Below are 144179 nucleotides of genomic sequence, written 5' to 3'. Positions count from 1 at the left end.
CCCACCCCAGTCATCAGAGTGAAGTTTCAGTGTGTTTGGAACAGGCAGCCGAAAGCAGTTTAGTGACATATCTCACCAACGGGGGACAGCCGAGATAAGCCTGAACGGACGCAGACCTTTCATTTATCGGAAAAATATTAGCCAATCGTTACGGCGAATGTCTCTGGAAATAATTTAGCTGTCAATGAGGGAAACAACAGGCTGCCGGTTTATTGCTCCGGCGCGGAGACGGACGCGCCTGAATAATGGCAAAGCCAATAACGGCAGGCTCCTCCCCTTCCTGTGGAGCCCAGGCGCCTTCCTGACCAGTCGATCGGGCGCAATCAGGCGAATACAAACACACGACGCTTCTCACCTGCGCTGATTTAGTCATTTTTACTACGTTAGGGGCTCGTGTTACTTTTAAGAGGAGACACTGGTGATATTTTAGAAGAGAAAAAAAAAAAAGAAATCCACTACTCCACTAAAGACAATTTCTTTTGAAATTCTCATATCTTTATTTAAAAAAAATAATAAAGTACATGCTGTAGCATTTGCAAATATATACATGTTTGAACAGGAAATGAAAGAGGAGTGCGAGTGAGCACTGCTCCTGATAGGGGCACTGCACAGACTGCAGTCATGGTAAACTGGCACAGATTAAGTGCTGGGGAGTCACAGAATGTTAATGTTGTGCACTAGCATGTAACCCAGTGACTGAGAATCGCTGCTCAGTTCACAACATAGACTGAAGCCTGCAGTATATGTGTCTCTGTCTGTGTGTGTGTGTGTGTGTGTGTGTGTATGTGAAAGCGCATGTGTGTGTGCGAGTGTGTGCGTGTGTTTGTGTACCTACATACTTAAGCAGAGCTTGGTCTTGGCTGTGCTCACAATTGTAATTAGAAACAAGATTACAAACAGAATTAGTCTTGACACAGGAAACGAGCACGTCGTTTATACCAGCTGATTTAAGCCTAGCAGTTTTTATGCACTGCAAGTCATGTTAATATGCGATTGCAGATATTAAAATCAATGTTCAGTACGCTTTGAATTTGCACATAATCAATAAGTAAAAATTTGTATTCTGACATTTTTGAAATATGTTTTTGAAGTTATTATCAATTTATACACATTAAGATATGAACTACGCAATTATGCTTTGCAGTTATATTGCCTGCAGGGAATCAAATGTGAAAATAAATAAATCATGTGTACAATACCAGCACTATATGATTCAGACCTAATCCATTTACAGCATCGTACAGATCTTCTGAAAGCATAATTAAAAAGGTGACCGGGTCACCGACATACTCCAAAATTTCCTTCAATTACATATGCACATATTTACTCACAATTAACACTGCATTTCAATTAATTTGCACAACAAATAAATAAATAAATAAATGATGAGTTAAATGAATAAATGCAGCCTGCGCTCTGAGGGAGAGCGAGGCTGTAAACGTGCGCGATATTCCACATTATATACGTGTCATCTCGGAGTGCGGCGGGAATGACGCTGTGTCAAATCTGTGTGACAGATTTAGGTGAAAGCCGGCGAGGGGGGGGGGGGGGGGGGAGGCGGGGGGACTGCATGTAGACAGCGGCTCTGGGCTGAGTCAGGCGCCCTATGGAAACGCTCCTGCAGGCTAAAGAGAGGCCCGGGCTCGCCGCCGCGGCTCGCCGGAGCTTCCTGTTAGAGACCCGCCCCAACGCCGTGGCAGGACTGCCATCTAGTGGCCGGCCTTGGTATCTTTTTTTTTTTTTTTTTATTTATTTTTTTTAAGAGAGCTGGCAAAGTAATTTAATTCCCGTGAAAATACGAAATCCAATAACCCGAAAATAATATCGCTGTGTGTTTGAAAAAAGGTTTTTACGCTAGCCACGCTTTCGTTTGGGCACTTTAAGGCCGCTGCGACTGCTGTGGAGATGCGGTCCGGCGTGTGAGCGAGGCTAACGTGACTGTATGGAAAAGGCATTGTTCACAAACCCCCAACGGTGGCCCTGGAGCAGGCGGTACTGGAGGCCTCCGCTTTCGCTGTGAAACGGTTCCCTCTTTTGACCGTTTCCGGAAGTGGTTTCAGGTCCTCGCCGGAGAATCCATGCAACCCGCAGAAAGCGAAGTGTTAATGGTTGTAATTTGAGCGTGTGATTGTAAGGCTAGAAAATCATACAGTACATTCCCTAATTTCATGAAGTACATTCTGTGATTGAGCTAGAGGAAACGTTTAAATTATCTTGGCATTTCCTGCACATGATTACAAAATCGTTATATCGAAGTGGAAAAACTTGTGTTTCCATTGCTATTGTGTAACATTGATACTTTCAGTGGATTGTTAACTCATTAATTACTAACAACAGCAATGGCATAGCTAATAATATAACAAATCTATATATTCATTATCCCCTTTAATTGGCAGTAGTTCTCTGTCAGTACTGAATTATATTAAAATAAACTGCTTGAGTGCTTTCCCTGCTTTTTTGTTTTCCCTGCATAATCTCAATATTGTCTGTAACTGACATGTGTTAACAACCATGTCAAAAATGGCTGCATGTAATATAGATCAAGGGTTTCCAGACTAAAAATAAATGGTTACACTTTAAACATACTGTTTCTCATAAAAGCACGCAGAATATATAATGCCTTTGTAAATGTGACACAATGGCTTCATATATCAAACATAAGCAAATGTGACACATCACAATCTCATGCAACGTCATGTGACATAGCCAAAGACCTCACCGGGAAAATGGTTACCATCGTACATATGTCGTAGTTTCCTTCATAAAACATTACCTGCTCCTTTTAGTAGCATATTACAATACATCAGAAAGTACAACATAAGTTATAGCTCTGGTATTAGGGGGGAAAGCCATGAGGTTTTTAGACAGAAGCACAAGTGGTGCAGTCTGGGATATCACCTGAGTCCAGTGGATGACCAATCCTAGAAAGACTTAAGGTTGTCATTTGAGTCAAATGTAGGTAAGAAAGTTTGAAGGGTACCAGACTTGGGTCAAATACGTATTTGTTTTGGATTCAAATACTTTTCTACTCTTTACTGATGTTGTCTGGTGTATTGGAACCAATTAAATACTCTCAAAAAGTGCAAACCCGACCTTCTGGTCATACGGGCAGGCTCAATTACACCTGGCAATCAATAGAGCACAGAAAAGTATTTGAATCCAAAACAAATAAGTACTTGACCCAGGTCAGCTAAGTACTATTAACTATCATGGCATAGCTGCACAGCCCACTTTTAATATGAGAGATATTTACTGCCATTGTGACAGCAGCCAAGGGGACTAACTTCCCTCAAGTTGATCTGGACTGTTCCGTGACATTGGTGACATCATGGCTTATGTCCATTAACCTAGCATCCTACATAAGCACATTTAATGTCACCATTTGTAATGTTTAACCATTAGCCAAGTGACATTGTTGTTTATGCCACATTTGGCATAGCATGTTGCAAGAACATGTCACCCTTAATGAAGCATGGAATTCACTAATGGAAGTTTTATGAAGCCATTATATAATTTTTATGAAGGCATTATATATGGAATTTATAATATAAAATTTGCGGAAAAGTTGATGGATATACTTCAAAACCATGAAACCAAAGTTTCAACCTCTATGGTAAAAAAAAGAAAAGAAAATTAAATAGGTCATAGACTGACCTCCAGTGGTGAATGAATAGAACTGCATGTTACAAGAAATGCACTGCAGGAACTGGACCAGTTCTCTATACTAATATTCAGTACGGCCACCTTTTTTAAATTTGTACTTTTCTACTGTTTTATCGTTTTCAAATTTACAAATGCTTCATTCTGACAGTAACTGATGGTTTTCTCCTTAGACTTATGGCAAAAAATATGGCAGCAGTGTAACTGAAATTAACCGACAAGCCTGGTGTAAATCTCCAGAAGAATGCTGAAATCACATGACAAAACGTTAATTATGCAACATGACCACTATTTTGCCATCTGCAGATAATGTGTCATTTCAATACAAAAAGGTTATTCCCATGTACAAAGAGCATATACCTAAATCCAATCTAGGTAAAACAATGTCTGTCAATATAAACACCCACAACACAACAACACAAAACAAAATAATAAAAAAGCAACAAACTGCAGCTTTAAAACTCATTTCACTCATATATATCAATAAAGATGTTTTCAACATAAACTAACAAGTCCTAACAAAAACAGCATATAATTCTAAGATAAAAGTAACAAAAATATGAATATAGATAAGATGCTAAGCACCTGGTGATGTCTATGGGTCACTTCAAGCAGTCATCGTGTGCAAAGGATACGCAACAAAGTAGCCTACTAAACATGACCACTTTCATTTTCATAACATTAAAGGTGCAGTAAGTTTGGAGAAGAGAGCGAGAGGGAGCTAGATTTTGAAAAAAACATTTGAGACATCTCCCTCTCAGCATGTAACATTCACATTTACAAACAGACATTTATACCAAGAAACATACACTCATTCACGCAACAGAAAGGCTGGGGAGCTAAATACATACATGCAGATAAAAACTTGAGGCCTATTCAATCAATCTTGACTTTTACAAACCTATCCACACATATGTTTGGCCTGTTAATGTACTGTATGCAGGCCTAGAATTTACCAGAATGTGAATGAATGACTTATAGACAGGGCTTTGTATGCGTGAGTGGCATTTTTGTACGTTAAAAACGTGTTTTTCATGAGTTAAACATTACTAAACGCATCTGGAACTGCAGTGTATGATTTCTTTTCATTTGTGCTCATATATAGGCTAGCTATAAACATAGCTAGCTAACTACAGATAAGTTACAAGATACCACCGAATGTAGAGCATGGCTATAATATAAACAGTGTGCTAAATACATCAGCTAACTAGCTAACATGTTCTAACTAAGTCAGCTACACAGTTTGTGGCGATAACAAATTCCAACAGTAATAGAACAAGCAAGATCATTACCTGTCCAGGAGATATACCGCAAGCTCAGCGTCACTTCTGAAGCCCTTGAAGTTCAAGTCCCTGAGATCTCGCCATCTTTTCTCTCGCTCGGTTCAGTTACTTTTTGGTCTTAAACTTTTCTTCAACACTCTTTGTTTTCTCTTTTTTTCAGTATACCCCGTTGTAGTCAAAGGCGGAACTGCTCATTTTGGCAGGTTTTTTTTCTCTAGCAATAGCACAATGTCCGCGGTGTTTCTGCTGTGTAGCCCGCGCTGTGAACTTGAAACATAATTGACAGCTGGTAGGCAAGCCTCCTTGCAGAGAGCTGTTCTGATTGGTTGTTAAGATTCAGGCGCAGCAGAAGTTTAGAATGAATGATTTCAGAGCCTGTGGCAGTCTGAGGACGGATTTTTTTTCTTAGACCTTATAATTTTTTGATATTTGTCGCAATGTGAGGCAAATTTAACCAAATAAGTTTTCTAAAAAACCTACATACTGTACCTTTAATGTCTAAAAAGTGCTGTAATTCCTACATGGTGAAATTACAGTGCATAAAACATTACTAAAAGCTGAAGATGTGCACTTTAACTACATACAGTACGACTTGTTTGATTACAAATCTGAAATTATGGAGTACACAGCCGAATCAAGAAAAAAATGTCTTTTGCCCAAATACTATGGAGCTCCCTGTACATCAACAATTTGTATAAACCTAAATGGCTGCCTGTAAGCCATTTAGCAAGGCCCTTTTGTTTTATAAAATGGTTGTGTTTTAGACTTGCCTTACAATATTCCACATAAATCGATCAATTCAAATATTAATGATCTTACAACACTAGGAAGGCAGCTTTTTCCAGATATGTGCCTGTTGAATTACTTTCACACGTCTATAACTTGATATGTGTGTGCAAAGTGCCCTTGAGGATTTTAAGGAGAGTAATGCAAACCAATACAGTGAGTAATATATGTCTCTTTCCATGCAAAGTAATATGATAATATGACATTATATTTTTGGGAAGTAAATTTTCCAAAAAAAAAAAAAAAAATTCAAGTATTGCTCCCAACACGGCTAATCAACTACATGTAAGTCAACCGCAGCTTAGCATCACTGTTTGCATTAGAGAACGGGGCAGAACACGGGCAGTTTTCTACTGCAGAGGACAAAGTTCCAAGCACTCTTGCTCAACATTTCCTCAACTACTCTGTGACTGTAGCTGTAATGAGACCCTCAAAACTCACATGATCTGCCAGTGCTCACAGACAGCATTTCTGCAAGCAGGCCATATCCATGTCACGCCATTGGATAGAACTGCCTTGAAAATGAATTTTTAAAAAGGCCTAAAGGTAATGACGTGAATGGACAGCGAGCTAAAATGGAAGTGACTAACAGTGCCGTCCAGAAGTACTTTCAACGCACAGCAGTACCTTTTTTATGAGGACACTTGTAGGTATCTTTTAAAAAAAACAAAAAGCAAAGAAAAGACAATGCAGGCGACCATGCATTAATGTGGTAAAATACAGTATAATGCAGTTCTCGGCACGGTTTTTATGGTTATAAGGTTGTTAGGGTTGTAGAGTTGTAAGACTGGCTCATACAAATGAACAGCATGTATAAAGCCTGATTAAGTGATTAAGCTGCTATTCTATTTTTGAGGTTTTGGTAGGACCACAGTGTTTGGCTGTGCTATGGTCTGTACAGCATGGTGTCTTGCATATCTCGTTTCCCCCTCTGAGAGGGACAGACAATATCATTTGATTTGGCACACTTGCTCTTAGTCCACACAGTGTCAGGGGATTCAGGAGCCCCCTATTCTGACCATAGGAATGCTCTCTCCACCTCTGATCCCCCCCTCCACAAACATCAAAGGAAATATCCTTCAGGCAGTTAGAGTCACGCAGGTCTTGCAAACGTATACAAAACCTAGGGTGTCCTGGAGTTTTCTCTCCTTTAAAGTTTTATTACTTTATTACCTTCTGGAGGGAACACAGACCACCCAAAGTATTGGGGTCCAGAGATCAGCGTGACCAGAGAATGCCTTCCGGGGACCATGGTTCCTTTTGTTTTAAAGTTTGAATGCAATCTGTGACATTTAATTGAAATCAGTGATCTGAAAACCTTAATGTCAACATACATAATGATTGTTGCAGCCTGGCAGTTGAAATCCTCATTTTTGAAATCCAGTTTCAAGCAGAAACCGACATGGTGTGATTTGGTTTTATTACATAGAAAAGATTTTGTCTTAAGGTGGAGGTTACAGCTGGCTGGCTTTAGCAATTATTTATCAACAAATACAGTATCACCTCTGTAGCTGGAAGCAGAAGAAGATCACATTAAACTTTAATAACCCAGTGAACATTTTTGTGATGCAACAGTGATACACCGTCTAGGCCATGGGTGTCCAATGCGTCGATCGTGATCGACCTGTCAATCGCAGAAGCCATGCTGGTAGATAGCCGTGTCATTTTAAAAAAATCATCCCATTTTCATACGGCTTCTGTCTGACAGACAGGTACACTTGATTGATGTGAAATGTGGCCAATCTGCTGCTGCTGAGAACTTTGTTACATTTGTTACATTAAGCGTGTCCATTCATTCATGATATGGTCACGTAAATGTCCAATATTATGTCATAGCAACATGATAACTTGCATTTTGTATGGGGCAGAGCAGTTGTGGTGACACAATAAATTGGGTCGATTTTAGGCGGGGAATTTCACTTTAACATGCAACAGATAATTGTGTGAATCTAAAAGCTGGGATTTTGTCCAGATATGATATTGCTGTAATGATTTTACTTTTATGCCAACACAGGTTTCTTTAAAATTTGGCTCATATTTTTATGTGATATTAACAAAAGTTGCCAATGCGACTGGCGCAGGGAAATCGTGGTGGTGACACGATCTGTTCCATTTTAGATCATCATTCCTTCACCGAACACAAGAGAAACTTGTGAGACTTGAGGCACACTAAAAATGAGGTTGTCTGCTGAAACCCACTTGCAGCACTTTTCACAGTTATACTTAAAAACTTTTATAATTGAAAGCACAAAAGTCTGCACCATTTTAGTAGATGTGAAAACACATAGAGTTACACTACACTACATTACAGAAGCAATCCGGTGCAGTCATCACATAGTATCCATTTTAAATAAAATCAAAAAGCACTGAATGGACAGTGAGCACAGACAGACAATAAGCTCAGCAGTAACTTCTGCTCTTGTTGCTGAGTGATCAGGGAGGAGAGGCCGGTGAAGAGCTCATAAAATCTGCATTGCAGACGGTCTCCAGAGCAGACTCAGGAATGGGAGAGAGGAGCCAGCAACACTGCAGCCCTGCAGCTGCTCAGACAGCCGACTCAGGCAGCATTTAAACTCGTCTCTCGCCCACATCTGCGCAGAGAATCAATGCGCTACAGCACCAGTGAGGGTCTAAAACAGCACTGAAACACAGACAGGCCCCAGTCAGCATGTGTTCAGCAGACAGACTGTCTCATGTCCTGTCTAACACCGAGCTGGACTGCACGTGCCCACCAAGCCCAGCCAATAGGCTTCATCCCCACAGTAAAGTGAGTTTTACCTGGACAAGACGTACAGTTATTAAAGCCCTGTGGATTTGGGCAGAAAATGACAGGACTACTGAGAGAAGAGCCGTCAGAGAGAAGGAGCCGGAGCACTTGAGTGGAGTGGGCGGAGCTTCCCACACGCTGTGATTCTCTGCAGCGACTCAGAGCAGCAGCGCCTGCCGCAGCGCTAGTGCGCACGGGAGCTAACAGCACAGCTCACTCCCAGCCTGGCTCACGTCACAGCGCACACCACCAGCAGCCCAGCTGGGAGACTGACGGGCCCTTAAAGAGATTTCTGCCCCGTCACTGAAGTCTCTGACAAGTCCCACACACACACACACACGCACACACACACACAAGCACAGACACACACACACACACACACGCATACACACACACACAAACACACACACTCTCTCTCTCTCTCTCACACACACACACACACAAGCACAGACACACACTGACACACACTGACACACACACACATGCAGACGCACACTAGCACAGACACACACACACTCACACACACACACACAAGCACAGACACACACACACACACATACAAGCACAGACACACACACACACTCACAAACATACACACAAGCACAGACACAGACACACACACCCACGCATACACACACACACACACACACACTCATACACACACACACACAGACACACACACACATACACACACACACACCCTTCCTACTCCCTCCCCATCTCAGACACCCACCTACCCGGCTGAGCGGCTGAGTCCTGCTCAGGCTTGAAGCCCTGGGTCTCTGTGCACGGCGCAGTCTGTCTGTAATGACAGCCTCTGTAATCTGATCCTCCAGCAGGGAGCTCTGAGCCAGCACGTCCCTCTCCCTCTGCTCCTCCATTGTTCCAGCCCGCACCGCCACTGCTTTCTGACAGCCAAATTACTGTGCTCTGGGAAATGATTGCTTTTTCTCACATTCTTCATATCTCCCCTGCTCTTCCTGTCTCCTAAAATGCTCAAGGTCCGTTGGACAAATTATGCACCTTGTTCAACAAGAGAAGGGGAAGCTGCAAAACAGATTGAATTTTAAAGGGCTGTCAAAAGAGTATCACGATTGAATCAGCAACTCAAATTTGTAGTTAAGTACTTTGCGCCCGAATCAGTCGCTTCCAGTTGAAATCCTAAACTATGCGACATGAATGCTGTTAAGGAGATAAATGTGTCTCTGCTGGGACCTGAGCAGCATTTACACTGTGGAAAACAACAGTTTATTTACAAATGAATGCTCTTTGAGTCATTTTCTTGTGTTTATACAGTAGATACCTTTCATATTCCACCGAAGGAGTGGAGATCAATGTCAGAAATGGCCCTGTAGTTTGGCCTGACAACGCAAGTCACTACAGTAAATATTCGTATAGACCTAATTGTCCAAGTCATCCATTATCTAACCTGCTAAATATTCCTGCTCAGAGTTGTGGGGTGGCTGGAGCCTATCCCAGCATGCATTGGGCGACAAGCAGGAATACACCCTGGTCACCAATCCATCACAGGGCACACACATTCACTTACGCACTCCATACCTATGGGCAGTTTAGACTCTCCAGTTTGCCTAATCAGCATGTCTTCGGACTGTTGGAGGAAACTCATGCAGACATAATGAGAACATGCAAACTCCACACAGAATGGAACCTGAGACCTTCTTGCTGTGAAGTGACAGTGCTGTTCACTGCACCACCATGTGACCTGTAGTAAAAAAAATTAGAAGATTAAACGATTGTATTTGTCCTATAAGACAGGATCTCTTTCTTGATGTCCCAGATCATCCACCATATTGTTTATGCTCAAGGATGCATTCATGCTATTCTGTCCAAAATTAGTCTCTCAGTCTTTTTTTGTGCTAGTAATAAAGCTCTATGGTGTAACTGTAAGAACTTGCAAAACATGGCAGAACCATTGAATTGCAGGTCTTGGTTGGGTTCTGATACTTCATGTTCTGCACCTGAAATTGACTGTTATTCCAATTTATTGTTTGAATAAACATGTTTCATATTTAAGTTTTAGTTTTAGATACACGTCAGATTTTGCCAAGCGAAATTCCTGGTAAATACTCATTTGAATAACGAGTAATTCCCAGAAATTTCTCTTGGTAAAATCTGATGTGTATCTAAAACTGAAACTTAAATATGAAACATGTTTGTTATTTTATTCTGTCGGGGGACATGTAGCATGGCAGACTTTGAAACTAGTGTTCAGAGTTTGAATCTTGGTGGAAGCTTCAATTTAAATGCCACAGAACGGCCTGAGGTCGCTGCTCCTGTTAACCTCCATAAGTGGACATTTCTTTGTCTGAAGAAACTGCCAGCAACCATCAACTCACACAATCCACTTTGCGAACAAGGCCCTTGTTTCCCCTGTGAAAAAACATGGATGATACTTAGCCCCCCATAGATTGCAATGAAAGTTGTCCTAGATTAATATTTAGCAATATGCAATTGATTCGTGGCAACAGAATACATCAACATCATATTAACTATGAACGTTAATTTGAGATTAATAAACCAGTAAAGGGGATTGCAACTGTTTGGTCATCAAGAAGTATGGGAAATAACATGGGTCTTGAGAAATAAAGAAATGCCGAGAATAAACTGAAGAAAAATATGGGGTTGGCTGGGTTAAATTAATTATGAGTGGTGACCTGGTTAACTACTGTTCCAGTTGATCACAATTACGACAGGAGAAGATTTTGATGGGGTTCATACACAAAGGGAACCTAGAACATGACAAACAATTAGCCTGTATGAGGCAAATGGTAAAAGGTACCATTAAGATGAGGTTAAAGCAATGTAAATGAAGAAAGCCCTGCATGAACACCTAACGATTAGGCTCACGTGATCATTTGAATTACAAAATCTGTGCATTGCATGAATATTTGAGTACATGCATCCACAATTTTAAACAATGTTCATAAAATGTGAACAATTTTGCAATGCAAATAAAATTTATTTTATTTCTCACATAGGAGAACTCATGGTATTGAGTATTTTGTGAATTAATCACTGCATTGTTAATCAAGGGAAATAATTGAAAAAGACTAATAATCAGTTTAAGGGGAAGTTTGCAGCCCCTTCAGTTTTCAGCTTAGCATCCACCACTGCTTCCTGTACCAAGACGGTAAATAATTAGTGAAATCTGATGGCGTAGTGCATGGTTGGTGCAAATACAACAGACACTGTGGCCTGCAGCACCTGGAGCTCAGTAGTGGGACATGAAATTCTGCCGACATGTATTCCTGAGACAAGGTAGACCTTTCCCCTTTCTGGCATGAAAATGACATTTCCATTGATGTTCTCGTATTCAGGAATCCATGCCTGACCAAAGAGCTTCAGTTTTAAACTTGAAATGATTTTAGACTTTGCACACCGATCAGTGACCTTAGACTTTGATTGCCAATCAGTAGGTCTCCAATTTTCTTTAATCCGAACTGCGGTGGCAGCCCCATCAGCAGCTTTGTTGGTCTCCATTTTCTGTCGGGCATCATTGCATTTGATGATTGTTGTCTTTTCAAGCCATGTCTGAGTTGGGAGAGGCGTAACCAGCATGTGACATTTCTTGTGCTGTTTTTAAATTGATCAGAAATGGATCAGATCATTTGGCACAAATTGGGATTTGGAGCACATCCGTCACTTAGCAGCATGGGATCTAGAGTTTGTCAGCCATGTTGGATTACCACTGTTTAGCACTTGACTTAATCGAGGATTTTAATTTGATGAATGTCTGGACACTTCAAAGATAAAAAGGTACTGGTGAAAGGTTTGTGCCTTAGGTTGTGCAAATAGTTTACCTACCAAATAAGTTGTTTAAGCCAGTGTTCTCACAGACTGTCCTAACTCACGAGATGACCGGCCTTGATGCAATATGCTAATCTACACCAAATTAGCGCACTGCTATCGGCAGGTTTTTATAAGCGCGTTGATGTCAGCAATAATGCTCTGTTGACACAGCAATTTTTGCCGCGTCAACAGGAAAAAATAATCGTGATAAGATGGCATTTTCAAGAGGTTTGACATCGATGGCTTTACATAGCGTGCAGCACTATAGCCATCGTGCTGTAATGACTTGCTACGTCACTAGCCTGCTGTAATTATCAACCTTTTTATTTTTTTTATTTTTTAAATAAATTCATGAAATGCAATTCCTACCCAATTTCTCTACACTGGTGGTGCTAACTTAAAAGTTGCACTTTAACTAGTGCAAGCAGGTTTACCAAATATGGTACAGGCACCAACCTGCCCGGTCAAAATAAATTCATACATGATGAAGTGTGATGAATCTTTCTCTAGTCAGTAATCCATTTCCTTGGGTATTCCCAAGAACAATGTGGGAAATTCAGGGGTGCTACTCTTTCGTAGCACCCCTGAATTTGAGCTTCTTGAGTGCTAATACGTAGCTCCCCTTGTGGAGAATCTTCATCCTGCTAAATGTGAGTAAGTGAGTGAGTGAGTGAATGAGTGAGGTACAAGCCAGGTCCATGAGGTGCAAGCAAAAAAAAAAACAGGGTTATATATATCCTCCTCTCCAGCAGGGAGCAGCAATGCTTGTGTTTTTTTGTAGAGAATCCCAAAGCATGTTTTCTTTTTGAATGCTGCTTGGACATTTGAGGGTTTTTCTCCCTAGTTACTAATAAGATATTGCCAAAATATTTACATCTTTCTTTCAGAATCACCCTCAGAAAAATATAATTAATCCTTTTTTTACTGAGCTGAAAAAAGGGGATTAATTTTTTTAAAGAACCTCGTGGACAATGCTTGTATCGAATTTGAATTGTGGTCTTATACTGCAGAAGGTAAATATTAATCTCCTGCTTGTTGGAATGCCAACTGCAGAATCTTTAAAAACAGCCTCATAGTACTATAATGGTGTGACTCGTTAAGTTAGGTAAACAGGACAAAACCTGGTGAGCTAGCAACAGTATTGGTGAAAATTATGCAAGATTTGTTTATTTTATTTATTTGCTCATAATTAATTCAAAAGCCAGAACAGTAAAAGTGAAGTGCTGAAGTATATTCCAGTTTTACTGGAATATTGCCTATCTAGCAGCAGTGCATTTGATTAATGTTCGTAATAAAGTAGCTGCTTTATTTTCATCTGTTGTGTCAACTACTGTGTAGTTAATATAGTACTAAAGTCACAATTGTATTGGAATTAAGTTTATGATATCTAATTTGTAAAATTTGGCAACTGTACATGAGGAACGTTTAGTTGATTTTATCTATTAGCTCTTCACAGAGAATAAAGGCCTATAACTGTAGGATAGTTCCTGCAATGCTGGGTTAATGAAACGCATCTATAGTACATCTATTAGTACACACGTGTATAAAGTTATATGTTGCAGTGTATAGAAAATATGAGAAAAATGCATCTTGCATTACCAAGTTACTTAGCTACTCATGTGGTTATTGAACTGCCTTTACTGAGAAAAAAACAAAAGCAAAACAGCATAGTAACTACACCGTATTACAGAGGCACATACTACTTAGTTTGTGACCTGGATGCTGTAACTGTTTGAGTTGATGTGCTGCCATTTGTTTGAATTCTATCACTTAAAAGAGTTTTAGCCAAAGGCTGTATTTTCTATAGCTAAGGCTGAAGATGAGCATGGAACCACATTAAAACAAAACGTTTTGTCCCAGGATAAGTGACACAAAGTTAAAAAAGGCAGCATGTAAATAAGCTGACTCTTGAAAAAGAAAAGAAAATTTGAACAATAAATATGATTCATCCTTGTTAGTTGTGGACTCAGAGGCCAACAGGAATTGAATTTTTTACCCTGCTTCCATCAAATGGGTGACTAGCTAGGCCGCTCGCCTGAGATAGGCCTCTCTGTGACAGAAAGGACCCTTCACACAAACCTGTGGAATTGAGTTGCTGTGTTGCGGGTATCAGAACAGCACAACAGAAATATGACAAAGTGTTTGGCTCTGATTAAATAGATGTAATTCAAGTGCACACAGGTGGGAGGACAGAAAATGGGGAACATTAACTTTAAGAGGGCACACACAAGAAATATATCAACTACAATTTACAGCCACAGAGGAAAACACAGCAACACATTTCAAAATGCCTTCAAGCCTGGAGATAATGGAAACTGTACTTTTACTGAACTGAATATCTGTCTTATAAATCTTAGTTTTTTATGTCCTACACCTAATATAACTCCTCTAAATTCACCTGTCTAAGTACACATCTACTATACTGTTAAATGCAAAATAATTGGGACAGTGACACATTTTCTGCTGTTCTTGCTCTGTACTCCAGCACATTCAAAATAAAACAATGGTTATGATGTTAAATTGCAGACTGTCAGCTTTAATTTGAGGGTATTTATATCCAAATTAGGTGATCCATGTAGGAACTACACCCATTTTTATATATACAGTCCACCCATTTTAGGTGAGCAAAACGAATTGGATAAATTAACATAATCGGAAACTAAGTCATTATATTTAGTACTTGGTTGCAAATCCTTTGCATTCAATGACTTCCTGAAGTCTGCAACACCAGTTATCTTTCCTGGTGATCCTTTGCCTGTGCTGCAGCCATCTTCAGTACATGTTTGTTTCTGTGGTGTTTTGCCTCCAGGCTTGTGTGGATTCACATGGATACAGGATGGGAGATTGACTTGGTCAGTTAAGAGCATTTCACTTTGGGGTTCTGTACGCTTCAGAATTCATCCTGCTGCTGCTGTCAGCAGTCACATCAGCAATGAAGACAAGTTCCAGTAGCAGGCAGCTATACGTGCCCAAGCCATAATGCTACCTCAACCAGGTTTCACAGATTGGGGGTGGGGGGGGGGGTGTTCTTTTTTCTCCACACTTTCCTCTTTTTCATCAATTTGGTACAGGTTACTTTAATACTCATCTGTCCATAAGACTTTGTTACAGAACTCTACAGTCTTTAGACCCCTTTCAAGAGCAGGTTTTTTAGAACGTCAGATGGTCTGCTTCGTTGGCATTGACACTGATTTAGTCCTCATATTGAGTGACAACAGTAACGAATGCAACAATTGCAAATTCCATTCCTAGAATCAACTCTAGGCTTTTTGTTTGCTTTCTAGAACTTAAGATGCAAAGAACCACAGCTGGCCACGAAACAGCTGGGCAGCCAATTATGCAGTTACTTTTGCTCCCCTGACATGGAAGGCCTATGTATTAAAATGGCGGCAATTCCTACATGGATCCCTCAAGTACGGGAGTCCAATGTACTGTCATACGAAGAGCCGAAACAACAAAATTGTGTCACTGTCCCAATACTTTTGTATTATATAACACAATATTACATATGTAAGTTCCAGTAAAAGAGCAGCATGGGACTTCAATTTTACTGTTATAGCGTTAATTAAGAGTAAACAAACAAAATACCTAGCTTACCATGTTTGGTCCTGTTGACCTAACTGTGTGTGTGAGGTGGGGTGGGGGGGTTGGGATAGGCCTCGACTACACCAAAAGGTAATTATTCCAATGAATAAACTGGGTTTCTACTTGATGTGTTCTGTTGGCCAGTAGGGGGAGCTAGCCTCCTATGTAAATACAGCTAAAGTTCTCATTCGATCTTCCGAGATAAATAAGGTTGTTTGTAGAATACAAATGTAAAAATACAAGGTGGTATTTAATGTAGACTGTCTCAAGGTAACTGGTAGCACAGTAATTACCCAGTAAAAAAAATACAACATCTTTCTTACAGATGTCCATCTTACCTGACATGCATAACATAACCACGAGAGAAGGGAATCATGCACAGACAAATTATGTTCAAAAAATGGCTTTGATCTTCTTGTTTTGAAGCATATCTATTCCCCAGACAGCTGGCTTTACCTCAATCACTCTGAAGATATCCTTCTGGACATAACAGTCATTGCATTTTAATTTGTGGGAGATGGATGCTGTTAACAGGCTTAGATCCAGAATGCACTTTATTGGCGGTCAGGTTGCACACCTGGGAAACGGCATTATCCTGCTCTTTGCAGCTTACTGCTTCAGCAGCTCAGATAATATGGAAAGTCGCTAACCTCGAAGCTTCCTCTTGGGAGCCATTACAGGAAACGCTATGAGCCTTCATTAAGTAGAAAAGTACATTTTAAAGACAGGCCGGTGCAATTTTAATTGGCCGGCAGTGTTGGTGAATAAAGAGGTCAATATTGCTGAATGCCAGAGAGCCGGGAGTGTCAGACATGGTGAAAAGAGAAGGCAATAGAGTGAAAACCTCTGCAATTTGCACGCTGCGAGTTACGGCCGAGGATGAGCGCGAGCTAAGAGCGTGCTTTTATAAATGGATTTTGCGAAGCTGTCACTGCATTTCAAACACGAGGATGCAGGGCTGCCCATAATCTTGCAGGCAACAGCGTACGACTTAAAAGGGGAGGGCCAGTGCGCAGTACAGCGGGGAAACCTACTGCAGGTGATTACCCTCGCTGGTTATTGCCGTAGCTGACACGCACTTTGGGCCTCCTGTCACCGGGGGCATCGCTGTCTCCTCTGCAGTTAATGATGGACTCCCAGATAACGGCCCTTTCTTTGTCTCTCTCAGGGCCTTTCTCCTCTGGAGTCCTGCTATTGTCAGGAGAAGGAGAATGAGATCCGTGATGGTGATTATTCGGTCTAAACCTGCCGGCCCGTCCCCCCGGGAGCTCATCAGCTGCCCCACCTTTATCCCCGTTTCTGATTGCGCAGAAAATACTGGAGGCGCTCCGCTGAACGCGAGGGAGCCGTCGCAACGGTACAACTGGGAAACGGAAGCCGAGGTATCACAGGTCCGCTCAAAAACGAGGCGTATAAATGATGGTGTATAAATCATTTGCCGTAGTTCCGGCCCACTACTGAAATACCAAGACTAACAGACAGTGGAACGTTTGCTTTCCTTTACAAATATTGGCTTTGTACAAACAATACAATAATTCTTGATTAATGCCTTCGGAAAGTAAAGGTGCCTGGCAGGCGTCTTTGCCCTTAAACATTCATTAATACAAGAACAGTTAAATACGGATCAAATTTGATCAAATTCAACCATTGAGGCACTTATTTACTTTAGGTTACGACTGGCTTATTGAATACTAATGAGCTATACTCTTCTGTAAACATAAATTCAGGTTGTTTGATTTCCACTGTCAACATAATTTATAATCTGACAAAAGCAAGCAGCTTCGTTAAAAAATAATGCTAATGTAAATATTTAAACTGTATTCCTTTTATGTCTTTGATTTGTAAGGCTAATATGGGTGTTACCCACACAATAAAGTGCTCTGCTGCGGAGAAGTGGAAACGCCCAGGCTGAAGAACCGTCCTAGCTGCAACTAGGGATTACAAAAAAAATCTTGGAAATTTATTTTGAGTCACCGTTCCCTGGAGTCAAAGCCTTGCTGATAGCATGGCGCTTAGATTTGTCATTTTCGATTTGCTCATCTGTCACAGATTGAGTCCTGAGTTGCCAGTTCACTGTCCGTTGGGTTCCCCACTCGCGAACCGAGTGGCGGATAATCCCTCAGCCGACAGACCCGCCTTTTCACTGCAGGTAAAGCAAGTGTGGCCTCAGCCCTCAGACGGGGGATAATTGCGCTGCGCAAGCGACCATTTTTGTTCTTCCTCAAGAACTGCTGGCTCAGAAAAGCTGAAAGCGTCTGCCCGGCCTTCAGAGGCTTCACTTCAAGGCTGCCGATTAAAGCGGCCCATGGCGGAAGTCTAATTGAATTTCTGTGTCATCCCCAGAAAGCAGTCTTCTTGGTCATGTGTATGTGTCGACACACAATAAACCCCTTCCCCCCCCAAAAAAGAAGAGAGTATTGCCAGAACAAGTGCGTGAGTGTTTGGTACACACCAAAGGAACATTTACTGGACTTTTTATCATTATAAATAACAATAAAACTGATTATGTCTGCAAATTTTAAATGCACAAACTTGTGAGTTACTGTATACTAAAATAAAAATAGTCAAACAACATTCCCTTCTAACTTCATTTTAACAGCATGCAGCTCGCAGACAAGTTTGCCATGAAGAAGGCAAAAGGTTTCCCCAGGCAAAAGGTACTCTAAGAGGGGTATATTTTGTATTTATAAATTTGTTATGAAGAAAAGAACAAGATCCTGAGTGGAGTCAGAAGTGATTCAAGATTCAACTAGAGCATAGAGAAAGTTTAAGCAGCGAAGTAAAGTCTAAAATAAGAGCAAAGCAATGTTAAGAAATATAAAACACATGGGAGCCGCAATGACGTGGGTTAAAAAGACAGAAACAAAGAATAGCGCTCTTTGCTTTGTACCTGCAAAATGTAGATCCCCAATTCTTACTGGATCGAATTCTGCTTCTTCTATGCAAAGCAACCTGAAAATCTGTGTCTGAAAAAAAGGATGTACACCTCCACCTCTTCAATCAGATAATTCAAATAAAAACAGTCGGCTACAATGGTTACAATGTTCATTTGAACTTAATCTTAACATACCCATTTGCTTTAACCAGTGTTAATGTTCCATCTCTTCGTCAGACAAAATGTCGTGTTGTTTTAAAACCAGCTGTCACGAATGTGCCATTTTTTTCATCAAGGCATCAACACCAATAATTAAATTTTGAGATAGGGGACTCCGTGCTCCTCTGAAAATGTACTAATTATTTACTGCATAGCAATCAACAGCACTCACTCCACGGGCTCTTGGGTGTTGGCTACGGGGACACTGTACAGGCTGGGGTGCCTCTAGCATCTTGCTGTCCGGGTGAGATGGCTTGTACAGCTATCAGAACTCACTGGGAGGAAGACAGTAAGTAGGCCTATCCCTTTAAAGTATCCCATCTGACATTAGCCTGGCTATAATGTAATCCCCTGTCAAGTACGTTTCTAGGTTGCTGTTTTTTTTCTTTTCTTCTTCACATTTATATGCACAGATTTGTATTTTTGTATTTGGTTTTGCCGACATCAAAATGAACAACACTATCCTGTTGAAATAGAATCTAATATGAATACAAATGCAAATTACATCTCAGACCATGTCTGGAATCAGTACATATCATCCTCTGTATTAGTGTTAATCTATTTGTGTGCTTGTTCCGCTCAAACTGCAGAAATTCAAGGATGCACAGACGTCCAGTCATTCAGGTATAAATGACCGAATGGATTTGGTTCTGCTACAGTGAACGCCACAATATCTGCATCGAGCTCCAGCTCATTTTGCCCGAGATATTTTGTTGTGTTGTAAGATTTCAGAAAGAAGACTTTTGATAATTCTTGTTCAAAACTCAATCTATAGCGCAGAGGGGAGCTCTTGTCTTTTAGCACTTAATAACTGCTTCAGTTTCAAAGTGTAACCGCTGGTGGATACGCAATGAATTCTCTGATTTTTATCTTTAGAAATGATAAAAAAGGGAGGTGTTGTGCAACCCGATGCTAATTTTTTGCTGAGTGGCAGTGAAGATAATATTAATTTGCATAATTTGGATGACCACGCAGGCTGAGATTATTGTACGGACGCGGGGCCGTCTTTTCCATTGTAGCTCTGAGAGCCCGTGGATTGCTCATTGACTCACCCAGCAGTCGTGTTTCCTAGCAACGTCTCCTGAATGTACTGTACTTCCACATCTCGTGGGTGCCTTTAATAATCTGCACTGCTATTTCCATGTAGGGTTTGTTAAAAGATTTATGATGCCGTTGAAATTGTGCACTTTTAAAAGCCGCCCTTTCACCGTCGGTCATGTGTAGATTCTGCGTGTGTTTGGGATGATATCGCCACAAGGTTTTTTTTTAATTCTTTTTTCCCCTCCTAATAATGACTGCAGTGGTAAAATGTGATGTGTTCCTTACAGAGAGCAGAGCTGTAAAAGAACCCTTAATGGTGTGGATGGGATGAGTGCTAAGTAATCGCGTATTTCCGTGTAGTTTTAGCCTGACGTTTAACAATTCTGGCCGGTAAAAATGTGATATAAAAACTCAGTTTGACCTGGACCATTGCATTAGCAGCGGAAAGCCTCAATGGGCGCATCCTCTCCTTTCTTTCTTTTAGCGAGGGAGAAATGCGCGTGCGTCCTTTTGAAACCTCTCTGTTGTTGTGGTAATTATACCCATTTATCAAACCTACACAAATGCTTGACATAACATGAATATGTGAGCATATGTTGCCTTCACAAGCTTTCTTTGAAGTTCTGTTGCAATATCTTCAATGCTGCAATTGCTAAAAATAGTAAAGAGATAATTATTAAAAAGGACAATTAAATGAACATTGTATGATCCATGTTAGGGCAGGATGCGCACAGTTGTAGCCTACATCTTCCTAATTAATTAGCGGGAAATATTTAGAGAATCAGTCTGACATCGGCACATGGAGAATGGAGTGTTGGCTATGAAAGGTCATCTGTGTGTCAATGATGAACCCTAGCATGAATTGTGATGATACAGGTCACGTCAAAGTGAAAAATGTATTGTAGATAAACTGCTACCTCATCACGTGTCTGACAGGCAGTATATGTTTCTTCTCTAGCAGGAATTCATGATTCCTGGCATCAAAGTAAAGTGCACAGATAGGCTGTGTGTGTGTGTGTGTGTGTGTGTGTGTGTGTATGTGCGTGTGTGTGTGTCTGTGTGTGTGCATGCATGTGTGTGTGTGTGTGCACCTGTGTGTGTATGCATGCATGTATGTGCTGTGTGTGTGTGTGTGTATGTGCGTGCGTGTGCTTGTGTATGCACATGAGCATGTGTGTGTGTATGTGACTGCGCATGCGTGTGTGCATGTGTATGTACTGTAGGTGTGTGCACACGTGTGCATGGGGGTGTGTGCGCGCACGTGAATGTGTGTGTGTGTGTGCATGCAAGCGTGCATGCATGTTTTGGTTCATCTTTTTCATTATCCGGTGCGATCTGCATGCTGGAAGTTCACGGCGCGTAGCGTTGTCGGTCTTAATTGAGCCGCTGGCTGACCGCGCCTCGGTTCTGAGGATGCTCAGCTCTCGGAGCTTCGTCAGGAATACGCCGCGCCTGTTGTCTGCTCTCAGCGGCCTCTGTAAACGCACTGGTGCGCCGCAAAGCAATCAGCCCCGCGCCCCATTAAGAGGGTCAGCCGCCGCTCCGAGTCACGTTGTGTAGCGCGGTCCTGTAACAAGCTTTCTTAATTCCAAACACCTGGCCACTGTAATGCTTCTCCTGTGTGGGGTGTGGGGGAGTGTGGGGTGGAGGGGAGGGGAGCGGGGAGGGAACCCAGCAGCTAATCAATTACGTTAATTAGCCGAGCGCTCAGTCGGAGAAAAGCGTGCACGTGCTCGCAGTCGGACTCCAGGACCCGCACTGGGGAACCCCCCCACTGCCCCCCACCCCCCCAGTCAGAGTTCAGCACCCTGACACCAGTGTGTAATTCTAATATAATAGATGTCTAGCCCATAGAACACATTCTGCTGCTTGTGAAATCTGTGGTACTTTTAGCGGCTGAAGTAATGTCTAAATAATAGCTATATTATGTGCATGCTAATATGCATCATTTTTAGCCAGGATATTCAAAAATTCAAAATATTACTTGACTATATATAAAGGCTGTCTGCAGTCGGCTGAATGTGGCTGCATTTCAAAAGTGGTAATTCTGAGGTGAGATATTACATCCACGAAGAAAGACTTATTAGTCATTTAAACGTGATTCATTTGTTTTAGCCTGTCCCGATTAAATGCTCTGATACAATCATCTGTGTTCATCGCAAAAATACAATTTTTGAAATATAGGTAAACACTGCCATGTATTTTTAAGTACCTAATAGCCAGCTTGCACATTTGCTAGTTTCAGAGAACAGAGCTGCTGCAGGTCTGTAGAACGCCATGGGCTTGGCAGGCACCAAAAATATCTGAATGCAAGCATGAAATATTGAATATCCAGTATCCATAGCGAGTAATGGTGGCTATGTTTTAGCGATCCAGGGCAAATGTAGCTGATGGTGCTGTGTTGATGCTTCGCTGTGCTGGGAAAGCTTCCCCTACCTCCATCGCTGTTTTCCTGCTTTACACAGTGGGGGAGGTCCTCTGCACCCCCTGTCACCAGCACTCTGCCAGTGAGGCATGATGGGTATCAGTGCATTTTCTCCTGGGGGGGTGGAAGGTGGGCGGTGGGGGAGGTGAGCGCACTGCAGGGCAAAACCAATAAAGGACTGCATTCAATTTTTCATATCTGCGTTCATGTACAGTAATGCAAATATTATTGTTTTCCGCATTTGCATGAGTCCTTCAAATATCAGAGAAATTTCTGGAAATGGCAGCAATGAGGGGCCCAGTGATGTTTGCAGGTAGAACAAGCTTTAGATTTGAGGCTCCATTTCGTCTAGAAAAATGGTGGAAAGCAAGTTTTGCTTTTATGTTTTGCATATCTGCAAAGTACTCAAATTTGGTGTTTGGAGTTACTATTCTTCATACAGTTCTGTGAACATTTCCAGGAATATTTTGGCGCTGTGCAAATTTGTATTAACAGTTGTGATTCCATGTCCATGCAAATAGCCAGCCTATTCTGAATATGAATTCAGAACGCACAGATTCATAATTTTCAAGCGTTCCACATTGATTGCATGTGAACACGGCGCTCTTGTCTTCTGTAAGGAAGTCTCTTATAGATCTGACCTCCACGGGTCTGTTGATTGCATTCATCCATGTACTCAGTTCAGCGTAATTAAAGTAGCCATGTCCCCCGGAATCATGAGCAATTAAATCATGTTCCCTTGCATCCCTTCAAGTGCCGCGTGGAAGAAAAGATGCCTCCTGGTTCATGTCAAACAAAATTGCATTTCAGGCATCACTCTGACTCTTCATAAATGATATTTTTCAGATGAACAAATTCTAAATGTCAAACCCAAACAAATTATTTTTCGGGCCAAAATAACGCTTATCTGATTGATAACCATTCGTTAATTTTCTTCCACAGCGTAGAATAAAAACAAACAAACTTTATCTTTCACGTCTAAAATGCAGCAAACATTATTTTTTAAAAATTGGGACACGCTTTGGGATTGTTAACCGCTGGTAAAAACACACAGGAATACCGCTGTCTGCAAAAGAGAAAGCAAAGCACTCTGGAGAAGAGAGACCCTTGTTCTGTCATGTCTAAAATGCACATTACTTCTCTGTCGGTGGGAACAGATGTCGGGGAATCTCTTTTGCATGGCTTCACCGTCGGCCTGGCCAGTTTTGGCTGCTGCGCCCGGCTCCCGGATCAACGGGTAACGGAGCGGAGTGCACTCCACAGCTCCGCCCCCCCCCCCCCACCCCCCCCAGGGTCTCGGCCCCCCGTTCCTCCCGCAGCAGCTGCCGGGGACAGGCAACGAGGGGCAGAGATCCCCACCATTAGTCCCCCTCTGCCAGCGCTGCTAAGCCAACGCCGAACCTTTAACACGCTGTACCTCTGAGTTCAATCTCATAACAAAAGCACAAAAGCAACAGGGCACTGCTTTGTTGATGTGCCAGCGTTGTTCCAATGTGATTTTTAATTTTTTTTTAAAAATATGTCATTGTTTTTAATACTGACACTCTCGGCGATTAAATGCCTCAAGTGATCTTTGGCCCGTTCCTTTTCATGTTCCATTTGTTTTGACTATCTGCATTGTCTATCGATAGCACGCTGAAAAAAAATTCTCTAACAATTCCTGTATTCAGTAAAACGAACGTTGACTGAATGCAGTCTAAATTCATATTTCACAGCAAAGACTAGACTGCCTGTACAATGTGCACGAGTGCATATTGCATCTTATGGCTTAACGTTATACAGCAGTGGTAACCAACCCTGTTCCCATAGATCTACCATCCTGTAGGTTTTCATTTCAACCCTAATTTGGCGCACCTGCCGACTAATTAGCCACTCAACAAGCTCTCTAGCTGCTGAACGATGGTTGGTTACCCCGGTTATCCTGCACGGACTGACCATCGTCAGAGAGCACGACGAGGACGCTAACAGGTACGACCGCTACAGTACGACATTTAGACTGACTGCCTTCCCCAGGGAGGAGTGAGTTCTTAATTACTTTAAAGTGGAGCGGATCTTTTATTCATAAACACGTACGCGCCCTACGGAAGAGCCCCAAACCCACAGCAGGCAGGCTCTGTGGGACGGAATTCTGGCACATCTTGTACAGCCTGGCCCAGCCACTCCACTGAAGCACATGCACTCGCTCTCTAGTGCTTCACACTGGATATTGGTTTCCAGTTTGGTTACCAAGGGAGACCACCGTTTAAGCACAGAAGTGAGATTTGGGTAAAACGAGAGAGCCTTTTTCATTTTGCTTCATTTCATTATTGATTGCTCTTGTTTTTAACATCTCTCTCTCTCTCCCTCTCTCTGTATATATAATGCTTTTGACAAAGAGACACTGTTTTTTTCTTTATTTGGTTCCATTTACATGAGGATAAAGTGCAGAGTCTCAGCTTTAATTGGTATATTTATAAATTTTGGTTTCACCGTGTAGAAATTACACGACTTTCTATACATGGCACCATAACATTTGCGACACACTGTATAAAAGAATGTTGGGCACAGCGACACGTTAAACCATAAGTACGACATTACCTGTGCAACATTACCACAGCAGTAAGAAACATTTCCAGATTTGTATGGGCAGCAGCTTCAAATAGAAATCCAGACTTCACACTCAGGATCACCTCAGAACGGAATCTGCCACAGAAAATGTTGCGCAGATATTTTTTTCAAACACAGACATATGTCAGAAATCTCTTTACAACAGTGGCCGCCTGCACATTTAATTGTTCCAATCTTCATATCAATAACCTATGCGCCAATAATTGGCCTACGTGAAACTGAACATAGATCAACTTCAACTGTCAATGAAATTATCAACATGATTTGGATACCACACACTCCCCTCCCCCCACCAAAAAATAAAAATAAATAAAAATTGAAAAGAAGAAAAGGAGCACGATTTTTTTCTGTTATTCCCTATTTGCCCCATTATATGATTTAATTAAATAGTCATTTGAACTGCGTGTAATTTTCAAATCTCAGTGACTCTTAGCCTCCCTTTGTCCCATATGCAATTAAATTATGGGATGTGGGCTTTCTATTGAGTGCCACACATCCATCTAAATAACAGGCTGCAGGGCCGGCGGTGTTGTCAGGTTATATAAAGAGATTTTTTTTTTGTATTTATTTTTCAATTCTCTGGCTGTCGAAAGTACATGAAATAAGTTCTGGGACAAAGGCAGCCACCGAGAAGCCAAGAGGCAGAACGTTGCCTATGACCACGATAAGTCAGCCATGCGAAGTGTGCTTTATTAAGGATGCATTTTTTCAATAAAAACATTTGATTAAGAGATCTCATTGTACTTCCAGTTACTAACTGAAGACAATCAAAGAACCACACTCAGCTTCTAAGGTATACATTTTTCTTAATATGAATAAAAGATTGGGTATAAGTCTACAGAAGACTACAATGGATATGTGCTTTTACTGTTTTTCACTTTTAATTTAATGAAGCAGTAATATATGGTTAATCCCCTTTCCATAAAAATGCTTATTAATTACTATATATTATTAATGGCATACTGTGATACTCTATGTCCATACTCTTACAGTCAATGTTATGTTCAATTACAAATGTTTATTTACAGTAACCGACTCGGGGGTTGCTGCAAGATGTGCAAGTTAATATATGCAAAACATAATAAAAATATCAGTTAAGGCTTCGTCTGCCTGTAGGTCGAAAACAAAATGCCATTCTCATGAATAATCATAAAGAGCTGCTCCATATACGGGCATTAATTAGCATTCCCGCGTGCCTTTCCTTTGTGCCGCAATTTCTATTCTCGTCTTTCTTCTTTCTTTTTCCCGATTTGGGACGTCCAATCAAATTTGTAAGCCAGTCCCCCCCGTCGCAACGTCATTCGCCGGTTCAGGAAGGTGCAGAAATGCACACTTTTCCTCCGAGGTGATATTCCGTCAGCTGCCATTTTGTTTGTAACTCAGCGGGCCACCTGAGTCATGCAGTCATCGTGTAAAAATAAAACTTAATGGGCACATAGCCCTGGCAGGAAGCAGGCAACTGATTGACACTCGCGAAATGAAGTGAATGCGCCCATGCCCCCGCCGCCCCCACCCCCCCCCGCCCACTGTAACCCCCCCTCCCTGGGCAATGCCACGGGCGGTTATGCGCCGCCCTGGGGGGGCTGTCAGCCACAATCGGCGTTGGTGGCGCTGTCAGAGGCCAACGCCGGACTGCGAGGCGTGACGCTGCGCCGAACACAAGAGCTTCGGCAGGATAGGACCGCCCAGCAGACCCAAAGGGTGGGCACAGTTTCAGTGGAGGGTGCAGGTTCTTGAGTATACAGTGCTCTATCCAAACGTGCCTTAACGGACCTGTGTTTTGTAGTTGTTCCAATCACCTTTGGTATGCACTTATTGTACGTCGCTTTGGATAAAAGCGTCTGCCAAATAAATGTAGTGTAAAATGTTCTGAATACCCCCCAAAAACATCCCCTTGATTTATTACCATTAAAAATAAAACCATAATACTTCCATAAAACAAATTATTTCTGTGAATGTGTGCTTACCAGTAAGACTGAATGTGGCGGGACCGTGTGTTGGCCTTGCACAGCTGTAAGAGAAGGAAGTTGGTATATTTGTTGTTTGCAGCTGATAATGGCTTAACATTTCATAAAACGCTATCTTTCTGTCTATCTGCTATGCCCTTCAGTATTAATCTGGCTGTAGACTGATTGGAAAAAATCTAGCACTGCAGTTTGTTGAATTCCAGAGGGAGAAAGGTATGAGGCCTCTTTTTTTACTGTAGCCTACTCGTCAGAATAAGAATATAGGGACATTTTTTTTAATGTAGCTGTTCAATAAGAAAAATAAAAAAAATCAATACATGCACTTATACCCGTCAACCACCACCACAGTGACTAATTACACTCCACGTTTATAGATTTCAGGATTATTTTTGATGGATTTTCTTAAAGGAGAGCATGTGGTAACTGCCCATTAGGGCCATTTTCCTCACTAAAGCCTTCCTCTTTGCGCCATCTTAACATTTTGATCTCATTTTGCACTGACTTTGTGGGATCAATTGTATTAGAACAAACCTCATTTGAATTCCCTCACGGAAAAGAAAGCCTGCACATAATTACAACACATGAATGGGTTGTTAAAGCAGCGAGAGAGATAGAATGACTGTAAGTTGATGCAGTGCCGCGTGTTAGTCACAGTTGTCAGACGTTACAACTGAGACATATCTGATTGACTGCTTGCGTTTTTTTCTGTTGTTATGAATACGTATATGCAGTATACCCTTAGTTTTGTGGAATACAATACATTCTCGTCTAAAATTGCTAATTCAGACAAGAAAAGGCAATGACATTCAAACCAAAGGCAAATTATGACTGTGTGTGTACAGTAGGCGTTGAAAAGAGCTATTTAGTGTTTAAGCACGTTCCCAGGGGGGTATTTCGGTTGTAACCCTCCCGAGGATCATGGGATAGCGCTAAGGCTGGCGCAAAATACCTGCGTGCTTTTGGAGGCGGGAAAAGGGGATAAATCTTTAGCCGTCTGATGTGAAGGCATGGCAGGTGTTAGCATCCGCAGCGGCACTCTGGAAGAGGATGACTGAGTTGTCAAAGAATACTGCTCTCCCGGGGCCTATGCTGTTGGGAGGGGAAAGGGGGGAGGGGCGTGGGAATGGGGGGGAGGGGGGGGAGAGTGGGGAGGCGGGGCAGTGTGATGTTTTTTTTTCTGAGGTGCCGAGCTGCCGTGGCCTTTGCCGCAAGCTGCGGCACATCCGACGTGCCGAGCCGCGGGTCGAGCCCGCTAGCGCTCGGCGGGCACTTAGCACCGAGGAAAAAGCCAGCCGGGGGAAAAAGGTTAACACGTGACGGCAAATGTCACTCTGCGGTTTTCCCCGCGCGCGATTCTCCGCGTGTGTATATTTGTTAATAAGCCTTGTAAGCGGCGGTCTATTGAAAAAAAGCCGCCAAGTTTTGCGGGGAAAAAGGTCAACGGCGGACAAAAAGACGCTGTGCCGGACTGAAGAGGCGGCGCCGTGGAAACGTAAACCCCCCCCCCCCCACCGCCGCTCGTCGCTGAGCTGGGCAACTGCTAATTCCTCCACTGAAAAAGAAAAAAAGAACGGGCCTGTTGTGCGCTGACGATGTTATTGATTGAGGTAAATGAAACATAATTGCAGGTCTGGAGCACGGAAATGAAGAGGAACAGATGGCCCGCGCGCTTTATATCCAGGCTCGTGCGGCCGTTCTCACCGCCGGATGATGTGGCTGAAATGCCCCCCCGGGGGGCTCGTGAACGCCCGCCACGTCGCCTGACGAGCGGAGACTCGGCTCCTGTTTTAATGCGACTGTTGTTTATTTTTAAAAACCCCCGGTCGAAACCACAGTCGGCCGATAAGCGCATAATGTGCATCTATGCGTGTTTGCGTGTGGCACATGAATACCTGCGTTTAAATTTCATTGTAACCGAAATTAAAATATCAAGTACATGCATCAATTTAAATGTGAAACATCAAGTATGCATAGTTATTTGTATTTTCATTTCAGGTGAAAACTACTGAGCTTATTGATGCTAAATTGGAAGGTAAAGCATTGAACATGATCTTGTTGTGAAAACATTTAGTTGATCCTTGAATTTTAATCAAATAATATATGCATTGCTCCAATTTACTAAATCATTTGCTGGAATTTTCTACTGCTAATTTTAGTATTTGCAATAGCTCATTGAAAAACATGTATTCAATCACGATTTTATGTTTGATTGCATTCACATTTGCCATAACTTTTGGTTGTTAATCTTAATGTGGGTATACAATGAGCAGATTACCTTAATGGGCCTGAGCCTGCACACTGTGTATTGGAAGGGAACTTATCCCAAAATGACGACCAATGTGCTGCAGTGCATTGGTCGTCATTTTGGGATAAGTTCCCTTCCAATGCACAGTGTGCAGGCTCAGCCCCATTAAGGTAATCTACATTTTTTGAACCAATGCACCTGTGGTGACTTTTTATCCAGTAACGGTGCAGGTCTACTCTCTAGGTATACAATGAGCCCCATAATGTTTGGGACAAAGACATATTTTTCTTGATTTGGTTCTGTACTCCACTTGTATCAGAGTGATGACAAGAGCAATGTGTGGAGGCCAAAAGGAACTGCCCAAAGATCCAAAACACCGCCGCACATCTGTGGAACAGGGAGGTGGGGGTGCTATGGTTTGGGCATGTATGGCTGCCACAGGTACTGGCTCACTTGACTTCATTGATAATGTAGCTGCTGATAGCAGCAGCAGAATGAATTCTGAAGTGTACAGAAGCATCTTATCTGCTCAGGTTCACGCAAAAGCCTCCAAAGTCATTGGATGGTAATTCATCCTACAAAAAAATGATCCCAAACGTGCTGCTTAAAGAAAAACAGGAGTTTTTTTAAAACCAAAACTTCTTGACTGACCAAGTCATTCACCTGATCTGAATCCAATTGAAAACTTGAAACAAGTAGGGGCTGAAGATGGCTACAGTACAAGTCTGGCAGAGCATCATCAGAGAAGATACTCAGCACCTGGTCAAGTCTATGGGTCCCAGACTTCAAGCAGTCATTGCACGCAAAGGATATGCAGCTAAACATAAGTAGTAAACATGACTACATAATATTACTATGTCCCAAACATTATGGTGCCCTGAAATCGTGGGGCTATGTATAACAAGTGCTGCAATTTGTACGTGTCTGAAATCTACATCTCTATATATTTCTACATTCAATTCAATTCAATAAACTTTATTTATCCCCGAGGGGAAATTCATTGCTGGCCATATGATCAGTCAACAACAAAAGCAGACAGGATGCAATAGAAAACAGGCAGGACACAATACACCTACTAGTTTATAAATATACCCTTACATAAAAGCTGACAATGTGCACTTTAACCACATGTGATTGTTTGATCACAAATCGAATATTGTGGAGTACAAAGCCAAATCATGAAAAAAATGCTATGTCTTTGTTCCAAATGGTATGTATATTAAAATTCTGAAAAATAAAAATATTAATTTTTTACTCAAAATTGGGGAAAGGAGAAAGGTGTTAAATATTCATCTAAATAAATGCATATTTTTGTTTTTCTCGTCATTAATTGATGTTATTTCTGAATTTTCCATGCTGTGTGAAGAATAAATGAGTGCTTGCAAAGCTAAGGACAAACATTCCTTAATCCTGACCTGTAATTATATACTTATGATTAAACATGTACAGGTATCTGGTTAATCAGAAAAAGTAGTAGGGACATTCATATATCCAGCTCATGCCCTTAAGAGTTTGGCCTGGATTTAAACAGTTTGTGGAATCAAAGCAAGCTTCTTATTTTTTTTTTTCAAATTGTCACATCATTTCAAGTAGAACAGTCACCGTAACGATGGAGAGAATAAGAGAAAGAACACGAAGAACAGAATGTAATACCTGCTTAAATCTGTTCCTCAAAGTTCATGAGAAATGACCAGAGAGATTAGGCTCCTCCTAGGCTCTGCTATACACTGCATAGTAAAACGCAATCACATTTGGGTCATCCCTGATCTCTCCAGAATGATCTTCACCACGGCTGGATCTAGGGGGAGGTAGTGGGGAGACCCCAGATTTTTCCGCTGCCTTCCCCAAACTTTGACCATTCATGCTCAATAATCAATTTCTTTCCATCCACTCCTAGAAAAAACACTACGCATTTTCCAAGTTAACATTTCTCACTTTATTTCCTACTCTTTCTCTGCTCAGGAGGCTCAGCCAATCATAAAATGCTCTGTTCAAAATAGAAAATAAAATAATATAACTAGATACAAAATCATACTGGCAAAAATACTGGCACAATCATACTGCTTGCTGCTGTGGCTCAGTTTTCAATGACTGACAGTGATGCATATCCAGTCCCTTTTATGGACAGCCATTCCACTGTGCTGCAATCTTGCATACACTCAGCCATGCTCTAGAGTCTCTGAACGTATGGAGAAATACTTGGGAATGTAGAATTTTGTTATTATTTGCCAGTAATATGAAGCTGTGTTCTATGGTCCTTGTTATCCTTTTGAGAGTAGCGGGTGGCATTAGAGAGAAATACTGTTGCTTTATTATACTTCGAGCACCAAGAGAGTGTCCTGCTTATTTGGGCTGCTCCCTGCTGCCACACTGTCACTGTGACAAACTGAGGGGAAACTGCCACAAAAGCACTTGGAATTGTCAAGTTTTCTTATTAGTTTCCAGTCATATGAAGTTGTGTTCTATGGTTTCATGTCATCATTTATTGAGAGAACTAAAAAAAAAAACATTTCTGGAAATTTGCCATGCTACAAGTGGATACTCAAAGAATAAAAAAGGTCTGTGAACTGTATGGCACACACTCTGCGCCCTGACTAAAAAGACCCCCCCACCCCCCACCCCCCCCCCCCCCCAGTCAGAGCAGTCTAGACCCGGGGCTGTCCTTCACCCTTGTGTGCTAGTGTTGTTCACACAGTCCTGACACGAGGAGATTGGTGGTGTGGAAACACTGACACAACATCGGCTCAGCGATAGCAATGTTTGGCCACTGAGCTGCGTCACTTCCACGGGAGACTTGTTCACACTGTGACAGTTCTGAAAGACACGCAGATCATGACCGCGCTTTGCACAACGCACAGCTGTGATGTGACAGCGATAACATTTTGATAAGGCCTTGGTGTCCACGAGAAGACGCTCTGCGCTCCGAAGCAAAGGGTAACAGCAGCACAGCCAGCAGCCCTTGTTCCCCCTGACGGCCGTACGTCCTCTTAATGAAGTTAGGGAAAGAGAGTCGTAACTGAATTTTACTGGCACAAGCTGTTTACCGAACGCAGAGGAAGTCGGTTTTAGGCTACTTCGCTTTGCATGCAAGGCATGGAAATGACAAAGCAAAGTCCTCTTGGGTTCATAAAACTGTCTCACAGTCATTTAACATGAGAAGATAGCATTGCCACGGTTACAAGGTAGGCAGACGCATTCTTTTGACCTTCAGACCAAAATAAAATAAATCAGTCCTGGCCTTCAAGGTGTAGAGTTCCATCTAATCCCCCCCCCCCCCTTTCCCCAGTGTAGGCCAATTCCTGCTTCATTTTCTATTAGAAATTAAGTGTGTTTCTCTCTATCGCTGAAGATCTGCAGTATGTGTAAAAATAGCTTTCTAAATATAAAGAAATAGGACAGTGGGAAAGCCATCTTTGAAGGTCAATGTTAAAGAAGTGCAGGAAGACCTGAGTGGATTTTTGAAATTGAAAGCCACTTTCTTCAGTACCAGTATGGAACGGTACATCCCTGCTTGGTACTGAGCCATGTTCATAAGAAAAACTCTTAAGAGCATCCCTTGATTAAAATGATAAAAACTGTGATGCAGACCTACAATTAAACGCAATGGTTTTGGAACAGTGACACAATTTTTGTCGATTTGGCTCTGTACTCCTGCACATTGGATTTGAAATAAAACAATGAACACGAGGTTAAAGTGCAGACGGTCTGCTTTCATTTCAGGGTGTTCTCATCCGTATCGAGTTCTCCATGTAGGAATTACAGCCCTTTTTATACATAGTCTCCCTAGGGGAGCCAAAGTAATGGGACGAATTAACATCTGAAATAACGTCGTCACATTTAAAACTTGGTTGGAAATCCTTTGCATTTGATGGCTGCCTTTAGGCTGCGACCATAGATATCCTGAGACGCTGGGTATGTTCCCTGGTGGTGCTCTGCCAGGCCCGCACTGCAGCCATCTTCAGCTGATGTTTGTTTCTGTGGTGTTTTGCATTCAGTTTTGTCTTCTTCGGGACAGGAGATTGGCCTGTCAAGAACATTGCGCTTGTTGGCCCTGAGAAACGCCTTGGTTGCTTTACAGTAAGAATGTTTGGCATCATTGTCCTGCTGCAAGGTGAAGCGCCATCCATAGTTTTCGAGGCACTTGGTTTGACCTGAGCATATCTGTTCTGTTGAAATGGGGGTTTTCTTCATAGTTCATCCACCACAGTGGTCTTCCGTGGTCTACCAGGCAGTGGCGTCACTAGGGATAGTGACACCAACACGGGTGTCGACCGGGAGGGGGGGGGGGGGGTTTGGGATGTTGTTGACTGGGGTTATGCATTCAAACGTCAAAGCGCTTCTCGTCACATTAATACCGCTAATTAAATCAACCGGCAGAAAACTGCATCGGAGAATTTAGCTGTTTCGACTCGCCGCTACACAAAACACTGCACAAAAAATGTATTGCCAATCATTTCGGTGTCACACCCCCCCGATGGTGTCACCCGGTGCGGTTCACACCCCCCGCACCACCCTAGTGACGCCTCTCCTACCAGATCATTTGCTGATGCCGACCTCGCCAGCACCTCCTGGCTTCAATATTTCATTTTGACACACCCAAGGTTACGGCTATTTCTCCGATCAAATTATTTGGATTTTTTTAGACTCATGATGGCCTGCTTTACTGGCACTGACAGTTATTTGCTCCTTGTGCTGATAAACAACAGCAATAGACTCCAATAGCAAATTCCACACCTAGAATCAACCCTAGACCCTCTGTTATCTTTCTCGTGCAGTGAACTCGTGATGCAAAGACACACGGCTGGCCAAGTCGTATATAAAACAGTCAGTTATAAGGCTCAAATTATATTGCACAAACATGATTCTCATTAGAAGTTCTTTGACTTGCAGGTCTTTCAGGCTTATAGGCAGAAACAAATAATGGCAGCAGATATAATTAATTACCGAAGCATTTGAATTGTATCACACATATTATAAAATAATTACATGAATATGATTGATGGCCCTATTATTAGAGGATATTGCATATGCCCAGCATGAAAAAAAGAACCTATCATAAATTAACTTAAGTGCAATACTTATTTTTTTGTAAAAGTACATAATAAGCACAGCTTTGCAAAATAAAAGTTATGCCCTCTTGAAGTACACACTGGCATGTTCCTCAACAGCAACATTCTCTCGGATGCTCGGATGTTCCGGAATCCAGCTTGCGTGCCAGGATCCTGGCATTGCATCAGAGTCCTGTGCCCTAAAAACAGCGGCATTAAATAGGGTCGTTTTCTGAGGCCTTCGGCTGAACATGGATCTATGAGAGCAGGTTAAAGTGGTCTGAAAGCAGACCCACTGTTTGTAGGATGCCTACTTCGAAACGTCTCCTCCGAGATTTCTCCCGTTGTCATGGTAACTCGGGAACTGTTTAAATGAAAATACAGTCTGTGTGATTATGAAAGAAGCGGCAGAAGTTTCATTTTTTTTATTTGCTGTCGTCAGGCACTGAACGTCACGGTGGTCAAGGTAAGCGACAAAGAATAATAATAACAATCATGATTTACACACTATGGGGTGTGGTACCTAGTTGTATGACAAAAAATGGAGAGTTCATTAGAAAATTTATGAAGGTGCCCAGATACTGTCTCTTGGAACAAAAATTATTTGTGTCACAATATAAATGCAATCATAAAAATGATACATTTAATCCATTAAGCAGAAGAGGACAAATCCACTTCAAGCATGTACCATTAGAGTGGGTGTATTTGAAAACCAAAATCTGAAGAGCCCACCAGTCCTTTGTCCTTTGTACTTTTGACAGATTGAGAGGGGGGGGGAGGGAGGGAGAGAGAGAGAGAGAGAGAGGGAGGGAAGGGGAGAGAGAGAGGAGAAGAGACAGGGAGGGAATGGGAGAGAGGAGAGACAGAGGGATGAGAGAGAGGGAGGGAGGGAGACAGAAGGAGGGAGAGGGGGCAGAGAGGGAGAGAGACATAGGGAGGGAGAGAGAGAGGGGGGAGATAGAGGGGGAGAGAGAGAGAGAGAGACTGGGGTGACAGAAGGAGGGGTTAGTGCTCTGCTGTGTATTGGAGAAGCATCACAGGAGGTGGATCATACAGTCTGATGTATAAACTCAAAGGGACAGAGCACACATAGCAGAGTGGGGAACTCTCTTCAAATATTCATCCAGCAAGAAATGAAGGACCACTGCCAAAATGTGCACGATTCGAATGACTGGAAAACAAGGGACACGTTCGAGAGGTGAACTACTTAGCGTTGAAAGTTATCTTCACTGCATATAAATCTGTTTATATGCGAAGATAAGCATTTCTGTTTTAATAATCCCCAACAGATATATTAACATCAGACAAACTGTAAGCTGTTTTTTATATATTTTTTTTTTAAATTCTTTGTTGTTAGATTCAAAATGAGGTACATAAACGAGTCTCTCCATTACATTGAGAACATAATTTGATTCGGAGGCAGCTCACTGTTGCTAGGCAACAAGAGCAGGAAAAACCATCATCATCAAGTATTTAAAATGCATCATTAATTACTAATTATCACACTAACTTATAATTCCTTTAAATAAATCTTATATATAATTTTACCACAAAAGTGCCCCAGGCTTTGTAAGTGTATAACCTAAAATCAGTAGTGTTTATTTCTTGCCAATGGATTCATTATAAAAAGCTTAAGTCATATATACATAGTAAAGCGTGCCATCAAAAATAGTTGTTCACAAAAATGATGCTCGACAGCATGTTTTCTTAAATGAGCACTTCATCACTAAAAGGCTCTCAGGACCCAGATGCAGTACCTCGCGCAATACATTTTAGAAAACACACCTCTTCTATATCCCAATCCTTTTTCACGTTCGATAGAATTTGACTCGTTAGAGAGGCATGTGTTTGGCAAAAAAAAAAAAGGAAAAAGAAAAAACTGTGCAAGGAGCAAAATCCCTCGATTGCTTCTAGCCCGAGAACCGGCCCCTCCCCCCCCCACCCCCCCACCCCAAGAGCGTTATTTTTAGCAGGCTTGGGTTATCTAAGCACTTCTTTTATTTTGATCCCAAAGGCTCAGCTTGAAGCACCACAATCATTTGCAGCTATACAGCCAGTCCGTACACCCCAGCAGGAACCCGATAGCTGGGCGTAGTGTCACTTGCAGAAGAGCTGCCGCATTACGACTTCATGACAGTAAGCCTTTACGCGCACCTGTCATTATATTCATATCGCCGCTCAATAAGGGAATGCAAATACGAAAACTAGCTTTAAATGTTCGTATTGATTGTCTCGGAGAGATTGGCTGTACAGTGATTGAATGCATTAAGTCTCCATGATCACCATTCACCTTTCGCACTGTTGAGAGAATCTGAGCAGAATTCAGGTGAATGCAATGCCTCAGATTGCGCAGGCACCAGTTAAAAAGCCGTTCAGCTCTCAGAGTTAAGCCTTGGATGTCACTGGGGGGGGGGGGGGAGGTTGAAAAAAAGTAGCTTACGTCTCATTTCCACATGATTAGTGTTTGATTCAAGATCTTGACTCAAGCACGGGATCTTGTGTAATAGTAAGACATTACATGAGCGCGTATCTTTTAATGATACATCTGATTTATCAAGGGAAGCTCCGGTATGCCACGAATCACATTTATGCTTCGACGTCTCAGGTAGGGCTCCTCTTAAAATGAAATCCCTGTCTCACTGGGACTGGGCCGAATAATAAAGGATAAAATAGAAAATAAAATAGGCCTACTCTATGAACACTCTACGTGATTTATTCTGTACTGGGCCGTGTACCATTGCCATTTTTACTTTTTGTTCACAAGTTGTATCTGCTTTAAGTTTGCTTTGCTGTTCCGGAATAAACTACCCTGTTTGATGAATTCTTTCTTAATAAAATTTGATTGACAAAAAATTTTATTTACTCCCCTCCAGTAGTTCACAGTTGAGAAATCACTGTACGTGTTGTTTATTGTTTGCTTTTCAGACCAAAAAATCAGCTGAGGCATAACCATTTGAGAGCTTTTTTTGAGAGCTGATGCTCAGTAGTTCATGAATCTCGGAGGACGAATTAGTTTTGCGCGAATTCACATTTCGGTCTATAAATAAACTCACCAATTCACAGCTATGAACGCTGCCCTGGAATAAATGTGGCTAATGTGAACGCTAACAAATTGAGCGTGAGGTGAACAATCGCATAAACAGTTCCACAGATTTCGTACACGGAACCGTTGGCGTGGAATGCACTTTTCGCTTTCGCTCATCGTCACTGGAGGCGGCCTGACCTCTGTGGCGGTCCGTTACTATCCCGCGGAGGAACCGGACCCGACCGGAGACCGCAATAACACGGCGTACAGCAAAGCGAAAGAGTCGTGAAGCGAATGCCCGGAGACCGACGGGATTTAGCGAATGCCATGCGGAAGTAAAAAAAAACAAACAGAGAGCTTCACGGAAACTGTGGACGTAGCCGAGGCCTCGTACAGCATTTCTGGAGCCGTGAGCAGGGATGGACTGGAGACTGTCTGTGTAACTCCTACACCACTGAGAGCTCACCCAGATTACATCATCTGGGAGACACTTCACTGGGTCCGTCTGGGCTTCCCAACAGAACCTCCCTCTCACATGCTGTAGTGTGTGTGTGTGTGTGTGTGTGTGTGCGTGAGTGTGTAGCTGCCCATCTTTCTGAGCGATGGGCCAGATGACAGTATTTTAATTTTTTTTATTTTATTTTTTTGATTTGTGCCAAGGTATCATGGAAATGAAAGGTCACAGACCAGTTCTAAGACTGTCTAGCAGAAGTGAAGGCACGTGGCATGGCCTCCCACCGCTGTTACGGCAGAGTCTTTGAGATGACACGCAGACACGTGCAGTCTGTCAGCTGTTCACCAGAAAAGACAAAGTAAAAAGGGGAAAACAGAAGGTACAGTGGGGTGCAAACGAGATGTGCAAATGAATGACAGGCTCTAATAACAGTAACACCGGTAAGAATAACCTTCTGCATGGTTCTGCTGCTCTCTCTCTCTTTCTCCCCCCCCCTCTCTCTCTCCTCATCTCCCCCTCTCTCTCTCTCTCTCACTCTGTCTCTCCCCATCTCTCTCTCTCTCTCTCTCTCTCTTTCTCTCCCCATCTCTCCATCCATCTGCATGGCTTTTCAGGTGATTCACTTCCTCACAGACTCAGGTTTGATTACTGCCATGGACATGGACATGAACAGAGCCGGATTGCGATACAAACAGTTTACTCGACACTGATTTTGATTTGCGCCTCCAGCTGGATGCTAGCTACAACTATTGTTGAAATTTATCTGTAATACTTCAAAGCACAACGACTATTAAATGATTACTTGCACAAACTAAGGCCAAAATTCATAGCTAATAACTCTTTTTCTGGAGCTCTATCTGCTCAAAGCCACTCCTAGAATTCTTCTTTTTCGGTTCAGTGTCTATATATCACTCGATGAGAGCAACATCTTCTGATGTTGCAGTACAATATCCCGTTTGTTTCAAACCTAGCATACATAACAGTTTGTCAAATGCTGGGGTTCAATAGCATGACTGTATTGTCTTGCAAGCTAAACTGTCATGAGCGAATGATTATGTCCTGGACTATACACATTGTCTTTTATTTTCCATTGGTTATAAAATTTGTGCCCTTCAGTTTAACTCCAAAATAAGTTGTCTATTGATGTAAAAGCAAGAAGGGTGCCTATGACTGCCTTAATTTATTTTATTTCCAGAAAAAGCGTTGGGAAAAAAATGAATAAGAGAAGGTCATTTGAATGGAACAATTTATGAAATGCAGTAATCAATGGCTAGAGAGAGAGGGGTAATTTCTCAGAAGTAGGTTCTGTGTGACTAGTTATCTCTCAAACTGTCAGTCCCAGACAGTTCTTCGGTATCATAATTATGATCATGCATTCTGTCAGACTCAATCTGTCCAATTCTTGCTACAGATTCTTAATGTCATATAGATACAATAAATAACATACATTTTTTATGATCCGTGTTGTTTTCATTTTATGATAGTATTTTGTGCTTGTGTGATAATCATTATTATAAGTTTCAATGGGCTCTTCAATGTCATGGCAGACTAAAGCCAGCTGTATTATTGCATCATTCACAGTACCATATGTAAACAACAACAGAAGATTAAAATGAAGCTAATCTCCAAAAACAAAATACAAAAAAAAATGGTAAGCGGATTTGAACACCTGAGTCAGTAAAGCAGTAATTACTTTTAAATAGCATCATGCTCTACAGTGGGTGGTAATGAACACGTACAGATGTGATTTAAAATGAGCAGTGCTATTTACCTTAGCGTCACTGCATGTTAGCCTGTCAGTAGTTCCACTGCTTCCGCACAAGCTCCTGCGTGCATTTTGTCTGTAAATCGAGTGCGTCCCCTGCAGAAACAGCTGCATTAGTGTCTCTTTCCACTGTGGTAAACTCACGTATACTTCTACAGTACTGAAGGAAGCAGGCTTTGCTCAAGACATGGATGGCTCATATGTTTCAGAGCTTGTCTAGGAATGTATGTGATGTCTATTGCAATGTCACACAGGTGTATTGCAATGTCAAGTCACGAGCAAAGAAGATGGGTGAAATATTTAGAAAATAGCCAAATATAAGTATTTAGTCTGACTTGACTGCAGACAGCACCTGCAGTCAAGTTGCAAGACTTGGTATTACTGTACGAAAATAAACAATGTGACAACTGGCTCGATAATTATTTAGTAGACGGAGCGTGCTCTTGCCACAGTGTTGGCAAGGTGTCCTGATTTGTGGGCTGCCGGATCATGGGCTATCGCCGACAGACTCAAGTACTGTAGCTGAGCATTGGCTGGGTTCCTTTCTGTTTTGCTTTTGTGATAATCTCTTCAACATTAGGCAAATCACTCCTTCACCAATATCCTCCAACGCAGTCCAATAATTGCCCGATAATTAGTCCCTTCAGCATTGTCATTCACGAATGATCAGCTGACACCAAAAACATTTAATCAATATCTCAAATCTGTACGTGTTGTACTTCTATTAAAATGTAGGAATAAATGAGGGTTCAAAAAAATTGGAGAAAACATTTCTGTCTGTTCAATCCAAGATGGGAATTGGGCTAGCCTCTTTTCTGCCATTCAGTTCAAGTATGGTAGAAATAAACTGTCATTTTGAACTCTAAAAATGTTTTTAGGCCAAAATATCTGGTTCAGTAGTTTAAATTTAGAAATGTGCTATAATGTCACATGCACGGAAAAAAATGTGTCAAAGCGGTTACACACAACTCAGTAGGGGATGGTCCAAATTTAGAAGACCATAACTTGCTCCACCTTGTAAATGACTTGAATGAATAAAATAATCAATTAAAACAAATTAAAATATTAAAATATGTTTCTTGTTTTCTACACAAAGATGAAGGGGAACCTTATTTTCTGAAGCTGTTTTGATTCCGTGTGGTTGATAAGAGATGCAAATGTGAAAATTAAAATTACCGCATCTCGTGTCAAGTGATATTTCTAATCACCCTGCTTCAGCTACACGTTACTCACCGTGCCCGTGTACTAATGAAATTAATTTAATTAATTAACATGCAGTTATGAAAGTGGTATATGTCGTGCGCTCGATTCTCCAGACTCAAATTATCCCCATTAAGGACCTCTTTTCAGGCACAATTTATTTAATATGGCACCCGGTGATGCGCAAATGTCTGCTCCAGCTGTTTCAACGTTCATACAATTGAGCAAAATGCTACATTTAAAACCTCCCAAAGCCATTTTACACCGGCCGGTCTGTACATGTCACATTAGATCAAAGGAAGAAGGAAGTGACATCATAATTATTTAGAACATGACATCCGCAGCTCTCTTGAAAAGCGGGAAGGTTTTCACCATCAGGGACACCCGGACATTTCGACGACACTCCGTCCACTCTGGCGCTAAATCTGAGCCACATTTTCCTCTCACATCATGCGTGACATCAGAATTGATCCGTTCAATATTAAAGGTGATGAACGTTGAATTTCAGTCAAAAGCGCGCTTTTCTTGGCTCAAAGAAGATATCACAGGCCTCTAACATGAAGGGGTTAATCCCCCCCCCCCCCCGGTCATCGCAAATGTGCGGTATGCACCTGAGTAATGTACAACAGCCTGTTCGCACCGAAATGCCCACCGCACATCGGAGGGGCATGGATTTATTTAGCCAATTAAGTCGGGGCCATCAGTGGACGGCCAGACAGAGGCATCCAGATTGGGAATTAGGCCAGGCCACGGGAGGACTCCCCAGCTTGCAATAAGTGCTCGGGGATCTTTAATGACCACAGCGAGCCCGGGCCTGGCTTTAATGGCTCACACAATAGATGTAAAAAATGCAAAGAGCAGGGAACATAATGGCTTATGTGCTCATGGGAGGCCGGGTGACGTCAGAAGGCCACCTTTTCATGTAAATTAAATCGCGTCTCTTGCATTTTCAACATGAAAAGCTGTGCAGCACAGATATACCAGGCATGTACTCTCTATACTGTGCACCTGGACATATACTTCACTGAACTGATCTGCTTACAATATTATTGGTATCAAAATGATACCAATAATAAAATGCTTCTGATCTGTCAGACAGGTGTTTGGGGGGGTGGTGGGGGGGTTCTTCATTATGGTGAGAATTAATTTGGTCAACTACAGAGGTCTTCCAGCGCTCTCTTTCTTCTAGACTCCAAAGGCAATTAAAAGCCTGGAATGAAGACTAGATACTGAAAGCTGTTCTATGCCTGCATTAAGGAAGCACTTGAACACACCATACTAATCAGAAAGACCTGTGAAGCCATTTGTCCCAAGCATTATGGCGCCATGAAAATGGGGGGGGGGGGGGGGTTCTATGTATATCTATGTAAAAAGCTGTGAATCTGCACGTTAACTATATTTCAATTGTTTGATTAAAAAATCTGAAATTGTGAAGTACAGAGCCAAATCAAGAAAAAAAAATACAGACGGCACTGTAAATGTCCAAAATATAAAAATAGATTGCTAACCAGACATCAAGAGATGCTTGTACGTTGTGCAATTGGTTCCAATGCACAGATGTTGATATTGACTTTAGGAGATAAAAGCAGTAGATATAGGCAGGAATGACCTATGAGGTGAATTAATGGTTGGGGACTCAAAGATTTATGATGATCGATGTAATTGGCAAGAAAAGAATAGATAAATGAAGATAAGCATCAAAATCAAATTAACCCTGTGTTGGGCTAGATCTATTCTGTGTGCTCACATTAAGTCAAATCACACACACACACACTACATTTCCAGAAGTACAGTATGTGGACACCTGAACATCTCACCCATATGTACTCGCTGAACATCTCATTCCAAAACCATGGGCATTAATATGAGTTGGCCCCCAGCTATAACAGCCTCCACTCTTCTGGGAAGGTTTTCCTGTTCTGTGAGCTTGTGTGGCCTATCGCTTCACGACTGAGCTGTTGTTGCTCCTATACGTTTCCACTCACAATAATAGTACTTCCAGTTGACTGGGGCATACATTTGACAAAAGGAGAAGTATGAGCAAAAGTATGTTAATGGTAGAGTGAAATCTGTTATTTTTTCAGTATGCTTAAGGCATTTAGATTTGGGATCAAAAGATGAATGTGAGACAAGTAGAGACAATCAGCTTTTATTTCATGGTATTTACATGCGTACATATTTAACCACTTTACAGAGACAGCTGTTTTTTTGTATCGAGTCCCCCATTTTCAGCTGGGCAAAACTATGTTAACGGATTAACTTAAAAGTAAATAGAATCAAAAGCCTGATATTTGGTTGCATAGTACTTAAATGCAATAACAGAATCAAGTCTACGCTCCACTGACATTACCAAACATTTGGTATGTTCACTGGAAATACTTTTCCAGGCCATCACTGCAGCCACTATCAGTTGATCTTTGTTTTGGGCGGCTTCTGTCTTCAGTCTCCACTTCAGCAAGATTGCTAGATTGGATTTAAATCGGGATGACTTTCCACTTTTTTTTTACTATTGATGAGTGCTTCGGTTGCAAAGGCAGGAGGTTTAGGGTCAATATCTTGCTGCAGAATGAAGCACCATCCAATGAGACTGGAGAAATTTATTTGTACACATCCAGAAAATATCTGTCTGGACACTTCCAAATTCATTCTACTGCTGCCATCCTCCGTTACATCATCAATAAAGATGAGTGAGCCTGTACCAGAAGCAGCCGTACATGCCCAAGCAATGACACTACCTGCTTTATATTTCACAGATGGAGCAGGGGGGGGGAGGGCGGCGTTTGGATCATTGCCTGTCCCTTCCTTTCTTCACATTTTTGGATTTCCATCGCTCTGGTAAAGGTTTATTACGGTTTCACCTGTGGATAAAACACCCGGAACTCTTCTGGCTTGCCTGCAGTTTTGGGGGGGAATTAATTTCTGGCCTTTTTAAGCTTTGCTGCTGATGAGAGGTCTCCATTTTTCAGCGTAGCCTCTATAATTCTGCTCTCAAAGTCTTTTTTGTACAGAGCCTTGTGACATTTTCACCCCTGCCCTCTGGAGTCTGGTTTCAATGTCACTGGCTGTTGATTTAGGGTTTTTCTTCAGAGCTCTTAAGGTACATCTGTCATCAGCTGCTTTGGCCTTCCTTGGGCAACCTGTACGGTGTTTATTTCTGAGTCCACCAGCGGTTTCTTTCTTTTTCAAGACTTTCCAAACCGCTGTACTTAATATATCCAGTTCCTTAATATATCCTCTGTTCTCTCAATTGGCTGATCAGTTGTTCTCCACCCATAATTAGTCCCCTGGTCTTCATGAAGGTGTATACCTCTGACCCATTTCCACAGATGAAAACAAATCCAAGACCAGACTGAGCAACAGATAACACCTGTCAGTCAGTCATTCACTTACTTTTGCACAGTGGACTCTGTAAAAATGGTAAAACAACTTCACATGAAAATACCATGAAATTAATTATGTGTATTTTTGTCTCATTCATATTTTGATCTCAAATTCACATGCCTTAAGTATATAGCAAAAATAACACATTTCACTCTACTGTTAGCATACTTTTGGAGGGCACCGCATATGTACATATACATATACATATACATACAGTGAGCTCCATAACGATTGGGACAGACATTGTTTTTTTGGCTCTGTACAATTTTAGATTTGTAATTTTAGATTTGATCAAATAATACATAGGGTTAAAGTGCACAGAGTGCATAACCCCCTCATCTGTGAAACATGGTGGTGGGGGTGTTATGGTTTAGGCATGTATGGCTGCTGCAGATACTGGCTCACTTGTTGTCATTGATGTTGTAATTGCTGATAACTGCGGCAGAATTAATTCTGAAGTGTATCTGCACCAGAGGTGGGTAACCCGGCTTCAAAGAGTAAAAAGACTGACCATGTATTTGCTCCACCAACATGCACTAAACCAGCTGATAACAATAATTAGTTCTCCTATCATGCTGAAGAGTTATGCTAATTAGAATCAGCTGGTTTAGTGCATGGTGGTGGAGAAAATACATGGTCAGTCTTTTTACTCTTTGAAGCTGGGTTACCCACCTCTGATCTGCACAGATTTAACCAAATGGCTCCAAACCCATTGGACAGTGCAAGACAATGATCCCAAACAAACTGCCAACACAACAAAGGAGCTAAAAACAGGAAAATCCTTGACTGGCCAAGCCATTCACCCAATCTGAAACCTATTCAGTTCCTACATGGTGAAATCGAAGTACATAAATGCCCTTAAATGAAAGCTAAGCATGTGCACCCTACATGTAAATTGTTTGACTACAAATCAAAAATTATGGAGAATTATGGAGTTCACATACATACATACATACATACATATATATATATATATATATACACACATACACACACACACACACACACACACATACATACATACTGGGTGTATTATTATTATGTGTTCTTTTTTTAATGACTGAAGAGTCCACCCATTGTAGTTATTTCTGTAAGACGTTGCACACTCTGTGCTGTATAGGTAATGAGTGTATTCCACCATCCCACAGCTTGGCAGATGGCAAGCATGACTGACTGTGTTCACACCAAAGAAATGAAAAGAAATATAGCTCTGTTCAGACAACACTTATCTCAGCCCAAAATAAAAAAAGAGAAAATGCCCCCCCCTCAGGAGGTGAAACAGAGGAAAGATTTTTTTTTTTTTTTTTTAGCTCAAAGGTAATTTCTATTTTATTTGAGCATGTCTAGGCCATAGCTTGCCTTGGCTCTTCCCCTATCTACAAAGTATAGTCTTGCTATCTGAATGATACAGCCTTAAAATGATGCCCTAAAGCTCTTAGCCGGCTAATGCTATGACCAATCTGACAGAATTTGATCTAAAAGAGGTAGGTAGCTGAATGCAGGTGAGCTGAGTATTCAGTCTCTGATGACCTTAAATGCAGAATTCAAATGTTACTTTTTCACAAACACAGTTTAGAGAGTTAATTTTGGCATGCGCTCAACTGGTAAAACCATTAGCATAAGGACATTTTTTTTTTTAAACTTTGATTTGAAAGTGAAAGTAATGTATGCCGGTGTGCATATATCTGTGTGTGTGTGTGTGTGTGTGTGTGTCTGTGTGTATCCATGTCTGAGAGTGCGTGCATGTATGTGTGAGTGTTTGTCACAGCATTTTTCTTCATTGGAATGCTCAATCATAACTGTAGTCATGTGCCATCCCAGCCGCATCCTCCATCGAATCTGAAGGCTGAACGCTAGCACACATTCTCTGACACGCATGCAGCCAGCTGCCATGTATTTTCACTCTGCAACCTACCAGGACCAGGCGCTTACTAACCTGCTGGAGAGACACAGGTGTCTAATCACCACTGAGCGGTGAGTCAGGGAAAATCCTGCCTCCTGCTCACTCGCCGGGCCGAGCTGCAGCCAATTACGCGCTTCCCTGAGGGATCCCTGTCCACAGCAGACACAAGCCAGGTCATAATTTGTATCTAGGGTACGTTACGCCAACAACTAGTTATTTCTTCTGAATACAACAAAATGGTAGACCCCACTTGTTACCGTTAGCATTAGCTGATGAGACAGGCACTATCGAGAAGCCTGGGTAATTGTTAGCACTCCCAATACATACCCCCCCCCCCCCCTCTAAATTACCCACGCCCTTATATGTTTATCGGCAGTAATGATAAACCGAACCCATCCTGCGCAAGAACCCGAATAATTCCCTGAGCTGACTGCTCCCCGACCGTGCAGCGCGTCAACTCACAGGGTCAAGTAATTCCGGAAAGTTAAGACCAGCAGGGAGAATGTATATCGTAAGACAAATGAGCTTTGACATTCAATTATTCTCAGCTTGCTCTCAACAGATGGAATCCTTACGAGCCCAGTTCTGTATCTCCTTAAGTCTCCTGTCTTATGCCTCGCTCTCCGAGCTGAGCTATGGACCGCCATCGAATAGGCCCATCCTTATTATAAACGTGCAACATCATTGTCCTATAATTCTGTTTTATTTGCATCTCGCAGTTCTAATTCTGTCATCTGTACAGTATGTGCATACACATGAAGTATACATGTATGTCATTATGTACAGAATAAATAATTCCGAACACATTTTTGAAAACATACATACAAACTTCTGAATTTATACAAGTGGTCATGTTTTGTTTTTTTTTAAACTTAATACATACATCAAATAATGAATATATAGGTCAAATAATGGTTTAGAAATGAATAATGGATGCGTTAAATGAAGTAATTTTCTATGTCCCCCACTTATAATCATTTAAACAAACAAAAAAAGTCCAAATTTGAATTATTCATTGTTGAATATTTTCTTACAGCTCTTATAGTTTTATCATCTTTCCCCACGCAAAACAGCACTGGGGACATTGAAGATCAGTTTGCAGGACAGTGATTTTTTTCCACAATACTTGGCATTGAGCATGCTAGCAGAGCCATCCAAGGTCGGAAGAGAATCATATCTGTCACCGATGTGACCTGAAGACACCTGGTGAGTAATTAGGTCTGCTTGTGCAGTGATAACCAGAGGCACTGGAGTCAAGTATTAGCCATCATCCCAAGGCAGGATGTAACCAACTGTGTCTTGACACAGTATACACCCCCCATAATTGCCAAAAACCCAAATTATGGCTTGCAATGTCTAGGGTACAGGGCTTAGCATGTGCTTAGGGACAGAAGTCATTCAGAAAACCATATATACTGTATGTATGTCATTTACAGAATATAGAAAATTCAAATATATTCAAATACTCTAAAAACAAAATATTTAACGTCACACACAATATCTGCACACAAACGCGCGCGCACACACACGGTGAATGACACTTTGAACCTGTTTAAACCAGTGATAAGATACATTATCACCGATTTAAACTCACCTTAAACCATAGTTTCATCAAAGAATTGTGAAAAAACGTTTAAAATGCCCAACATAACAGATTCAATATTGGTACAGGAACAAAAGATTATGACCACAAGACTGAAAATTGGCCACCCTCAGGAAAAAAGACAACATACTGTAAATATACAAGTAGCAAAATGCGAGTTGAAAAAACCTAAACCCAGCCAAATTGCCATAGTTTAATACAGGATTAATTTATACAGTACTAATACATACAAGTCCATTTAAAACCTGTGTGTTTGTACAATAGATATATTGTCATGCCTGGATATCTAGGTGTTTGGTAGACATTTCTATTTGCAACATACAGTACATACAGCATTTAGTTTTTCGCCATGGGTTTTACAGTGCCATCAAGAAACACAGACCTGCTGTGTAGTCAGCTTGGAAAAACATTTTGACAAACCGAAACAAAAGACTGGCTAAAAAAGAAATAGCCTTCAGTAGAGATTTCCTGGAGCTTCGACGCCCCATGCTATGAGAAAGGTGCGGAAATTTGACACTTGCTGAGGGCTTTGTAGTACGTACATTTATCAGTTCATTTGAAGTCTTATGGCTCTGCTTCTGAATGACTTTACAATGAGTGTCTGTGGGAAAATTAAATACACAAGTTAGTCTTAATGGACAATGCCCCACCTCCATACAAAGAAACCTGCCTTCACAATTTCCATCAAGTAAAACAACCCACAGCCCAGTCCACATAATGGTTTGTGCTTCCCAAACTGTTTTGCGTGAAGAAAATATTTATACATTTGGATTAATTTTTTTTTTTTAAATAGATAAAACTGCAAAGGGCCATACGATTTTATGATTAAGATTGGTATCCCCCATTGGTGTTTCTATGGGAAAAGGGATGGGGGGGGTTGACATTTTTGCTTTTATCCATTTCATTTAGTCAAGAGGCTGAGAACCACTGGCACAGAAGACTGGTGGTGAAGAGAGCCGCCATGCTCTGCCTGGGGAGGGCTCTGGTTCCAGGGGCCTCATCACCATTGAGTCTCAATAGAGCGTTACAGCGGTGACGTCTTTTTGTAGTCCAACCCGGATGTTTCTTCCGCCATCGGTTCCCTCGGAAGATTTCCAATGCTTTTTTTTCCCCCATAGGGATTTCCTTATTTTCGGCACAAAACAAAATCCCTATGGGGAAAAATCCCATGGCTCAAAAACGAGAACTTACTTCTGGGTTTTAGGACTACAAACTGTAACACTCCATTTCAGAAAGGAAATGGGATCAGGTTGTGTAACGCACTGATCCATCTCGATGGCTCCTTCAAGAGATTTGGAGCACAGTTTCACTGCTCGAACGGGAGGATAGAATTCATTTTGACTAGACTGTGCTTTGATCACTGTATCGTTTCATACTGATTGTGATTCCTGTTCCAAAGCCATACAACTTTTAATTTAAGAAACTGACACTTTATTCTCTGAGTGAATGTATCATATGATTAACCCATTTACATCCACAACACATTCACTGATCAGACCACAACAGACTATTTCAGAATACTGATTTGATTTTAGAGGAAGTCGAAAACAATTACCTACTGACTTCTGCTGAGGAGAAAGGACATAAGAGTTATATATAGTCCATTACAATCAGCTAATTAAAAATTGTATAGTTTTATCATTCAAAAATATACAAGAAAACCTCTTCAAATGTATTAGTTAATGAATAACTGCATATCAGATTTTATCTATGATTAATGTAATTTTGAGTGATTTAAATGGATTAATTCATAACAAATGAAACTGATCAAAACTTTATGATCTTCATATACTTTTAGATTAAACTCTTTGATCACTACTGACCTATTATATGGATGCAGAAAGATTATTGTGACTATATCGATATTGCTTCCGTTCTATAAAGGACCATTTGAAAATATGGACTCTTAAAATTGCGTGGTTAGATTACAAATGCTTTTATTCAGTTCTGAGAATATCCTTCTTCATCTAGACGGATGGCACAAGGCAATTGTGAGTGATACTCTCTTGTTTCATGATATTGGCTTTCGTAAGGTGCAAATTATGCAGTTTAAAATACCTAGTGTCATCCAGCCTTATATTTATGCCCAACCCAAACAAATGCCATATATTTCATTCACAATAAAATAGTAGCTCCTATATATTAAATACAGTAGCAAAAATACAGCTGTGAAATAAGACTGAAATAAACAAATGTAATATAGACTAAGCATTTGATTTCAGTGTCTCTGTCTAAAGACTATAAGCATTAACATGCATTCAAAATAACGGTTCAAAAAACACAAATACCACACTGAATGACCAAAGTAATCAACTCAAATGAATCGTTTGAGCCTTTCACCACAAGACGTAACCCTCAACAACCTGTAAAACGTTTCCAGTTTGAGTGTGATGCAGCTCTCCAGCGTCCAAGATTGTTTTGTTCACTATTTATTGTCTGTAAAATCGTCGTTGTGTCTATAAATGCCATGCCGGGAAAAAAGAAAAATATTTGTACACATATTGTATTCCATGCGCTTGTGATACGTGCATGCCAGTTTGTGCTAATTTTGCAACCACCTGAAAAATTCTGAGGTCTCTTATCAAAGCATGTGTACTTACACCCAAGAACAGTGCTGAATTCCATAACCCTAAATTTCATAGTGTGTGTGTGTGCTTGTGTGTCTATATAAGGGATACTGACTGAGGGGCTGGGCATTGCGCTGTTTCAATGCCCAATGCAGAGGTAGTACATTTCCGTCCACAAAGGGCATTCAAACCACATATTGCCTAAGCCCTAGGTCATTATCCCGCTTATACAATGGCTTAGCAAGAAAGCAAACTTGTAACCAATGCATGCTTTTCTACTGCAATGGAAACATTACTTAAATATTCCAGCAAATATCCCAAACCTTATACTACTCAGCAACAAATGTGTCTCTCTAGTCCCCCTCTCAATCGGCCTAGCTAGCAAGCTAGCTTTATTAGCTAGGTCATTTACGCTCACCATCGAACGGTTACCTAACATTAAAAATGCAGTTTTGTTTTAGGCCAGAATGGTCTGACAGCATGTTTATCACAAATAGATAGCTAACCAGCTATTGAATTATATTCCAAACACAGGCTAAACTATAAACATAGTCAAGCTAAAACTAGAGTAGCTATTCTCTAGCTAGTCAATCATGGACATCAAGCTGACTGTGCTTATGTTGGCAGTGGCTGGATGCATGTTTAATGTTTTATCAAGAAATACAATGATTCACTCAGAATGGTGATTAAACTTTTGCTGGCACTACTTCATAGCCAGGCCTATGGCATTATGGAAAAATAATGCACACCTGCCATGGAAAAATAATGCACACCTCCCGGTCAATCAGAATCGAGTATTCAGCCAAGCCGTTGTATAAATGTGTGTGTGTGCGTGTGTGTGTGTCTGTATATATGCTAATGTTCTTCAATGTGAGCATTTTGTCCATCTTATCAAATTACAAATAGTCAGTGGAGGTGTGCGCATGTCTCGAAGGGCAGAGACAGGGGTTTTTACGTAAAGCGGTCCGAATTCATTTTTCTTAGTTTGGGGGGTAGGTGTCCATCCATGCGGCCCCCCGTCCCCCCGCCCGCCAGCTTCTGCAGCTTGGGCGGTAAGTCCGCCACGGACTGGCTGATGGGCTCGCCGATCTTGCTGCCCTTGGCCCCCAGCTGCTTGTCCTCGGACACGCCCGGCACGGAGCTGATTCGCTGCAGCTTCATGGGCAGGTCGCCCAGGCTGTAGGTCATCTCCGAGGCGGTGGAGCTCATCCGGAGAAGCTTCCGGGGCAGCCCGTCCCGCCCCGTGATCTTCTGCAGCTTGGACGGGAGCTTGGTGGTGGTCTCCATGTCCTCCAGCGTCTCCAGGCCGTCCAGGGAGCTGTTCTTCTCGCCACTGTTGCACAGGGAGGGCGCCATCAGGGGCGAGGAGATGAGCAGGGCCTCCTCCTGCTCCTTCACGCTGTAGGGAGGGGTGGGCACCTCGAACGTGGCGTGGAACTGCGAGTAGTCCACCTTGAAGAAGCCCTCCTCCAGAGAAATGACGGGGAAGAAACGATGTCCCCAGAGAACCTCGTCCTCGGTGTAAGAAGTCCGCGCTTGGCAAGTCATGCCTGGGAAAAAAAAACAAGGGACACAGAGGAAATGTTGGGAAGATGCAAATCTGCAGGTTTCGAGTCTGAGAAAGGCCACAGATTTGCAGACTAGTTCCAGCTCGACTGCGCGTTCTTGCTGCAAAGAGAATATACTCTATTCAACATGAACTGACTCTACTGCATCTTTGTTCTGGAATGGATGATGTAGCTGATTTTGCATTACAGAGTGAGAAGGGAAGGAAGTGTAATTCAGCCCATGGTTGTAATCAGCAATTATCAGGGCCAAGCATGTCAGCAGTCATGTGATTCAGCTGCAATATGACATCACCAAACATAGAGTGGCAAGCACAGACAAAATACTTCTTTGATAGTTGGGTGCGCATAAAGGAGACTTTAACAGAGCAATTTGGAATTGAATATGAAAATGTGTAACACACACAATATGTACCACAAGGGATCACTTAATGTCTACTATCACGATGCTCAAAAAACATTAGTGAAAGTAATCCTTGTTAATCTGATAGTATCAGGTCAGACCAGTCCCTTATTGGTTGTGTTGATATTCCCATAACATTCAATAAAAGTGACATTTTTCCAATTTCAGCAAGGTTAGCATAGTTGCACTATCTTGGGCAGTTTTCCATGTCTTAAAACTGGAGGTAGGCCTAATATTTGCATACATTTAAAATGAAATGGTATAATATTGCATCCTGAATGGATTACAATCATTCCCAAAACTTAGAAACTATGGCTTTTTAGCAAACATCTTCCCAATTTAGCAGATGGAAATTCATCGCAAAGATTTTGCATATTTGCCCTTCTCTACACAAGAGGTGATTTTTTTTAATGCAATACAATTTATTATCATACCAATTCATCAAGCCACTTCAGAATCTAAGGATGCTGCGATCCAATTAAACCTCTGGCAGAATGCCACATGACTACATTAAAGATTCTTTACAGATTCTTTTCACAATGAAAAAAAACCCAACAAAATCACATAAAAGTTTATGAATGACTACATAAAAGAGGTGCTCATTTTAATATCAGTTGTGTTTAGAGTGATGATAAGCAAATAATTGTAAATGAAAACAAAGTTTTAAATACCCAGCTGTGTTCGGCCTACTGCGTAATGACTGCAATTTAGCACAAGATCTGTGGTGGGAGAAAATGGCGGTAGAAGATCCGCTTTCAATGTGCGAGTACAAAGGTCTGCATCTGTCTTTAGGAGTTACAACATTAACAAGGAAAAAAACAGTCATGTGTGCCGTGCTGCTCCAGGCCTTCACCCTACAGAAATGACAGACCTAGGGCCGTTCATTAGCTGAGAAGTTCTCTTTGTGCCTTTCTTGCGCAAGCATTACAATTTTCTTTATTTACACTATTAAATGCACCCATGTTAAATAAAACTGAATTTAATACTAAGAGGATGACTTAGTTTACTGGTATTTCCACACTGCTGGTGGCACACATTAAATTACCTACCTGTGTGGAAGATAATCCCTTATTATTACCCACTGATGGGTAATTCATTGAGATTTAAATGAAAATACGGAGGTGAAGGTCTAATCCCATCTCCAATTCAAACACACAGCCGAAAGGTGCAGAAGCAGAGCACTCACACTGCCACACAATCCCCCACCTGAGTTTGCACTTAGTAGCAACTCTGCTTCTCTCACACGACCACCACGTTTCTCTCACACATCCTTAGCTCTTTCACTCATGCACATACAAACAGACACTGCAGAGTTAAGAGAATAAGGAACGTGTACAGTATGATATTACAGCTGCCGGTCCTATTCACATTCAGAAAGAGCGGACAGCTTCACTGTAACATTTAGAATCCAGCTATCTTTGCTCACTGAGAGAGGAAGTGAATCTTACAGACAGGATGAATCAGCTTCAGGTGGCTTAAAACAAATGTTGAAATTTGTCAGTGGAGCCTTCCAAGTGCAGCCAACCTTTTGCCGTTTAGAGATTCAGTCCACATCTTGACCTTGGCAAGGAACTAAGATTAAGATGCTTAAATCATGCTATTAAATGGTACACATTCACAATAGGGCAAGTTTTTTTTTTTTTACATTAAAAAGCACTATATTTATGTTTGGCATTTATGAATTTAGCAGATGCTCATCCATAACGAGTGCATCCAAAAAGGTTGGTCAAAGAGCAGAGATGACGCAATATTATCATGGTTACAACAAATAGTGGCAGCCATTACATCAACCATTCACATAACTGATGTGTTAAAATGCAAGCATAACAACCGGCTTGATAAAGATTCAGCACCACGACTGAGATAATGTTGGACAAGTAATCTGTATTGTAAGAACTGAAATAAATTTAACTCCGAGTGAATGATGGATGTACATCGTCAGGTTGCTAGATTGCGTTGAAGAGAATGCAACTGCACAAAGGGAAAAGCAATTTTCCTCAATACACATAATCATGACAGTGGTGGAGGTTCCCAGTAAGGATCCTAGCCAAATAAGAAATCCCTTGTATGGACATCATTTAAATTGCGCTGTAATCATATAGGATATATTTCCGTTACTTTTAGAAGGAAATGTGTATATTTGCGGCTACCTGCAAATTGGGCACGTTCTGCCTCTGCTAGAATGCCAGCCTTAATGGCTGAGCGCTAAGCACCCCAACCCTTCTGCTTCTCCATTTTTAAGAAATTACGACTACGGCTCGCAGTAAGACGGTTTTGTGGGCTCATCTGGGAAAAACGGTCTCTGAAAATGATTCTGCAGTGTTCCAGTATGAAATCTGCCTGAAACCTTTATGCTTTTCAATAATTCCCAAAGTCCTCATATGTATGTAATATATGCAGAACAACACAATACTGGCAGGAACTACTGAAGACATATGAACATCAGCATTTGAAACCTAGCAACACGTTTCGTTGTAAGAATAAAGAATGCATTTCCTAGCAGATTTGATTCTTAACTGCTGTGAGGTACAGTATCAGTGTTCATTTGTTACAAGAAAGCTTTTGCATATGCTTGTGCTGGGGGAGTATTTTTTTAAGTCGCAATCGCATCTTCTTTTCAGACTCTGATATGCAAGAATGTGAACATTCTGCAGTTTTGGTGTATTCTAGCAAGTATTTGCCCCCCCCCCCCCCCCCCCCCCCCCCCCCCCCCCCCCCCCCCCCCCCCCCCAACCCCCAAGGCTGACAAACTCACTTTACTTTTATTTCCACTATATTTCCTATAAGATGTTTGGAACAAGTTTTTTGGTGTTCCTGCTTAAATATCTGTCTTCTCATCAGAGCAGTTCATACATACAGTATTAAATGCGGAATAAGCTGTTCTGGTATAGAGGCATTAAAAAGCAAAACCAAACAAGGAAATGATTATTCAGCTGGCAGCTTACATCCAAGCTCCCTGCACTCCTCTTATTTAAGCCCATCTGCTTTAGTGAATTCACCCCTATATAATTTCCCCGCAATTACAGGGTAATTTCCACGTAGGCAGCTCTAATAAGTACAGCCGAATTGCATAAACAATTAATTGTATCTCTCGAGTTCGTTCCATAATATAAGCACATATTCCCTTTTAATTGGAAAACTGACTTCATGCGATTATTAAAAATCATATTCAAACGACTGAGCCCATAATATGAGCAAATTTAGCAGTCAAATTAGCAAAGCATATCACAATTTACAAGAAGACTCGGGCGCATTTAATTCTAGAATAGAACTGCAAATGTGGCAAAGTGTAGGTGTTTTCTCTGCATTATATAATCCAAAAAATCATACCTGACTGGAGCTGTGTTTCTATGGAAACTAGTCCTACCAGCATGAACATAAGCGTATCATACCAAGGCTGTTTAGATCTCACTTTTGAATGCGGCTCAAGGCAAACATTAGCGCACACAGCTCAAGTTGCTACCACAATTTCCAGCCGATATAAAATTGCAACTGTCTGCCTAAATGACCAGGATGGCCCTACCATTCTAACAATAGACACGCGTTCCCAGACAGTCACATGCTAACGTGCTAATGCTGGCCTAGTAGCGCAGCTGTTGTTGTTTATAACTGCTCCTCCAATATAAGTATTTTGGTGGCATGAAAACAGGAGCATCGTTATCATTCAGTTTGTCATATCTGTCATTATTGTCAATATACTCATCTGACCTCCTGACATAAACTTTGCGTTTTATAACAAGAATTTTATTTGCCGTGTCTCAGCTGTCTTGCCCTGCCTTGTAATGTGCCCAGGACCTGCATTTACAGATCATGAGATTATGGTATTCAGCATTCTCTTTGCATCTTGAATCCACCTTTAATCAACCTCTAGGTAATGTTTATCCAGACTGAACTCGTTATTATACTGTATCAGTCACAAATAGCATGATAATGCTATTCCAATTGTTGTCCAATGCACGGTTTTTTGAGTACATCAGCTATTTGTACATACTGTAGCTGTGAATGTAGTGACCACTAATCAAGAAAGGATTTAAATAGCCAGAACAACGTACTGTCCCTGCAAAACAAAACAGAAAACAGAGGATGGTAAAATATGGTTATGATAAAAGAAACAACATACTGGTGAATATATAGTCATCCACAAGGTAAAATAACATGGCTTCTGCCCTAATAATGCGAAAATGAAAACAGAACATGAAGCAGAGATTAATTTTTCAATGATGAAATAAAGCTTGATGTGACAAACCACACACATAAGTGAAGCAAAACCCATTACTTTGTCCAGAGAAAGCAGTCAACATATTTGTTTAATCTGAATATGAGCACAAACACTCATTAGCTATGCAACCAAGAAATACACAAAGATAACCACACACGCACAAGAAATCCAGGCGCAACACAGCAATAATGCTCTCATCCTTCATGATTATGGAGATCCGTGATCTTCATACAGTACCCAGTCCCCAGTTGGGTAAACAAACATGGGCAGTGTGTGCTGCTGAGTCAACAGATTAATAAACAAATGAAACCCAATCCCTAATAAAATACTGCACACTGTTTACAGGCTATACGTTTATTAAATAAATTAAAATCACTTCTGAACTTGTGCATGCATAGGAGAAGCATTATAGAAGTCATAACAAAAAGTTTATGATGCCTTCTGAAAATGGAGCTTCATCACTGGATTAGACTCTTATTTTTTTCATACATCTCTCTAATGGTGCACATCACTTCAAAACAGGCAACTTCATTGTTTTATTTAACACATACATTCTGTAGCAGATAAAATTACATAAAAATATATACCATACTGTATATTTCATAGATAAGAAATCAGCAGATCAGTTATTCACAGTTATGCAATTTGTTCAGCTACTGTTTTACTGTTTTTTTATTGTTTTAAAAAAACAGTTGTAAATGTCTAAATTCATATTTTTATTTGTCATTTTTTATTATATTGGAATTATATAGTGTTCATAATGATATTGTAAATAGCCACTGATCTATTTATTGATTGATTATTTAATGGGGTGCGCTGGGTATGTGTTAAAAGTATGAAGGAGAAACAGATTGAGGTTCACTGTTTCTGTAGGCCTGCGCCCAGAAACCGACACAGCCGGGGTGTGTGCGGGGAAAAACGAGCCGCACGCGCTCCCTCCTGGGTGGATGAAGCTAAGCCAGCTTCCGCAGCTGGAAGTGACAGCAGAGGAGAGCGGGAGGCGCCATGAAGGTGACGTGTAAACAAAGAGACGCAATCCGGGGGCCTGAGACGCAGGGAGAACGCACCTACTCGCTCGCGCTGAAGAGGAAAACAGAGACAGGAGGACGGCGGCGAGGCCCAGAAGGAGATTTCCAGCGCTTTCTCTGCGTTGGCGCTGCGAGCTCACTGGCATTTGAGGAGCGGTAAGCCTGGATTTAGCCTTGCCAAGATGGAGCCACAATGGCAGCGAGGATCATCTGCTCGCTCCGCGTTTCAGCCGAGCGCATGTTCATCGCCACCGAATCTGCACCGGCGCGCGCCGTCCGTCCACACGCTCGGATACGCACTCAAACATGCGTACGTGCTATGCACTGCGTTGAGTATGACACCAACCAAATAGAGACTACTTCTGAGAAAATATCTTCTAAAATGTAACATGGGAAAGGAACAGACTTCCCAACACAAGAACCCGTAGTGAGAAACTGGATCTGCAGTGTACAACATGTGTACATGCCCACATGCTCACACTCCTGCATGTACACACACACCCACACAGACACGCACACGCCTGTACGCACACGCACACACCCGTATGCAAACGCCCACGTGCACACACACACATACCCACAGACACGCACACACTTGTACACACACACACACACACACACACGTTTGCGGGCGCACACACTCAACTGTACGCACACATCGGTTGGATAAGCTGCCAGCGTGCTGACAAGGGCACTTGGGGGGGGTTTTATCAAACAAAAAAACAAACAAAAAAAAAACATTTGATCTAGTCAATGACCGCAGAGACCCCATACCATGACTCTGGAGGCTGCTGGGTCCTGCAGAGTGAGCTTTGATCCCGCAACCGTCCAATCCAGCCACGGATCAACGGCGTTACCCAAATGTTGGAGCGGTCCTGCCCAATCATGTCCCGCTAGGGCCGAGAGTATGCTGGTCTCATTCCAACCGATCGCTACACCTGCTGATCTCATTAATTAACACACCTTCGACCGCAGAGGAGGGAACTAATTAGTGAGATCAGCAGGTGAAGTCATTGGCTGGAATGAAAACCTGTGAACTCTCGGCCCTCCGGGGCACGTGATTGGGCACCGCTGTGTTAAAGGGACAGTGTCATAGTTCACTTTCTGTAGATTTTTAGCATTTCAGTTTCAGTGTATGTTTTCAATTAGCCTGGACAGGTGATGTGGGATACTTTAGATATTTATAATAAGTTTCTAATCATGTTGGCTCTACAATGACTGGTATAGGGGCTTTCATGGATTCATGGATTTGTGGTATAAAGAAAAAAAATACACTTCGCACAAACTGCTTGTACTGTGATGTGATTCCTTCAGGTTATACATGAGCATTATTTTTCAAAAATTATGTTTAATCTTATTTTCGGTTGGAACTATTTCCAATGTTAAATGCAACCTGAGACTGCTCTGCTCAATGAAAGAAGTGCCGCAAAATATAAAAAGGATATTTTTGTTAGTAATTGTGAATAAATGCGATAAAATGAATGTGTTTCTATGCACAGCCTCTGGGAACATAACATTGCTGTAAATGCTGTTTTGGAGTTACCTGAAGTGCTTTTTTTATTTTTTACTTTAAACCACAAACCCCCAAATCCCCCTATACCAGCCAGCCAGTCATCTGTAAAAATGTCCTTCATTGCACACAAAATCTCTCTGGGCAATTCAAAAAATACACAAAAACAGAAATAATATATTTTTTTTAAACTCCAGAAAGTGAACTATCCCTTTGAAGTGTCATATCGACACAAACTTTTCACTAGCTGGAACATCATTTCTGGTTGCCTTTTAGCACATTATTTCCTCATTGGGAAACATGCAGCGCCGGGTGAAAAATACAAAGGAACACAAAAATATTTCTGAATACAAAAAACAGCAGAAAAATTTGGTAGGATTACAAAATGAATAATAATATGATAAATTACATTACTGAGAGTAGTACAAAGCACTCACCTATCCCTGATGAAATTAAATACATGTTTACAGCAGGTAGGTCAGCTGAAACTACAGAGATATGCAAACCCTCAGGTAAGGGAAACTCTTCAGAGGAAACTTTTCACTGGAAAACATCCGAGTTTCAGGGATTCTCATCCTGGCCCTGCGGAGTCTGAATGAATTTAGAAATTCATGACTCGCTTAATTTAGCCACTTCGCTAATTTCGGGAATGAAAAGCTGAGGGATGCTAGACAATAAAATAAAAGGCTAGGCTAGTGTAAATGTATAACACACTTTTCACTTTTTAACAATGAGGTAAAACTGCCCATGTGCAGGAAAAGAACACAAAAAAGAAATATTCAAAAGAGAATCAGATGCAGTGATTGGCAGCAGGGTCACACAATGCACAAAGTTAGCTTGTGGTTAATGATTGATTTTATGTATTTATTTTTCCACAGCTGGGTTTCATATGTATGGTACATGTAGTGTTCCAGCAACAACAACAAAAACAAAAAAATCTTTGTTTTTTCTCCCCCTAAAAAAGTGGAAAAAACCACATAGGAACTCCAGCCTCAGCAGACTGAAGTGAACACTAGCAGGAGTGAAGAGGATTTGCAACCCAGAGCAGAACAATCTGAGAGAAGGAAGGGCATGGGGGGGGGGGGGTGCGGGTGCGGGTAAACATACAAAGCTTCGATGTGTTGAATGCAATATTCCAGAATGTGTGTATTAGACGGGAAATGACTCACTTTGCAATAAACTAAACTGTTATGAGCACAGTTTTACCTCAGCGACAGATAATGCGTTTCTATGGTGACCATCGTCAAGTGCTAATGTTTAAAGCACAGAAGAATACGGAGCTGGCCTCAGTGACCTCCTCCTTAGGAATTATCCTCGGCAGACAAATAGAGCTCTGTGCTCTATAAATGTTTCCTTAGCCTTGCCTGAATTTGCAAAGGTCATGTCCGGGGGCTTCCGCTGAGACAGTTGGTGGAGGAGCGGGGCGAAGGAAATGCGGTTCGGAGAACGCGAGCGGCAAACGTACAGTATCGCTTGGGAGAAGATTATGCGAAAATGTGTAGCTGCGGGAGTTGGCCTGAGCGCACAGGGAGGTAACGTAACAGGCTCTAGGTTGAGCGGAGGTCGTGCCAGTGTCAATTTTGTGTCTCTAAATTGGACAAGGTCTGGAATAAAAGCACAATATCCCCGCTGCATTTCGCCGCACGACTATCGCAAATGCGGTATTCGAGAAACAAAGCAAAAAATCGAACCGGTGTCCGTGAAACCAAGTAACTATCAATCAACGGTGGTGCGCAGGAAATTCAAAAGACCGCATACAAACAAAAGCAAACATTTCCATTCAGCAGCTCATGTATAAACCGCGCCAGTACAATGTCACAAAAATAGAAGCAGGGATGACAAAGAATGATCTTGTAAGAAATGACTCTGAAAAACAACATATAGTCGAGGGCCAATGTGCTTTCTCCCAAAGAAATGTGAATTTCATTTGTTATTGAGTTTTTGTTTTTTTCACAACTTGCAAGTGAAGCTACCCATAACCCCAGCCATAACCCCCCTAAAAGAAAAATTCCTACAGATAGTCAGATACAACCGGACAGGGAGACAAGCCAATCAGACAGGCAGATCAATTAGACAAAACCAACCAATAAGGATAGAGACAGACCAGGGACGACATACTGATATACACTTGCACAAACATTTAAATTCCGTGTGCGTGTGTCTCTGTGTGTGCGTGCGTGCGTGTGTGTGTGTGTCTGTGCATGTGTCCATGCATGTACATGGCTGTAGATATGTTGTATGTGGTGATTCAGTTCAATGGTAAATTGAGTCGGTTGAGTACAGGGATCCAGATTTTGTTGAAACTATGCATTTGGTTTTTTCCAAGAGCCTATTCGTTTTCCAAGCGTAATGTGGTCTATTAATAGATTTGCCCATTGTGCAGCGTTCAGTTTACGTCTTGATTTCCAATTCAGAAGAATTGTTTCTTGGCGACAGTTAAGGCGACTACAGTGAGTGTGTCGGTACGGTCTGGGGTATTGGGTACGAAAGTATTTCCAAGTAAACAGAAGGTGGGATGCAGAGTGGAAAGCTGCCGTCTGGAAACAAAGAGGTGAAACGCGTGACATCCTTCCAAAACCGCAGCGTTAGCGGGCAAAGCCACATCGCGTGGTAGTGCGTGTCTGCTAGTCTGAGAGCGAAATAAGTGCATATGTCAGTGAAGTCAGTGAAACCCATTTTGAACATTCTGTGGTGGGTGATGTGTACTCTGTGAGTCATTTTGTATTTAATTAGTGTATGTTGTGGGATGAGGTCATGGCGAATGTGTTAGAACAGATTCTAGTCCTGAAATTGGTATCGACAGAGATCTGAAGATGTTTTTCTCGTAGTTTAGCGGCAATGGAGACGGTGGAGTCTGGTTGTTTTTTTTAGAGTTACAGATTTATTTTCTAATAACGGGGATGAGGGAAGGCTGTTAATGAATCCAAAATCAGCATAGTTAATGACGACCTTATTAGTCCTTGCTGATACAATGTTTCTGGACCATGGCTTGTGAAAAGTGAGAAGGGATTTATTACTAAAGATGTGTTGTAGTGGAGGGAGGCCTTTGTTTTTTTCCAAATCATAGAGGTGAGAGGTTATTTATTGACCAGGAAGTGAGGATTGGACCAGATTAGGGTGTATCTGCAGGGTGATGGGTCGAATTTTCAGAGTTTATTTATTTTACTGTCAAAGTTGTATAGAGTTTTTGAAGCAAATTTTTTGCAGTGTCTGTGAGGGAGAAAAAGACCTGATACTTGTAGGTCTATGCAGTTCCATTGTTATAATTCTAACTATGAGTTGTGTTGGTGTTTTTTTTTTTTTTTTTTTTTGCTCACCCAATTGGTGATATATTAAAGTTGGTTTGCAAAATAATAATGAAAATTATGGGGCATGTAAACCAATGAGGAGTTGGTACAACTGGGATCACAGATTTTTAGAAGAATGGCCATTTTTATGGTAGCTACGCGTCCTATAAGTCTGAGTGGGAAGTTCCACCAGCAGTGCAAATTGTCAATGGTTTTCAGTGAGAGGCTGAAATTCAGGTGAAATAACACCGATGGCTGAGAGGAGATTTCAAAGCAATAAGATACTATATGTGATATTGCCAGCGTTGAGAGCTAAACTTGTTTGTTTTCAGACTGCAGCTCTTAGAACCAATGGGTAGTATTGTTGATTTAAACCAGTTTATCGAGTCATCAGACATGTATTTAAAAAATGGTAATGAACTTGAAGGTTTCTTGCAGTGAAGTAATAGGATTTTCTAAGAGCAATACATCACCCGTATAGAGGTTGATCCTGTGAGTATATTTAGAGGTTTGAGTTCCAGTTATTTATTGGCTGTGTTGAATAGCAGTAGCTAAGGGTTCAGTAAACAGTGCTAAGAGTGAAGGGTGAGTGGACATCATTTTCTGGGACATTTAGACAGTGTCAATCAATATTGCCACAAACCCAAACACTGGAAGCACAGTGCAAACCTTCATCACTTGGGGATTATTGGACAGTAACACAAAACCTGGCAGTCAGTTCTCACCGATCACTACAGAAGGCTCTGGGTGCTTCTATATAACACGCATGACTTGACAGATTCGTTAAAAAAATGTAAAATTCATTTCTCTCTGTGATGTTAATCTCTGATGCTTCTTGACATCCAAATAAACATGGCAAATCTGGGGACTTTATAAGCACAAGGATGTAGATATGACACATCAACAGAATGACATGTTCATTTTCATAACACGGAGCTCAACCAATGAAAATTTTTTAATGTTAGCTGTTAAATTTACGGTACATTACATTCACATTTTAAACTGTTATAGTCAAAATGAAGGTCAAAAGTTTATTTAATCAGGGCATGAGTATTGTTCTTTGTCATTCTGCAACACACGTCATATTCTGTCTATGTACTTTTACACAAAATGTATCTAATGATCCCTCTGGTGAGTCTTCACGAATGCAGCCAGGGTCCAAGCACCCTGGCATAGAACCTCCAATTTAACTGACTACAGCAAATTCATAAGTGCGTATGAATCTAAATGAAATTCAACAAAACATAACGATACACTTTTGGACCTATTGGTCCAAATAAAAGCTATTAAAAAGTACTCTGGAAGGAAATGGGAGAGCAAAATCTCTTGGAAATACATATCTGTGGATGACACAAAAATGAGGCAAATAAATCAATTAGGTCAAAGTGCGCACTCGGCTAACTCTGGGCTCCGCTACATGCCTGGGTCAACCACGTAAGCCATCTTAAAATCAAAGGGCACTCTCGGTTCAGAGCCTAACTCTCCATTCACGAGTCACGCCCTCATCACACCTTAAACGAATCATCGCCTGATTTCTGGCCCGTTTTACATCAAGTACTTAAGTTTTATTAGGGCATAATGTGTCAACGAAGAAGCACAAATTAAATTATTCCACACTCTAGGCAGTGATTGGAGAGGTCTTTACTGCTGTCAAGATGGTAGAAGGATGACTTATTAACTCAGACAGAAACCCCCATCCCAGTCCCTCCAACTGAAAAGCACAACAGAAGATAATCACAATAATAATTCATCCATGCGTCCTTGTGCTTTACTGACATAATATTTTATTTTAGTATTGTTAATATCAGTCCCGGGGAAGAACTATTCAACTGTTCCTTACTTGTATTTAACTTGAAATGACATCTGACCCAAAGCAAGAATATTTTTCTTCGCAAGGCAGTGAACAGTGAAGTAATTGAGATACAGGACTACAACAGCAATACCCTAAACACATTGAAACTTCAGCGTTTATTATCCTTTGTGGGTGAAATTGCATGTAATCAACTCAAGTTCCCGACAATGAAGATCAGTCTAAAATTCTTAGAGGCAGCAGTTGTCTCAGTATTACAAAGTTGTAAAAGTAAGTTTGGGGGGGGGGGGGGCAGTGTGCTCCTAAGCAGTGTGGCTTTTTGTATCCCCCTCATTATATTTTAATGCACAACCCCTTCTAAGCACCTGGCTGTGGTCATGTGACTACACCTGGTCCTGTGATCATGTGACTCCACTCCTCCCCCTGTCCCAATCATTAAAGGCCCCATATTATAAAGGACCAAAGGTACTAACGTTTCCCAATAATATAATTTTGGCAATTTTATATTATTCTTCAAGGTATACCAAACATGTTAAGGCTTTATAAGAGAAAAAATGTTGCAATTCATTTTTAAATTAATCCTGCCCATACTCCCAATCCCAGAAAAGCAAATAAACAAACATTGCATCTGTAAATCTACCGGTATATCGTATATGTTTGAATCAGAGTAAAATCTCAACCAGGAGCCAGTTCAAGAATCAAAGGCCCAGCAGGAAGTGTCCAAATAGTAATTGTGATTAGATATAAAACAATTACTATTTGGACACTTCCTGCTGGGCCTTTGATTCCGGAGTCCGGACTTTTTCCGGACCTTGGAAGGATGTGCAGTGACTTTCTTGCTAGCGGACAGCCAGAGGTGGCACAGTTAAAATGGCCTGTTTGAAATCTCGTCATATTCAAATTCTCGCTTGCTTGTTCGTTCGTAATTATGCCTTGCTGCCGTAGATGCTAAATCATGAAAGGCGTAGGCATTACCTCATTCTTAGAAGAGGCTGACCAAGAGCAGATTTATGCAAATGACATAGTTAAAAAGGCTATTTTCACAGGGGCCCAGTTGTGACGTAGGAACTGGAGCCAATTCTGAATGGACCATTTAGCCTGGTGTACAGAAAAATGTGAGGTAGAACTGAGTTCATATTTTACCAGCACATGAGCACCATGCCACACAGCACAATCAATGCCTAAATGAGGTTAACTCCAATTTCTGAGACATGGAGCCTTAAAATCATTGCTCCTCTACCCTATATTCCAGACAAGGGTCAGCTTCAACTCCGTCACCCTGTGATGCAAGTCCACGGCATCAAGCCACTGCAGCCGTTAGGCAAGGCAGTTATTCATATTATCCACAAAGTAAGTCATTGTTTACATATTCACCCGTCAGAAGAATACATTTCAATATTACTTTTTTTAACATAATAAAGCATCTTGGATAACATGTTTCATGCGTTTCATGTTTCAGTGAAAATATTTTCAAAACTTGTATTTATTTCATTTTCACTGGATGTCCCCTGTAGTGTAGCTTTCAGCACAGTGGAATATATGGTTCTTAAGATTAAGACCAGAGACTCATGTCCCCTACAGGGGACTAAAATTAATTGTCTGGTCTTGGGAGGATGTCTTATTGGATTTCTCTGTTTTCCATATGGGATACAGAATTACCATGCAATATATGCCACATTAAGTTAAAATCCACTCCAAACACAGAACTGCTCTCATCCTAATGTAAATAAAACCGTTATTTGTGTAAAATATAATTCAAACAGCCCCCCGGGCAGCTCGTTCCTCTACCAAGGCATAAAAGGATTAATGGTGAACCAGCCTAGATTACGTTAGAAGGTATCTAAACAACAGATTTTGAAAAAAAAAACATGGAGGATGAGAGAAACGGAACCAAACCTCCAAGCGCAATTGTGGCTCTACCGGTGAGATTAAAATTTTTCGTTGTTACTATTATCGCTCCGTTCGCCCAAAACGCGTTCGTACCAGGCCGTCCGACGCAAACCCCCCTCCAACGACGATTTATTACCCTCCCCCAAGGACCTGACAAATCTCTAAAGATCCAATTACTGTGTTTACCCTTGGAAATGACAAACAGTTTATCTGCGGGCTGTAATGCATCCTTGATGTCATAGTTGGTTCCTCATGTTGTAAATTACGCAGAGCTGTTCTGAGCTATAACTACTGTACAGGAGTCATGAATTCTGCCGCTCCCAGCATATTTCCTAGTAACAACAGAGATAATTTGTTCCTCCTATTCTAATCATTTATTCTAAATTTAAAATAAGCCCTGACTCACCCCAGCTTGGACACATTGCTTACATTTTTAATATTATCCATTTATAAACTTGAATGAATGACAAGGCAACCCAGCTCATGCACCTCAGTCATGGGCCCAACAGCTGCGCCTCACCTGTGAACCAAAGTGCCTGTATTTGGCCTTCACAGTAAATCAATCTGTATTTGGCCTTCACAGTAAATCAATCTGTATTTTGCCTTCACTGTAACTCAATCTGTATTTGGCCTTCCCTATAAATAAATCTGTCGCACAATGATTACTGTATCATTTTGTGGGTGCCATGTTTGCCCCTGACCATACAAAAAAAATTAGTTGGACCCAACTCCACTGCAGCAAAGTCCACAAGAGATGTCACCAACACCATTCCACCATTCCACACCAACACCATCCACCATTCCTGGCAAACTTCAGTGAAGAGTACAGAACACACGTCCACCACCTGGATCGCAGATATTAAAAGAGCACTCCCCTCCTATACCGCTAAACCGCTGCTTCGCAGGTCGACGCGACCCCGCGTTTCTGACACAGCGTGACCCCGCCAGTGCCAACGGGACCACAAAGACGCAGCGGGACCAGGTGTCAATCTCGGGGATGTGTCGTGACTTGTGGTGTTCCCAAATCGAAGCCTAGCATTCACTGGCTGTATTGGGTTTTGATGTCTTGCCAGTTTCAGCATCGCTTGAGTGTAAGCACCCTAGAGGGAATGTGAGAGGGCAGAGACTTGCATTTGCCATAACACAGAACCCAAGGCTTTTATTCGTTTGATAAGGAGGGAAAATATCCGTTGCTTTGTTTCTACTTTTTTTTTTTGCTTTGATTTATTGACTTTTTTTATTGAATTAAATCATCTTTATCAACTGCGTGCCCCAACACAAGTCAAATAAGCCAGCGCTATGCAATGTTAATGTAAATGAAAACTGAAACTAAAACTAAAATTAGCCGTAAAAATATATTGGTAAGCTTAAATAGAAATAAGAAACATACCTATCGGAGAAATTAAAAATAGAAAATGTGCCTCAGAATTTCTAATAAAAGGCAACATAATTTTCTTATCATTTTTGCAGAAAAGATAAAAGCGAGCTGCCTGTTGGGCTTCTAAGCAGTATCAGCCAATAGATGGCAATAAGCTAAATTATGCATTACCATCACACTAACTGTACAGACTTTCCGAGGTTCAACAAAACTGATGAAACTTTGCTGGCTATCGAGGCAGAAGCCCACGTGCCCAGTGTCAGGCGAAAGCAACCAATGGCATCCTGGGATTACTTCTGTGTTACAAAGTATAATCAAGAATGTATTATCAACAGTGTACTGTACCTACGAACACCTGTTTTTAAAAGTCACCAGACGTTTTTGTCAGGTTCATGGTAACATCATTTAATTGTTAGAAGAAGCATTTAATCTTGTCTTTTGTGCATGGCAATATTTACCTCACCTATTTTAAATTGAGGTTGTTTTTCATTTGAATACAGGAAACATACCATTGACTTAAAAACTGAGCAAATAATTTAGCATCATATTGCATTTTTGGCATTTAGCAGATGCTTTTATCCAGAGCAAAATTACAGAATAAGTGCTGTAAAAGTTCTTTACAAGTGTTTATGTTCCCACTTTCTTTCAGCTAAGGCAAAGGTGCTTGATTCTTATTGCAGTATAACTGAAACAAACTGACTCATCTCTTGAAGCTAAAACAAAAACTAAATCTAAGAACCACATAAGTATGGATCTCCAAAATCTAAATTGTATAAAAACTGACAAAGATGACTTCAATCTGAACTGAAACAAAACTGAATTGTAAATATTTTAAAAACTAATGACAAAACTACAATAGCCTTGGTTCTATGCAGTCAGGCGTATAATGGTCAGCCATAAATTATAAATTAATGAAAAATCAAAATGATAACACCTACGCAATACACACCATCGGCCTCACTTAAAATATATAAACTCCCTTCAGTATGACACATAGATTTGTTCACCATGAGTTAATTAATATTTTTAATGATTCTTTGTTTATTTTCCATGTTTATTATTAGTCTAATGGAATCCAGTCATAGTTGATCCTGCCAGCGGCACTCAACCTGAGGTTGGTTAACAAAAAAAATAATGAAAATTCTGCTGAGCCAGAGATTCCGTTAAGTGACAGAAAACACCTCTTCCTCATTCATCTTCGACCTGATCCAGGAACTAACGGAGCCGGTGCCAGGCCCATGATTCCTTTCTCCCGCGCGCGACTGGACGTCGAACCCTGACGCCCAGCAAGTCACCAAGCCACGCGCCGCGCCGTTCCCACAATGCATCACACCGCGTTGGGTCCCTGTGCGCAAGTACGGTCGCTTTAAATAAAGCGAATCCGCGGTACGCAAAGTACCCACTAGAATATGAACATGTGCCGAAACAAAAGAGAAGGCTAGACGCCGCACAAAAACACTGACAGATCTATAAATACTCAAACGCGTCGAGCTAGAAGGGAGCTTTTGTGCGGCGCGCTGCATGTTGATTAGCCCCGCGCCTTTAGCGTAGGATAGATACTCCGCGGGGAGAGGTGTGACTGTCTGCTAAAATAGAATCCCCCGCCCGCCCGCGCGCCCGCCCGCGCGCGCGTGCAGGTCCGGGCCGCATTAGCCTTAATTGGAGGCTCCTGCTTTCACCTGCGCAGACGCCCAACTTCCCCCGGCTGAACCGCCGTTAACGCTTCGAACCCAAGAAGAAAAAAAAAAAAGCACGGGGGGCCGGTGCATTTCCGGCGAGCGCGGGGAGGAGGCGCCGCGCGTGTAATCGCTCCCGATTAATTACGGCGCGTCTCTCCGGGGACCCCGCGGCTTTTCAATAAGCCCCACCAATCACGGGCCGCGCCGCTCTCCCGCTCACCCGAGTTTCGCGGGCCGGGCCAGACGCGCGCGCCCAATTCTGCCGGCGCGCTGATTCATTTGCCTCAGCCCGTTGTTGTCTTTCCACATAAAACGTAGCATTAATTTCCAAACGCAGAACATTACCAGCCACTGTCCACATGAATTATCTTCTTTACTCGTACATTTTGTTTCATCCGGTAAATGATTACCATAAAATGATACACGGTGCTACGAAAATAAAATAAAACTCTCCTGACACGTTATTGGCTGCATTATTGTAACTGATACACACTTGCAGTGTTTCCATAAGCATTGCATGTGATTTCAAACCACAGAAGTCAATTCCAATGATGCTCAAGAGAGAAAGAAACGTGTTCAACACAATACATCTGCATGAATAGTGAACATTTGCTCTCTAAGCACAACTGATTGGTCAAACATTTTTACCGATCTTTTACTCATTGAAACAAATACAAAGACTGGTGATGTCACCAAATGATTCATGCAAAAAGTAGGACAATGAGACCTCTGCATTGGTCTTCATATCGATTCTTCCGTTTAAGGTAATAATAAGACACGACTGAAACAGATGTCTGTGGGACTCAAGCTCACATGCACGAAAACAATCAAAGGACATACCTTGAAAAGCCAGGCTAAACGCACTAAACAACGGCCTCTTATTTTTAACAGCAGATTATCCCAGCAACCGCGCTTTCAGCTGGGGCTTTTCATCCTGCACTTCAGTAGGCCCAATACCTCACATTTCTAATCAGACTCATTCAGACAAGAGAGCCGTGTGGATACGAATGCTGCAGTCTCAATTAACTGAAAATTTGAAATTCATATTTGTCTCCTAATTTCCAACACGCCGCTTATTATTCCCTCGACGGAAAGTTGAAGTATTGTGTGGTTTTGGTGCAATATTTAGTGCAACAGTAAACACTGCAAAGACTCAAGCTTAATAGCGTATCAAAGAAAACTCGTATAGACAATCCCTGGAGATATAAGGACCGCTTAAAAACACTATCCGTTGAATAATGCCCCTAAAGGAGACAGGCTTGTTTACTGTGAGCAGAGAGTTCGTGTGTGAACAGATACGCTGTGCTATATAGGCATTTTCATTTGATGACTCCAAAACCAGGAGGTTAATCTGCTTCTTTTGACTTATATACATATATTTATTTATTACAATAAATATATGTTTTCACATGTACGTGTATACACACAAATAAATATTCACAACTTGTAAAATCAATTCCATTGCACAAGAAGCATCCCTACACCGCCCACACACTGTGCCATAATGAGGTACCCACAAACACAACAATGGCAAGATTCTATTTTTCATCAAATACCAGTGAATCATGACAAAATGGCTTACAGCTAAAATGGAGGGGGTAAAGAATGTGTGAGCAGCATCCAGCAAGGGTCTGTCAGTACATTACCACAGGAATCACGAGAGAACCTGGAACAATCCTTTGTACAGTCCCTCCGTTTCACGTGCAATTTAGTGACTGATTCAGGCCATTTCATACGTGTTGTTTTTCATGGTTTTTTTTGGGGCAACTTTGTAGCATTTGCTCTCCTCATAGACCAGAATGGCTGACCATCCTTCCACGGTCAAATATGAGCAGAAATGAGCAGCAACTTTTGTTTTTCGGTACAGTCGGACGAAGAGAACATTTCACGCTCGGTCTAAGGCTTTGTGCTCCGTGCACACGGAGCGCCACAGCAGAAACCACGGTGCTAAATATAGCAACGCAGCAGCCGCACAACACTTCTCAAGATTAATATTTAACCAGCGCATACATCACCACATGACACAGGTACCCCTTCTTAATGTATTTGAAATGGGAAGTAATATGTCTGCTCCAACTCTAAATTAAGATTTATTGAAAAGAACACAAATATAATATATGCTTTATAATTGCTTACTTTTCCTTTTTGCCCCGAGGAAAATACGTGAGTCAACCTTTAATATAATTTTGAATACAATCAGTGAAAGGCCTAAGAAGGAATAAGGATCTACAAGGACAACAAATCACCTTAGAAATGCTTCCTGCTATGCATGCTATGTAACTACAGTAATTACTTTACTTGCATAAGCAATACCCATGTTGATTTCTGCTACTCAATGGCCACTGATAGTACACAGACATATGCACAGATAAGAACAACAGAATAAACATGTCCGGCAGAGATTAGAAATGCATTCAATATAACAGCTATTGCATTCAAGAGACATGTGTATTTAAAAAAGAAATTGCATGCATACCTCACAGTATATATCGTGCTGTATTTCCTATTTAATTGCTGAAAACAGGGCATTACAATGCAAAGCTGACTTTCAACTTTCTGAAAATCTAAAATATTTGAAAACACACATAGTTACAAAAACATCATTTTCTGTGGCCTAGTATGACTATTAGCCACATCAGAATGTAACAGAACACACCTTTTCCCTTTGCTGAAGGTACAAAGGAGTTTGAGCACATTTGCAAACTAATAAGCAGAGGTTTCCAAAGGAAACTGAAGGAGACACAGACTCATCTGACCCCGGCGAGGCTTGAAAGTGTCACCGATAAGACACCGAAGGAAAACCTCACAGAAACTGTGACCAAATCGTGAAATTCCAGCGACTGTCGCTCAATACTAGACCCGAATGCTGAGTAAGCGAAATGTCCGTTCCATTTCACAGTAACGTTAGGCGGTTGAGTGTGAGGTCTCCCATGTGCCAGAATCACCGCTGAAGCCCGTAAGATCGTTTCAGTGCTAACGTGTGGATGGAGCACGTTGAGCCACACTCCTCAGAAGCACACTGATGGCTCGGTTACAGCACCACTCCACGTTCAGTGCATCGACTTTCAACGGACCAGCGAACGCACTGGCATCAGAGGACATGTTGTAAGAACCGTTCATTTAGGGTTTCTCTCGAACTTCTAAAAAAGCACATAAAAAAGCACATAATCCATTAACAAAAATAAATAAATACAATAAGACTCAAATTGTTGTGTTTGGAGGATGTGAAATTGTCAGGGACAACACTGCATTCATCATCACTGGGCACTGCGCAAAGGAATATTATTAGAGACAATAATCGCAGAACTGCGCTGATGATAAAAATTCTTATTTCGGTCCATCACACATGACTTGAGTCGTCCGTAAAAGGGAAAAGCTCCGATGAAACTCTCCTGATTTAACAGTGCCAAAGCCAGGATTTGTGTAAGAAATTATATGGTAGCTGAGCATAATTGGCGTGCCACTCTGGCAGGGGGAATTGTGAATCAATTGCAGTCCAAGTAATTTAACATCTGTAAAGTTGGCCCAAAAACGATTGCTAATTTTCCATCAGCGATTCAATGATCTCGCCCGGGAGAGACGGCTCCGGCCTCGGCTTCAGGCTTAACAGGCCCGTTAACAGTAAAATCATCGTTTACTTTTCACTTTGGTTCTGGAGATGGGCTGTGAAATCCATACCTGCCTGTGGTGTCTGATTGGTGTGAGAATTTCATAATGCTATGACTGTCACAACAAAAAAAAAAAAACACAAAATCCATGCTAACTACTGGCCATATAATGTGACATACACTGAAAAGAAACAAAGCATTTTCTGTTTTACAGCACAGTACATATGTATATATTTTATGCTTTTTAGAGCATAAAATATATACATATGTGCTGTGTAGTAGGTGAACTAATCTTGCAAGTAGTTTATTAACTGGATTTAATGCAATAAATGTACATTGTGCTAACTGCAAATACCGACTCAAACTGTAAGTGCTGAGATCTTGAATTTCCAAGGACAAAAAAATGGTTACTATGGAAACAGTTTCAATAGCCTAAACTGAAAGCGTCTGGAGACTAAAACTGTACATAAATTTTTTATTCATATATTGTTTTAATGCTAGGGGATGCTGAAAGTTTCTTTTTTAGCAAGTTATTTTTATGGGGGTGGGATAGGGTTTGTACAAGCCCAACTTGCATCTTGTAAAATAAAAAAATCATGAGTACGTTTGCCAAAGTGATCAGAAAACTACAGTATGATTCAGGATTCTACACATCAACACTTTCAGGTAACTGCTGAAAGGCTATGGTAGTGCGTATGTGGCAACAACACAATGGCATCTCCAGAACACTGGGGAAGAGACCTACATCAATTACACTGCACAATAATATATCCTTTAATACAGACGACCGTGATTATGTTTTATTTTCTTTTTTTACTGCAGATTAGTAAAAATCAAAGACACAATGTTACTAAGCACTTGTAGCCATTTTTCATTTTAAGCATTGTAAGATATCCATTTTAAAAAGACCATTATATAGGTCAGCAATGGGCAGACTGACAGAGATAAAAGTAATGGTTTTCCACATGAAAAGCCAAGCATTTCCTAAAAAGAAATGAGACCAGTATTAAAATCAATACTGTCTTTTTTAATGCAGAGTGAGTAACTTGGCTTGCTAGCGCTTGAAATGGACAATGAGCCTTTTTCTGTTTCTTCAAAGGCTATTTTGTTTCATCAGCATCGTGACTTGAAAGGGAAAAGAAAAAAAATGGTTTGATAAGTTTCTTTATCAAACTCAATGTTTCCTGCCCCAATCTTAGTAAATATGTAAGAAAGAATGCACGTGATGTCACACAAGTACTCCTGTCAAAATAAAATGTTGAAGGTCTTCCCAATAAGTCGTACTTACACGATGGTTACAACCTACTTACCTATGCAATCACGTAATTGCAAAGTCACAGATAAATGTAAAGTTAAGTGAGTCAAAATAATAAGAATTGTGCAGGAAATGCTGATTACAGAAGATCTCTGCCATAAAGGCCTTTATATTCACCATCTACTGTATATGACATATTTCTGCATTATTCCGGACAAATACTTATTCCAAAACATCTCAGACTGATATGATTGCTATGTACCAATGAAAGCCTAGTCTGCAATGCAGATGTGATAGTTAAAAAAGCAACATACATGAGTTTGTGTTAAACCTATGTGCATAAAACAGTCCGAAACTATAATGTGGATGATCTGATATAAAAAACAATTATGGACAAATGAGCAAAAATAAGTCATGTGCACAGGCTGGTGTTAAGCATGCTCTGTGAAAAGTCATTATGTAGATAGGAGGTGTGATAAAAAAATGATTGTGGTCTGGCTGGTAAGCTACTATGTGTATAACCAGACTTGAGAAAAAGAAGAAGTATATAACCATAAAAGGTTTATTTATAGGGATGATCAGATGAAAAGCCAGTTCTGTAGATGAGTGACTTAAAAACACGTACAGTAATATGAAAGAGCGCGTGACAAACGATCAGGTAAAACGGGTAAGCGGACGACTGGGCGAAAGGGGGCACCTACAGACGAGTGGGAGAGAGAGCCGAGATTCGGACAGAGCGATGAGAAGGTTGCTACGTGGGTAAGTAAGTGTGAGATAAAAAGAAAAGTGGTTATACGGCGAGCCAGTGAACAGCTGTCAGATGGGCAAACGGTTGAAGGACCCTTTTGTGTGGCTGCGCACACGAGCACCCTGACGAGGACGGCCCGGTGAAGCGGTGTGCGGTCGCCAGGAAGGGTGGTTCCTGAGCGCGGTTCACGCTCCTCATAACTTACATAACGACTGCCTCAGCTTCTCGACGCGACCGCAATCGCACAAACCCTCTCGTCGCCAAAAAAAAAAAAAACCATTTCCAAAATATTTTATTGTTATATCAGCCCTGTGGGCTGAAGATAATCTCACTCCTTTTCTGGATCACTGAAGAATTCTGTGACACCACAGCAGCAAGACGAGCTCCCTGAGGCGGGCTTAACCTTCTTAAATTAATTATTTAATTTAGCAAATGAAACAGGCCTGACACAACTACAGCCCCGTAAAACACAAATTGACATTTTATCCCGCGTTAAACAGATGTAACTCGCATAAAACGCACTGTAAGCACTTAAGGAAAACAGCAGAAGAATATGCTGTGAATCACAGACACAACCGCGTGTATAAAAACCCTTTTATTGAGAAACGAAGGTAACTTGCCAACAGAAAAAAAGCACTATGGATGCTGTATTTTTAGGCTGGTTGTTTTTAGAATTGCAGGTTAAGCTACGCATGTCATGTGGTTGTTTACTGGAAAAAGCATTATCTCAATAGCCTTCTTTTAAGCGGGCGTATCAACTCTGATGAAAAGCCATACTCCATAATTTAGCAAAAACCATTTCATATCACTCTGCCATCCTGGGCTTTAAATAGGAGAGTAAATTGAGTATTTCAGTTACTTTCCCAAAAGAAAGATTGCCTCATTACAGCAGGGTTGCAGCTTTATAAAAAAAACAAAATCAAACAGAGGCAACAAAAATAGGTTCCCGCTGATTTAATACTGCTCCTAATTGTTTTTACTGTATACGTATTTCCATGCATTAAACTTGTGATACTATCGTCTGGTACTTTGTATCTCTCCAAAACAGAAGGGTAAGGCCTCTGCTTATTGTCCCCAACCAGCAGTGATTCGATCAAGCAAGTGGCAACACAGTCCTAGGCTTATGCTCTTCCACCCTCCATTTTAAATCCAATATACTGTACAGCGTGATGGCATGGACAGCATGCATTTTAAATTATTCAGCACTATTACATAACAAGCTGCAAAGTACATGAAGAAAAACATTCCACAGAAAAACTGTCCCTCGCTGTCAAATGATTATCTCGGTCTAGGACTGCATTGTACGGTCTGTTTTCTTTGGCTTAATGAAAGCTGGGTATCAGGGAAGCTCATACCCTACAAATCAAATGCATGCAGGTCAGGAGCAATTCCGGCTAACCCCATTCAGTGAACTACAACGTCTCACCCGCCATTAGCACTGACAACCCTGTTGAGACACTGACCCCATAATCTATAACAGCAAGATTCATTTCTGGTATGACCATCTTTTAAGAGACGAAGACCAGAATGACAGTAATAAAACAAGCAATATGACAGTACTAATGCAAGCAATAGAAACACAGGGCTATGATTCAAACATTATTTAAATTGGAGCCATTTTTGTTGTAAGGACAGTGTTGTGAAAGGGCTACTCAAAGATATTTAATTTCAGCTATCTGTATTTTTGAAACCATTCACTGAATTTCTAATCTAATGTACCCCTTCACTCAGCTTTGTAGTATATAGGATGACCTGTCTAACATTTGTGGCCTAGATACAGTAGGTGCCTGTGAAGCTTGTCATATCTTTACACGTAGATTAGGAAGGCTGGGAACAAGTCCAAAATAAATCTTAATCATCTCTCACCATGTCACACAGTTCTACATTTATAAGATGCTGAAATAGCCCATGTTACTGCCAGTGAGTGACCTTTGTTAATCTGTAGAGCACAATATAAATATTTCTCCCGTTGTCGACTGGTTATGAAATAAAATGGCAGAACTGTGTTGGGCAGACTTACCTGTGGTTTCAACAATTCCCTCCAGGATAACGACAATTTCGAACTGCTCGGTCTGCATGGACCGCTGAGACAGTTCGTAAAACGGGCTCTTGGTGTCGATCACGTGGCAAATCGTGAGCGGTGAAACGAGGAAGAGCTGGTCCGCCCCGGTGCTGAAGCCCACGTCCAACTCTAGCTGATCCAATGGCAGGAACTCGCCTTCAGGCGTCTGCCGCGACTAAACAAGCGTGTAGAAAGAAAGGAAATATCAGAGTAATCACCGTTATCCACTGAGCCAGACTGACAGCTATTCACATCTTGTCAGAAATCAAAGCCATCAATCATTTGAAGATGGACAGAGTCTGAGTTTTAAAAAGATTTTCATCAAATATATCTTTTTACGAGGTTAAAATTAATTGGATAACATGGGTTTTTATTTTGGATTCTAGGCTCCAAACAAATTGTTGAATTATACTTCAAGAAACCACTGATTTATACAGAAAAACTTGCATTTGCTAAAGAAGTCTCAATGTCTGACATCAATGAGACGCGTCTTCCCCATAAATTATACATGTATAATTACAGTAAAGTAGTATATTGAAAGTAAAGTGATAAAAATAGTGCATGCCTCGCTTTCAATAGAATACTTCGCTGATTATATAAACTAGCCTGCTGGAAGAAAAATTATATAAATACATCCACCACACAAATACATATGTAGGCCTATAAATACCCGTGTATTTCATTTTGTGGCAAGTACCACAACAGATTTGAAATTGTAAACACATTAAACAACAAAATGGCCTGTTTGGCGCTAAGATAATAACGTTTGCACAACAAATATTGTGATAAACTGAACTGTTTATATATATATATATATTAATGAATGCTAAATAAATAAATAAACTGTCCACAAACATGCTGGCAACTGTACTTTCACAAAAATAGATTTAAAAATGTAATAATTACCACTATTGTTCTGACTAATGGATTACCCCCAGTTCGCAGTCACTCTTAAATTACTTATTTGGGTAGCTTTGATGGGCCAATTAATAACTTAGACTGTGCGTAAATGCTTTTCTGGAATAAAAAGTGTTAAATGCATGGAGGAATGGCACTTACTTTCAGTAATTTGCAGCGAATCTGTGCCGAGACCATATGGCTATTGCGTAGGTTGCCAACTCTAAACATAAGAGTCAGTTTCCCATCTCGCATTGAAATAACCGCATGTTCACTAAACATCAAAGTCTCTGCCCTTTTCTTTGGCTGAGACATTTTTATGAACATGCAGCCAATCAAAAAGGCATCTACGATTGATCCCAGGATAGACTGAAAGAGGAACAGAATTATCCCTTCCGGACATTTGTCCGTTATGTACCTATAGCCGTAGCCTATGGTAGCCTCTGTCTCAATAAAAAATAAAAACGCCGATGGAAAGTTGTACACATTGGCAACGCACGGCGTGTACTTGTCATCGTGGGCTCGGTTGAGATCTCCTCTAATGTATGCAATGACCCACCACATCGACGCCATAAAAAGCCATGCCACCGTGTAAGTTAGGATGAAAATGAATAAATTCCAGCGCCATTTCAGATCTACTAGCGTGGTGAATAAATCTGAAAGGTATCTACTGGTTTCACCGCCCAGGTTTCCGTGCTGGACGTTACATCGCCCGTTCTTGTCCACGAAGCGCTGCCTCTTTTTCTTCTTCTCTGGCGCCGGCTGGTTGAATCCAGAGCCACTGGACGAAGTGGTCACTACCTGGTAATCGTCCCCAAATTTCTTTCGAAGTGCAGACATAATACGAAGAAAATAGTCAGAGAAATGATCTCTAGGATTCGAAACTGCAGTCTGCCCCCCCTCAGTACCTTGGTTTTACTTGACGCAGTAGACTACTTGTATTGTATGCGCTTTAACTGTATCCAAAACAAGGCAAGGAGAAGTAGTTTAACTGCCAACCGCTTGAGAAGAAACGGTCACGGTGAAACGCACAGCCTTTCCTCAGAATCCAAATACAAATTCCAAACCGAGGAAAGGAAAAAAATAAAAATGCAAATACAAATATTGTGACATGGGTTAGAATAAAAATCTATCATCTGTCCAGTGGGTAATTACGTAAAAGAAAATAACAGTAGACACTGGACTCGCAGTTACGCTGCACCAGCTGCAGTTTAAGGTTTGAACCGTACGGTAAATTCTTTGGCGAGCCGCTGATTAGTCATCCGCTCTTCTTAGACGATAGATGCAGGTTGGTTATGGTTTCAATGGGAAATCCACACCTTGAGTCTTAAGTTGCGCGGGTTCATAAGGCAATTAACTTCTTTTTCATCAGAAACACAAGAAACGATTACAACGTTAACGGCAGAGCATAGTTTTGACGAGAAGGTTCCATACTTCTGTGATGGGGTTTATGCGTTGGTGTTGGACACGCGTCGGTTCCCAACCCTCCGCTTTTTCTTCTCCTGGTGCGCATAGAAGACGGGCATTAAGTTCATTAAGGATTTCAGTCGACCTTGGATTTCCCGTCCAATATGACTAAATTCCCCAGATCCGTTCCTCACCGTTGCTCACAGACGACGCGCGTTTGCTGTCTTTCTCCTCTCGTGTGGCAATCAGCGCTAGGCATGGGAATCAGGTGCGGGAGATGTAGAGAAGCTGGCTGCTTGGTTTTTACTCTGTTTTTCACTCCACGGCTTCTGCGCACTGCGCGCTTCTCCTGCGGAAATGCACGGCTGCGCTTAGCCCAGCGGTGCCAGTGGAGAGGCATGCACTTTTGGGGCGTGGAGAAGAAGGAAGGGAGGGGAGAGGGGTATATGTCCCTACGCTGATGTATGGCTAAATTCTATTTCCAAAAAACTTTGCATTGTTCGTTCGTCATCTCTTTGTGTCGAAGTTGATATGTATTAAATATATGGATGTAATTTACGCTGTATATTTGCTGTGCACTCCCGAGCGATTTAGATAGCTTACAAGTTTACATTTTTTCAATGTCCACAGCGGGGTAACTAATGAAGCGTTTTGAGCTAAATACCTTATCTAAAGCTAAACTGGTAGTGCAGTACCTGCAGTATTGGGTTAAAAGCTCCCTTTCTTTACCATGCCAAATTGGCACCCACAGGAGCTGAGTTTCATATTTATATTTCAGAAATATATATTGACATATAACCCCTAAGTGGTAGTTCCCAGATGAATGCAAATATACAGTAAAATGATTTTGTAGTTATGTTTACCAATACCAATACCTTTAGCTAAACTTGCACTGAATAATGTTTTTAACAGAATGTCAGGAAGAAGAAAATGTTATGAAACTGGAACTGGAGACATTGGAGATACCGCATTTCCCTCAGAGTCCACTGGGGCAGTGACATGAGATTGCAGGGTCGGGATGCTCGGGGGTCAGGGGTTGATCTGGGGGCTTTGAACCGCCCATCCCCAGCCAATTTAGTTTAAGAACATACACACAACATCTTACAACAGACAGTGTACCAGCAAAACGACTAATTATGCTAATTATTATGCTAATTATTGTGGGATCTAAATTGTCTACATTTTTTAAAGATTTTTTTGTATATATATATATATATATATATATATATATATGTACTGTAAGTATATTTTTAGACATGAAAAATTGTATTAAATGTATTTTTGAATAATTCATATTTTTGTATTGAACTGTTTCTAAGCCTTAAAGCCTGATTAATGGTGTATTTATTTATTTATTTAATAAGGAAGCTTGGTAATAACCTAATATCTATGGTAATAACCTAATTATTAGCCTCTTTACTGATAAACTATCTACATATAGTTATATATAAATAAATAAATTATATATTTGTTCTGTGATGCACTTTATACAGTCAACTATAAGTGAATCATGCACAGCTTTCACTACAGTACACACACATACACACAGTGCCCTCCAAAGTTATTCACGCCCTTGATAAAGATCATAAATATTGGACAAAATCAATAAAACAAGTACTGAGCTGTATTTCTCCTCATAATTGCGGAACATATTCAGTTCTAATGACAATTCAGTGGACTCCACCACAATAACACTTTCCTCACATTATTAATGTCTTAGTGCTGCCGGTTGGCTCATTCGGTTAAGGCACCATGCTGTGGTGCATGGATGAGCCCCATGGCTTTGGATCGAATCTGGGCCGTGTCAGGGTCCACTGTGACGGGGAGCTCCGTAGGGTGACATGCATTTGGTGACTGCCCCACCCAGGATATGGGAAAGGTTCAGTCGGTTAAGGGTCTACATCTCATTGGTATCTACAGAAGCAACTCCCGCTGTGTTTCCGAAATGTCTTACTGAAAAATCTGTTTGTGGCCAAGTCTGAGCTTCCTGGCAGAGGGAACCAGGTTTTTGGCCAAAATGTCTTGGTACTTGTCTTGGAGTTCATGATTCTGTTGACCTTAACAACAGCCCTAGGACCTGTAGGTCCAAACCAACCCTGTGATATCAAACGTTCACCACTATATTTCATTGCAGGGATAACAATCTTTTCACCATAAGTGTCCTTTCCTAGATTTTGATCTCATTTGGCCAGAACACACATTTCCAGTCAAAGCTCCAATTGCATACTGGCATTTATTATTGTCAGATTTTATTAAAAGTAATCATCAGGAGTGTGAATAACTGTGGCCTTTTTAAGTAAAAAAATATTTGAAAAATATTTTCCTCTGAGAAATTGCATGTATATGTGTGTATTTATGTGTGTGTTTATTTTTTGTGTATATTTTTGTTCCTTTTCAAAAAATAAATAAAACACAGAATCTCCTACATCTTCTGCATCACGTCCTCAGCATTATCACAGCAGGCTAACTCTAATGGCATGAGTCTTCGCAGACTCAAATCCTGTCTGGTACAATGAAAAGGTCTCAGTTTAATCCGCTTGCTTGCTAAAAAAATCCACTTTATTTGTTGCCAGAAGAGGTCTAATGTGATATCAAAAGGAAGACAAATATTAGCGGCCTAGCCAGCCATTGCACCTGTGGACTGAATGTAATTTGCCCCCTACTCTGACTGCAAGATTGACTCCGGCCTCCCTCCGAACCATCGCTGTCGGATTGTTACCGGCTGATTGTTATGTCACGCCTGAAAGATAAAAACTCATAAATGCACAGTCAAAATATTACTGATGGGTATGATTAATGGAAACTATGTGGCTAAATGCACCATACCGTGCCTGTGACAAATTTTAGGCACCCCCTCATTCAAAACTGCAGTAATGAATGTCATTTTTTAAAGGCCTTTATAGCTTACAAGTACTTACCCTTATAGTAATTGACTGAATCTGACCGTTGGGGGCATGGTGCCATTGTTTTTTTTGTGCTCAGTTAAAAGACACGTGTCTTCATCAGTAGGGTTCACAGCCAAGAAAAGCACATTTCCACAGTGTGGCCAGGGGCATCGTAGTGGGGGGAAAAGTGGGACTGACTACCCCAGGGCCCAAATGGGGGCAGGGCCCTCGAAAAGTCTGGAATGATGCGTGAGAGACATGGATCAAGAGAGGAAGGGGGCCCACAGAGACTGCTTATGTATAGGGCCCAGATTTTTGTGCCACACCCCTGAGTGTGGCTTTCCTGTTTTTACTCTGATTTCATGATCAGTCACCAGGGACAAAGGAGCCATCCATCATGATAGCTGCCTGCGTTTTGCGCATTGTCGACGGAGCTTATTATTCATATAAGATCAGACTTGGACAAAAAAAAAAAAGAAAAAGAAAAAGAAAAAAAACGTTTTATAACATTCCGAAGATTGGAGACGAGCTCCTGGAGGAAGTGAGGGCTTTTAGAAGTCACGTGTGGCGGCAGCGTGGCGGTGCAATCCCCGCGCGCGAAGCTGCTCAAGGACACAATGATGGATATCTCCTCTATTCCCTATTAGTCCCGGTCACTTCCACAGCCGGGCGTTCTTGCCCATCACCTCCGCCCTCCGTTTTGTTCCTAGATTGCTTTTCTGCCCGGTCGCAGAAGAAGATATCTTTCATAATCTTCAGAGCGCTGCGGCTCGAGCTGAAGCGCCGCCTCTCTCTCCCGACAGCGGGTTGCGAGCCGCGCCTCTCGCCGGAGAAAGTACGGCTCGGGGAATCAGCCGTGCCCCGCGGTGCGGAACGCAGATTTTACCGCTTCTGATCGCCGGGAAATGGGCAAGTTTCCGCGCGTCGGGGTTCCCCCCAGCGGACACGGGGCCCAGCGCCGCCCGAACTGCGCGCCGCTGCGTGTGGGTGCCCGCCCCCCCTGTCCCCGGGAGGCCTTCGGCGCAGCTGATCTCTTTTTAAACGGCGCGTCCTCTCTGGTATTCGTGTGAAGGGAGGCGTCACGTCGCTCGTTCTGTCCTACTGAGCCCTCCGCTCGCGCTATCAGAGGTGACATGGAGCTGAACACATCTGAGCCATGTGTCACAAGAAAGAGAGAGAAAAAAAAGACAGAACAGAGATCATAACTCGTTCTTTTACGGTGAAGTTATATATTGTGCTTACAGTACAGACGGCTCTTAAGTTAATTGCTTTAATAAGGTAGCAAAGTTAGCTCGCACATAAATGTGATATCCATGCGTTGCACATTATCACTGGCTTTTATGCTGCTTTAATGCCTTGATTTATGTGGTAGCAGGGAGAACAGTATTACGAGCGAAGTGTTAAATCTTCTACATGCAGTACAAAGCCTTAGACGTGCGATGTCATGAACCGTGGTCATGCCGTATATCTTCTGCTTATTTTTTTATTTATATATCCGGTTTCATAAAGGATGTGCCTGTCATAGAAGGCAATATGATAATATAATATAACATCAATTACAAGCCCTGCGAGTCTTGTTACTGGACAACTTAATTTTGTAACATCACCTCCCTCCCTGCTGTAATATAACTTCAACCGACTGCATTTTGTTAATAGCACCGACCATTCTCGAGAGGTTTTTTTATTTATTTTTTGGCAAACATGACCGTTTCCAAATCAATACATTATTAGATCACCAGATGTGCGTTTATCTGTACTGCTTTACCGCATTGTCGAATGCATTCCTTATTGCACTCCTTCGGTTGCGAGGGGAAAGATGAAAATACTGATGTGCTTTAATTGCGGCAGTCTATCAAGAGGAGTGGGGGAGAGAAAAAAAACAGAAAAGGGCATATCATATATTTTGTGTAGAAATTGGTTTATAATGACTATGGGGTCAAAAGAGGTCACGTAGTGTGAGTCCTCATCCCCTTTAATGAGGAGAGGCTATTGCACTGCTCCGGGCGCTGTTTTAGAATTGTTAAATGTCATCTTTTCTGAGTGGGTGTTTTCTTTAATTGTCACACCTGGGAATTGGCTGTGGCTAATTTAACACCAGACCCTTCCCTTTTCCTACAAGGGCTCAAAATGTGTGTATTTCGGAAATGAGAAGTCCCAAATCCATTGAGTGCATTAAAATGAAAACAATATTAATAATATTAATAATAATAATAATAATAATAACCGGTAACATAAATAGTGATAAGCAATAAAGGTAGGCTATAAGTAATAACTATGCTGAATTTTGCATGGAATCATAACTGAAGTACAATACAGTAAAGATGTTTCTTCTTGTCCTCTCGTATTGGATTTAGGGTGTTTAATACAGGAGCTTTGGCTCCTTCTCACATGATTTCATGAATATGTTCACCACAGTGTGTGACTGTAGGTCTCTATTATATTGCTAGTGGTAGCACATGGTTTTATGGAGCATATGGCATTTATGAAATGCCCGTAGCAGGCTTTGTGAAAAGAGTTTTGTCACATATCCTCAGAATGATCCATTTTATTGTCTGATCCTTTGCGCCAGAACAAATAGTTCCCAGCTTCACATTTGTAGACTCTACACTGCATAAAAATAACTATCGATAAAAATAAATCCTTTATTATTTATTTTTTAAATATGTTTTCAGTGTTCAGTGAAATTCCCCTTAGCGCAACCATCAGAAGAACTTTATTGTGAGCTAAACTTGATGCGACCGCGGAGCTCGCCATCGCTCCACGCGCACTTAACAAATCAAATGATAATGTAACAGAGACGCAGTGGACTCTGGCAGAAGCAGCAATCATATGCATTATCCGCCACGTCCAATTTAAAAAGGTCGTGAGAATAATTGCTTCCAAAGATTTTCAGACCAGTTAGAGCGACATTACATTGCCGTTGTAAAAAAAAAACAAAAAAAACACCACTGAAATAAATTTCAATCATTGTAGTATATCAGTAAAATTGTACCCTTGTCCTATTTCACATTAGATGCTGATGGAAAGGTTTTTATGGACTTGTGTGTGATCTGTTTCGTAAAAATAGACCGGCGAAGATCAGATATGGGAACTGGAATTGCCTTATGAATTTAATTGAACGACCCCGAGGGAATTGCATTCTTTGCGCTCCTCGTGTCAGCAGAGATGGTACTCCTGGTCCGCTTTCAGACGGTTCAGCCCGCTAAGCTCTAACACTCCATCTTACCCGCTAATCACACGGACCCGAGATACAGCATGAAGTCTGAGGATTCAATCTGAGGATTCCAGCACATCGGGGAGTTTGTTTTTACCCTTGCTCGTCAGTAGACTTTTCTTGTTGACCTGCTTGTTTTTGTAAAAGGAAACTAAATTAAACTAAACTAAACTAAAAAAAATATTTGTTTCTGTTTGTCAATGATCCTTAATACTAAAATATGCATTCTTAAATATATTTTAGCAATACTGGGTTTCAGTCTTGATTGGATGCTGGTACAGACTGTATATTTCAGGGAATTTCAGTGCATGATACAAATCAATATGTGTCATCGACTACCTATTTCACAAGCCATTAATGGAGGTTACCGGACATTACCCCATAAATTCCAGTAAACACTGTACCACACACCCAAATGTTTACTTTGCAGTTTGAAATGTATATATTCAAGTATTCCAAACAAAATATGTTGTAGATGACCAAAAGAGTGACCAAAAAAAAGCAGGGAAATCAAAGAAAAGCTCTTACCTGACCTGTTCTGCCCAAGCTTTCCCTCACTCATATTACTTTTCAAACTGGTACATTTCAGAATATGGAAACTTTTACATTACCGTACTTTTTGCCTTTGTCAATGCATTGTTGCTCTGCACTCCAGCACATTGAATTTTAAATGGAACAATGAATATGAGGTTAGAATGCAGACTGGCAGCTTTAATTTGAAGGTATTTACATCCATATCAGTTGAATTGTGAAGGAATTACAGCCTGTTTTATGCATAGTCACCCAGTTCCCCCATTTTATGGGACCAAAATTAATTGGACAATTCACTGCTCAGCGTTTTTTTTTTTTTTTTGGCCAACTGTGTGTTGCTGCATCATTAGTTTATGCACAAGAATGCAAACAAAAGGTTTAAAGTCGAATCTAGGTTTGTCATTTGCATTTTGAGTCTGTTGCAGTTCTCTCTCAAAATGAGGACCACAGAGTCAATGCCAGTAAATCAGGCTATCACGAGGCTAGAAAACCTGGATAAGTTGATCAGAGACTTAGACAAAACATTAGGTGTACCAAAATCAACCGTGTGGTATATATGTTATGTTAAGAAGCAAGAATGCACTGGTGAGCTAAGTAATAGCAAACAACCTGGTAGACCATGGAAGACCACTGTAGTGGATGACCAAAGAATACCAAACAATACTTTCAGTTACAAAGAAAAGACTCTTTTCAACTCTCAGTCCAATCAAGAACACTTTCCAGAATGTAGCCATAGTAGTGAAACATGGCAAAGAGAGAGCCATGTCTTTGGCATGTATGGCAGCCCCTGGAACTGGCTCACTTGTCTTTATTGATGATGTGACCGCTGGCGGTAGCAGCAGGATAAATTCTGAAGTGTACAAAAACATCTCAGATCCAACCAAATGCTCCTAAACTCAATAGACAGCAGTTCCCCTTGCAGCAGGACAATGACCCCAGTCATACTGCTAAAGCAACTCAATTTTTCAGTGCCAAAAAACAGAATGTTCTTGACTGGTCAAGTTGATGTTTCTCCTCTGGAATTAGTGACGCCATATGCTATCAGGCAACACTAAGGGCATAGGTTGTTTAGGGAACAAAGAGATAGGCCCTCGCAGATAGGATGGATGTGTGTACCCAGTCAAGGCCCCAGAGGGTATTTAAACCAGGCTAGAAGACCTGGTTTCCTGTACTGCAAACTTGTGTTGTATTTCAGTGACCTTCCCGCTGGCCAGTGTGATTACAGTAATCTTTTACTTTCTTCAGTAAAGTGTTTGTTGTCTTGGTGAGTTCCTGCATCGTCCTGACTTTGACTCCACAGGAAGAAGCTAGGTCCTAACAAAGTCAAGTATCTACCAAGTATCTACCGAGTCCAATTGTGCATGCCTTGCACAAGCTAAAGACAAGACTGAAGGCAAAACATCCCAGAAACAAACAGGAACTGAAGATGGCTGCAGTACAGAGCCTGGCAGAGCATCCCTAAGGAAGATTTCCAGCATCTGGTGATGTCTATGGGTCACATACTTCAGGCAGTCATTGCATGCAAAGGATTTGCAGCCAAGTACTAAATATGACAACGTAAGATTGCTAATTTGTTCAATTACTTTTGGTCCCCTAAAATTGGGGAACTATTTATAAGGGCTGAAATTCCTACAAGAATGATCTGATATGGGTGTATTGTCTGTAATTATAAACCTCATAATCATTATTTCTTTTCACTGCATTGTACATATGTAAACATATGTATATATTTTTTCTGGATTATATATAGTAATTATTGTATATAAAAATGAGTGAGTCAATCTAGATGAAGCAGCCTTGTGGTAATGCATGTTGTGTCACTGTCTGCAACCGAGCTATTGATAAACACAGGATGCACTTCAGACTTGATGGTTGTCAGGGGACATTAATCTGGCCCAAGCCAGGTGAGGCAGTGTTTTTCCTGCAAGGTGAGGTCACTAATCAGTACTGAACTACAGCTCGTCAGGAGCTAATTATAGATCGCGCTCATTTAGCTCTCTTGGAGAAAGGAGAGACTGTGTTGTGGAAAGTCTCCTCTTCAACAGGTCTGGAGCCAATCAAAACGAGCCGTTAACTAGCTTCCAAAGCAAACACGTTTTGTTTGCAGTGATTCTGGCGTTATTTTCACTTGTGAGTAAGAAAGTGGTTGGGTGAAAAACGTACAAACATCCTTACAGTATATTTAAGGACAGAAGTGCTTTGGTGCCGGGCCATAGCAGACAGTCAGAGCTTTGTATAAGCGAAGCTGTGGAAATGACTGGGAGCACATAGCGAGATAATACAGTGCATGGAATTTTGTGTATGGTTTAATCTTCAGTGTATGTGAAGAAAAGAGGAGGGATACTCTTATAGGATGAAAAAAGAGACAGCATTAAATAAGGCCCGTATCCTGAAGAAGAGTGGAGGAGATCCTGCTAAGACACACAGTAAGTTCACTGTAGATGTAGCATAAGAGGTAGCATTTGTAAGAAAATTATCTCTATTTTATTATAGGCCCCAGAATGAGTTTTCATCAGCTGTGCTTTGTGGCATGTCTAGGAAAAAAATGCTTCATTTAACAGTAACCAAATTAGACAGAGGTGTCATAACACAAGCTATAAAAATAAGTTCAATATCCTGTGAAAATGGGTGTGATTTTCTTTATTTAACGGTGTGCCACTTCAACAAAACACTGCCTATATTATGGGGAGTATTTAATTATTTATTTATTTATTTTGCTACCGAGTACTGGGAGGATGCTGAAAGAAAATGTGCTATATTTTTAAAAATGTACTTTACTTCCTACATTATTACATTACATTAATGTAAGCACAGCTGTCCAACATTATTCAGGCAAAACTTGTATTTTTCCCAACCATTTTATTTTCTTATTTCAGAGGCCAAAATTTTAATCCACACATTTTCAATTATTTCAACACCCAAACTCATATTTCATGCTAAGTATTGAATAAAAGTATGGTGTTTTCTTATGTCATTAAAGAACCAAGACTTACTGTTTATTTAAAGCACAAAGGATATTGCAGCTTACACGAACGAGGCTTACTTGTTGTTCACTGTGCAGCTGATACAGCTAGCTCCTTCCTGCTAGCTAGCTTTTGAGGATGCACTTACTGTGCTATAATTTGCTTTCGCACTAGGAAGTGTGAGCCAGGCCAAAACACATTAATTCCACATTCATTTTCAAATGTGAAAGCCTCCAAGGGTATATGGTAAAAACCAAAGTGCCATAGCCTTGAAATGCTCATTTAACATGACACTGTACAATCCAAAGAGTTAAGGCAATGAATATAAGGCAGCAATAACAGTGATGAAATTTATAATAATGGGATTTTGGCCAGAAGAAAGACTTAGCAGGCTGCTTTTTTTCCCCTTGGGTTGTTGAACACCCAGAACCTCATAGCTCTTAAGGGGCTGTGTGCTAATAAATGCCTCCAAGGTTAGCAGGCATAGGTCTAACTGGCACTTCACTCTTTAATGTACCATTCATTTGCTGTACCGTATGTTGTGCAATCAAACGCCATACAACATGTACAACAGACAATGCAGAAATAACTTACATGCGCTCAATTCAATATTTATATCGCATTATTAGTCACAAGGCCAAATGGATTCTAAAGGAAGTACTGACTACTCAACCGCTCCTATTGATTTTCTGTTTCTCAGTTTCTCTTGCCATTACAATATATTAAATTGCAGCTTAAAACATTGTGCTCCCCTCAAAGATCTTCTCAGTTTGTCATCAGTTCTCATTTTTTTGTTCCAAAAGATCAGCGGTAATCAAAAGACTTGCTGAGGAGGAGCGGAGAGAGCGAATGGGTGAGTAGTGCAGGAGAAGGTCAGCATGGGCAGCAGTGTAGTATAATGGGTAAGGAACTGGGCTCGTAACCTCAAGATCACAGGTTCGATTCCTGGGTAGGCCACTGCCGTTGTGCCCTTGAGCAAGGTACTTAACCTGCACTGCTTCAGTATATATTCTGCTGTATAAATGGAAGTAGAATGTTGTGCAAGTCGCTCTGGATAAGAGCGTCTGCTAAATGCCTGTGATGTAATGTAATGCATGGTAAGCTGGAGCTAAACTACGCAGCGTGTTGTAGGTTAGCAGGAGGGTTCAGAATTATATCAGGTGTTTCACTGGTCAGAATTCTTGCTGCTGCATTTTGAAGTTTGGTGATTGATCTGATTGGAATGCCAGTGAGAACAGAGTTACAGTAACCCATATTACATTACATTACAGGCATTTAGCAGACGCTCTTATCCAGAGCGACTTACACAACTTTTACATAGCATTTTACATTGTATCCATTTATACAGCTGGATATATACTGAAGCAATTTCGGTTAAGTACCTTGCTCAAGGGTACAACGGCAGTGTCCTTACCCGGGAATCGAACCTGTGACCTTACAAGCCCAGTTCCTTACCCACTGTGCTACACTCCGTTCCATATCTATTCCAAGGCTACTGATTAGCATATTTTGTGCAAGCCAGTGGTGTTCCTCGCAGTCAGTTTTATAGACTACAAATATTTTTGTCGAATGATGACTTTAAATACACAGCTGTAGAGTTTATTGAAAATTTTAAAGCATGAGGGTATTAAAGGAAGTCGATTGGCGGTGCTTTTAAAAAAGTTAACTCTATGAGCCTTGATAGAAGTAGAGAAGCTTTAGAGGAGCCTTCGGAAATCTGAGCGGAAATATTTTTGTGCGCTTACGTCCAGTTTTTCTCCCATCTGGTCAAATTAGGAAATTGCATCTTCTGATTTAAGATACAAACCCTGTGATGTCTAGATCATTAAATTATTTTTCTCTCTCTTATGCCTACAGCAATAACACCTTTAGTCCTGAGGAATTTAAATGCTCCCGCACAGGATGGACTGTAAATTGAGAGGCCACAGAGAAAGTGGCGCTATCAAGGCCGTGTACGTGATGAAGTGCCCTTGCGGCTTAGTTTATACAGGGAAGACAAAAAAGACAATTGAAAGTGAGAGTAACAGATTACAAAAGTGCTATTAGAAGACAGGGCCTTAATTCCTGCGCAGCAGAACACCACGGAACACACATTTGATCTCTTACTTTTCTGACGTTTTGGGGAATAGAAAAGGCAGAATGTTGAAGAACACCAGGATTTAAAATGGCTTCAACTCGAGTCCTTCCGGATTTATAAACTCAATATCGTGGCCCCTTTTGGCATGAATGCGGAATCGGATTTTAAACCTGTCCTCTTCTCTTGAACCAAATGGGATTTTCATCATCATTTAATATTTACAATGAATTTATTCAAATTAGCTGCAGTGTATATAAGCAGGTAAACGTGGAGACAAGCACGAGCTTAAGCACATGCACACACACACACAGTTGCATTTGATCTTCTATTATGTATTTCAAAGTATTTGCAAATGATTTGTCTTGTTTGATCAAGCCTTACGAGTTGGCAGAACAAAATTAATTGTTTTTGCTTTTATGTTATTTCAAGCAGTGGCTGACGCTGCGCAGGTATGAAAACATTGAAGCAATTCATGCTTTTGAGAATAGAGTAGCATGTGAGAGTTATGTATATCTACTGCACACAGTACATGTATGTATGTAGCATGTAGCGTGAATCGTACAGTAGGTAGAATTTTACAAAATGAGCAGATTCGGACAGATTGATTGTGTTTCTGTGAGCATGTGTGTGGTCATGCATTTATGTATGTATAAAACTCATGTGTATGTGTGTATGTGCACATGTATCTGTGTGTGCATGTGAAAGCGTGTGTGAGTGTATGTGTGTGTGTTTGTGTGTGAGTGTGTGTGTCGGTGTGTGAGTGAGAGCATGTGTGTGTGTGTGTGAATGTGTAAGTGTGTGAGTGTATATGTGTGTGAGTGAGAGCATGTGTGTGTGTGTTTGTGTGTGAGTGTGAATGTGTAGGTGTGTGTGACTGTATGTGTGTGTGTTTGTGTGAGTGTGTGTGTGAGTGAGAGAAGGTGAGGGCTGTCCCCGCAAAGCATGTGTAGGACTTGCGTCCTGCTAATGTGAAAAATACAAGTGTGTGCACGTGTGTGTGTGTGTGTGTGTGTGTGTGTGTATGTGTGTGTGTGTGTGTGTGTGTGTGTATGTGTGTGTGTGTGTATGTGTGTGTGTGTGTGTGTGTGTATGTGTGTGTGTGTGTGTGTGTGTATGTGTGTGTGTGTGTGTGTGTGTGTGTGTGTGTGTGTGTGTGTGTATGTGTGTGTGTGTGTGTGTGTGTGTGTATGTGCACGTTTGAGCTGTGGGAGGTTATGGGGGGGCAGGGGTGCCGGGTTTCTGAACCACGTTTCCCGTGGTGTTGCATCTGTGTCCAGTCGGCTCCCGTCTGATCAAAGCTAATTAAACCTGCTCTTCATTCCACTGCAGGTTCCTTCCACAGTAAAGCCCTCAAATTCCTTCTGTCCTCCTGTGTGAAACGCTGCAGAAAAGCTCTTTCAGGGCTTTACACTCTGCTTCTTCTCTACATGTAGGCCTACAGTCCAACAAAAAAATACAGCCAGAGCTATCACGGCTCGGCAGTTCAGAGACCCACACCTATTCACAATCAAGAACACATTAGCCATAAAGAGGAAGACATTAAGACAAGCTATTATCACGTTATTTGTTCTTAGCAGAGCTAATACCCCCCCCCCACCCCCTCTCGCCGACACACACAAATACACACGTTGGATTCTACTGTATTTAGTAAAAAATATCTACGAAATTCAAATTTTCTACTACATATAACAGAATACAATAAATGGAAGCGGTGCTTGCCCGGTGAGTTCGTTTAAAGCGAAACTGAGGATTGCTCAAAAGCAGAAGATGGAGGGTGATCAGAAATAAACGTAAATGTATTCGTGACCACGGAAAATGCGCTGCGAAAAACAAAACAGCTCCATTTGGAATGCGTCCAAGAACCAGCGTGACGAAGCGGAACCGGCTTTCTCCGGCGCCGCGACAATTATCGGAGCTCTAATAAACGAAAAAGGCGGCTGGCAGGTAGCGGCGAACGCTCGGGCCAAAATCAGACTTCCTCAGTTCGTTGATTTTTTTAATCAAATGAAAACGAAGCCAGGACCGTCAAGATTGTACATTTTGTGTTTAATTACCTGGTTCCACTGTCTCCCGCCGCGCTCCGTCACCCGAGCTCTCAGCTCAGCGTGGAGCAGCCAGAAGGCTGTAAAATTATCGAATGGGGCTTATGTGCTGCGGCTGATTCCCTGGACCGAAGACTCATCTGTACACCTCTATATGCCGGTACAGCACGTTCCATCTCTGAGCTCTGCATTTGCTACTTAACCGGGAAAAGAAAGCTAGAAATTCCAACGCGTGGCGCGGACACTCGCATTGGTCTAGTTTGGAATAGCTACAACAAAGCACAAGGAAGGCAATCAAGGAAGAAATCCACATTTTGATTTACTGTGAATGTTAAGTAGGCTAAACGGCACGAGGGCATAAACTCATTTGACCCGCCGTTGCCCAACGCCTTCACCTGGAGCGACTCACAGGGTATCAGAAACTAACAGTTACAAGCGCCCTGCAGTGTGGCAGCAGATTCATCGTAATGCGGAGCTAGCGTCCAATCGGGAGGGGGGAAACTATCGGAAGCCCCGACAATCGCGGCCAACGGCCGCAGATAAAAACGCCATTAGGATGTTATTTTGAGTCCTCTCCCTCCGTAATGGAGCCACTCTCCAGCTCGCCGCGCGGCTATCTTATCCCAGCTCGCTGCGCGGCTATCTTATCCTAGCGCATAGCCCGCGTAGCCCGCGTTCGCCCGAGGCCTCTCGCTCGCAGGTGTAGCGCCGGCCCGTCTCTTATGACAGAGCTCCCGCTACGCAGAGAGATCGCGCCCTGAGAGGGCTCATTAATTACGCCGGAGTGGTTGCCTAGGAGAGCTTTGCAAATATTGACTGAAAGCGCGGCGTATCCGCCCCGTGCAGCGAAGCCGCGCGCGGCGCGGCGTAATTAGCCTATCGGCGAACGCGAACTCCAATGCAAACGCCCAAACGAATGAGTTCGGCAACGTTTCATCTTATCCCGTTAAAATAAGCGCACGCACGCACGCTGACAGCTATGTGGTGCTCTTAATAGCGGTAGCTATAGTTTACTAGCTAAACCTTCCAAAAGGACAAAAATACGAAGCTTGTGGAAATGTAAATATAGTCTGCAAATCAACTCAACTCAATAATTTTCAGGTTTTTTTGTATTTTAATCAGTTTGCTGCCCTATGAACCTTCCTTGAGGCTTATGAAGAAAACAAGTTCAATTTAGACCCTTTTTTTAGTAAATGAAACATAATTAAAATAGAAAAAAACCTGTGGACACAAGCCTGCAAGGGCAACAATTCCTATCAGACATTAATGGGATATTACGGGCTCATTGGCACTTCTAGCAACCTAGGGACAGCTTTCTTCACACACACACACACACACACACACACACACACACACATGCACACACACAGGCACACATACACACACACACACACGCATGCACACACACAGGCACACACACACACACACAGAAAGAGATAGGGAGATGTGTACACACAAGAGAACAGAGATTATAAGGAATAAACAATAGGCACATGAATCAGCTGTATCAAGCAGTCATTATCCCCTCAGACCTGCTGAAAGCAGAGAGAACATTGAGTTATTTTAGTTAGAGTGGGAATAATGCACGTGTGGGTGTGCCTGCATGTGTGCATGTGTGTGCGCATGTGTGTGTGTGTGTGTGTGCGCACGTGCAAGCATGTACGTATGCATGTATGTGTGCATGTGTAGGTGTGTATGTGCATGCACGTGTATGTGAGTGTGTGTGCGTGTGTGCATTCGAGTGTGTATGTGAGTGCATGTGCATGCATGTGTGTGCGTGTGTGTGTCTGTGTGTGTGTATGTGAGTGCATGTGCATGTGTGCGTGCATGTGTGTGCGTGTGTATGTGAGTGCGTGTGCGGGCGCCTGATTGCCTCTCTCCAGTGATGCGTGAGTGAAGGGCAGTCCGTTGGCTGGTGCACAGGAGAGAGGAGCAGATGGGAGCGTGTGGCGAGCCAAACCTCTCCGTGCCAGCGCGCGTGAGGAGCACAGCTGGGGAAAGACAGCACAAGCGCTGCCGTGGACAGCAGGAGAGACCGCGGACATGAGACACCCTCTGGAGGAATGACACACTGGCTGCAAGAGGGAACATCATACAGGACTACCCACAGCTAGAGGAAACCAGGGTTTTACAATGCAGCATGCATCTATTTCTGTAATGCATTCGTATTTTTCATAATTTTTCCCTATTTTAATGTATAAGGTAACTTGGCCCTCCAGAATACAAGGGCTGTTTTAAATGGCATATACAGTACTTGGGCGGACACTAGCCAATCACTGGGAGCAGTTTGGTAGACCTATGAGGTCATGGCACTTACCTGCAGCAGTTCAAATCGACAGCGGTGTGGTGAAGTAGAAACGGGGGATGCGTTTTGCGGTAAGGTGACATTTGTGGCCCGAAATAATGAAACCACCTGAGTCTGTTTAGGGAACACGGGAGGAGCCACACCGGTAACCGAGCAACAACATGAGCTAGTCAGCATGAGCTCACCATGGGTCCGTCTCTCCGCTTGTCTGTAGTTTATACCTGGGGCTTTCCTGGCCTGTAGTTCCGTCTTCTGAGCCCTGGCAGTGATCCCTCACAGAGAGCAGTCGTCCTGCAGAGGCCCAGGAGCTGAGTCTGTCTCAGGCATATCTTTGTCCATCCATCCATCCATTATCTATACCCACTTATCCTGGGCAGGGTCGCGGGGGGTGCTGGAGCCTATCCCAGCGAGAGGCAGGGGGCGAGAGGCAGGAATACACCCTGGACGGGCTGCCAATCTATCGCAGGCCACACACACACCATTCGGATATCTTCGTGTGCGGCTCGAGTGCGATTCCGCTCGACGGTTAGTCAATCATAATTCAATCGGGCGTCCTCGCGCATATTACATAGCGTCCTTTACAAATTACAGCTGAATTAACAGTTCGGGGTTGTGAGAAACAGCCATTTCAGCTGGAAAACAAACTGTAAAATGAGCATAAGAGGAGAGAAACGGCGTCTGATCGCCACGTATAGTTAGCTAGGCAGTGCCTCCGGAGTGCTGTGGTTATCTCTAGTGGCCCTCTCCAGTTCAAGGCAGGGGAATATCGATCGTGAGATTGTCATCTGAGGTCGAGTCAGGGAGGCGGGGAACTTTGATGAGAGGTACTACATCAATGCGGCCCCGCTCTGCTTATGTAATTCTATAAAGATCATTTTCGTTGTACTAATCTCTTTCCTGCATATTTGTGACAAGGAAGAGAATGTAAGAGAGTCCCTGGGCGGGCTAATCACAGGGTAAGTTTTGGGAGAGATTGGAGAACATTAACATAAAAATTTGAGACTGAAATACTACCTGTAGAGAAACATGCTCTCTGCACTGATGATTAACCCTTTCAGCACGTGATCAGAACGTTCTTAACTGAACATTCTAATGCTTATGTCACAATCACCACTGGAAATGAAAAGCAGTGGAGTTCTAGAATACAGACTTAGAATTCTGAAGAGAAAAAAACATTCCAAAAAACCTACTCTCCAAAGGGTTAAGAAAGCCCTAGTTAAGGCTGATTGTTATCTTCACCCACTTCATTTCATTGCCTCTATTCAACATGGTAATTTCCCCTTGCTTACATTGCCTTTGCTGTAAAGTGATGATTAAAGGAAATCACATCCCACACCCACATACAAGAGCAAAAAAAAATATTGGTAAGACAAATTATAACTTGTGCTACAAAATATTTGATGTATTCATTAAAATGCTGTCTGGTGTGTGCTATGTTGAGATAAATGAAATTTGAATTAAAACGTCAAATTGGGTAACATAAATGTGTAATCAGAACTGTAGGTCTCAGATCACTAGACATTCAAACAATATTAGAGGGGCACTCAGATTAGTAGGACTGGAGTTTGAGACTGGTCGTCATCGAAATGGAGACAGAGGTCAACTACTACTAGAAGGATGTGATAGGTGGATCGTCTTTCTGTGTACTGAGGCACGCAAGGCACAAATGTGGAACTTGTCTCTTGTTATCTTTTGTCGATTGTTTTCACTTTTTTGGGTAATTAATGCATTTTCCCACAGTGGATCTTCCTCAGTCTTTTATATTAAGAGGCCCCGTATCATTATCATTTTATCAATAACACATCAACAGATTTCACTTATAACTCTGAGAAATGTTTAAAAAACTGAAACAAATCTTTACTGTTAGTGAATGTGCGTTCAGTGTATGGACAGATCAGCCATGATGGATGAGTGGGTTTTTTAGGCCAAACCCCAATGTTTATAAAGAGGGTCATGATGTCTCAATGACTAGATGTAATTTCTACAAGCAAGAAGTGGGTACATGCTGCATATCCAAGGGTATGTAATTACTATAAACACTAAAAATGTCTCCAGCTCATGAAGAAGCATTTAAGTGATCAGCGCTATATTAATCTTGGAACTAGGGCAGCATTTTTCTAACAATAATTACTAGACTTTTAACCCTCAACCTTCACTTCAAGTCCTGTTTAAGCCCAAGAAAATGATCTTAAAGAAGGAGACTGACATATAAGCGTCATCTACGCCCAATCCTGATCTTATCCTATCTCTTCAGTTCTTCATTTTCAGTTTTATTCTACACGTTTCTCATATTAACTCCACATCTGTGGATGTCAATCACAAAATTACAAGGGCTTGGGGTTTCATAATGCTGAAGTTGACCTGTGGAGAGTAAAAATAATTTAAAAGCAATAAACGCACATATTATTGCACACTAGGCCGATTTATTGAAATTCACAGTTTCATTCATTATCAATAAAAGCATTGTCAATTTGTCACAAATAAAGAATTTCGTTTTAGTCTTCACAAAAATGTACAAACAGGTAGCATCACTTTAAGACCGAAACAAACGTAAAACCACATCGCTATTCCTTATTCATGCACAGACGGCAGCCGCGGTCTGAAAAAGCCCCTTTGTGATCTGACCTCAAGGTCAACAGTACACGTACACAGTTTCTGATTGGACGGGGGAATTCAATAAAACGGCAGAATTTAAAACGTTGACCTTGTTCCGTCGCAGAAATAACAACATATGTGAGTCAATCATTGCAATCATTCTTCGGGCAGAGTCAAGGATTTCACAAGCTGTGGTACGAGAGAGAAATCCGCAATTTCGTCGACACCCCCCTTCTGTGGCCGTGGACTGAAGACTGACCGTCCGCTGAATGCTACATGTATTAGTGGGGCTCGGATGAAAGGTTATATATAACGAACGCTGCAGATCAATTCGATTTAGGGCGGAAACCAATGTTGCGCACTGGCGCGGGGCTTCCGTATAGCTATTTCTTACAAAAATATTTTTGTATGTACAATGGTGTTCAAACATTACTGTAAATAGTATTTACAATATGTAAACATAATGAAAATGTAAGCTTAGTGATATGTCAAGAAAAGAAAATCCCAATAGATGTTAACAGTGCGAATTAGTGCCGAAGGGCTAACACATAAAGTTGCAGCTATACCTGTTTAGCTAAAATGTAACTAATCGCGTAAGGCTAATGAGACTATTACTGAGTAACTCCAACGTAGGTAACACGGAACGACAGGTAGTGGCGTTGTTAGAGTAAATACACACCCGAAACAAGGCCGGCCCTGTTACATACCTCCTGCTAAAATCTAATCCTTCCATATCATGAAGACACACAGTCAAATTAACAGGCAAGGTGTATTTGTTATGTTTCATGAAGATATGAGCAATGAGTGCAAAAATATTCACGTTATTAAGAATATCGCTAACTGTTGTTCCATGGTACCTACCCTGCAGTTACTCAATAATAACCCCTTGTTACCAAATTAGTTATAATTTAACTGCACAGGCATAGCTGCGACTTAATGTATAGTGTTACCCCCAAAGGCTAAAACTACATACTTCAACAAGAAATGTTGGTGCATTTACAACAGTGAGTTCAGTGAGTTTAACAGTAATGTACTGAACAGATATTTGTACTCAACACAATCAGACTGTGTTAAATCATGTCAAACAATATTGCAGTTATACATAGCACTTCAATGGCTGTCATTGACCATACCTCTTCGATGCAATGCAAATATAGTGTGAATTATAGTGTCATATACCACAGATTACATGCTTTCTTCAAAGATTGTCATAATATACTACAGGGAAAGGAATTTTTACATATCAGCAAAGAGCAGAGACAAATATTACAAGATATCTAATGCATCGCTTCAATCCCAAGATAACCTCCTTTAGCTAAAAACAGCAGTTCATATACTGTCTGTTATTCTCTATTTTACCTTTTGTATTCTGAACCACTGTAAAAAAGAGAAAGATAACCTTAAACAAAAGCTCTTCAATACAGTGAACATGAGATATGCACATTGATAACCGAATTGTGTATTTAAATGTATTCGGACATTCAATTATGCATGGACATGAACATATAAAAATAATGAAAGAAAACAGCATAATGGCATCAGTAATAAATATTTACTGTATATGCAGTATCACTCTGAAAAGGGGCAAAAAGCACTTAGAGACCCTAATAATTGAACATTGCATGACGTAATCCTTTTGATAATTCATTTTAGTCCATTTGCAGTGCATGGTAGAAATGCACTGCACATATATATAATTCCTATATGATATACGCGATATTTATGTGACTTTTCTTTGATTGATGCATTCAGTTCACAGTATTCATTTTTCACGTTTATACTGAGGCAAATCATATTGACTTCTTTGATAAACTGAAACGCCTCAGATACTGTTGATATATACAAATCCTCATAATTACGTCCCATAACAGAATAACAGTCATAGCGCTCAATGTTTTATGATACACTCTTCTGCAATCGATAACATGTTCTACAGCTAAACAATTTTCAAACTTTTTCCGAGCACTCGCACCACGTTGCCGTTCCAGAATCAGGACTCAGTTCAGTGGTTAAATTCAGTGGTTGAACGTTTAAAACATGAAATGTCATGAAGACAAGTAAACAAAAAGATTAATTAAGGGCAAAACAGGAATCCATTTTTATTAAGCTTGATTGCCACGTCAGACTGCTGGCGTGTACAAAAGAGCGAACGCGGGGTCCGTTCCTGCCTGTGAAGTCTCTGCAGACCCGCTGTTGCTAATTCAGACCTCTCCACAGGGGCGGGGGTAAATCCCGCCGTGCGCCAGGGTCACGCGGCAGTGCTGACGTCACCCCGCCGAGCGGCAGTCGCCGCGGACAACGGGTCGACGCAGGCCAGCGACCGCACAGCCGCCGGGCCCAACGGCGGCTGCGTCGCGCGACGACACGTCTCCGGACAGACCCCCGAAAACAGACACGCGAGGCGTCGTAACCGGACGAGGGGAGCGTCCGGGGCGGGGGTCGCGAAGAGAGGAGGAGCGGGCCACCTGTCCCCAAAGCCGGGTACAAAGGGTGCGGGGAGTGGGGGTTTGGGAAGTGTGGGTGGGGGCCATGCGCGTGACAGGAAGTGGCCGTGGCGGTCTGTGGCTGGCAGTCCCCCGTCAGGACCGAGGTGTGGTGGGGGGGCGGGGGGGCAGGGGGGCGGGGTCTCCTCTCAGGCGCTCACCGTCATGTTCCTCAGGAGCCACTGCTGGGAGCGGGCGCCCGTGCAGTCCCTCAGGGTGGGGGCCATCTTGTCCTCCTCCGACGGCATGTCCAGGCACTGGTTGCTGTTGACGTGCAGGAGCGTCAGCCTCTGCGGGGGGGGGGGGGGCGGGGGGGAAGGGACAGGAAATGCAGAAGCAGAGGCTGAGCACCTCCCGAAAACAAGCCGCCGCGATGGCGGGGGCCGCTCGGGACGCGAACCGCCCGGTTCCGCTTTAGCGGAGCCTTGGAGGGACGCGCAGGAGCGGACGTGTTCTGAGCGGCGAAACAGGAAGCGGCGGTCTCCCGGCCCGAGCGCGCTCAGACGAGACGCCTCGCGTCCTCGGGGACGCGCGCGGGCGAAGCGTCGAGCGACTCTCAGCTCCGGCAGGTGCGACAGCCGGATCATAACGAGGTTCGGGAGGAGTTTAGCACGCGGCGTGGCGCCGCGTTCTGTGGCGTACAGCGCGACTGTGCCCCGCCACAATGTGCCCGTCAGCGACGGGAATCTAACTGATCGTTTGGAGGGGTGGGGGTAAAACTGTTGTCAAAGTGCCACCACATTTGAGAGGAATTTCAGTGAAATGATTATTTTTTTTCTACAGGGGAATTTCTGTCAGAGGCTGCAGGTAGGAATGTATTTTTCAGAGCGATCACAGCAGTGAAGACGGAGGTACTCTGTATTCGCCTCATGAAACAGAATTCAAAACAGGGGAGGGGTGTATTAAACTACATCTTTACACAACTGGGGAAGGCACACCAACCAAACCCACCCAGTTTACATGAAATGATTCAGGAACATTGCGGAACATTCTAGTTAGAAACACCATTACGATGACAAGAGCTTGAGAACATATTTCTTGTTGAAATATATTTTGAGAACACATTTATAGTCCTATGAAAATGAGAAAGAAACCCAGGAAACGGAATGAATGTATATACTGGGAATATTTACAGGGAATATTCCAGGACCCAAACGCACTTAGCATATCAGTGAGAAAAGATATGCAATGATTTACTTACCTCAAAATATCTAACTGAACTTGATTGGCTGGAAAGAAAATTGTACTCCAGGAAAAAAATGAAAACGTAGGATTAGGTGCTCATGCCATTTGTTGCCATGGCATGCAAATTTCACTAACGCTAAATAATTAGTGCAATTACCCTCAAATGAAAAGATCATTATTAACCAGAGTAGCCCTTTGTAACGATTAAAAGCATGCGAAACATTCTGTATTCGAGAAAAGAGCAAAGAGAAGAGAATTTCTAAATAGCTTCGATGAAGCAGAATATATTTATTTTACATCAGTGGCCAAAATTCACTTTAACGTTTAAGCTCGTTTGAACGAGCAGCTAAAAGGCAAAGGTCGTAAACAAACGGAGGAGGCTAACCGCCACAGACGCTAACGGCGTAATCTCGTTTTTTTCCCCTAGAAAACATCGACAGGTGGAGCCTTCCGTGCCTTTAACGACGTCGAAATGATCCATCTCGGTCTTTCACGGTGAATCCGAAGCCACGTTCCAACTATATCTTTGGGGCGAACTTACGTCTCCTTCCAACCGACGCTGAACGAGCGCGACCAAGTAAGAGAAAGCGGCGAAACTTTTTTCGGACGAGTTCGGCGCGCTGCAATGCCCCACTTTTCGAAGGGGCGGCACGAAAACGCACCGCGGATGCATATTTAATGGGGGGATAAAAAATGCGGGCCCACGTCTCCCGCTCATTATTATTTCAGCGCCGGTGACTGGCAGCGAGCGCTCCCGCCACGGCCCGGCGGCGGGCGGGAGGCTAGCGCGGCGCTCCCCGCGTGTGTGCGCAGCTGAGCCCCGCTAATTAAACGAGCACGGCTCCTAACGCTCGGCCCTCGGCGAGGGGATCCGTCCGTCTCTTTCTTTTTTTTTTATCCGCGACGGAAACGCGGGAGAGCCCGCCCGACCGGGACTTTTCCCGTTTAATGACTACGTGATTTTTCGCCGGACGGCGGATGGCGTTCGAACGCCGAGATTGAGGGAGCGGGCCGGTGCCGGGCGTGTCCGTCCGCCTCGGCGCGGTTCGGAGAACCCGAAAGCCTTTTCAGTGGGCCGAACTGCACAGTACCGGAGACAAGAAGAGAAGGTTCCGGAAGCGCCACACCTGCTTGTTATTATAACACCCCCGGTTTATTTCTGTGTCGGTGGAGACGTAACGGGGGGGGTGTTAATCTGACAGGTAAGCAGGCGGGTGAGTGGCGAGTCATGTGACCTGGTCTGGCTCGGCGTGCCCGCGGGCCCAGCAGGCCGTGCTGCCTCACACCTCACCTCCAGCAGGAGCCCGCATCACGCCCCAGCCCCGCGCGTGACTCACCTTACAGCACGCACACCGCGGCCTGAGCCGCGCGGCGCGGAGCGCGCTAGCACACAGAGTACCAGAGTACCACACACACAGCAGGGACATGAGCCTGAGAGCCTGAGTAACACAGCAACTGAGAATATAACAGAGAGAGAGAGGGAGGGAGAGAGGGGGAGAGGGGGGAGAGAGAGGGAGAGGGAGAGGGAGGGAGAGAGAGAGAGACAGAGAGAGAGGGAGGGAGAGGGAGGGAGAGAGACAGAGAAAGGGAGAGAGGGGGGAGAGAGAGGGAGGGAGAGAGAGAGAGAGAGGGGGAGAGAGAGGGAGGGAGAGGGAGAGAGAGAGCTAGAAAGAGAGAGAGAGAGGGGGGAGAGAGAGATAGGGAGAGAGAGTGAGGATGAGCGAGAGAGAGAAAGAGAGTGAGAGAGACAGAGAGGAAAAGAGAGATACTTAGAGAAAGAGAGTGAGCAAGAGAGAGGGACAGAGAGAAAGAGAGCAGGGGAGAGAGAGACAGGGAGAGCGAGAGACAGAGGGAGAAAGCAACTGACAGAGAAAGAGAGAGACAGAGTGAGCAAAAGAGAGGGAGAGCGAGAGACAGAATCAGGGACAGAGAGAAAGCGAGAGAAAGAAAAAGAAAAAAGTAAGAGAGAGAGAGAGAGCCAGGCAGACAGGCAGGCAGGGAAGCAGAGAGCAGCAGATAAACAATGACAGTGGGCCTGACAAGCGGAGAGACGCACATACATATGCAGGACAAGTGGGCGGGCGGTGACGGACAGGCGGGCCGGGCCGGGCACAAAGGGAGCGGGCCGACTGAAGTGCGGCGGCCGGGGAGAATAAAGCGGGGCCGTCGGAGCGGAGCGCAGCTGTCCAAGGTCAGGAGGACGCTCTCCAAAGCCCCTCTCTCGCTCCGCGCCGCCGCGCCGGCATGAAAGCCTCCCCTCACAATGGAGGCGCACTTCAAAAGGGCCCGCGAACAAAGGGAGGGCGCGTTCTCGGGGTCGCGCGCGAACCAGCCGCTAAAAAATACGGCCCCCCTCGCCTCGCCTCGCCGCCGCTCGGCTCGGCCCCCCCTCTCGAAGGACGCCGCCGCCGCCACCGCACGCGGGCGCGTGGAGCTGCTCCGTCCGCACGTCGAAATAAAATATTTACTTGGAAAATAGATGTGGAGTGAGATTTATCGGGGAGCGGGAGCCGCGTAAAAGGTCCCGTGAGACGTGACACGCGGGCGTCGTCGTTCAGGGCTGTCGGGGGGGGGATGTCCGCCGTGGTTCGCGCGTCTTCGCTCTATTTTGTTCTTCCCGCGGCCGTTTTCCGAAAGGTCGCTCGCAAGTCGTCGTAAACGCCGCCGAAACACGCCGCCTCCGAGCGTTCTCGTACGCCTACAACGGCGGCCTCGCCGCGGCGACGGGGAGCGCCGTTCTCCAACTTTGCGCCACGTGCGTCTACATGTAATATACAAAATGAGTCAGACCAGACCCGTGTAATACTACAGCCATGAGAAACATTCCACACCTCCATAACAATACAGCTATGGGACACACAATAAACACTTTCAATTGAGACTAAACTGCTACCACCAAACTGACTAGATTTGCCCACAACACAGCGAGCGAACATAATAAGCTAAACTAATGAGTTGAGAACTGTATAATACTAAAGCCAACAGAAATATCCCATAACTCCATGATAACACAGCTAAGGGACACACAATCAACTCTTTTATTTGAGAGACAACTGCTACCACCAAAAGGGACTAGCTCTTCACACGACACAGCTACTGATAGCAGTGCTAACGCTAAGTTAGCGTACCTGTGCGCACGTGCGAGCGGCTACAGGAAGTAATCGGTGGGGCTGTGAAAGACCTTCCTAAAGACGGCGCGGCGGGTGTAGTTGCTCAGGCTCCAGCTCTGGAGGCGCCCGGCGTCGCAGGGCTCCACGGTGGGGCCGAACGAGCCGTCCTCCAGCCTGCCGAGGGTCAGGCAGGACCGCGTGGCCACGTGGAGGAAGGTGCGCTTCTGGGGGACGGACACGGGGCGGGGGGGAGTGGGGGACAGAGGCGTCAGACGCGCACCCGTCGTGTGGGGGGGGGGGGGGGGGGGTGAGGGGAGTGGGGAGTGGTGGGGGTGTAGCTGTCATCTCCGCTACGCTAACACGGGGGGGTGAACGTCGGTGTGGACAGCGTTGCGTACACGCTAGGTGAGTGCCGATTCTCCCCCATGCACAGTCTCTCCAGAACCAGGACCGTTTTCAAAACCGCCATATTGAACAATTCGACGTTTTTTTTAAACTTTTTTTTACTGGTCATATTAAAATAGTTAATCTTAAATATTTAGCACAGAACAGCGCAGCACATCTTTTACAACAGGAGCACAGTAAGTATTGTGTCAGACAGCACCCATAAAAATATGTTTATTAGCTCTCTGCTCAGCTGTAAATAGTTGTTTCCGTATAATACAAAACTGCCAAAGTTTAACAGAGTTTAAGATGTGCCCTATTTCACATAACAGCCTGACATCCATTGATTTGTTCTGAACACTTAAAAGAACCGGTGGGTGAGCTCGAGTCTCGTATTACTCGCAGTGTCCGCGCGTTCCCATGCTAATTGGTGATTTGATGCTTTGAATGCTGACGCAGCGGCGTCCTCCATTAACTCGGGAGGTTGCGTGCTAGCACAGGTGTCCGGCTGCCGCTCCTGTAAATCTGGGTCTGCTAACCGAACCGCGCAGCCACTGCACCGCACTTCCTGCTCGGCTACCGCACGAAGAACGCGGGCGCCTGATTGGCCGGAGGAGTCGCCGGCAATTCAAACCCTGCCCGGGTGACGCTACAGCCAGTTGCACAAGACTGAGACCTATTATTTCTGAGAAATGTAATCTGTCACTTTTCCTTGAGCCTCTGGGTGAAGTGTTATGGTCACTGAGAGAGGAGTACATTGTGGCAAAAAGAAATTTACTTTGTTCCACCCTTGGACACGGAAGAGGAAAGCACCTTTTCTGGCCGCAGAGTAACTCACAAAATGGCAGTCCCAGAGAATTAAACTACTAATGATAGAGCATTATGAGCGATCGTAAATATTGAATTTAAATACGATCGCAGTTTAAATGCAAGCATATTTTAACGGTCTGTGGCTGTTTAAAGGTGCTTGAGACCCAGCTGTTCTAGAGTTAAACGGTGACTTCAGAATACATTAGGGGGATAATACCATCGGTTTAGCAGTAATGTCAGCCCCACGGGGAACGCTACATTCTAAAAATAGGAATTTGACTGACAGCAATGACAGCCCATTTACGCGAGTCAAAGCCGCTTTTTATCAATTATTAAACCGTTCGTGTTATATGAAAAACAAAAGGCAAATGCGGAACTCTGAAACTAGGTCAGAATAGTCGCGTGCAATATCGTTTTTTACAGATGGATAATCTGGCAGAAAACTACTAACTAATCGAATGACGAAGAACTTTGACTACTGACAGATAACAGGTGATCTGACACAGGACTAACTATTCACTTGACAAAGAAAGCTACACTTGGCAGTCGTCTACAACACCGAACGCATCTTACCTGAAAATCATATTCCCACTTTCCTACATACTGAACACGAAGAAAACAAGGATTTAATGAATAAGCAAGAATGAATTTTCGTCTATGTATCATCCACAATCAGACATATGCCTTTGCATAATAAAAAATATACATTTTGTGCTTGTTTGTGTGCTCGCTTGGTACTGATTTCAGCATAATGCTGACATTTGCAACATTTTCAGTTACATCCAGGCACCCTAAACATTTCACAGAATAATTCTTAGCAAGTTATCCGAAAGCATTTCAGTTCAATTCTGAGGCAGACATTTTTGAGTCGCATTACACAACTGCGAACGCTGATGTAATGCATATTATGAATCTACGGCTGTTCTACGGCTCCCCCTGGTGGCCGAAACTCGCGTTCAGGATTTTCCTCATGAAGATGAGATGAGACGAGACCTGCTCAGGCAACCCGCGGTACGGCTGTACGGCGTACGCGCACTGAGACGGCAGAAACCGGCGGCGTTCCTCGTACCTCCGCGTCGTACTCGAACATCTGGTTCCCCTTCAGGTGATGACACTTGAGCATGACGACGGGCCCGTTCAGCCGCGACACGTCCAGGCACAGGTCGTCGGTGCGGATCTCCTTATCGGCCGTGTATGAGAACACCTGCGCGCACACATGGATCGGGCGTGAGGCGTCTCCCCGGCGAAGGAGCGAACAGACGCGTTCCGATAATGATACAGCACTTCGCAGCCACGTCTTCTGTCTGTTCTGGGCTCCCGGTGGTGGGAGGAGCTTCCCACGGAACAGCCGAAACCCCGCCCACCCTTCTGACACGGACTGAAAACACACCTCTTCAGACAGCACCAGTTTTTATCTGACAATATTTACTTCTCTTGTTTACAATACAAATTGTCGGTTTGTTTGGCTAACTTTACATATAGTGATTATAAATGGGTTTTCTATGCCTTCTTCACGATATTTCACTTTTGTATTCCTGACTGTAACACTGTTAAGCGATGTTTACCACTGTTACAAGTAATTCTGGATAAAAGTATTGGCATGGCAAAACGCTCAGTGTAAAATCTGTGCTGATCTAGTACAGAATACAAGTTCAATATATAGTCTGTTTGAATTAATTAACACTTGAATTAACACTTAAGATGTTGAATTACAGCCTACTTGAATTAACACTTCACTAGGTGCTAAGCGAGTGTAATGTATAAATAACTTTGACTCCATCTCCAGCCCTTACCTGATTCCCGCCCATTCCGTGACAGTTGAAGAAGCCCACCTTCTCGTTCTCCTTTCTCCCCATGTTATCCACGCACTGATTGGTCTCCACATTTCTGATCTGTGGTCAACAGAGAATAGTTACAAACCGGAAAATTCTAATTGAACAGAGACAATTTTCAAATGTTTTTGTAGGGATTAGCATTAATATCAAATCGGCAACACCTCTCGTAAGTGCCCGCTATGTTCTTTAATGTTAGCCTGTGTTTTTCAGGAAGTAAATCAGGTGGTAGGCCTAATTCTGTCCCTGTGCGTTGGCGCATCAACTTCAAGTCCCACCTCCAGACTCACCATAAGTTCACGTTTCTCAAACGAGCTGATAAGCAACACAAACAAAGCTGCAAAATCATAACACCACGGCACTTACTATTGACTAAAGCCAGATTATAAAAGAACAAACCGGTTCACAAAACCGGCGCAACTCTACGAGGAAACTCACTTAATTAGGGACATTATTTAGTAACGCAAACGACCTGATAAATCAGGAAGTCTGGCTCTGCAAAGGATTTCTCTAAGTTTCCCTAATTCATATTGATTTTGTTTTGGGAAATGAATGAGTCATCTAATATCCAGCTAATACACTTCTGGGAGGCCGGTGAGGCATCGCGTGTTCTGTACGCAGCTGATTAAGTTGCGACGGCGCTCGTTCTTCTGGAATATAAAAAATAGGCCAGGGGATCCGGCGGTAAGAGGGACGGGCTGCTGTGCGCTGTGGATCAGCTCGCGCGGGAACAGGAAGTGACAGCGCCGCGGCGTGGCGGCCCGCACGGCTTTTACCGCGGCGCGTCCCGGACGGGAGTAAAACCCGGCGCTCCTGCTGAATCCAGCCAGGGAGCACCGCCCAATCCCTCTCGGCTCGCGCCCCGGATCTCCGCTTCGAGTTCCCGCCGCACGCCCCGTATTCGTCCCGCTTCGTTCTCCGTCCCCCTCTGTCGCACGCCTTTAGCGTGCTCGCCGTGCGATCGGTCAGAACGCACCCGCCTCCCGCCTAATCGTCAAACCCAACCCCTGAGCAAACGGGCGGGACTCAGACCCAAACCGCGATCTCTCCGAGGAGGGCGACGCCCGAATCGACCACGGCGGCGGCGGCGGTCGCGACGCCGCAGCTGGGTTCCGGTCCTCAGCTGACGGGATTTGTTCTGGAGGGTTCCCGTTCGCGCATCGTTGTGTCAAGTTGTGCTGTGTGCACGGGACGCGCTCGGCACGGCAGGAGCTGAAGGACATCATACTTCACCAAGCGAGTAGTATCTCCTGGGTATCTGGGAGTCGGGGTAGATGTTCTCCAGGTACCAGGAGAAGGGCTTGCACTGCAGAGCCTCGCGCAGGGCCTTCCGCGACGACACGTCCCCGTAGTCCACCTTGACCACGCCTGCAGGAGGGACAGGACCGCTTTCAGACCGAGGAAAAACCCATTAAACCACAAACCTGGTTCACAAGTCTCTGACCATTATTCCATACCTTAGTGTAAGTTCATGTTTATGTGTTCATTGCTCAAAAGAGGTTAATAGTTACCCATCCCAAAACACGTCATTCACCCCATCCCAAAACACATCACTTTTCCTGAAAGCCACTCCTTGCCAGACATCTCAATGGACCCAGTTAGGCGTCAAGATGTGAGTGATAATGCATTTATAAATCACAACACAGCCAGAGCAGTGCACATGCGTGTGCATGTGAGAGACATGCGTGTGCTTGTAGCAGTTCTCAGCCACTACCGCGAGATGGAACAACAGAATTGGCGCCATTGTATCTCTTCCCCAATCAGTCTCTATAATGCACGAGCCACTGGCTTGCGCAGGCAGCCTGCAGTAATCATGCAGGCTGTTTTCCACACTGCATGGCGGACTTTATGTTCTTAATAGCGTCCGGGCTCTTCTCCTGTAATTGATACAGATGCAAGCCCTCTTACTGCAGAGGTTCTAACAACCAGCGGCTCTGCAGCACACGCAGCACCAAACCTGGTTTCATGTGTATTCAGTTTGCAGCAATACCACTACAGGATACCGTGAGACCCGGCTGCAGTACCGCGACTGCTCACCAGGGGGACCCTCTATGTCACACGACTGCGTCTTATATCTGTGGTATGTTAGACTGCATGTATTTTCCTTTTATTTTCTTTAAAAAACAATTAGATTTACTTCTCTGGAGACGTTTTTTTTCTTTTGAGACAATTTCAAATTTCTAACATCATCAGTCACTGCCACTTAAAGAAAAGCATGCTAAGCGACCTTTATGACAAGTGGCTCAAGGGACCGATTCGTTTCATATTTAAGCCGTCTGAAGCTGTGATGAATTCCAGAAGGTCAAATCTGCGCTCTAATTACGATCTGATTGGGTAAATTCCTCTAAGACGGCATCCTGGGTATCTGAGCAGGCTTGCCCATTAGTTTGATTACAGCTGTCTTTGTTCCTCTCAGTGACAACACTGAACGCTGACACCGTGGCACCTAGAGGCAGGGAAAAATCCTTGCTAAGCTCTGCGAATGCACTCACCCCCAAGTGACAGCCACCAGGGGCTAAATTCTCAGAGCTCTCCGCCGCTTCTCCGAAAATTATTCACCGCAGAAATCATCATCAATATTTAAAACTTCAGAGCTACCTTTCGAAACGCCGCGAACCGAGCAAAAAAAAAAAAAAAAAAAAAACCGTACTCGTTAGCGATGCGATTCCAGGAACGGCTGAGGCTGGCGCTTTGGCGAGGAGGCCACACACGCGCGCGTGCGGAGTCAGTTATGAATATGGGATGAGCCTCCCTGCCGAGGCTCCGGCTTGCGGTGTGAGGCCGGGCTCCCGCGGCGGGGGAGAGGAGCTCTCCCGCGGCGGCGTGATTACCGAGCGCTAACTGCGCCGCGGCGGTCGGCGGTCTGCGGCGCCGCGGAGACTCTTTCCCGCCCCCCGGCGGCCCGGTGACGGGCGATAGCTCGCGCTCGCGGCGGGTTTGGCGCTTCGGGAAACCCGAGGTCGCGTTTCGACCGGGGGGGGGCAGCTTCTGCTGGAAACCCCGCTCAGTCATGACCGCGCCCGTGCGCTCGAGCGGAACCGCTTGGCCGCTTAAAAGCACGTTGGCGCATTACTGCCACCTGAACGCGGCGCTCCGCTGGAACGGGCCGAACGCACGGTGACTCAACCCCCCACCAACCCACGCACCGCACCGAGAGACAGACGCTCCGCATCACGCACCGCCGACCCCATGACCCCTTTTCACAAAACACTGCAGGAAACCCAAATACACCCCAGCATTTCTTCCAGGAACACCGCGTGTAAGTGATTCTGCAGTGCGGGCGCATTAGAGAGAAGTCCCGAAACAAGGCCTCGCGTGCTAAACGCGGCGCTAAACTGACGTGCTGGCGCGTGCAGTGACAGCAGCCCGCCTGTAGGTGGCGGATAAAGCTTCACAGATCTTCAGCGCTGGTTGAACTGTGATGGAGACATTTAAAAAAATTCCAAGACCTTAAGCGCATGTCATGAAGTTATAGTGAATGAAACCCTGGACTGCAACGCGACACCGCGTTATTCCGACATCCCGAAACCTCGCAACGGCGATATCATGAATAAAACATGGCCGCCGCCGCTTCCACCTCGGCGTAGCGTAGCGTCTCTGCGCTAACGGCACGCAGATATAAACACGACTGCGGAGCGGCGAATTAGCGGCTACTTCACCTAAACTGTGAATTACACTCAGGCGAACAAGTATATGAGCCGCATGTTCACACCATTCTGCAGCAATATAGCAAGTATAGTGGCCAACCGTAAGCCATATGCTTCAATGAGCATAACCTGTGCCTCTAAAAAAAAGGTAATGTTTCCAAATAATTATTCACACAGAAAGTGTGAAATTGTATTTTTTAAATTAGACTCTCTCCTCTAGCCCTCCTCTGTGTCATGTGACCAGTAGGGAACCAATCAAACTGCCGCACGTACAGTACGGTCACGGCCACCCAGGGCTAAAAAGAAACTGCAGTGCACAGAAGAACGTCATCACACATCGAGGAAATATCAAATATACAATGATGTGAATAAGAAAGCACGCCCTCTTTTAACTGTATGGATTTCCATATTAGGACATAATTAACCTTCACTGAGTCCTCATCAACCTCACTAAGTCCTATCAGTAGAAAAATGTAACCTCAACTGATCGTGTGGACTGGATTAACAGCACCCCGGTTCTAATTACCTTCTTAATTGATATGGAGGCACTGAGGGTGCACTTTTTTGCAGAAGGCTCCTGTATGTGGGCTTACTTTCAGTTTAATAAATAATGGCAAAGTAAAACCTGTTCTGTGTTATTTATCACATGACTCACACAAGGTTAGATTTCTCTTCTGTTAGGACTTGGTGAGGACTACATCAGGGTCCTAATTATGTCCTAATATGTAGCACCAGAGAACTGAAAGAGGGTGTACTTTGTGTTACACATCACTGTAAAGGAATGCACTAGATTTCAATGCCTAAGTTTACATGAACACCAATACTCCTATTATTGGGAGTAATTAGCTGAAATGCTAGTATTTAGATTATTGTGTATACATGGGTATGAGCAATGTGATTTTTCCATAACTGGCATATGCTCAACAGATACAGTATACATGCTTGTTTTCATCCGGGATTTTCGACTTCTGAGTTACACAGTTACAACAAGCTGATGGAAATAGACGTCTGCATGCACCTAAACAATCGAAAGACTGGCCAAATCCTGGTGTCTTAAGCGGTTTTTGAATACGCCCATTATGACCTCACGCCAATAAAGATATAATCAGACAGAGGCGGTTAGATTAACGTTTCAATAGTCAGAGTACTGCCGTTATTCAGAGAAGATGGTGTGCATGTAAACGCACCCAGCGTGGATTCACTTTCACACCAACGCATTTACGCGCCTAAAAACTGTGCTAACAGACACTAGCTAACTCACTGTCTCTCTTACAGAAAAGCTCTGCCTTCCACTGCGCAACCAAAGATAGGCTCCAGAGACAGCAAAAGCGCATCTCACTCAGAAGCCTGCGGGAGGGGGGAGGAGTCCTCCCGGCGCAGCTAGATAGCTATCGCTAGCAGAACAGCGCTGATTACACCGAGGTCGCGCCCCCGGTTATTCTCCGCGAAGAGCGAGTCTGCACTCCAGGCGACATCTCTCGGTTTTCGTTCCATGAAATATTTACAACCGAGTTCTGAGCGGGCTCCTGGCGGACGGAGGACGGCGGCGCTCGGCGGAGGAACGTAGGGTGGGGGGTCGGGGGGACACGGGTGGGGGGGGGGGGTGGGAGTCGCGCGGTACCTGGGGAAATGATGTAGAAGAAGTCCTTGAAGTCGTCCATCCAGACCTCGGCCAGGCGGCGGTTGTTCTTGTTGATGACCTGGCCCGTGCCCCCGGGGAAGCTGTAGGGCGTGGCCTTGCGGAACACGTGGCCCACGTGCGAGCACGTGACGATCTCCAGCGAGCCGCCGCACTGCCAGATCTGCGTGGGGGGGGGGGGGGGGGGGGGGGGGGACGACAGTGGAGCGCCCGCCCGCTCACAGTCAGACCCTTACGACGACGATCGGGCGAAAATATGACCGCCAGGCAGGAGGTGGTTCAAATGACACAGGACAGTCCCTCAGCACAAAAAGAGGAGTTTCACATTGTCTTCGGTCTCACAGTTTGGGACGTCCAGCAGGTGTCTGGTATCTGTATCTAAAGCACGGGATACACCTGCATGTTCTTTTCTCTAACAAGTGTGTGCTGAACCGGTTTTGTGTATTTTATAACACAATGGTGTGCGTTTTAAATGACCTCTATTGCTGTCTTTCTTCCCCCGCTCCATAGACCACAATACCAGACTTACACTACACCCGCTACCACCTCAGAAATAGAATCCGTTTCCTTCCGTCTGTATTCTAACACGCCCTCTACTGACTGGGGGGGGGGGGGGGGGGGACAAGTAGGAAACTAAACAATCAGACAGCAAAGCCATTCATGAACACTACAACTGTGGTAAGGAGAGAAGATGAATAATGAGGGCCTTACCCTGAAGGACATTTCAAGGTTCTCTCCACCCCAGATATCCATTCCGGGATCGTACGTTCCGATTTCCTCAAAGTAGGCTCTGTCGATGGAGAACAGGCCTCCGGCCATGGTCGGGGTTCTGCAGGGAGGAAGATGGAGGAGCAGAGCGATGCATCACCTCAGTGAGACCCTGCCAATGAGCTCACTCAAAAAAAGCTCATCTCAAAATCACATAACCAGGTGGCCTTCGTGGGGGAAACAAAAAACTTGTGAAGGACACAAATAGGTTTCAGCTGATCATTTTGGTTGCTCAAAAAAAACCAACAAAAAAAAACATCCATTACCCCCTTAACCGTACCCACTGTGACTGGAAGCAAAGAAAAATGCTATATCTGCTCCAATATGCAATGTACATGACTATTAGCCTAGCGGGGGAAACACAGAGCAGTCATTTCCAGCCCGATGAAAACGTGAACGCCGCTGATTGCTCGCGTCACGGCAGGGCGCCGCACGCCGGCACGCCCGCAAGCGCCGAGCGGAGAGCGCTGAAGCGGCCGCTCGCCCGCCCCCGGGGCCTACAACCTGAGGCTCCCCGCGCCGTCCTCCCCCCTCCTGAAGCTATCCGCAAATTACAGACCGCGGCGCTCCGCGGACACGGGCGGTTCCCGCCAAGGGAAACCGCGAGGACGAACGCGGCCGGCCCCCGAGGAGCCGTTCGGCCAAAACGCGGCGCTGCCGCCCCGCTGAGCGAGCGCGGGCCGGCGGCTGAGGCGGAGGCGTGAAAGGAGGCTATTTGCGGCCGCGCGGTTCATTATTTAGCGTACGCTGAGCGCAGCCGAGGCCTCAGACGAACGGCAGCGGCAGCAGCAGTGCGAATCTTCCCTTTGATTCGCTGGATCCGCGTCTCCTCTGTGTCGTCTGTTTCCTTCTTTTGCACATTGCTTTTATCAGGTAATCTGCCATCACTGTGGGTGGCAGTGTGGTATAATGGGTAAGAACCCCCGAGCAAGGTACTCTAACCTGCATCGCTTCAGTATATATCCAGCCGTATAAATGGATGCAATGTAAAATGCTATGCTGAATGCTGTGTAAGTCGCTCTGGATAAGAGCGTCTCCTAAATGGCTGTAATGTAATGTAATTTATATTATTCACTTGTTCAGCAGAAACTCTTCCATAGCAACAGCACAGCTCACATTTTAAATAGAATTCATTCTGGTACTGAATGCAAGCGCGGCATTGAATGCTTGCATTCAACAGGGACTCAAAGGATACCACCCCATTACACTCTGGATATAAAGCTATTTTATGAACACATCACACGACCACCCATGTATGTTTTAAGGAAATAATCTACCCTCGGTCTTGCACTGCAACAGATTTGAAACATAGCCAGCTTCAGAAAAACAATACATCTTATGAATTTTTTCTTGTAAAAAACCCAGCTACGTACCAAATAAATGACTCCAATGTTGCTAACACTACTACCGCGCTGCTAGCGAGCAGCTGTCCAAGTCTATTACAGGAATGCAGCAGCATATGCTTGGAGTTTACTCTTAATGAAACACGTTCCTTTTCCTGTGGACCAGAAGCAACGGGGGACCTCGCAAGCAAACATTAATATCGGGAGAGTGTTAAAAGTCTCACAAAACCTGTTCGTCATTATTTCATTAAACTCACTGCGAAAGAAAACTCTTTGGCCAATCCGTTGGTTCTCGTCGGCCATTTTGAGACCCGCAAGCTCGAACCGCCCGCATCCGGTCACTTGCCTGACGGGGAGCGTCCTGTCCCCTTTCCGTCTGTCCATCTCCCTCTGCGGCACGGGGTACCAGCGGAAGTTCAGCTTCCAGTTGAAGCCGCCGTAGGTCATGTCGGACCCCGCCATGTACTCGAACGTGTCGTCGCTGATGACGTCGATGATCGGGCACACCACGGCGTTCCTGCGAGAGGTCGGAACCATAACTGAAGGCTGGCAGAAACACTAGCGCACCAACGCGGTTCTTGACACGAGGGTAACAGGTCTCCTTTAAATAATGTCTTAAATATGAAACTGTGGCCAGCAGAACCAAACAGCTATTCCCTCGTTATGGTGAATAAATCATTAGCACAGGAAATAGCCCCAAACCTTTTTCCTTCCAAGAACAGAAACGAAAATGGCTCGGGTCCTGACTACACACTTGAACATTTCACACAATTCCTCCTTTCATTAGGAGCTCATCTTCATACAAAAATATTTTATTTTGGATTACTGACCGCAGGGGTCTGTAAAATAAGATTCACATCAACACAGCAAGTCCAGTGTAGCACAGACAGCTTAATCAGCTGAGGAAGAAGAGCATATATTATTCATACAAACCACACAAAAGATGAGTGCACTGACAGAACGCCATGTTCACAACCGTTTGCTAATTAAATACAATTATATTGGAACACCACTGTTTAAAATGGCCTTTATACATCCCTGTCTCTGATTTACATCTCTGTCCAACACAGAAGCCCAATTGTGGAATCATTTTTAACCAACATTTAACCATAAACTTTCCTTGAACTCAACACAGATTTTTTCTTCTCCGACACTGGCAAGCCAGCGACATCCTTTCACTGTCTTATTAAAATCGTCATCATAACCACCAGGGGTTCCTTCGCGTTAACCATAGAAGGCTGCGTCTGACAGAGCTGTCACGCGTCAGAGCCGGATAGGAAAGGGACCTGATCAGAGGCTGGGTTCCTGCAGACAGAAGCTCAGTGATTCTGCAGCTCTAACCTCTCATAATCGCGGGCTCTATCTTCCCCATATCAAAGAAAGGAAACAGTGGAGCTCACTCTCACTGCATCTACCAGAGACAGAACTCAAGTTCCCAACTGAACCACAACACTGTATCTACCAGAGACAGAACTACAGTTCCAAAGTGAACCAGAAATTGGTTTCTCTCTGCCGGTCTTTTTGCTATTGCATACGAAACGCTGAAGCTCTTGTAATACTCTACAAAAAAAACAAAGAAAAGCCGGGTGAACTCTGACCTTTCCTCTTTGATCCTGGCGAGCAGCGGCTCCAGCCAGCCCGCCGTGCACTCGCAGTGGGCGTCCAGGAAGGTGATCACCTGACCCCGCGTGGCCGCCGCCCCCCGGAGCCGCGCCCGGATCAGCCCCGACCGCTGCTCCATCCTCAGGACCCTCACGGGCACCTCCAGCGTCCGCGCGTAGCTCTCCAGCTTCTCCTTCAGGAAGTCTGCCCGCGGGAGGGAGTGTCAGAGGCGACGCGCGGTGCGCCACTCGAGCGTTTTGTGACAAGGTTTCTCTTCCACACCGTCCGCCCCCGCGCCGAAGTTGGCAGCATTCACAGCATTAGTCACAATCATTACTTATCGCTTGACATTCTGCTGCCCAAATTTAACTTCCCAAAATATCATATCATATAAACTGTCAGCACAGCAGGACAACCACAGTTAAAACTTCAGACGCAAGCTGCTAGACTGCGAAGCGGACTTCCCGCGGGAGAGAGTGAGAGTCGGGGTGGGGGCGCGGATACCTCTCTCGCTGGCGTCGTCCACCAGCAGGATCTCCAGCAGCAGGTGGCGGGGCGAGCGGTTGATGACGCTGTGGACGGTGCGCAGCAGGGTGCTCCAGGCCTCGTTGTGGAACACGATGACGATGCTGGTGTTGGGCAGGTCGTCCGGGTACACCTTCGTCTTGCAGCTGGCAAGTGACAAGAACCACAGCAAATCAGGGGGCTTTTCTCATGTTTTAGGGTGTGGGACAAATAGAGAGAGCCTTGACTTGAGGAGAGCAATCTTGTTGTCGTGTCTTGGGACTGGGGAAGAACCTGATTTACATCCTGTCCCATGGACTTGGCCAGCCTGATGACTTCCCCTTCCCTGTAAGTTTCCTTAGCTCGTTGGTTTTAAAAAAAATCTGTGTTCTAGAACTGCATTGCTTTCAATTACCAGTAGTGATTGTTACATCAGCATTAGAATGTTCAAGTTAAAAACATTCTAATCACATATTTGTTATCTCACACCTCAAAGAGTCAATAAAACCCAGTGTGCTTCCTCAATCATTTTATTCAACTTGTAAGACCACATTCTGGTTCTGACATGATATATGACTTCAGTTATTGCTCAGGATTTGACCCTAACGGTGGAACAGCCAAAAACACTACGCTCATGGTGATTCGGTCACACAGGGCACGTGTCCGTTGTCGCTCAGACTGGCAGGGTGGAGGAGGCGGGAAGATTCAGGAGAGGAGCCGCGCCCGGGCTGAGAGGAACGAGGCCATTTTCATTTGTCTCAGCGGAACTCTCTTACCGCCCCGGCGGAGACGGGCGGGAGAAGGCGAGCGTGCGGGAGCGCGGCCCGCCGATAAATAAACCACGAGCGAGCGTGCTCGCTACGAAGACCGAGCGTCCGCCGGGGGCGCGGGAGGTGACGGTGGAGTTCCGCCGCCCCCCCGTCCCCGCCCCCCCCCCCCCCCCCCCCCCCCCCCCCCCCCCCCCCCCCCGGGGTCCCTGACAGGAGAGAGTGACAGAATGGGGACAGGACGGAGCCCACGCACGCGCCGGAGCGTCGCGTTTGTGTCGCGCGATGCGCTTCAGCCTCGCGGTACTCCCGCCTGCCGCGCACTCGAGCTTCCTCTCCCACTGCGCCGCTTACACACCCAGCAGGAGCCGCTGTTCAGAACCCCGTATTTCACATCGCTTCGCACTGGGCTGCAGCTGCAGCGAACTGTTCGGGAATAAATCCGACAACCTCCTGGTAGCAAACCCAGCTCCGCAACCATGTGATGAACGGCTGCATAGGTTTCCACTTGCCTTGCGCGACATCACAACTGCTGCTTGCACTTCCTTTGTTTTGCATCCCATTAAAATGATCTGAAGGAATCTGCTACCTTCGGGTTGTAAACATGCCACTGTTTTGCCTTCTCTACATCTAATTAGTAGCTAGGGTTTCTCCTTTTCTCTCTGAATTTATTCAAGGAGTGGCACGGCAGGATTTGCTATTTTGCAACCGTGTTGTTCAACGTCTGCCTGGCGGCATATCTTTTCGATACACAAAAGCTTTTGAGGCAATTAGGCTTATAGATCCGTGCGCAGAAACAAAACACGCATTTAACTTGAAAGCCGTGCTGCTTATTCGCACAGTTAAGAACTCTGAAACAAACGACTGAAACGAGAGAGGAAGCGCTTCTCCAAATCAGCGACGCACCACGAACGCGGCAATCTTTCAGGAAAACGACTCTCTCTTTTTTCATTATGCGATTCAATTCGCTCCACGGCATGTGCAAACAAAAAACCCTTCCCCATTGAGCTTTCACGGCTAATTTACAGCACGTTTAGCGTGCTTGAGAAGATCAACCCAACAAGATCTATCATTCGGTATCTCGAACAATAAATCTTTTATTGGCGAGCTTTTCATTCGTTACAAGTTACTTTAACGTTTAATTTACTCTTTATCAACCGATTAGAGGCAGTGAAAAATGCAGCCCAATAGCCTTCACTTCCACATTCAGTTACGTCTTCTAATTCAGAAGAATGGGGTTCTTCCGGAGGGCAAGAAAACAACCACTGCATAAGTATTATCCCTGTTGTAAAAATATATCATAAAACAAATCCGCTATTAGAATAATGCTGTTGCTACAACAGGTTTACAGAGTGTTTAGTAAATCGCCAAATAAATTCACGAGCAATAGTTTACACTTCCGCAGTCGCTCACCACAGCTGTAAAGGTTTTCAGGACCAAAGAAGACATATCCTTCCCACAAAATCACGACCGTCTGTCAGATACCGACGCGTCAAATTCAGCGCTATCCTCAGAACTGGATCAGTTAAAAGTGGGAGCGTAACTGACTAATGACAGCTGGCAGGGATCCATGAGCACTGCCTCCATCAGTTGAGCTGAGCGAGCCGCTTCCCACACCTCAAGAACCGAGGAAGGCAAACACTAGAGAGAGAGAGAAGAGACCCCTGTGACTGGAGTTAGCAAGGCGAGCTCCTCCCCCCCGGTGCTAGCGTATCCCGTTCGGCGGTGTGGCGTGATTGGCGGCTGCGGGCCTACTCACCCGTCCAGCCGCACGTCGGGCAGGCTCCTGTTGAGCGCGATCATGTCGCTGGCCATGAGGTTGAACTGGTTGATCTTGAAGAGCTCCTTCATCTTCTCCTGGCTCTCTTTGGGGATGACCACGGCCTTGCCCATCTCGCCCGGGCCTTCCACGCCCCGCGACATGACCGCTGGAACACAACCAGGCACAGGTTTCACATGAACAGTGCGGTCCCTGCCCTAACCCTAACCCTAACCCTAACCCCGCCACAATACACAACCTATATATATCTTCAGTGCTTGTGTGCAAGTATGTGTTTTCACATAAAAACATGGCATTAATGACGATACACACTACTATCTTGGGCGGATCAATCATCTCGTGCTGGGCGGGGGGGCTGGAGCCTAAACTCTCAAAGTCACACAACCAGGTGCGCATTTGCTTCTCCTTTTCTGGTTTTCCGTGACCAGTCTCCCCCCCGCTTCCCTGTGTTGGTAAGCCAGAAGGCACGATTAGCACGCATGATGCAATCCGTGCGTGACATACAGTGGTTACCCTGCCAACAGAGCTACACAAGGGAAGCCAAACACGTAAGGTAAAGCACCAACGTGCTAACTGCACGGTAAACAGAGGAAGCATTAATCATTGCGGTCTTACGCAATGGTGTGAAATTCACTAATGATTCCAGAATTGTTTTGTTAGTTAATAAATATTATGAACTTTTATTTGAGATAAAATTGCAGGCCCCAAACAGTTGGTCATTGCCGGTAGGGGGCCAATACACCCCTGGGCATCCAAGCTAGTTCCAATACTGTTGTACCACAGATCAGAAATTACAGTTAAAAATACATTTCTTTTATAGTTAATAAGTCACACTTAGTGGAGAATCAGCCAGGCAACAGCACAGGCCAAGTTATTACCATTGTTCATCTGGCCATCAGGTCAAACGTACAGTAAGAGCTCAAAAGAACAGCACATTCTCCTGAACAATCAGAAACCCGTGTTTTTCCTATTTTAGAAAGAGGTATTAGCTGGTAATAATCCCCAATGCACACTTCTGCGCTGCAGCGCATCAAGTGAGCACAATGTTCTCGTTCTTCGGTCACAGTGGCCACACAGTTGTGTGCTAAAAAACGCACTGCAGCCGAAGAGGTTTGGAAGATCCCCCAACCCCACAGACGCACAGAACTAAATCACTGTCAACGCATTACAACACGTTACTTCACCTTATCGGGAGTTTTAATCCAGGGGCACTTATGCTGCGGTTGAGATGGCAGCGTTCCTGACTTTTCAATTCAAAATATCTTCCTGTCAGCTTTACACGACCGCACGGCAGTACATCAGACTGGCGGTCGGCCTATAAGGCCTATACCGAAACACATTCACAGCAGCCACAACTGGAATACAAATGCAGAAGTAAATAATGTATTTTGCCCTACGACAGGCTAGGCTTTATTCAAGGGGTGAAAGCAACTCTGCACAACAAGGCTATTTGTTTTTTATAGGGATTCAGTGTGCAATTCAGAGGGACTTTCTCCATAGTGACCTGCTCTACAGTGAATAGCCCCTGGGGGACATTCTTCACAGTGGACTACTCAGTGAAAGCCTGCTCCATAGTGACTAGGCCCATGGAGACCGAAGACAAGACGTGCACCTTTGAGTATGGAGAAGAGGTGAGAAGAGGTGAAGAAGACTACTGTACTGTGGAAAAAAATAGTATACTAAGCATACGTGATATGAACTTTAAATATACTTCAAGTAATCAAACAGCATACTTCAGGTATAGCCTAATTCAGCATACTATTTTCTCATGTGGGAGAGTTCAAACACTGTCAGCCAAACACATACCAAACATTACATTTTCACAAACTCTTTTTTAGAACAAAGAGTCAATCCCTTATGGACACTGAATAGCCTACCTTTGAAAATATATTTCGATAAACATTATCAGGACATAGCCAAAACCTCACAATAGAATGGCAAACATGCAAAACGGTTACCCTCGAAGATACTGCAATATATTAAACTGAAGTCTGCATATATACAATATATATCCGATTTCTGGAAGGAATGTTACTTGAAGACTGAAGAAATGAAAGAGCCCGTGTGTAATGCTACCTGCTCTGAAAGGTGCACGGTGTATGAGAGATAGATTAACGTGTGTGGGGAGCATTCTTCAGCGGAAGTGGGGCTCTGTTAAAGGTTGGCTCCAGCTAGTGGACCCCACAGCCGCAGGGTACCCCTGACCATTGGGCCCGCCCACCTGCAGTCTCCAGAGGTCTCTGACACGCTCGCAGAGAAATCCATTTCCGCGCGGCTCGAAGAGCGCTGTTTCCTTCCGAGCAAACTGCGGGAGGCGCGTTTATCAGGGTGACACGTCGCGGGACGGCGAGGGAAACGGACGCCATCGTGACTGTGTGTGCACAATACGAACCTGTTAAACCTCAGCTGTGAAATAAACTGAAAAAGGTTTCTGTCACTCTCAAACCCTCAAGTCTCAGCATCACTGTGCATAATGAAAATATAGCGGTTATCATTATTTCCTGTTACTTTTTTTAAAGTGTTTTAAGAGCAGAGCTTGAATTTCTTTTAACATCTAAATGTTTCAGATTGGTTCATCGGAGTAGCGTTTTTGTGATACCTGAAAACGCCATTTTTTTCATAAGCAGTTTTTACTGGAACGAGGCAACGTTCCAAAGATACCGTGAAATACCAAAGAGAAACGGCCACTTTGCGAGCGGAGGATTAGGCTGCTGGAGGTGTGCTAGCAGACCACGGACCCGTTTGGGGTTCGTTTCAGCACCGTCCCTCACAGAGCAGTCACAGTGTGCCCAACGCCATTCACCGGAAAGAGGTCTGCACACGCTCAGAACTCATTTACAGTGAAGAAAGGGGCTCCTTTGCCAAAGTAACTGCATCTAGAACTGAAAAAATATTGAGGCTCATCGGCCACAGTTCGTACAAAGATATATGAATACTCATATTAATACATATTAATAATATTAATATTCATATTAATATTAACGGTATTATTGTACTCTTTCTGATTAACACCTTCACCCACAGTGACACATACAGCTTGTTAGTTACCATATCCATTTAAAAAGCTTAAGCATCGCTGGTTAAAACAGTCCACTTCCACAGGCACCCTACTTCACACAGGTACCGTTTCAGGATTGTGATCGCACTGTGATGTTTACATACTGAAATACTTTCTTCGCCGCAGTTATGAAGCTCTTACGATAGCGCTGCGCATTAAATCTTGACAAAACGGTAAAACTGTGTTCTGTCGCATCAGTCTTGCATCACAAAGTGAAGCAAACGGGGGAACTGACAGCTTGCGTTCGCGCACGCTGCAGGAATGGCTCGTTTTGAGTATATAAATGTCTTAAATTATTAGACATGACAAGGCTCTGGCACAGTGATGTGTGATAAATTGTGAGCGATGTAAAGTTACTGGCCTAAATGTCTGAGGAAATTCAGGGCAGGAAAACAACAGATACTCCAAGTGATAACTTCCCGTCATCGAAAGAAACAAAACGCTTTTTTTCTCTCGACTGAAATGTCTTAGCCTCAGTCAATCAATCAATCTGTACTTCAGATACTGCGTAGCACTCTAAATGATGAAAATGTCACCCACAGAGTGTATTCGTTATTACAGATATACCACGACGAGGATGGAAAGCAGCAATTAAATCATGAAAATGGGGAACAATAGATACATTAAGGGCCTATAAAAATGCTGAGGCATGCATTAGGCTCTGCTGGTTTACAAGCAAATATACGTCTCAATGAACTGATAATAGTGATCAAATATTTTAGATCGCGAAAGGATTTGTGTGCCAGATTCGAGGACCCATTTTAAAGGAGTGTAATATAATATAATATAATGACAGGGTTTAGTGCAGCAAAATGACTCCTTGAAACTGGCAATGGCAAAATGGCAGTGAACTTTACACTCACATTGAGTTCAACAGACATGATGCAGAAAAAAGATGCTAGTTATTACATTACATTTATTTAGCAGACGCTTTAATCCAAAGCAACGTACAATAAGTGCATACCGATGGTCACTGGAACTACAAAACACAGGTCCGATAAGGTACATTACTCATTTTGTAGTTATTCATAGCCATGAACACATGAAGTTCAGTTTGCACAGTGAACATTACCCTGACCTAACCAATGCTTAGTCAAACTAGGAGGCATGACAAGCTACAACATCAAGACAACGATGCAAGGCACAATAAGTGCTGGATGGAGGTAGTCCCTGGCAGCGATTAGCTTAAGCCACACAGGACACGACAAGCCATCGGCAACCTGCGGAAAACCCGCGATACCGCCCTCCCAGGTGACTCCAATCAGAACTTTACAGCCCCACACTCGTTCATTATTAACACTGCGCCATTTTGTTCCGAGTCGTAAATGTCCAGGGCGTATTTTTTCCCATGTTTCATGCTACAGAAATCCAATACAACAGGTGAATAATGCATGGGAACACAATGGGAGCAGGGTCGTTTTGGTCCCCTTTGAGATGTATTGGCCGTAACAACTTTGCCTTGACATGAACAGTCTGACCTTTCCGGGATCATAAAATAAGAGTGGCCCACACACGGAAATCCTTGTATTCTGTGAGAAACTGTATTCATAATGCATTCTAAACAGCGGTGCACAATGTAGCCTATTACTAATGCATTATTCAAGATGCTACAACAGTTCACATAATGCATTACGATATTGCAAAATCTTACCGTATATATGCACATTCGTTATATAAAAAGACTGAGGAGCGTGCAACTATAAAAGTATAAATGTTTCTTGCTGAAATATTCATTTTGGTAAACTGAGTGCTATTTTTCAATACGAATCTCAGAGGTCTGTTCTTTACACAGTGACGCGCTGACTGCCTCGGTCGTGATGGATAGTGATGGCTTTTTGGTGTTTGCAGCCTAGCTCGTTGCTACTTCACACAAAAACAGAAGAACGGGGCAGCAGCTGTCAAACCCAGCCGCAAGCTCTGGCGCGGTGCAGAATAAGCGCGTCCGAGTCACTGCGGGTGTTTCAGCAGAGCTAATGCACGAGGTGCGGGAACGGGCTCATAATACTGCGGTTATGAGTTATAAAGTGTGACAAAGGCACAACTCCGCACCGGTCAACCAGTAAGCTCTTTCTGCGTTCTTTTTAAATGTAAGCTTGTGCAAGCGAACGCTGGTTCACCATCTATGCTGCTGCAACGCCTGTTCTGTGCCCCACACTCAGGCCTGGATGTCACAGACGTTTGTCCTTCACTTTGACTGTCAATGAAATTTCAAGTGTTAAAGTTATTCCTCACATATGCAGTTTGGCAAGTTAGACTTGATGATCACTGAAACTGCCAGTCTCTGTATGACTTTATTTACCCTCAGTATGCTGTTAACATACTGGGCAAGACAATATCTGAAACATTTCACAAAATAATGCATGAAAGACATGAAAATGTATATACTGATAATGCATAAAATAAGTGTTGGCCAAGAAAACGTATTAATTTATTAAAACGTATTAATTTGAAGGTCTAAAACCTTACAGTGCTCTCCTCCTCTGCCGGGGCATGATGGTACAGCTCGCTGTGTGGTTTGAGTCCTTTCATCCTCCAGCATTTTATCAGTTTACCATTTAGAAAGGAGGACCGCTTTGAAGGTTCAAAGCCTTTGGGTCAGCCTATGCTAATTTATTTCGGAAAATCTGTTTACGCACACCGTAGCCCTTCTGAGAACAGCACTTGTTCTCTCTCCTGGCACATGCTGTTCTCTGTGGGTCTGTATTGCACCACGCCACCAAACCCGTCCAAACTGCTGAAATGTGCATTGGCCGCCTCAAACATTCACGCAAAAACACCTGAGCCGACCAGAGGAGGATGGGTTTCCCCCCTGAGCCTGGTTGCTTCCGAGGTTTCTTCCCATCTGCCGCAGAGAGATTTTCCTTGCCACTGTTGCTTTAGGCTTGCTCATGTGGGGGTCTAGGGCAGGCTTGTCTGTGAAGCGTATTGTGACAATTGCTGTGAAATACGCTATATAAATAAAATTTGATTGATTGATTGATTGAGCACACTCGACTGACAGCTCACGACCTTTGTGAGTCTTACAGTCTTGGGTGCAATGTATCTCATTGGCAGAGATTACATATCCGATGGGATTTCTTGGCTAAACAGAGGTTAAATGAAATACAAACAAAAATCCACATAGGTACGGCGTATCACGCCTAGGGATTTTCTCTAAGCTCTCAGCCAATCAGCTTTAGCATAGAACAGGTGAGGTATCAAGGGAGGTAGAGGTTGTTACAGTAGCTTGTTGCAAGTCAGCACCGTCAAAGCCTAATCTATGACAATTAATTTTACCCGCCAGCAGTTGTGTTAAATCGTAAACTAAAAGCATGAATCACAGCACATCTACAAGGGAAAACGAGGTCTGATTATCACCCGTCTGTGATAAACTGAAGCACAAGACGTGTTTTGTCATACCGATTTTCACCTGACACTGTGTTCTGAGAGTGCGTGGAGTGTACTGTTACCGCGTTTGAGCTTTGCGATGGCTCTTGCAATAAGAGAAAACAGATCCTCCATATGGTGGCACGGTCAATGACTCCAGTCAAGGTTCTGAACAAACCGATAATATCAACATCGCATTTATCAGTTGCATTGCACTTTGCACAACCACTATGCTGATAGAGTAAGATACTCCAATGTGCTGCACTGGCTAGAATAACAAATCTGTTTCCTCCAGCACGGCTGTAACTGCTCACCCGAATCCCTAAAAATGCTACTAGCAAAGAAATAGCACCGATTTTAAGATAAAAACATATTTTGGCTCAAAAACCCTGCAAAACAAAAGTGTAGAGGTATTACCTCAAAGAATACCACCAAGTACAAAACCTTTATTTTCAAGCAGTGTGCAGTACTTTGAGAAGTGGTTTGTGGGGTACATAAGTCACACATAAATTGCAGTACTTCTCTTAGCAAAAATAACTGGCAAAAATATCCATCATTTTAAGGTGGAAGAAATATGTGTCTTCATAGCCATCGCAAATATTTAAAAGCCACTTGCTCTCTGGAGTGTATAGCCTCTGTGTTTCAGGCAAGGATTCAGCCTCACATATGTGCATTTTTTTAAATAAGATTTGTTATCCAACTTATTACTCACACAGACTAATTGCTTTGTGCAGTCGTCATCAGCACCACACACACATCCTTGCTCTATTAATGAGACTGAGACGTCTGAGCACCAATGCAGCACACAAGCAACAGAAAAACTGCCAGTGTCCTCACTGCTTCATGCATCATTTAAACTTGCTTATATGCTAGTTTGTGCACAAGCATGTGCCTAATATCCTTATTAAGAATAATTTGCTTGGCTGGTGCTTTGTACATAAGACAACAGTCTCTGACTTAAATTTCAACAAGCTTATGGTATTTCTTTTTTTATGAATGATTTCAGATTAATGGTGAACTCAAAATACATAAATATGTAAACCACAACAAGCTGCCAACAGTTAAAGGCAGAGACAAACCCTATGGGCACCTGAAGGTGTAATGTGGAGTAAAAATGTTACTGTAATGCGTTTCTATCTTAAGCCTCAATGGGGATGTAGGCCTAATCTCATACACTGAAGAGTTAGGGGCGGATTCAACATCACAGACAGATTTCACGCTGCAAAGAAATACCTATTCAATATATATATCAATATATATATATATATATATATACCTAGTCCAATTCATGACTATATATATATATATATATATATATCAAGAATACCAAACACCGTGTAAAAACACTGAGCATATGTCTTCAAACAGACTATCACGTTGAAAACTCAACGGCAAAGAATTCTCGAGATCCCAGGGTAGGATGAAGACTGGGTACAATTTCAAGCAAGAACACGAGAATTACCTGTACACTGAGTAATGAGGCAGGAAGTGTAATGAATAAATAAAGATTTCCGTGACTTTTCTAGATTGAATTACCAAAATTATGTGTTATCTTAATCTTGCAATGTAGAATCCTGAAATACGAAATTACTTTTACACTTTCGTAATTAGTTCTTCATTATTTTAGGAAAACCGGCGTTGGAAAATTTGTTCACCTTCATATAATGAGTCATACATAATAAATCTACGCGTGGGAGGGAATTTATACAAGCTCGTTTGAACGTTACCTTTTAGTGGGACTTTTGATTTAGCGTTGCATTTAAAACATAATGAAGCATAAACCTGATTTCTCAGAGTGTACCTTTGTGTTAATGTACTTTCAATAAGAGTAGTCACTTCAGGCTCAGTTGACTGTGGGCTCGTACTTAACGGCCCATATACGACCTTGGAGGTTTACGTTTGAATGCTTAATGTCAGCTAGCTACACATGCTACAAACAAAACATCTTTCACCATGAACATACGAGACAGATCATTAGCTTATGAAAGATAACGTTCAGTATTGCCGTGTTTCTAAAGTGACTAAAGAAACAAGAAGCAAGGCAAAAAAAATAAAACAACATCTGGACACCCACCATGATGTGCGTAACAAATCACTGCCAGAGGAAATAAATCAGCATAAAATCCCACAATAATAAAATGCAGACTCAATAGACAGGCAATAATAACTGCATTGTGCGCTCCGTGTGCAAAATGAAAAATTAATGGGCACTTTCATTTTGAGATGATAAAAATAGAAGTGTGTGACAAATAATTATTCTCAGTGTGCTCTAGCTGTGAATCTAGAAATTGAATTGGTAGAAACATGGCCAGTGCCTAATCTTTCCTTTTTCGAGGAGGAATTGTTACTTAGATGTTATTTACAAGTTAATTCCCAAAAGCGTAAACAGACATAGGCTGAGGCAAAGCAGGTAATAACCTTAAAACTTACAGCATCCTCCTTTATTTACTTATCCGGAAGCGCAATGTCTCGTCCACAGCTCAGATATTGAAGCACGTACGCAAAAGTTATTTCATATAATCACGCTGGTGCAGTTACCATAAGGTTTGTCCCCAGTTCTAACCTTGCAAGCTGCTTATCCGAACACATGGACACCTATTTAAAGCAGAGCAGCGCAGTGGGTGAATGGGTAAAGACCCTAGTAGCCTCTGAATTAAGGTCAAAGACGTGGGGTTCCTTAAATCTCTGGAACCGTTAGGAATCTTGTAAAGGCCTTTTGGAAAGGTATAGCAAGACATGTTTTTTATTTTTATTTTTTTTTGTATACCGCTCCTTAAAGGTACGCAGTCCTACGTAGTTACGCAAAATCATCATCCCATCGCTAACAGTGGCATCACAATGCTGGACGCAGCATCTTGGCTTGAAGGCACGAACGCCGCCGTAGCAAAAAGTTTCTGTCTCGGTAAACTGCCCAGGATGTGCAGCAATTAAGGCTGGACATAATAGAGCACGGTCAGCAGACATCACAAGAGATTTTTTCCCCGCGGATAATTTGGGTTGTGACCTGCGGCAGACAGCGGGGTCAGCTTACCTCTCAGAGCAGGAAGCAGGGAACGGTCCTTCCTGTCGTCGCACTTGTTGCACTCGCTGAAGTAGAGGAGCAGGAAGACGTCCAGGAGCACCCACACCAGCGAAGTGGTCAGCACCACCTTGCAGTAGACAAACCGCCGCATGCTTTCCCGCGGTTCCGCCGAAGCGTCAGCCGTTTCTCCCCCGGCAGAGGGGAATTCCAGCGAAAAGGCGAGGCAGAGACGGAGCGATGGAGCATGGGGAAGGAGCGGAATTCATCCCACTGCAGAGAACGGCAAAAACGCACGAGATCAAAACCGTGCACGAGTTGGATTCAATCAACAGTTTCTCCTTCATAGTTTAGCGCAACAAGTTCCAAAATGAACACAAATTGTTTAGCGGAGCAAACACCAAAATGAAACAAAAAGCCGAAAAGCTTGCATTTATTTATTGTAAATCGGAAGGCAAATGTGTCCAGGCCTGGAGCCGTTTAAAATGTGCATCACGCATCGACATTGGCTTTCACAAAGTGAAACGGGATCAGCTTGCGTCTGACAGGCTGGCTTTGCCAGTCTGAAGGCGAAAGCTTACCGGTCCTTGTAATTCCGGCCCTCAACTCAGGGAAATGGTAGAGGAGACACTCGTGTCAAATCTAGTTTTTTTCTTTAATGATAAGCGTACCTTCTTATTGCTATGTACTGTTATACTGAATGTTCTGCAATATTTTTTTTTGACTGAATGTCAGTCTTCATACAGGTAGATATCACTCTATATCAAATGGGTGATTGCCTGTAATGTGCAGCAGAAATATAGAACACCCCAGCTGCTGTTTGACTGCAACAATGATTATAACTTGAGCAGTGCAGGTTAAATACCAGTATGTTGTTGGTTTAAGGGAAAAAAACAGTTCGCTAAAGGGTTAGCTAAACTACGCTTTACTGTCTAGTTGACAAATAAATAATGGTTTTATAAACATGAAAAACTTCAAAATCAATACACTGATAATAAAACATTGACTATTCCACACAATATCACTACACAGTAAAATGTCCAGTGTTATTTAAACTCTTAACAGTGTTAATTCAGCTCTTAACAGATAACAATTGGTTCCACTCTGGAATGTGGGACCAAAGGTTATCTATTACATTACATTACAGGCATTTAGCAGACGCTCTTATCCAGAGCGACTTACACAACTTTTACATAGCATTTTTACATTGTATCCATTTATACAGCTGGATATATACTGAAGCAATGCAGGTTAAGTACCTTGCTCAAGGGTACTATTAAAAGAAGAACTAGCCTAACACTGGACATTTTACTGTGTGGATAGCAAGCTAGTAATAACAAGAGACTTAACTTACACAAAGAATGAACCATTACGCAATTGCAGCTAATAATTAATCAAATCTATGTATACACTCACACTTATATAGACCTGAATCACGTGTACCACTTTCTCTCATTTTAACTAGCCCATATGCAGAAATGAATACAGGTCAAAAATTGAGAGCAAATATATAATGAATCCAGGTCTCGATCGAGGAAGAGGCGTGTTTCTTAAAAAGGGATGAAAAGTTGGAAATAGGCCTACATTTCCCGTGATCGCATAACCTTGATCATCCATTACAAAGACTGATTTCAGTCCACGCAGAACAGGCCTATACGGTGCAGACAGACAACATCATTTTAATGAAATAAAGAATTTGTCCATGAGTAACAAGGCCCATTAGCTCTTAATGTCATTTTTATTGACAGCGCTTAAAAGCTAAAGTCAGAAGAGGGCAGGACTAAATCACATTTCTGACCTGAATCTCATAAATTACAGCCTCGGCACAGACAGTCGACACCTTATTTATTCGTAAGGTGACTGGCTCTACACCAATCAGATCTATCTTTACCACTGGCTGGTAAGTGAACTAAAGCTGGATTCCACTGAAGAGAACCACGCGTGGAAGTATTGGTGAAACATTTCAATGCAGATTATACAAACAATAAATATAAAAATAATTTGTGTCAATCTACTTAAGCTTTGCATAAAACCTGACAGTTTTGATATGCTAACTATGTTTAGCTAACAATAACAGTTAATTAAATTTTACTTCTATTTTATTTTTACTTTTGAGAGGATGAAAGCATTACATTAGGCCACCATGAGTACCACTGGTGGTGCACCTATTCAGATTGCTTTTTTGTGCTTGATTAGCTGTATTAAACTGTAACAAACCGAGACACATTTGATTTTCTTAATAAACAAACAGCTCAGTTGAGAGGCGCCTTCAATTGTGCTGTAACCCATGCAATGCAAAAAATACTGAATCACTGTGTAGAGTTCAACTGAGAGCAAGCACTGATTCTCCACCTACTTTTCTTATACCATGCTTGCTGACACACACGTATGCCTGATACCAGCTTTATATATACAATATATGCCTGATACCAGCTTTGTATATACAGTATATGCCTGATACCAGCTTTATATATACAATATATGTCTGATACCAGCTTTATATATACAATATATGTCTGATACCAGCTTTGTATATACAGTATATGCCTGATACCAGCTTTATATATACAATATATGTCTGATACCAGCTTTGTATATACAATATATGTCTGATACCAGCTTTATATGTACAGTATATGCCTGTCTTTTTTCCAATATCTTTCTAAAGCTGTTGCCAATTGGTGTGCCCCCAAAGCCTCCGGGTCTTCCCAGGAGGAGATCTGAGAATCTCGTCTCCTCATCGTTCTCCCACAGCACGCTGCCCGTCCTCTGCTCTGCGCTCAGGCCCACCGAACCCAGTCCCACGCTCCCCCCTGCCGCCCCCGCCGCCCCGCCCCCCCCCCACCCCGTGTCCATCAGAGCCCCCGCCGCGCCTGCCCGGGGGGGGCCGTCCCTTATCTATCCCGAGAACGGCGGAGATCTGAGTTTACGCCCAATGTGCTACAGTGCTCTGAAGAAGCTTTTTTTTCTTTTCAGCACACAGCCACGACGGCTATGAATTCCTACGCTTGTGCAAACACGCGGACACGCAGACACACGCACACGCACAGCCGCATGTTTACTTATGGGACATGACGTCCCTGACAGACTGCAACAGCTGTACATCAAAATGCAATACAGATACGAGACCCGACGTAGACCTGAGCCTGTACCCCTGTTGTACCTTTAAAACTAGGTATAAATCTGCCATGCCTTAGGGGGACATGGTACATAACAGGAGGGCTCCATCGTGCCTTTTCCCAAAGTGATTTTACAGATTTCCTCACGACTGTCCGTCACAGGCATTATTACTGGCAACAGACGGTTTAGGAAGTGCCCCCAAACTCTGGAATTTCTTTCATCATTCTGGATAAATCTGTTCTGCACGTCACTGCAAACACTCTTCCCGCGCAGCTACGAACGACAGATACACAGCCGTGCAGCCATGGCATCCGCACGCGATTCTTCAAATCAGTATAAAGAAACAAGAAGTGTAAGTACCTTCACAAAAGAGCATGTGAGTTAATTAACAGTCACTCTATTGACATGCTCCATTAACTTAGCAAACCCAAGTACTTCAATAAAATGAGAGTTAATCTAGCTAACTTGATTAATCTTAGGGTTAACAATCATGTTATGATAACAATCAAACTTATATAATTAAATAATTGCATTTTTTGTGGTCTTAAAAGGTCCACTGGTGCTCCTAAATTTTTGCTGGTGCAGCTAACATCCTGCAGTTTGGAGCACCACAGTTACCAAGCAAAAGTGCTAAACTAGCAGTCAGGAATTTGAAATGGCAGTCAGGAATAGCCCTAATTCAAGCCATGGCCAAACGTAGGTTGGCTGTTAAAACTGAACAACTGAGTAGGAATGCACATGTCAGCTCATCCCGGTACTTCGAAAGCGAAACGCATTCCGTTGCTATCTCTCTGATCTGCAGCTAGCCTACCCCCCAGCTGGAGAGCCCGTTGCTCATTGACAGGGCTGGAATCCTTAGGTTTGGAGGAAAAGCAGCGGAGACTCCCGGTTTAGTATCGCAGATCTCACCAGTTCAGCTTTCCGAGCCATCTGCCCAATGAACCACAGTGAATCTGCCCCATATTCCGCAGCATATTTTGTTGAGGGTTCAGTACCGCCATTAGCGCTCCATGCAGTGCACGCAGACTCCACAGAAAAGGAATCAACCATCTGCCCGGGTGAATGTTTCCCTGTCTGTCGAGCAGCGCAGTGCAAGTAAGGTTCCCCTCACAACCACCAGGAATGGAAAGGAAACACGTGTCTCAGCCATCAAGGCTCGACGGGCAAAACAGAGTATTACAACACGCTACATTTTTTGCCTGTCTCTATTCGTGTAAATACTATGAAACGCAGGCCCCGCTTGATCAGACCCAATGAGTTGTGGAACAAACATGTTTTCCAGCTTGTCCGTCCTTCCCGGCTAGAGTTCTTCAGGACTTTTTATAATCTTGTTTTTTTTTTATTAAGCATTTATATAAACTTTTATATTTTGTTTGAATCTCATCTAGCCGAGAGAAAAAAAAGTGGTAATGTCAATTATCATATAAAACATTCTCCGGTATGCTGCGCCAAATTGTAATCATATCCGACGTTAACAATCGATGCCAGAAATGTCTGTGCAGTGCAATAAAATATCCAGAATTTACTAGACGTATTACAGCGTAATATATAGCTATTTATGGCAAAACAATAATGTTAACTGACAGCACTTGTGCAGTCTTCTGGCGAAATTGGAATCAAATAACTGCAACTAGGGAAACAAGAAAGGGGAAAGAGAGGGACTTCCAACACAGAAGAAGCGATGAGAAGGATTTAAAAGCCTGATCCTCGTTAACCCTCTCTTTCCACGGATCACCATGACGACAGCAAGGAGAACGCCAAGGCACAGCCTCGGTGAGTATGTCACAAGCGTCAAATCCAATTTGGGGCGTAGCTACTGGCAGGGTCTCATTAGCAATCTGTCCGTCAAAGTCTCACTGACAAGGCATCGGTCACAGTGCATGCAGGTACAGTGGATGCACTTGCGTGAGAGCACAGGCTACACGATGCTCTTAGTTTCTTAGTCCATGTTAGGCACCTCTTCCTGTGTGACCCTGTGTGCCACCACTTCCTGTCCTCAACTTTCCTCAGGGAGTGGGAGTAGCTTTTTTCCCTGAGGTCTCTAATAAGCTATGAAGACTGACTAACCCACTCTGGATTTTCAAACAAACAAACAAACAAACAAAAAAGTTAATATCGACACTACAATTGAATATATAACGACAGCAACTATGGCCAATATTCAATTAACATTTTTCCTGAACTTTGACTAATAACTAGATGCACGTGTTTAATGTTTTCTTCATAAACACAGTTTTGTCAGTTTACCAAAATAACATTATATGTAAATAAAATTACGGACAAATCTTTACTGAATGCAGGTCAGCGTCTATTACAGTTAGAGCGATGTGAACATGTGCAGCTCATTACTCGATTTTTAGTGGACCATTCATGTAAAAAAATAAAAATAAAAAATAAAAAGTTAAAGCATGGAAACAAAGGGATTTCCAAAACATTATATGAAATCATACACTGACTGACAGACGACATGCTTTTGCAAATGCACCCTCAATGCACTATGAGGTGGTGCAATGTAGCCTTATTCTGAGTTTCAAGAAATGTGATACACAATATTCTCCAGACCTTTAGAGTTATAATTAGCAAGAAATGGCCTCTATGTAACCAAACAGTTTTAAGAATATATGATTTCCATCGTGTTTTCAGTCACCTGACAGTAAAGACAAGAGATCGATAGCCTACATTCTATACATCAGTACAGATTTACATCTTTGTCGGTCTCAAATGGCAACTACAGTGATGGCTTTATTAATGTCAAAAAAATGTGTACAACCGTTTAAAAAAAACAAAACCATTTCAAGAGCCATCTTAAAAATAATAGCCTATAAGAGAAAACAGAAAAATATAATATAAAAAGACACGTCCGAAGCAGTTGTTGGGGCAAAATATTACACTGCCTTCATTCAAAGTTACCGAAGCATGATAAAATGGTGCAGAAACTTAAATGGTCTTGCAATAGCCTTCGATTTTCCTTTGCCAATAGTACGTAATGAAAAACAAGCAGCATTTAGCCAACTGCAAAAGTCAAAGAATGTGCGAAGGGTACTGCAGAGATTTAGCATTTCTGCCAGACGATGAGTTGATCATACACCTTTTAGTCTGACTTCACGTAGGCTAAGACATAACTAAGAAGTCTTCAATACTTACTGGAAAATGGTAGCTAACTGAGGAAACGATGCTTTGTTGAAATATTTCTTGTCAACAACGTGTTGCATGAGTTTAAAATAAACATACAAATCTCCATCAAGAACTCTGCGGAAGAAATGTAAAAGATTTTGTTTAAATTCCGCGTGTTGTTATTGTAATGATAACGCTGCGGGGATATTTTGACGTCTCTTTGGGGTGCAGAAAATCACGTCCCTCTGAGATGATATGATAGTTATTTCGGTGCGCCGTCGTTGTCGCATAGTCTCTATTCAATGTTAAATATGTTTATGGTGAAATCATAATCTCATTGTAATCAACCGTTTTTCTAAACGCAGAAAATATTACGACTTGACTTCACCAACACTTGGATTCTAACAGTACATAACGGGAACAGCAAGCTATCCTGGTGCAGTCTAACTTGATTCCGCAACGCTTCGTTGTTCATTTACGAGCGCGTGATTGGTTGTAATCTATGGCAATCACCAAGCCCTCGCGTGACAGTTTAGCAAAGACGTCTGGTAAATGTATTTCTTTGAACATTCCCGGCGTATTAAAGGTAGGCTATTTCTCAGATGACGAGACATGTAACCGTAATAATCCATTACCCATGATGTTTTTAATTAATTTACAAATGTAATGATCCCTTTTACTGAAAGAGTGTTTATAACTTGACGTAACTTCACCCTCTAAGTTGAAATTCACATTGTGATGTCAGACTATCGACGTTATTTGAGTTCAATGGCCTCACCTTCGCCAGACATATTAGCCATGTCAGACAATTATGTCATGGGAACTTAAAAGTGAATGTGGCTCTTCCACGATTCGAAAATGCGTTCCACGGAAGTGTTTTAAACTGGACTCTTCACTGTAGAATAATCCAGTAAGAACAATCCACTGGGAGTTCTAATATATTTATTGGTTAACTGAAATCGTATTCAAATTATTATTAATAATAATAATAATAATAATAATAATAATAATAATAATCTGTATATTAGATGATAGCCGTTGTCATTGGATGTGATGTATATGTTGATGCTCCTGTGAACATCATGGAACATATTCCATGATGAGACAAATCTCTCATTACAAGACAATATATAAAATATTCAGTGTGTATTAATGAGAATATTCGCAGTTATACAACATCTGAAAACTGTCAGGCACATTGGCAACCAGCTAATATAAACTCCCACTGATGGGTACAGTTTTGCACAATTGGTACAGGCCTATTTATGTTTAAATATATAGCCCATTAACGGGAAAAAACATGTTCAGTGAACAATAATGAGAGAGCTATGCAAATTTGTCTTAAAATGAGGTACAAAGTCATACTTTTAAAGGGACATCAGTAAACCCGTGATTTGATGCAGAGATCGGAATTGGTGTTAGGACTTTCAGTTGAGCACAAGTTAAATAGTTAATTGGATGACCACAATCCTCTGACCTCCTCTTTAATAACTGTTCAATATATGCATGATTTGAATTACCATCATTTATTAAGATATATTGAAGAATTCATGGATATTTTTATTTTTTTTAATGCACTGAAATATTGCATTAAATACCAGAAGCATGGTGAGAGTGAAATCTTCTTGTCATATTCAGTTAAAATAGAATAGCCCGTTATGTTTGCCCATGCATGCAAAAACTAAGAATAGAATAATATTTTTCTTGCATGCAAAGTGTTGTTGTGTGCCGCAGAGCATATTTTTGTAAGAGGAGCAATGCTGCCATCTGCTGTGCATAATATAATTAAATTTGATTAAACAAGTATGTAATGAGCATTGTGCCGATACAACATGGGAGTGACAAGCAGAAATGAGTCACAGTAACCGCTGGACATTTTTCTTTACAAAAGCGTAGTTTAAAAATAATAGGCTTTTATGGTGCAATCGTTTTACGTTATAAGTTAAAGTTTGTTTTAGTTTAAAGTACATTTAACAACAAGGTCTCAACACACTTTTCAAATAAAAGTGTACAAATAAGAATAAAAGAGGCAGACACCGAAGAATTAGGAATAAATTAGCAATAGCATAGACAAACTCTTGAAACTACAAACATGCTGATAGAAGTTAATTCAGGGAGTAATGGATAAAAAATTTATTGTCAGGTTTTTTTAATGAGTTGTGGTCAATAGCCTCCAGTTTCGGGCACTCAGGCCGCGTGGCCTAATGGATAAGGCGTCTGACTTCGGATCAGAAGATTGAGGGTTCGAGTCCCTTCGTGGTCATATGGGTTCATTCGTTTTACATCTGTAGCACAAAAAATATTTTACACAAAATAGCAACTTGGGCTTGGGCACTAGGTGTTCGAACTGGCATACCTGGAAAAAATTCAAAGTTGCCTGTTTTCAGCAGATGTTCATTTTTGACAAGAAACATTTTGAGAGAAAATGAAACCCAGGCCCCCAGGGACCAGACTGCATGGCCTAACAATGAAAGCATTTGGCTTTAGATGAAAATATTGGGAGGAGGGTCCTTAGTAGTCGTTCAGGTCATGTGGTCTTAAGTCCTAGTACTTCAAAGGAATTGAATGTGGTAAAAACGGGAAGAATAATGCAGTTACAAAACGACCATCATGATGTAAGCGTGTTACACTCAACTTTCATTATTATTATTATTATTAACAGAATATTTTATGGACAGAGTAACTGCACTCAGGACTTTTAATCTAGTAATCTAAGGGCAAATCTTGTACTTTTGTCACCAGAAAATATTTGAACTTCCAAGCTTTCCGCCACTGGAAGCATGTTCCATTTTTTATTGGGCCTGATAAACTGGTCGAGAAGATGGCAAGTGTTTGACTCCCTCTGGGGTTCTCCGATTTTGTTTTGGGGCTTACTGTTTATGTTCCAGCCTTAATTGCAAATGCTTACTTGTAACAAGTTGTTAATTTTTCTTAAATTGACCGTCAACTGTGGAATGATTTGCTCTGTTGAGGCCACGTTTTTGGCTGGACAGCAACAGCGGGGCCAGCCCTACAAACGCGGATGTCTGTGACTGATTGACTGAGTGAGTGAGTCACTGAGTGATGAAGTTACACCATTGGTCAGCCGAGTTATGAAGTTACACCATTGGTCGGCCAGTCCAGCCGTATACTAGGTTTTGACCTGGTTTTGTTTCAGAAACAGCTGAGCTAACAGACCGCGTGGCCTAATGGATAAGGCGTCTGACTTCGGATCAGAAGATTGAGGGTTAGAGTCCCTTCGTGGTTGTCCTGATTCTGTGGTTTTAGGCAACTGTGTAGTGTACTGGGTCTTGTACAGGTTAAATTCCCAGATGACTCTGCCATTGTTCCCTTGAGCAAGGAACTTAACCTATATACACTTCATTAGGTGGCAGGAGTGGCACCCGGTGTGGTCTTCTGCTGCTGTAGCCCATCTGCTTCAAGATTCGACGTGGTGTGCATTCAGCGATGCTCTTCTGCATACCTCGGTTGTAACGAGTGGTTATTTGAGTTACTGTTGCCTTTCTATCAGCCTTGCCATCAACAAGGCATTTTCGCCCAGAGAACTGCCGCTCACTGGATATTTTCCCTTTTTCGGACCATTCTCTATAAACCCTAGAGATGGTTGTGCGTGAAAATCCCAGTAGATCAGCAGTTTCTGAAATACTCAAACCAGCCCATCTGGCACCAACAATCATGCCACGTTCAAAGTGACTTTGAACGCTTGAACTTCAGCAGATCGTCTTGACCATGTCTACATGCCTAAATGCATTGAGTTGCTGCCACGTGATTGGCTGATTAGATATTTGCGTTAACGGGTGCGGTTTGCAGTTGAACAGGTGTACCTAATGAAGTGGCCGGTGAGTGTATATACACAGTATATATCCAGCTGTATAAATCGACGTAATGTAAATTCTATGTAAAAGTGTAAGTCACTCTGCTTAATGCCTGTAATGAATGAAATAATAATTAATCTCTTTTGTAACTCCCCCTTTTTGACACAAGCCTGAAAATGATATGCCCAAAAGAAAGCGGTTACTATTCTTGAACCCCTTTGACAATATGCATAATCCTGGACTCTTTTGAAAAGTGACCCTTGGGTGTTTGTTTTCCAAATATTACTGAAACAAAGTAACAGAAGCGCAAACACAGCAGAAGTGCAAGTTTTTTCCCCCCTCACCTAAAACATTTAGATGATATAGTCTGTTCCAGGTAGACTTGGACACGATGCAGCCACAGTCACAATGCTGGACTGATCCTGGTTCAAATTTGATCACAATGCCATCAAAATTGAGCATTCTGCATTGTTTTTTCTAAGCTATGTCTAGACAGGTTTTCAAAAAGGCCATTTGGAGACTCTCAGTTGAGAACAGCCTCATAATACTAATATCGAAACGTGTATTGTTATCATCAACAATAAACTGTCAATTTAAAGTTTTATGACCGCTCGGATACCGCATGTCCTGTATGTCTGAAGGGAACCGGAAAAACGACTGGAACGAAATGTAGCCTAATACAGTAACGGACCTTATGTCTTCTGGGGCTGTTCAATGTTTCACAAGAGATTGTGCGCAGAGGGGCGCTGTTTACATGGATTCTTGCCACCTAAAAACAAAATGCAGTCTCCTCTTTCCAGAAATGGTTTCACCCAACCAGGTATAATAGCCACTGGTTTCCAGAGACGCGGCATTGACTGTTGCCTCTGAGCTTGAACTGGGGATCTCTTCGCATCTAAATTGTCAAAAGAAAGGGAAGAAAAAACAAAGGCTGCTCATTATTTACATTTTATCTGACCTTTCTCCACTTGTCACACAGTATAAAGTTTTTTTTCCCAGCACTGGAATGTGGAGTCCGTGAAATCTGCTGAACGTTTTGCAAAATTGAAAAAGTAAGGGCCACTTGTTTTAAGCTTTTTTCGGTGCTCTGAAAGTTAGAAGAAATGAATTCTACAGCGTTCAATCAATCAGACAGCGGACTCTTTTCCAACAGAACTGATGGGATTTTGAAATGCTGCAACTTCTCGTCTGTAGTGACGGATAACGGTTTTGTTGCTACAGCACCGGATGAGAGGAGTCTCTTCATCATGAGAGTTGTGCAAATAGCGGTCATGTGCGTGCTCTCGCTGACCGTGGTCTTCGGGATTTTCTTTTTAGGGTGCAATCTTCTCATCAAATCGGAGGGAATGATCAACTTTTTGGTTACGGACAGGAGACCATCTAAAGAGGTGGAGGCTGTCATTGTCGGTGCGTATTAACACCAGCTACCTTGGAAGAGGGACAAATGCTAAATGCAAACTTGGGTTTTATACAACGAAATGCCTTTTCCACGACTCTAGCCCCGATGTAAACAAGTTTGCGGACAAGGATAAATTATGGTCGGTAAATGACAGTAAGAGAGCATCATCTGTTCTGTTCTCCTGTATGGACAGCTTACGGAACTGGACAATGTGTCGATGGGACCACTGGATACGATACATGACTTTTCCCTGGAGTTCGTTTTCCACTTTTCCATGTCGCCAAAGCTTATCCGTAAAGAATGTATATAGCGACTTTCAAATATGGACAAATAACTCCGATAGGCTACGTAACTTAAATTATTCAAATTTCTAAAGCAGGTGGTGAAACCTTCTGTTGGCGTCAGTGAACATAACAGAAGTGAATTTTGCGTTTATTGAAATGCAAAAAAAAGTATTTTAGTACGTTCCTCCATCTCAACCATATGTTCGTGAAAGCAATTTATACTGTTTGTACTGGCATACAATTTGCTATACCGTATTTAGTTTCATGTACGCGGGAACACTGCCGTTTTTTAGCCTTTGTCAAATATGATATAGGCTAGTAACTGCCAGAATTATTGAAATGTAATGAACAAAGTCATGTATGTTGTCAGGTTTAATAAATGCATTCAGAATTACTGCTGCTGTTAATTCATGTCTTGTTTACTTTTTTCTTAATTTTATTGGCTTTTCACCTTCTTTTTCTTCTTCTTCTTCTTCTTCTTATTATTATTATTAGTATTATTAGTATTGTTGTTGTTGTTGTTCTTGCTCTTTTCCTATTCCTATTGGTATAATAGTAATACCTCATCATTAATTGTTCTAAACCACTTCACTTGGGTCCTTATGCATATGTGTAGGCTTAGCACGTATCAAAAATGGAGAAAACAACATTAGAATACACACTTCTGGATTTATCCTTCGGGATACACTAGAAATGTTAATTTTTATTTCACATACATATATGTCTATGTATATGTGCAAACAAAATGAATTCTGATTTTTAAAAGTTCAATACAGTAGACTTATCCGAAAGGCTGAGTAACAGATAGTTTTATATCAAGTACTCAAATGAGGCACATATACAGATACACAGAATTTTTAAAAATGTATATTTTATAATTAATAACCAGTCACACACTGTCACATGTCCAGGGTATTTTAACATTTGGTCCTTTAGAAAAGACAGCATATCAAGCATCAATTTCAATCATTTGTGAATCTGTATTATTACGTGTCAGTGTTCAACAGGTATAAAGTTTAATTAATTCTTTATAACATTTTTTCAATGGAAAAACCCAGCATAGATTAGTGGGAAAATTTATCATGGAAACCCAAGACATCTGGCTGCAAATTCATTGGTTTTTATCATAAGGTAATCCAATAAAATCATTGCTGGGCACAATATTTTCCAGCAGGGAGATCATGGATTAGTGCAGCCCAAAGGTCTCATGGGCATTTTGATCCCGAGATTTTATCTTGTTTAACTTTTAAAAATTCCTCCCCTATAGTGCTTATCAAATCTTAACACTTGGCATTTAAAATGGATGACAGGCAGGGATGTTGCATCCATGTATGACTCCACATACATCACTGATGCCTAAATGATGAAGGATTTTATCCAGGTGTACATTGCACAAAACAATACATTTGTCTGTGTGTATGTGTGTATGCAGGTATGTATGTATGTATGTATGTAGGTATGACACAGAGGGGTATCTAATCACAGTAGAATATATTAAAATCAGTGTAGTGTAAATTGCATGAAATATTTAACGAGATCTTGTTGCATATTCAGGTGTGAGGTTGGCCCTTTTTCACCTCACAAAAAACAGCTAATATTTGTCTGTTTGCTACATATCATATTAGCCTTTAAGAGTACAACAAGCCTGCGTGTGTGAGAGAGGCCATTCCCCTGTGGAGCCGAACCCTTTTTATAACTCAGATGTAGTTTGCATGTGGAAGAGCGAGACTGTTGCACAGTCCGCCTGAGCAATTTCACCCGTGCACTCTGTCAGGGGTCGGACGGTCCCCTGGCACTTCCATCGTTCTAAAATGGCTCCTGTGGTCCTGGTGGTTAACCAATGGAAATTTCCCATCCTCCACATTCGGCTGGGGCCATCGTATGGACGTATGGCGTCCAAGTCCATCAACAGAAAAAAAGACGGTCCACCACAAATGTTTCCAAACCGCATTTTGTGGGGGGAAATTGCATCACATCATTTGAGCGCGCAACATGTTTGTCCCACGTGTTACGGTATATAGTGACTTTATTAATCGTTTTGCCCTCGATAATGGTTGATTAATGCAGCCAGGGAATTAACTAAAGTTAATTAATTAATTATTTAAGCTCACGTTGTGGATGGACTGCATTCTCAGCAATACTGGGCTTTGACAGGGAGGCAGCAACTGAGGTCTATTTATAACAGTTCCAGAAATGTGTTGCTTTTGTTGTAATCACGCTGAATATTTGGTAAGGAGTCACATTGAGGCATGCAGCAAGTTTTAAATGAACAAAGATCAGCAAATGAGCACAAATTGAACTGGCTGCCGAACAGTGACTGGCGTGTGAAAAAACATGTTTTAAATAGATTTGAAATAAAAATGGATTTGGCTCTTATTTCAGTCCGTTCTCCAAAGCACTAGGTCACTCATGATTGGAAATGAAAACAATCAGCAAAGACTGTTTGCAGTCTGTTAGCCATCCGTACTTCAAGGCACAGCCTTATGTGTAAGCTTTGTGTGAGCAGAATGTCACTTATAAGCCATTCTAAACAAAGATAATCTTTTTCCTTTTGGGGGTGGGGTGGGGGTGGGGATGGGGTTGTGTGGTGGATCTGCATTCCTCGTGGAATTTAATTTGTTGACGTGCAACTCATTCTACCTTTTAAACATTCCCAGTTGTTAGCATTTAAGTAAACAAGCTAGCTGCATAAAATGCTGATTTGGCCAGTGTACATATTTAATGTCTTTATTTCAGATGCGTTATAAATCGTAAGAGACTGGATATAATACAAAAGCAGGCCCTCACATGTTATACAGGCACAAGGGTGATCTGTATGACTTGCAGCTAGCTTTATTGCATATAGTTTATATTATTTTCTATATGAATTTTTGTTGATTTGCTGCATTTAAACGCTCTTGCTTTATTGTTCAATGAATGTGGTCCCACTGATGCATCATAAACCTCAAATATTGACCATGGCATTTTAACAGACTGAAACCCTTTGGATCAAATCAAACATCTCGTCAAATTGAGCAGCAAAAAGCATCCAGGTCACTTATTGTGAGAGGACTCATTTTACATTCAGCAGGAATGTCAATGTGACAGATATGCAAAAATATCTCAGATATGAAATTGCACTGCTTCAGAATCACTGTAATTTAAATATCATCACTTTTTGAGCAACATCTGTGAATTATTCAAGATGTTCACATGACCAAAAAAATCTATTCTTAGAATTTCACACCTCCGGCAAATCATTCTGTCTTACATCCCATTATTCCCTCTTTGATGTTTTTCATGGAGGTACTCTTAAAACCAGTCCAATGAAACCACATTTTTGACTGTTGATATTTGTGTGCCTTTTGTGAAGGTTCATGGGTTCACCTACAGGGTTGCAAATCAAACAAACAACTTTAGAGGCTGCCATAAATGGGCATGTGTTTATATTGCATTAGCAGGTTCAGCAGTAGGGGAAATTATGTTATCTCCCTTGCTGTCAGAAACAATTGTCTATTCAAGGAGGGATCGTTACCTTAAATAAATATACCGCAGATCCATAACCGTGTTATCGTACCCTTCTGAGATTTCCACTGT

The 144179-nt window shown here is 42.7% G+C and overlaps 3 protein-coding genes, 1 long non-coding RNA gene and 2 other non-coding genes across 8 annotated transcripts; 4 read left to right on the top strand and 2 right to left on the bottom strand.

Annotated features, from left to right (window-relative positions):
• Positions 1-46733: 46733 nt before the first annotated feature.
• Positions 46734-79349, bottom strand: LOC118214659 (G protein-activated inward rectifier potassium channel 1). Its single transcript, XM_035394792.1, has 3 exons — positions 77718-79349; positions 76617-76833; positions 46734-51766 (listed from the first exon to the last, which is right to left on the bottom strand). Exons 1-3 carry the CDS (start codon positions 78393-78395, stop codon positions 51168-51170), a joined length of 1494 nt encoding a protein of 497 aa, XP_035250683.1. The 5' UTR covers positions 78396-79349; the 3' UTR covers positions 46734-51167.
• An 8399-nt stretch (positions 79350-87748) lies between these two features.
• LOC118213897 lies at positions 87749-91119 on the top strand. The gene is made up of 3 exons (XR_004762538.1): positions 87749-88018; positions 89359-89408; positions 90413-91119. It is a non-coding gene; the product is annotated as an uncharacterized LOC118213897 (long non-coding RNA).
• Positions 91120-97380: 6261 nt separating this feature from the next.
• Positions 97381-135566, bottom strand: galnt13 (UDP-N-acetyl-alpha-D-galactosamine:polypeptide N-acetylgalactosaminyltransferase 13). Of its 3 annotated transcripts, XM_035394160.1 has the most exons (13): positions 135136-135566; positions 128884-129144; positions 119408-119576; positions 116882-117048; positions 116374-116581; positions 115122-115292; positions 113376-113493; positions 112647-112827; positions 108607-108746; positions 107340-107438; positions 106616-106750; positions 106120-106149; positions 103729-104576 (listed from the first exon to the last, which is right to left on the bottom strand). In XM_035394160.1, exons 2-13 carry the CDS (start codon positions 129023-129025, stop codon positions 104391-104393), a joined length of 1746 nt encoding a protein of 581 aa, XP_035250051.1. In that variant the 5' UTR covers positions 129026-129144; positions 135136-135566; the 3' UTR covers positions 103729-104390. The 3 variants fall into 3 exon arrangements, with proteins under 3 accessions (XP_035250048.1, XP_035250050.1, XP_035250051.1); XM_035394157.1 differs by lacking the exons at positions 103729-104576; positions 106120-106149 and adding an exon at positions 97381-100347; XM_035394159.1 differs by lacking the exons at positions 103729-104576; positions 106120-106149; positions 135136-135566 and adding exons at positions 97381-100347; positions 132901-133032.
• Positions 135567-137295: 1729 nt separating this feature from the next.
• On the top strand, positions 137296-137368 carry trnar-ucg. The gene has a single exon. It is a non-coding gene; the product is annotated as a tRNA-Arg (tRNA).
• Positions 137369-138279: 911 nt separating this feature from the next.
• trnar-ucg lies at positions 138280-138352 on the top strand. Its single transcript has one exon. It is a non-coding gene; the product is annotated as a tRNA-Arg (tRNA).
• Positions 138353-139771: 1419 nt separating this feature from the next.
• On the top strand, positions 139772-141010 carry rprma (reprimo, TP53 dependent G2 arrest mediator candidate a). The gene has a single exon (XM_035392941.1). It carries the CDS (start codon positions 140024-140026, stop codon positions 140336-140338), a length of 315 nt encoding a protein of 104 aa, XP_035248832.1. The 5' UTR covers positions 139772-140023; the 3' UTR covers positions 140339-141010.
• Positions 141011-144179: the final 3169 nt, after the last annotated feature.

Source organism: Anguilla anguilla, chromosome 15 (genome assembly GCF_013347855.1).
Source record: "Anguilla anguilla isolate fAngAng1 chromosome 15, fAngAng1.pri, whole genome shotgun sequence".
NCBI classification, from domain to species: domain Eukaryota; kingdom Metazoa; phylum Chordata; class Actinopteri; order Anguilliformes; family Anguillidae; genus Anguilla; species Anguilla anguilla.
The sequence above is the reverse complement of the archived record's forward strand: the minus strand, read 5'-3'. Positions and strand labels throughout refer to the sequence as shown.

Bases quoted from the DNA above. Each gene is read 5' to 3' on its own strand.
- LOC118214659 (XM_035394792.1), bottom strand. From the start codon at position 78,395: ATGTCTGCACTTCGAAAGAAATTTGGGGACGATTACCAGGTAGTGACC. The intron at 76,834-77,717 runs GTAAGTGCCATT...ACGCTTGTTTAG, and splicing joins TTCGCTGCAAATTACTGAAA to TCGCGGCAGACGCCTGAAGG. The intron at 51,767-76,616 runs GTAAGTCTGCCC...TTTTTTTCCCAG, and splicing joins GGGAATTGTTGAAACCACAG to GCATGACTTGCCAAGCGCGG.
- galnt13 (XM_035394160.1), bottom strand. From the start codon at position 129,025: ATGCGGCGGTTTGTCTACTGCAAGGTGGTGCTGACCACTTCGCTGGTG. The intron at 119,577-128,883 runs GTAAGCTGACCC...GTTGTGTTCCAG, and splicing joins CCTGCTTCCTGCTCTGAGAG to CGGTCATGTCGCGGGGCGTG. The intron at 117,049-119,407 runs GTGAGTAGGCCC...GTCACTTGCCAG, and splicing joins CCCGACGTGCGGCTGGACGG to CTGCAAGACGAAGGTGTACC.
- rprma (XM_035392941.1), top strand. From the start codon at position 140,024: ATGAATTCTACAGCGTTCAATCAATCAGACAGCGGACTCTTTTCCAAC.